At 29.6% G+C, this 106000-nt stretch overlaps 14 protein-coding genes across 33 annotated transcripts; 2 read left to right on the top strand and 12 right to left on the bottom strand.

Annotated features, from left to right (window-relative positions):
• Nucleotides 1-2116: 2116 nt before the first annotated feature.
• Nucleotides 2117-7381, bottom strand: LOC113865367 (probable terpene synthase 2). The gene is made up of 7 exons (XM_027499857.1): nt 7223-7381; nt 5129-5411; nt 3830-4205; nt 3437-3658; nt 3226-3364; nt 2734-2979; nt 2117-2410 (listed from the first exon to the last, which is right to left on the bottom strand). The coding sequence occupies exons 1-7, from the start codon at nt 7355-7357 to the stop codon at nt 2117-2119; spliced, it is 1695 nt and encodes a 564-aa protein (XP_027355658.1). The 5' UTR covers nt 7358-7381.
• Nucleotides 7382-12744: 5363 nt separating this feature from the next.
• LOC113865062 (probable terpene synthase 2) lies at nt 12745-14177 on the bottom strand. Its single transcript, XM_027499416.1, has 4 exons — nt 13945-14177; nt 13734-13872; nt 13242-13487; nt 12745-12918 (listed from the first exon to the last, which is right to left on the bottom strand). The coding sequence occupies exons 1-4, from the start codon at nt 14175-14177 to the stop codon at nt 12745-12747; spliced, it is 792 nt and encodes a 263-aa protein (XP_027355217.1).
• On the bottom strand, nt 13769-22390 carry LOC113864625 ((-)-germacrene D synthase-like). Its single transcript, XM_027498557.1, has 10 exons — nt 21984-22390; nt 20629-20914; nt 19932-20307; nt 19600-19818; nt 18989-19127; nt 18372-18620; nt 17356-18282; nt 14357-14521; nt 13945-14166; nt 13769-13872 (listed from the first exon to the last, which is right to left on the bottom strand). The coding sequence occupies exons 1-7, from the start codon at nt 22122-22124 to the stop codon at nt 17989-17991; spliced, it is 1704 nt and encodes a 567-aa protein (XP_027354358.1). The 5' UTR covers nt 22125-22390; the 3' UTR covers nt 13769-13872; nt 13945-14166; nt 14357-14521; nt 17356-17988.
• A 627-nt stretch (nt 22391-23017) lies between these two features.
• Nucleotides 23018-27838, bottom strand: LOC113865523 ((-)-germacrene D synthase-like). 5 transcript variants are annotated; one of them, XM_027500129.1, is made up of 7 exons: nt 27407-27601; nt 26052-26337; nt 25355-25730; nt 25023-25241; nt 24412-24538; nt 23795-24043; nt 23018-23616 (listed from the first exon to the last, which is right to left on the bottom strand). In XM_027500129.1, the coding sequence occupies exons 1-7, from the start codon at nt 27545-27547 to the stop codon at nt 23323-23325; spliced, it is 1692 nt and encodes a 563-aa protein (XP_027355930.1). In that variant the 5' UTR covers nt 27548-27601; the 3' UTR covers nt 23018-23322. The 5 variants fall into 5 exon arrangements, with proteins under 5 accessions (XP_027355930.1, XP_027355933.1, XP_027355931.1 ...); XM_027500130.1 differs by having other exon boundaries at nt 23074-23616; nt 24412-24550; nt 26052-26353; nt 27407-27650; XM_027500128.1 differs by having other exon boundaries at nt 23126-23616; nt 24412-24550; nt 27407-27838.
• A 596-nt stretch (nt 27839-28434) lies between these two features.
• On the bottom strand, nt 28435-33258 carry LOC113865764 ((-)-germacrene D synthase-like). Of its 3 annotated transcripts, none has more exons than XM_027500503.1 (7): nt 32830-33258; nt 31475-31760; nt 30778-31153; nt 30446-30664; nt 29835-29973; nt 29218-29466; nt 28435-29039 (listed from the first exon to the last, which is right to left on the bottom strand). In XM_027500503.1, the coding sequence occupies exons 1-7, from the start codon at nt 32830-32832 to the stop codon at nt 28746-28748; spliced, it is 1566 nt and encodes a 521-aa protein (XP_027356304.1). In that variant the 5' UTR covers nt 32833-33258; the 3' UTR covers nt 28435-28745. The 3 variants fall into 3 exon arrangements, with proteins under 3 accessions (XP_027356304.1, XP_027356305.1, XP_027356306.1); XM_027500504.1 differs by having other exon boundaries at nt 28441-29039; nt 29835-29961; nt 32830-33008; XM_027500505.1 differs by lacking the exon at nt 29218-29466 and having other exon boundaries at nt 28474-29039; nt 32830-33160.
• Nucleotides 33259-33865: 607 nt separating this feature from the next.
• On the bottom strand, nt 33866-38683 carry LOC113865939 ((-)-germacrene D synthase-like). 5 transcript variants are annotated; one of them, XM_027500762.1, is made up of 7 exons: nt 38252-38683; nt 36897-37182; nt 36200-36575; nt 35868-36086; nt 35257-35395; nt 34640-34888; nt 33866-34461 (listed from the first exon to the last, which is right to left on the bottom strand). In XM_027500762.1, the coding sequence occupies exons 1-7, from the start codon at nt 38390-38392 to the stop codon at nt 34168-34170; spliced, it is 1704 nt and encodes a 567-aa protein (XP_027356563.1). In that variant the 5' UTR covers nt 38393-38683; the 3' UTR covers nt 33866-34167. The 5 variants fall into 5 exon arrangements, with proteins under 5 accessions (XP_027356563.1, XP_027356567.1, XP_027356564.1 ...); XM_027500766.1 differs by having other exon boundaries at nt 33921-34550; nt 38252-38553; XM_027500763.1 differs by having other exon boundaries at nt 33922-34461; nt 35257-35383; nt 38252-38446.
• Nucleotides 38684-39279: 596 nt separating this feature from the next.
• On the bottom strand, nt 39280-44118 carry LOC113864462 ((-)-germacrene D synthase-like). 4 transcript variants are annotated; one of them, XM_027498194.1, is made up of 8 exons: nt 43675-43856; nt 42558-42605; nt 42320-42461; nt 41623-41998; nt 41291-41509; nt 40680-40818; nt 40063-40311; nt 39280-39884 (listed from the first exon to the last, which is right to left on the bottom strand). In XM_027498194.1, exons 1-8 carry the CDS (start codon nt 43813-43815, stop codon nt 39591-39593), a joined length of 1608 nt encoding a protein of 535 aa, XP_027353995.1. In that variant the 5' UTR covers nt 43816-43856; the 3' UTR covers nt 39280-39590. The 4 variants fall into 4 exon arrangements, with proteins under 4 accessions (XP_027353995.1, XP_027353994.1, XP_027353998.1 ...); XM_027498193.1 differs by having other exon boundaries at nt 42320-42605; nt 43675-44118; XM_027498196.1 differs by having other exon boundaries at nt 39458-39973; nt 42320-42605; nt 43675-43976.
• Nucleotides 44119-44711: 593 nt separating this feature from the next.
• Nucleotides 44712-49529, bottom strand: LOC113865933 ((-)-germacrene D synthase-like). 5 transcript variants are annotated; one of them, XM_027500746.1, is made up of 7 exons: nt 49098-49529; nt 47743-48028; nt 47046-47421; nt 46714-46932; nt 46103-46241; nt 45486-45734; nt 44712-45307 (listed from the first exon to the last, which is right to left on the bottom strand). In XM_027500746.1, exons 1-7 carry the CDS (start codon nt 49236-49238, stop codon nt 45014-45016), a joined length of 1704 nt encoding a protein of 567 aa, XP_027356547.1. In that variant the 5' UTR covers nt 49239-49529; the 3' UTR covers nt 44712-45013. The 5 variants fall into 5 exon arrangements, with proteins under 5 accessions (XP_027356547.1, XP_027356551.1, XP_027356548.1 ...); XM_027500750.1 differs by having other exon boundaries at nt 44767-45396; nt 49098-49399; XM_027500747.1 differs by having other exon boundaries at nt 44768-45307; nt 46103-46229; nt 49098-49292.
• A 612-nt stretch (nt 49530-50141) lies between these two features.
• Nucleotides 50142-54022, bottom strand: LOC113864676 ((-)-germacrene D synthase-like). The gene is made up of 7 exons (XM_027498668.1): nt 53891-54022; nt 53171-53456; nt 52474-52849; nt 52137-52355; nt 51526-51664; nt 50909-51157; nt 50142-50730 (listed from the first exon to the last, which is right to left on the bottom strand). The coding sequence occupies exons 1-7, from the start codon at nt 54020-54022 to the stop codon at nt 50437-50439; spliced, it is 1695 nt and encodes a 564-aa protein (XP_027354469.1). The 3' UTR covers nt 50142-50436.
• A 4018-nt stretch (nt 54023-58040) lies between these two features.
• Nucleotides 58041-61264, bottom strand: LOC113865170 ((-)-germacrene D synthase-like). Its single transcript, XM_027499561.1, has 7 exons — nt 61097-61264; nt 60447-60735; nt 59931-60303; nt 59612-59830; nt 59357-59495; nt 59003-59251; nt 58041-58334 (listed from the first exon to the last, which is right to left on the bottom strand). The coding sequence occupies exons 1-7, from the start codon at nt 61226-61228 to the stop codon at nt 58041-58043; spliced, it is 1695 nt and encodes a 564-aa protein (XP_027355362.1). The 5' UTR covers nt 61229-61264.
• A 6321-nt stretch (nt 61265-67585) lies between these two features.
• On the bottom strand, nt 67586-72015 carry LOC113865171 (probable terpene synthase 2). Its single transcript, XM_027499562.1, has 7 exons — nt 71887-72015; nt 71385-71667; nt 69233-69605; nt 68908-69126; nt 68681-68819; nt 67985-68233; nt 67586-67879 (listed from the first exon to the last, which is right to left on the bottom strand). The coding sequence occupies exons 1-7, from the start codon at nt 72013-72015 to the stop codon at nt 67586-67588; spliced, it is 1686 nt and encodes a 561-aa protein (XP_027355363.1).
• Nucleotides 72016-75157: 3142 nt separating this feature from the next.
• On the bottom strand, nt 75158-78675 carry LOC113865543 (scarecrow-like protein 21). The gene is made up of 2 exons (XM_027500179.1): nt 78455-78675; nt 75158-77195 (listed from the first exon to the last, which is right to left on the bottom strand). Exon 2 carries the CDS (start codon nt 77118-77120, stop codon nt 75477-75479), a length of 1644 nt encoding a protein of 547 aa, XP_027355980.1. The 5' UTR covers nt 77121-77195; nt 78455-78675; the 3' UTR covers nt 75158-75476.
• A 10512-nt stretch (nt 78676-89187) lies between these two features.
• Nucleotides 89188-97569, top strand: LOC113865503 (calcium/calmodulin-regulated receptor-like kinase 1). Of its 3 annotated transcripts, XM_027500104.1 has the most exons (9): nt 89188-89278; nt 89775-90141; nt 90657-90810; nt 91256-91382; nt 91704-91789; nt 91870-91941; nt 92243-92443; nt 93018-93327; nt 97544-97569. In XM_027500104.1, the coding sequence occupies exons 2-9, from the start codon at nt 89828-89830 to the stop codon at nt 97567-97569; spliced, it is 1290 nt and encodes a 429-aa protein (XP_027355905.1). In that variant the 5' UTR covers nt 89188-89278; nt 89775-89827. The 3 variants fall into 3 exon arrangements, with proteins under 3 accessions (XP_027355905.1, XP_027355903.1, XP_027355904.1); XM_027500102.1 differs by lacking the exon at nt 97544-97569 and having other exon boundaries at nt 93018-93353; XM_027500103.1 differs by lacking the exons at nt 89188-89278; nt 97544-97569 and adding an exon at nt 89561-89573 and having other exon boundaries at nt 93018-93353.
• Nucleotides 97570-99037: 1468 nt separating this feature from the next.
• LOC113865505 (putative anthocyanidin reductase) lies at nt 99038-103301 on the top strand. The gene is made up of 6 exons (XM_027500105.1): nt 99038-99194; nt 101281-101448; nt 101557-101774; nt 101858-102017; nt 102844-103054; nt 103151-103301. Exons 1-6 carry the CDS (start codon nt 99041-99043, stop codon nt 103299-103301), a joined length of 1062 nt encoding a protein of 353 aa, XP_027355906.1. The 5' UTR covers nt 99038-99040.
• Nucleotides 103302-106000: the final 2699 nt, after the last annotated feature.

Below are 106000 nucleotides of genomic sequence, written 5' to 3'. Positions count from 1 at the left end.
ATTAAGAATTTAATTTAAAGATATTGATAACATAATTTTTATAATGTTATTTAATTATAAAATATTATATAAATTAGAATGACTAACTTTTATAATAATGAATATAAAAAATATGTTTATCATATATTTTCATTTTTTTGGCAGTGTAAACATCTTTAAACTAATAGTTCACTAACATTTTAAAAAAAATAAACGTATAATTAAATTATTTATAACGAAACGGTCGTAGTTTAAATTAATTTAGAATGATAAATTTAATTTAAGAATAAACATCGATTTTAATCTCTTAAATTATAAACGTTTATTTATTTATACATTTAAATTATATCTCCAGCAGTTCATTTTGAAACGGCGGTCTCAGTAGTAGACAGATATTAATGGACAAGTGCTATACGAATCTTCTATCTGTTCACAGCTTCACTGTGTTGATGCTGGGAAACAGACACGTAGAGGACGATTCTGTCATTAATCTGTCTATGATAACATTGATTATTATATTATGATGCACTTGATTAATTCAAAACACACACACTTTTTTTTCCATAATTGTAACAGACAAAATGTGTGTAATAATAAAAACAACGAAGAGGGAGTTTTGAGAATAAAAAGTATCAAGGCAAAATATTTTGCATTGTTAATGGAAAAGATGTAAAGATTAGAAGTTAGAAAAGAAAAGAAAAACCTTATGGTTCAAAGTGTTAGTAGTTAAATATCGAGTGTGAAAAATAAATGAGAAATTTAAAAACAGAAATTGATCAAGTTGGTGGATAGACCTAGTCTCTACAGATTCTGTAGGAGGTGATTTTCTGTCCAATTGGTAAAATTCTGTAATAAAAGAAGTAGGAGATGGGTCAAGACATTCCTTTCTGGCATGACTCTTGGCTTGGGGGAATTTCTTTGTAGAAACAGTTTTCTTCATGAGTACTTCTTGTACTCTCTTAATTTCTTTTTTCAGTGAATTTTTACTTGTCAAAAAAATAATAATTAAAAATCAAGCATTCTTGTTCTTGAACGAAATAAAGACAAATATCCTTACTCGATTTTACGATAATAGTATGGTGAACCATAATTTATGAGATTATCTAACATGAAAAACATAAAGATAATTGTGAACATATTATTATGTCCTCTCTGTATTTTATTTGATTTCAGTTGTCTTCTTTTAGAGAGTGGTCAGAGACAGGTATAATTTTTCTATATTACAGGATTTGAACTCTGCATTCTATGGATCATGTCTCTCTAACTTACTATTACATTATTAAGGGAGGAACAAAAAAATTGTGAAAAGCAAAGAAATAAGAAAACAGAAGGAAGTCAATGGCAGGGCCATGGTTTTAAATTGACAGGACTCTTGTCTGTTGTGTTATGTCTCTAGCTTTTTGCTTTTGGGTTTCTAATTCTCATTGGGGGGACAGGGGGGATTGGACAAGGCTTTAACAAGGTATTAAGCTTTTGTTGGCCGTATACATGGTATCATCTTTCTTTTGGATTAATGTTCTTAATGAGTTCGGATTTTGGCTTTTAATCAAATTAAAATTAAAAGATAATAATATAATAAAAGATTTGTCTTGTTATGATTAATTATTTCTTATTTAAAAATTTTAAAAATTGAGATAATTAAACAAACGGGAAGATAATATTACACGAATGAAAGAAGTCGATCAATAACTAACATATAGCAAAATATTTATGAAAATTCTTGCTTATATATAAGTAGACATCTTATTAATAATTGGTATTCATCTGTGACTTCAGATTAAGATAAAATGTTAGGTAATAGTATAAATTTAAGATTATTATACATGCTTATTCCTTTTTATTGTTGTAATTTTAAACATATTTTAAGCCCGTTCATTGTTAAACCATGTTACACGCGAAATTAATTGCATTGGTGATAAGCATGCAAAAATGGGACCTCAGATCAATGATAACTTTTTAATTTGGGTTACTCGTCCGTATTCTGAGCATTCCTTAGTTTGATCTGAAACATAAATAGTTCAACCAGCCTTTATTTTATTTGTTGATTGTTTATTAATTTGTTTATTCTGGGCGCAGCGTTGGGGCATTATACTATTACATAGAGTTAAGTAATTGATTAATAATTAATGATTCTTCCTTATACAAGCATCTTATTAATTAGTAAAGCTTCGATGTAACCTTTCATTATTCCTCTAGAATTTGTATAGCTATCTTCTTCCTTGTAAAGCACATACATCATTCGCGCAAGGTTGACAACTCGCATAAGAAAGGCCAATGGTAATGGAATAGGATCAAGGCATGCGTCATTAATATCCTTCCAAGCACTCTCAATTACCTTAAGTAGTTCTTCAATGGCCTCTTGCCTTGAGGTATTGTGTTGTTTCATATAGCATTCAAGGCTTGAGGCTACGTGTCCTCTTTTCTGCTCAAACTGATCACATAATTGAAGAGAAAAATGAATTCTAACAGATTCAAATAATCAACGATGAAAATAAAAATTGCTAATAGGATGGTAAATTTTTTTAGTAGTTCTCCTCTCTTAATTAGCTCTTTAAATTTTTTTAAAAATTATTAGCTCTTTTAACAAATGGTCCGTCATATAGCCTTATAGAGCAACCATTTGGATAAGTTTCATGTTAGTCGAATGTAATATTTGGATTCACTATCTTTCAAGTGAAACACTTATAAAACTTATTTAAAGTTCAAGAATAATGATTTGAAAATATTGTACATTAATATGTGTCTAGTATGTACCTCGTGTCCAACAATGTCATCCATGAGCCTACAAAGAGTTGAAGCAGCAACGATAACTATTGGGTCACTCGTTGCCCATCTGAAAGCCTCCTCTGTTGAGTCTTCCATGCCGATGAAAGAGACGGTTGTCAGCATAGCGTAACCACATGATAATGTTCCGACTTTCATGTACTCCTCCACTGTTGGTGTGTAGTTGCAATGAAACCATCTTGCCTCAGTAATGTAAGCTTGGATCAGTCTTTTCATCTACAATTAAAATACAGAAATACCATATTGAGATATGTGTTTCATATTTACTTTTGATTGATTATAATAAGTTTTTGCCATATATGCGTATTTAGGAAAAGAGAAAATTTCAGATCTAGGTCAATGACTTTAAGTTGAAGCCATAATAACAACTTTTCAATGGATCAAAGAATGTAGATACTTTGCTTTTTATTTTTAACAGGCGAAAGTATCTTGTAAGGAGATTTTTGTTACGCTTGACCGTACTTCTTTCTTGGCATACTCGATGCAATATGCTTTTCCTTTCTGTCTCATCTCTTGCTCTATTTCTTCAAAAATATCCAAAAGTGCCGTATAACATAATCTCATGTAATCTGGGAGATCATTCAGGCAACATATATCCCACCTGAAAGTATCACCATCATTATTATTATGATGAATTAGCAAGAAATAATGATGATATTTGAATATGGCCAACCTCTCTATTACTTTGGTGAAAAGCTCTAGCTCGTCAATGGTTCCATAGGCGTCATAGATGTCATCAATGATGGATGATATGGCCATTATTTTCATCATTATCCTTCTAGCAAGAGAATACTGCGGCTCAAAGTAGATCCCCAAAACCCAAAAGCAACCTTCCACAATCCTATCCCGTGCAAAAGGAAATTTTGCCGAGACATTTAAATCCTTATTCCACCACCTGATCACCATATTAATTTCTAAAGCAAGGTCATAGATCTGGATTTATTTATATTAAAAATGCTATGTATTAAAAAACAAACGTATTAGAGTGTGTATATCTAGCACTTGTCTATTAATATTTAATATTATTTCATTTAATGAAAGATTTAATTTTTGTGAAAGATCTTACTTGGTGAGACTGCTGACTTCTTTTTGATGTAGCTTCTGCAGGATATTAAAATCTAATTTTGCAAAGGTTAACAAATTTTCATCATGGGAAGGATCTTCCTGATAGAAAGATATATAATATCTTGCCTCCAACCTAGGCATTCCCTTGCGATGTGATTGTTCTAAGCTGTGGCGCACTTTTGCAGCAAGAGAAGGGCTCAATTGGGTGGTTAGAGACTTTGTTAATTGAGCGTGAGCGAAATCATGTGCTTCATCAAGTATCTCCTCTCCATGAAATCTTAGCTGGGCTGCTTCATAGAGACTCAATATTCCTTTAATATCGTCAGCTACACTTTCAATGAAGAGTCCGGTTTGGTCCTTGAATTTGTAAAATACATCTGTTTAATCAATTATCAAGGGCATGTGTTCAGTCCGTAGCGTCTGTTTAATATTATAATGATTTCGTGCAGTTGTTAACACGTATTTAACTTTAATAATTCACATATAAAATTAAGAAAAAAAAAGAGAGATATAAATGGGTCAAGTTACCTTATGAGTTGCTAATCAACCTAACCCTAACTAAGGGTAAAATATTGGTTTAGTTAAAGAGAGGTTAAGGGTAGTCAATTTCTGTTAGATGGGATGTCACTCTTAGAAAATGCAAAACCAAGAAACCTGATGACCCTACCCAAAATATGGAATTGTGATTTACTAGTTTGGGCGATATATGTTTACATTCGATTTGTGATTCTTATCGTGTCATTCTCAGCCCGGTAATGATGCGTCATATATGGTACCTATCATGATCCGCATTATTGCTGTGCTCTACCTCCATTTTCTATGTGCGTGGTTAATTTGTGCTTGTTCTGATATTCCCTGTCCTGAAAGAATCATAGGTGTCTGCACTTTTTTAGTCTTAAATGTGATATATATAAAGAAAGAAAGAAAAAATATAAAGAAATATAATAAATATGAATATACGGTATATGTATTCTTAACAAATATTTATATAACAGAGATGTTCAAAAGTTGTCAATTAAACTCATTTTATGATGAGTCTTTCTTTCAAGCAACCTAAATAATAAAATAAAAAAAGTAGTGATAAAAAGAATGAACTCGTTTTGTTAGCTATTTACTTACCCCAAATAGCGAATTATACAGATTAATGAATTAATATATACAAGTTAACCCACTAAATATGACAGGTTAAATTGATTTTGGCGCAATGTAAGGTTGAGTTTGATTAGGATGTAAAGTTTCTAACGGAGCCAAATTGAAGTTGTTAGAATGTAAATTTGACGCAATGTTTATAAAGACATACTTGATGAAATGCGATATCCATGTTGCCTAAGCAACCGAAAGAGTAGAGCCAGATGATGAAGATCATCATTCTGAGTTGTAATATTATTGTCCTTCGTTGAAGTGCTGTAAATTTGGTGCAATGCTTCATCAATTTCATGTCCAAAATGGTAAGAAATACCCAAGCGTTGGACTGAGTCGATGAAGTTTAACATATAAGAGAAATTGTTATCAATAGAAGAGACAAGCTTCTTCCTCACTTCCTCTTTTAATGTTTGAATTTGTTTCATGTCGGTATCCCCTTCCTGCCAAAAAAAAAAAAAAACAATTAATTATGAAAAAGTCGAGTAAAGCATATACGAAACATTTGATTAATTTTGGTAAAATTTTATAGCGAAGTTAGAGAGGGAATACTTAGGGTGTTTACAATTTGAGTTTGATATAACAGGTTAAATTGAACTATTATTTTTTAAATTTTTTAACATGTGACTCAAATTAATTTAACCCAATTACAAACAGATTAATTCGAGTTGAGTTATCATGTTTATGCTTAAAAAAATATCTGTTTACTGTGCTTACTCTCGTGTTTATAAATTTGAAGAAATATTTTATAATTTTTTAAATTAATGATTATATTTGTTCATATATTTTAAAAATTAAAAAATGTTTATGTCTTTTTAAGATAAATTACAAATCTCTCCCTGTTTGTTAGATATTAACTTATTAAATTAAAATATTATCAATATTTATATAATTTTTTCATTTATCCTTAAATAATAAATTATTTATTAAAGTTTACATTTAAAAATATATATTAAAATAATAAAATAATATATATATATATATATATATATATATATATATATATATATACCCAACTCATGAACATCCAGTAATATGCATGTGTTAGTGGGGTATCTCTGAGTTGTGCATTTAAGGTTGTGAATATGGCTTTTGTGTTGAAGGCTCGCGCATTAGTTGAGGGGAAAGGTTATTGGTTTATGTTGGGTTAGTGTAACCTTGAACCGGAAATAGTTATAAGAAATATTATAAAAATAATAATTTATTATGTGTTTTTCTAATTATAATTATTTTAATCTTTTAAATGTACTAAAAATTTATAGGTAAGTATATCATAAAAACGTTTATAATTGTGTTTATATAAAAATTATATCTGAAAAAAATTTCAATTTTATTCAATACAAATTGTCAAAAATGAAATAATTTTATTGTAATAGTATAAATAAAAGATATCAAAACATTAAATTTGTGACTTTTTTTATGAGTACTTATTTTATTTTTTTAAAAGCACAAAAAATTCTATTGATATTGAGTATAAGGGATATTCAACCCAAAATTACAATAAGAGCAACTATAAAGATTACAAATTACTAAAAATCATAGAATAAACATAACTATTTTTTTATGAGTACTTTTAAAGATGGAGGATATAAATAGCTCTCCCTATCAATTTAGAAGCTTTTAATATTTTTCTTTTGATTTTGTTCTTTTTTGTTTTAAGAGGAATGCATGAATATTTTTGCATTGTCGAATGCGGTTGAAGCTTGCCGACAATACTTGATGGTTAGTTTTAGTACTATGTTCTTTAAAAAACAACAAAAGAGACACCTTCAAAACCTGACGAATGAGTCAATTTTATACGGAAAGAAATGATAAAATTTTAAGAGACAATTTTATAAGAGAAGAAAAGGATTAAATTTAAGTGCTTGAATGTATATAGCATAACAATCATTTTTGATAGAATTAAGTTTCAATTATTAACTAAAATATTCGTTTAAATTGATCTCAATTATATATTTTATGTTTTGTCAAACAAGTATTTAGGGTTTGTACAGTTTACCTCCAAATTCAATTTCTTTTGTAGCTAAATGTTTTGATATAGAATAGATGGTTGAGATTAATAAATATGAAATAGATGTAAATCTCACACTTAACGAATATCAATGTGATATGAAGTCTGATAGAATTTACTTTGATAGAAATAGTTTTGAACTAAAATATATAATATTTAGTAAGAAGATGAAGATGAATGTATACAATATAGAGCTTATAATTATAGATAGATAGTTACATAAAAGTGAGATATGCACAGTACCAAAGAGATAGGAATGGTAAGGAAATAATCCCCCCAAACGGAAGGATGAAAATTAGCGCAACGGCGAGTGACATCTGAAGTGGGTTTTGCATTCTGCACCAAAACAGGAACTGATGAGGCTGCCATGTTTGACATTCTTTGCTTCCTTTTCCTGAGAGTGATGATGTAATATTAGATATTTGTGTGTGTAGCTTAGCTCTCAAATGTTTGATAACTCTACTCATCAACTCCTTTATTTATAAGAAAAACCAATCTTATAACACTGAATAATTATTGTATGCTCCATTGTTCACGTGTTCAATACTTCAATTATAGTGGATCACCTTCCACTTCATTGTACGGTTTCAACTCATGGATTGGCCACACATTTAGGAAAAATGACCAGGATAATGTTTCCTTCACTTCTTTTACATATGGGCTATTTAATTTACAGAATATTTTTTAACTTCAAAATTTTAAAAATGTTGTTATCCTTGTAAATTTAATTGGAGTCCATATATATAATAAAAATTACTTATTTTAGCGGTTGATAATATTTATTTTACTGTTTTTCATCTAAAGTAGAAGATTTTTAATATTTTATGTTGCTAGTAGATTACTTATTTTTATTTTAAGTTAGAAAAATATTTAATATATCTAACTTAAAGCTTTTCATACAGCTGACACACAAGAATTCTTATGTTTTTAAGGATGCAAATCCACTTTAATTAACACAGGAATTGTACTTTAGGTTAATGGATTTTTTAAAGTGAATATACAGAAAATAATATTTTTTAAAATTTTTTTACGTAAAATTAACTTAAACAAATTTTTTAACAAACAAATTTTATAGATTCACTTAAATGAATTATTTTAGTTTAAGCAAAATTTATGTCTTCTTTTTTTATGCTTAACACTCAATTTTCAACTTTTATACTAAACCTTCTTTAATTTTTGTGGTCAACATTTTTTTCTCTCATACCTAACTCACTTTTTTTTTTCGACCTATATTCAATTCTTTTCTTTCTCTTTTCAATGTAATGCTATCCCAATTCTATCTCTCCCTCTGTCCTCCATATTTAACTCTTCACCCTTCTCTCCCTTCACCACCACTCCTATATTACTTTTCTTATATCCATCCATCCTTAGTCCTTTATTTTTTCTATACTTAGCCTCCATCTCTTCAAATGTACAAATTTCGCTTAAGTTAAAAAATTTTATTTAAGTTAATTTTACATAAATTTTTTAGTTATCTTTTGTATTTTTATTTAATTAGAGCAGATCGGCATCCATGTTTTTGTGCATATTTATTTTATATTAATTAATATTCTCATTTCACGGTAAAAAAACCTTAGTATTATCATTTCTACTGTCTCAGTATACTTTACTTTCTATCAATATATTTATATTTTAATCAATTTTATCACAATAATTTTTAAAAAGATTTTTTTATAAATTCTCGACATCATTTTAATATTAACAATTATTGACGTGAGGACTTTAAAAAATAAAATACATTTTTTATATAAAATTTTAAAGTTGATAATAAAATGTTATAAATTGTAAATTTATTAATAATACTGTTAAGAAAAATAACACTAAAAGGTACATAAAATAAAATAAAAATGTATCTTGAGATTGATTCATAACTTTGTATTATTTTAAATAAAAGTTTGCATAGTTTTTATTTTAAAATTATTGGTGCTTTGACACAAAATTCTGATGAGACAGCTAGGACGACGAAAACTCTTTAAATTTTAACACGATTGACTACTCTCTCAAAAAGTTAACTCAAGAAAACTTACAACTCTCCACCAAATAATCCAAAACATGATGGTAAATTTAGAACATATTGAAGTGAATTCGATTATAATCCACTGTATTAAAATATATTAGTGTTTTTAAAATTAAAAGAAAACAGTTTTATTTAGATATTTGTGAAAAATAATTTGTCTTATATAATATGGTAGAGGTGGAGCCACGTCTACTAGTGACAACCATTGGTTTCACAGAGATTTTTGTCACAGCAACTGGCCCAGAGGTGCACTGTTTGCCCTAAGGAGGTATTTAGCATGCAAAATGGATCTCAAAACAACCATTGAAGACGAATCTCTCCTCGGAAAACACTTCTAAGGTCCTACGTATGTATAGAACTTTGCTTTTCATTGATTCTCTAATTTAACGTGTATTGTTTTTATATACTTCTTTTACAATTTTTATTTTCATTATTTATAACTTGATACTTAAGAAATTATGTATTTCGATAAATTTCAACAAACCATAAAAAATATTATTGACACAATTATATATATATATATATATTGTGAAAAAGTTAATTTATGAAATTCTTACATCTTCACGTGAAGAAACAGAATGCAAATGAAGAGGGGGAGGGGTCAATTCACATCAAAGTGTATTTTACAATTATTTTAAATTAGCTAGTTTTCACAGTACTTTTATTCGTTGGAATAAATGAATATGTCAGTATTATATTTCTTCTTTATTTGTATTTGAGTATTGCTGGTTGTTGCAATTGCGATCATAAAAAGAATATATTTAAAATAAAATTAAGTATTTAAAATAGAGAAGCCATTATTAAAGCTTATTAAAGAAAGTTTTATTAGAAAAAAATTTTTAAAAATATTTTTTAGAACAGATTTTAAATTCAAAAGTAATCTACTTGTAAAATAATCATTAGTGCCTATAACATTAGTTTAAATGAATTATTTCAAGTTAGTTGTACAAATTTATTATAAATTTAAAATATTTATTTAATTATACAAAAAATATTTTTTACTTTTTTTAGCTATTTTATTTAACTAATGAACAAGTGCACTGATTTTATATCTGCTTGAAATGCTTGATTCATTAGAATGTTAATTAGAATTTTTAATTTATTTGCTTGAGAGAGTCAAGAAAAAATTGGTTTTGACACTCTTATTAAATATAAGGATGGAAATTTTCTTTCGAGGGTGTCTTAGTTCATTAATATTTCTACCAATACTCATATTAAACTTATAATTATATTTTAATAGTTAAAAAAAACTTAAAATATAAATATTAAACATTTCTTATATTACTTTAATGCAATAGAAGTCATAAATTTATGATAAAAATTGTTCTATCTTTTCATAAATATACTAATATCTTAAAAATTTTTTTAAAACAAATTACTATCATACACCTCCTAAGTGAAGATAATATAGTTCAAATTTTGTAGTTAAATTGATAGTTTTTTCAGATTTAATTTGAAAGATTGGGCCTTACCTCCAAATTTAAAATTTTAAAATTATTTCTTTAAATTAATGTTAGAAGAATTCTATATTTGATAGTATAATTTTGTTTGTTTGTTTTTTTATTTTTCTTTATCAAAAAAAGAAAAAATATTTTCAACGGACTTTATTAAAAATACTTTTTAAAAATAAAGGAGAAAATATTTTTAAAAATGATTGTAACTTAATTTTTATCTTATTTTGGTTTGCAATAAAAAAATAAAGTCATAGTTTTTTTATAGAAAATGTTCTGAAAGAGATTTTTTTAACAAAGAATTTATTTTTAAATTAAATTTATATTAAATAAAATCACATGATTATAGATACATGCGTTGTTATAATAAATAATAGAAATAAAATATTAAAAGATCATATATCTGCATCGTAAATAATTGCATTGTTATTAAATTTGTGTGAATAAAATGAAAAAAAATTTGATTGAGTAATAAAAACAGAACTTAATTTCTAAAATTCACAACAGCAGACGGTGATTAGTGTAATGAAATTATTATTATAGAGGTTTATTTTCTAATTGGCCGAAACTCAATTCATGATCTGAGAAGCGATTAGTGGTGTGAATAAGAAAGAGTGGAATGACGTTAAAAATGTCCACTTAATATATTGATTATAGCATGCATTTTCTTTTGGCCTTTATTTAACAGTGACACTTGTGATCTACACAACAATAGTCTATAGTCTATAGCATGATATTTTTTCGTATTTAATTAGGTTTTGTAGGCCCCTATGTCATTACCTTCGCAATTATTGTCGATCAGCTTTAACCTATTCATACTCTTAGCCACACGTTTTCAAAAATCATTTAGCACAGGTCGTACAAGTGATTCCTATATAAAAGTTTAAAAAATTTTATATTTAATTTAAATCTTTTATTTAATTTAAATTTAATAAATTATAATTTATTATTTTATTAATTATTAAATTTAAATTAAATAAAAGATTCAGTATCTGATTACTTTTTAAACTTTCACAAAAGATTTTTCTCTCTCTGTATATATAATAGCATTTGAATAATTAATTTTTCTGTAAATATAATTAATTTTGAAACCATGTATGTCGGCATTATTATAGTCAACTCGTATTATACGTGTCTCTCTCTCCCAAATTATAAATCCTATATTATGAAGAAAACACCTTGAAATGTCCCCCTGAATATAACAAAAATATTAATTGCAATTTTTCAAATTTTAATTATGCATAGTTTTTATTTATTGTTTTTTATTTTTGGAATTAAATAAATTTGATTCTTAATTTCATTATTTTCTTATTATAAAATCCTTAAGTTCAATTTTATTGTTCAAATATTTAGGAGATTTATGAAGAATTTCTGGTATAAAATTGTTTTAAAAGTGAAAATGTTAAGAATTCAGTAAGAATTAGACAAAACTTAAAGGATCTCATACGGCATGAGATTCATGTTAGAGTTTGAAGAAAAAATGTTGAAATTTTGCGGAATAAAATATAATATTTTGGTTGGCAAATTAAGAATAATAAAATTAAAATAAGTTAATCAATTCAATTTATAAATATTTTGAGTGCAAGATAAGAATTTGAAAAATTAGATGAAAAAACAAGTGGAGAGATCAAATTTTCGTAATCTTAAAATAAGTTGTTATAAAAAGTAAGAAACAAAAATTACAAAAAATCGAAAAAAAAAGAAAATCACAAAAAATCCAAAGCATTTTTTGTTTTGATTAATTTTTTTTAGTTGGAGAATTTATAAAATTTGATATATATATATATATATATATATATACGCGCGATCGCTCAATCATAATATCTAGTTTTCTTGCTTATATAGGCATCGTATTAATTATTATTATTCATTTCCGATTGCAGAATCAGTTAATTGTTATGTAATAATAGAACTTTAAGATTATATTACGTAGTTTTTTTTAATATAATTTTCAGAATATTTTAAACCCAATGTATCGTTAAATCATGTTACACGTTAGGTTAACTCCATTGCTGATATATAGACATGCAAAAATGAGAAATCGGATAATAATAAGTTTATAATTTGGGATACTACTCTATATTTTGTACATTACTTAGTCTACTCTGAAGCAAAAGCAGCTCAACCTGCTGTTGTTTTTGTTGCTTGTTGATTTGTTTTCTTTATACAAGTAATAAAAAATAGATTTACGATTCTTCCTTATACAGGCATCTTATTTATTAGCAAAGCTTCGATGTAATCTTTCATTATTCCTCCGGAATTTGTATAGATATCTTCTTCCTTGTAAAGCACATCCATCATTCGCGCAAGGCCAATGGTAATGGAATAGGATCAAGGCATGCGTCATTAATATCCTTCCAAGCACTCTCAATTACCTTAAGTAGTTCTTCAATGGCCTCTTGCCTTGAGGTATTGTGTTGTTTCATATAGCATTCAAGGCTTGAGGCTACGTGTCCTCTTTTCTGCTCAAACTGATCACATAATTGAAGAGAAAAATGAATTCTAACAGATTCAAATAATCAACGATGAAAATAAAAATTGCTAATAGGATGGTAAATTTTTTTAGTAGTTCTCCTCTCTTAATTAGCTCTTTAAATTTTTTTAAAAATTATTAGCTCTTTTAACAAATGGTCCGTCATATAGCCTTATAGAGCAACCATTTGGATAAGTTTCATGTTAGTCGAATGTAATATTTGGATTCACTATCTTTCAAGTGAAACACTTATAAAACTTATTTAAAGTTCAAGAATAATGATTTGAAAATATTGTACATTAATATGTGTCTAGTATGTACCTCGTGTCCAACAATGTCATCCATGAGCCTACAAAGAGTTGAAGCAGCAACGATAACTATTGGGTCACTCGTTGCCCATCTGAAAGCCTCCTCTGTTGAGTCTTCCATGCCGATGAAAGAGACGGTTGTCAGCATAGCGTAACCACATGATAATGTTCCGACTTTCATGTACTCCTCCACTGTTGGTGTGTAGTTGCAATGAAACCATCTTGCCTCAGTAATGTAAGCTTGGATCAGTCTTTTCATCTACAATTAAAATACAGAAATACCATATTGAGATATGTGTTTCATATTTACTTTTGATTGATTATAATAAGTTTTTGCCATATATGCGTATTTAGGAAAAGAGAAAATTTCAGATCTAGGTCAATGACTTTAAGTTGAAGCCATAATAACAACTTTTCAATGGATCAAAGAATGTAGATACTTTGCTTTTTATTTTTAACAGGCGAAAGTATCTTGTAAGGAGATTTTTGTTACGCTTGACCGTACTTCTTTCTTGGCATACTCGATGCAATATGCTTTTCCTTTCTGTCTCATCTCTTGCTCTATTTCTTCAAAAATATCCAAAAGTGCCGTATAACATAATCTCATGTAATCTGGGAGATCATTCAGGCAACATATATCCCACCTGAAAGTATCACCATCATTATTATTATGATGAATTAGCAAGAAATAATGATGATATTTGAATATGGCCAACCTCTCTATTACTTTGGTGAAAAGCTCTAGCTCGTCAATGGTTCCATAGGCGTCATAGATGTCATCAATGATGGATGATATGGCCATTATTTTCATCATTATCCTTCTAGCAAGAGAATACTGCGGCTCAAAGTAGATCCCCAAAACCCAAAAGCAACCTTCCACAACCCTATCCCGTGCAAAAGGAAATTTTGCCGAGACATTTAAATCCTTAGTCCACCACCTGATCACCATATTAATTTCTAAAGCAAGGTCATAGATCTGGATTTATTTATATGAGAAATGCTATGTATTAAAAAACAAACGTATTAGAGTGTGTATATCTAGCACTTCTCTATTGATCTAGCACTTGTCTATTTATATTTAATATTATTTCATTTAATGAAAGATTTAATTTTTGTGAAAGATCTTACTTGGTGAGACTGTTGACTTCTTTTTGATGTAGCTTCTGCAGGATATTAATATCTAATTTTGCAAAGGTTAACAAATTTTCATCATGGGAAGGATCTTCTTGATAGAAAGATATATAATATCTTGCCTCCAACCTAGGCATTCCCTTGCGATGTAATTGTTCTAAGCTGTGGCAATCGGGCAGTCACAACGGTATGGCGAAAACGTTTTTAAAAATATTAGAGGAGTCGCCACCAAAGTTTATTTTAAGAAAAACCTTGGAAAAACTTAAATATAATATGATCTTTGAAACCAAAAATGAGTTCGGGAGTCATTTACGTGTAGGAAGGTATTAACACCTTACAATGTCGTTTAAAAATGGTTACCTAAATTAATTGTGCAAATTCATTCTAATTTTGAAAAATATTTATTTAACCCTAAACATTAATTATTTTATTTTTAGAAGAAGAAATATTATTTATTGAAATATTATTTGGGTTATTTTAAAAATTATTTTGACTTTGGTTCCAGCTCCTACGTATCCCCGGGTGCAATGGAGAACTCAAAGTCACATAGTTCTATCTAAAAATTATGAAATTAGTTTATTAAAATTAGGTTTAGTAAAAGAAAATTTATTTTAAAATTAAAATTATTTTGTAAAATTATAATATTTAGAATACAAGATAACGCGGTTATACATGTACCCTACGAGAAACAATACAGAAAGTGAAGGAAGATCACACAACTATATTACAAATCTTTAAAAATATTTTATTAGTAAATCAAGTATTTGAATTTGAATTTTTATTATGAACAATGTTAAAAGAGAATTAAAGATAGCGTAAGCTATACGTTAATCTCTTATAATTTTTGGACAATCGAAGGTAATGTAAATCACACATCGATGTTATAAAAATTGTATAATATAATAAAAATAGAGAAATGATTTGTTATTTAATTTATCAAAATTAGAAATATGATTCAAGAAATTTTAAAATATTAAATTAATTTCATTTAATGAAATGAATAAATAAATTTGAATTGATTAAAAATATTTAATAATAATAAAAAAATTAAAACTTTGTTTGATAAATTTATGTTGTATAAAACCTAATGTGACGTTGGTATACATAGGTTAGGTACACATAGGTTCTAATAATTTATAACATGTAAAGGTAGAGTTGCTATACATTAACATTATAAATTATTATGTTAATAAAATAATTTTTTTGTTTGATTAGTAAAATAATGATTATAGGGAATACATTTTGATTAGTTATTAAAATAATTTTTCTAATTAATTAAAGATAACCTATAATAAATTAATATTACTTAAAGCCTCGGTAACGTAAGTATACATAAGCTTTATCAATTTATGATACAAGATGATAGAGAAGCTACAAGTTAGTATCATAAATTGATGTTATTATTGTGTTTTCTATTTATAAGAGTATTTCGTTAAATAATAGACAAGAGATTATTAAACGTGACACTAAATTATATTAACATTATAAAATTGTGCAACGCAACAAAATAAATTAATAATACTAAAGAACATATAATCTGAAAAATAAAATAAGTAAACTAGATATGAACATATAATCTGAAAAATAATTTTGATGAAGAGATAAATTTAACAAGTGAAAATTAAATTAAAATATGATACAATAAAAATTAACATTATGTTTTAACTTCTTTTATTATTATAATCATAATGTGAAATTAAGAACAAAATGAAATAATTTACCTAATGAAAATAATAACAAAATAAAAAATAAAAATAAAATTGCCATACAGGTTCGGTGCGAAGAGTAAAGAGTGTATTTCCAATTTGTATATCCCATCTACGGGATTTGTTTTTAAAGATTTTCATGTGATATCACAAAAAAATAAAATAAAATCTATATGTAATAATGAAAGAAAAAGTGTAAAAGATGCATTTGAAATGTGCCCTTTTTCATTCGTGCATTTGGTTGCGTGCACACTATCACTATGTCAGCTTATAATCTTATAATATTAATAAAAAACATAAACATTCAAAAGTTTCTGAAGTTTTCAGTGTATGTTCGCATTGGTTTTTTTTAATTTCTATTTCAACACACACAACACAAACATACAGATTTTATATTCGAAGAAGAAGAATACCTGGGATAGGTCAAAAATGGCGAAAGGGAAGAAACGATGAGCGACTGTGATAAATCTAGCAGTGATAAACAAGACGGTTCTCTTTTTTATTTCATTTTCTCTATATTTTATTTTTAAAGTTTTTTTCTTTTTTCTCTAGATCGTTAGATCTCTTCTTCTAAAATTTTGTTCTCTTTCTCTCCTCCGAAAGCTCTCTCGAGTGGATCCCTTACTTGCGTCTTTATACTGGTTCGTTTAGGATTTTTTACAAAATGTCAAAAGTTCTGATTTTGCCTTTCTTGTGTTTAAGAACGATTTTTGATGTAGAGGTATAAGCCTGTATAGTGCAGGATTTTCATTTCCGGAATCGATCTCTTTCTTTAAAAAATTTCCATTTTTTGTAAAAGATTTTATTTTATTTTTATAAATTAAAAAAAATAAAAAATAAAAAATTGAAGGTCATCCCAGAGATATAAAAATTGGTATTTACAGTTGCCCCTCTTTACTTAGTTCATATCAATCAGAGATATTTTGAAGTCAGAGTTGATGAAAACTGAGTAAAGAATTGAATCAATTTTTGTCTAAAGCGAACAAAGTGTACAAGGAATAAAGACAAATATATTGAACACTCAATTGTTAGAGAAAGTCGTAATTTATGACAATTTGTGTTAAACAAAATTGTGCGACGACATTGACTTTTAACTAAAAACAAAGGTTGTCAGACAAATATTGGACTTAAACAACAGGATAAAAGGTGGAAAGTGTTTGTCAGGTTCTAGATTATGGAAGAGAACATGCATCTACCGAGGGCATTTAATTTTATTGGTTAATCTCATGTTTTATTAAAAAATATTAAATAATATAAATATATAAATTTGAGATAGGGATATGCACGTACCATAAGGGCAGGAACATGGTCAAGGAAATAATCGCCCCAAATGGTAGGGTGAAAATTTGCACAACGGCGAGTGATGTCTGAGGTGGGTTTTGCATTCTGCACCAAAATCGGAAGTGATGATGCGGCTGCAACATTTGACATTGTTTGTTTTAAAGAATGACGATTTGGTTGATCCAATATTGCAGCTTCGCGTTGAGATGTGTGGGCACGCTACTTATCGACTCCTCAATTTACAAGCAACAACAGAAGTTAAAATGGATGTGAATCATGAGCTTATTTACTGTGGATGTGCTTCCATCTCTCGATTTCAACCCATGGCCACACATTTGAGAAGAATTATTTGTCATACGAGACAAACGATAATGTTTCCCAGCGAGAGAGAGAGAGAGAGAGAGAGAGTTTGTGAGGCTTGATGGCGAGTTTTACATGATTTATAATTTGTTTTGGGTAATTCCATCCAATTAGAATTTGATTTGGTTTTAACTACCTCACATTTGTTCCGAAGAAACTCCAACTAGTGTCATAGGAAACCACACTTTTGATCATTTGTGTTTTATTATTACTTTTACAACAAAGTGAACATATATGGCAATATTGTGTATTAAGGCAGTTCAAAAAGGAAAGCCCTTATTCTCATACTGGCCATGGATTCAAGAGGAGGGCTTCAACGTCATCTTTTGTTGATCCTTTGGAGTTGGTGTAGCAGTCTCCATCTTTATAAAGAACATCAATCACACGAGATAAATTGAGGACTCGCATAAGGAGAGGCTTTGGCACTTCAGTAGGGTCAAGGCATTCCTCGTTGATATCCTTCCAAGCACTTGTCACTTGTCTATAAAATTCATGATTGGCTTCTTGCTTTGTGACACTATGTTGCTTCATGTAGCACTCAAGGGCCGAAGCAACATGCCCTCTCTTCTGCTCAAACTAATCCAAATAAAGACAAATATAATATCAAATACGTAGTATAGAATATAAATTAATGTTTAAGGAAATCGATTCATTTACTTGATTACCTCATTGGAAACTATATCATCCATGAGTCTGCCAATAATTGTTGAAGCCTTCACAATTTTAGGGTCATTAGTTAACCATTGGAAGGCCTTTTCTGTAGCAATACTACCCATCCCAAGGAAGGCTGTTGCTATGAGCATACGGTAAGCTGAAGTCACTAGTGCAACATCCATGTATTCTTCCATTGTTGGTATATAATTGCTATTAAACCATATTGCCTCAGCCAAGTAGGCCTCGACCAATCTTTTCATCTAGTATGGTCACCACAATAACTTACAAGATTAAATGAAGCTAAAGACACTTGGAGACAAACACTTGTACTATAACATTACAAGAAAACTGTCTAATAACAACTAAAAAAATCAATCACTAAAACAAAGAAATCAAACTCTAAACACAATGAGGACTAAGTGTGGGATTGATTTTGTTGAATTGCTAATCGCTTAGTCGCTGATTATTAGCAATCAATTAGTGATTGAAATATTTAAGGACTAATTTTTGTGACTGATTTTAGTAACTAATTCAAAATTTGATTTTAGACACTGAAATTGAGACTAATCGTAATCAAACCCAAGTGAAGAAAAGAATTGAAAAATGACAGATAGAGATAAAATCTTACTTCATTTTTGGCATAGGTCACGAAAAGTGCTCTTCCTTCTTTGCTCATTTCTTGCTCAATTTCCTTATATACATCCATGAGAGCTTGATAACAACTTCTCATGTACTCTGGTAAAAAATCCATGCAGCTAATATCCCACCTAAAATATTCATTAATTATCTCAAAGGTTATTGTTAAGCTAAGAAATATCTCTCTAATTTTTTTTCATACTAGAAAATTGAACATTTGACAATAGATAACGTATATCTTTTTACTTCCTATATGAAATATAACTAAGTTTAGTTTTATGTTTCTAATTTTATTTTGTTAATTTTGTTCTATGTAAATTTTAAAAATTTTGAAAATAAATCACTTTATCACTTACTAATAACATAGCATTGGCATACATCTAATTATAAGTATGTCTAGTTACATGATATCTTAGAATAGTTATTGATATGGATTTGATAGATGCATGTTAGGTCAATAAGTAATGATAGCGACCATTTTTAAAATTTTAAGATTCATGAAGACCAAAAGTAGTGGAAAAAATAATTTTAAAATAGAATTTAGTCATATTATAAGAGACAACTACATATTTAAGCCTTTTATAATTAATTTAAACATCAAACCTTTTGATTGCTTCCGTGAAAAGTTGTAGCTCTTCTAATGTACCATAAACATCGTATATATCATCAATTATTGATGTCACGGATATCACCTTGGTCATTAACCTTCTACCAAGGGAGTACTGGGGCTCAAAATACACTCCTAATATCCAAAAGTAAGCTTCTACCATCCTATCGCGTGCAAAAGGCAATTTTGTTGCAAAATCCAAATCTTTCCACCACCTAATTCATTATAAAAAAACAGCCAAATTTTATAACCAAGACATGGTGACATGCATGTGGAAGAACTTAATGCTTTTTAATTATTTATTGAGGGATTTGGTTAACAAACTTACTTTGTAATGTCGCTAATTTCCTTGTGATGTTGCCTTTGAAGCATATTAAAATCTAACTTGGCAAGTAATAGCAAATTTTTATCATGAGAAGGGTCGTTTTCGTAAGTAGAAATGTAATGCCTCGCCACTAGCCTTGGCAGGTTCTTGCGAAGTGGCCTCTTTAAGCTATGATTAATTCGTGTGGCAAGAGAGGGACACAATTGGGTGGTCATCATGAGCTCAAGGTGTGAAGAAGTGAATGCAAGAGCTTCTTCCAATATATCTTCTCCGTGAATCCTGAGATGGGCAGCTTCGTACAAGCTCAACATTCCCTCCACATCAGCAACAAGTCTGTCATTGAATTTTCCTTGTTCATTCTTGAACTTCTTATAAACATCTGAGATTTATCAACAACGTTAAATGGATATGTAAATTATGTTTAAGGCATGGACCTATTTCTCATTTTTAGTAGATTTTGTTCGATGATAAAAATCTAACATTAACAAATTAAATGATATACAAGCAAGAGAATTACTGTAAATTTAAGTAGTTAAGAAATTTTTTAGACAAATAGACTATTTAATCTTGAGTTTAGTCTCTCCCTACACGTTTCGACGAAGCAAATACTCAAAATTCTAGTAATTTTTTGTGTGTTCTCTTATTCATTATGTATTCCAACACAATTAAATTTAGAAAGAATTAGATAGGGTGATCGTACCGGACGAAATGTTATATCCTTGTTGCCTCAGTAATCTAAAGACAAGAGCAATAGAATGGAGATCTCCATTGAAGGTTATTATGCCATTTTCTACATAGTTTCTGTGAATATGTTGCAACACATCATCAATCTCGTGTTCAAACTGATAGTATAATCCCAAGCGTTGGATTGAATCAATCAGGTTAGCGTCCTTAGGCGTTAAGGCCCTATCATTTACTAGAACTAACATCTTTCTTACTTTTTCTTTTAATATTCTAATATGCTCCTCCTTTATTTCATCCACTTCCTGCACGTTAAATTGGCTTTTGTCATGTTAGTAACATGATTAAAGTTTCCGAAAATAGAGGGAATGAGTACATATATAATGCATTGAACCTCTTTCACAGATACTAAATAAATGCAAGAGGTGTAAAATTCTCGGGGGATACATACACAAAGTTTAATTGACTGAAAATATACACTACAAAAAATGTCATTTATTAATTTGCTAGTATAATGTTATGGGTCTATATAATAATAAGATACATCATATAAATAGATAAATTTTATTAAATAAATGTTATATTAACAAAAATAATTTCAACATCTAAAATATTTTGCCATTAAAATATGAAATGTTTTTTAATCATTATGATTTTGTCCATTAGATAATGTGCAATAGGATTATGTACATGTCGCTCATGCAAAGCTTAATAACTAATAAGAAGAAAGTATCATTACCGTAGGCTCCAAAGTATATTGAATAAAATGATCTCCCCATATGGTGGGATGAAAATTTGCTGAACATCGAGAGAAATCAAAATATGCATTTTATTTTTTACATATAAATCACACGTTTTTTAATTGTACATAAATGTTAATTAAAGGCTTGTATGCTTTAGCTCCAGAATGAATTTCTCTTATTGTGCACACGTTTCAATATTTAATGTGTTGTGATAAATTTAAAAACACATCTCAATTATGTTAATAATTTAGTATTAATCCTACAAAAATTAATGAAATTAATACATTACAAAAGTTATTTCAGAACAAATACTATTAAATAGATATAAATCTTACATCTTAATGTCCATTTGGTTCAGGAGTTTGGTATAATTTATTTTGATATTAATAATTTTAAATTACTAAATATAATTAAAGTATTGATCTAAACTAATTTAAATTATATATTTTGTACTAAAATGCTTAGTTTTATTAAACTATATGAAAATAATTTTTTTATTTTAAGTAAACAGACACTTAAATGAACATGTATCTACCGAGGGTATTGAATTTTTCTTGGTTAATCTCATGTTTTATTAAAAACATATTAAATAATATAAATATTTAAATTTGAGATAGGGATATGCACGTACCATAAGGGCAGGAACATGGTCAAGGAAATAATCCCCCCAAATGGTAGGGTGAAAATTTGCACAACGGCGAGTGTTTTCTGAGGTGGGTTTTGCATTCTGCACCAAAATCGGAAGTGATGGTGTGGCTGCAACATTTGACATTGTTTGTTTTAAAGAATGACGATTTGGTTGATCCAATATTGCAGCTTCGCGTTGAGATGTGTGGGCACGCTACTTATCGACTCCTCAATTTACAAGTAACAACAGAAGTTAAAATGGATGTGAATCATGAGCTTATTTAATGTGGATGTGCTTCCATCTCTCGATTTCAACCCATGGCCACACATTTGAGAAGAATTATTTGTCATACGAGACAAACGATAATGTTTCCCAGACAGAGAGAGAGAGAGAGAGAGTTTGTGAGGCTTGATGGCGAGTTTTCAGATTGTTTAACAATATTTTTAGGTATTCTTTATTTTCTTTCAATTTTTTCAGGTAACAATGCTTGATGTTGATTAATTTGTTTGATCATTTTATTTGTATGATCAACAATTTATAATTTTTATTACAATATTATTTCAATAAAGAAATTATTTTGTTATATTTTACAATATTTTGCGATTATTACAACACTATTATATTTAATATGTTTAATTAGTCTAAATAGAATTTTGAAAAAAAAAAGTTTCACATAGTTTAATTAGATTACTTTATGGTGATTTTGAAAAAAGAAAAAGAAACTTTCAGAATCTTAAAAGAAGAGGAATCCATAGAATGACTTTAGCTAGCAAAATTTTCAAGGTCATATTGCCCACATCCTCATTCTAGTAGTTCAGAAGATTGGAATAATGCATCAATTTAAGGTCTTAAACGATGTTAATTTCTAACATGGCAAGTTAATATAACTATACTCTTTTTTCGTTAATCATATTTTTTTCTTGGGATTTTCCAAAGAAAAATAAAATCGAATAAGACATCATTATTAGTATGAATTAGCAATTGATTCCATTGATTTCTTCTAATTAATAAGGTTTGAAAAACGCATATCCAATAAAACTCCAAGGAAAGTGTAATAAGTATTTATTTAAAATGGGTATTCACAACATATTTTATCCTAATTTAATTGGAATTTCATAATCAAGAAACTTTTACATGATTTATAATTTGTTTTGGGAAATTTCATCCAATTAGAATTTGATTTGGTTTTAACTACCTCACATTTGTTCCGAAGAAACTCCAACTTGTGTCATAGGAAACCACACTTTTGATCATTTGTGTTTTTATTATTACTTTTACAACAAAGTGAACATATATGGCAATATTGTGTATTAAGGCAGTTCAAAAAGGAAAACCCTTATTCTCATACTGGCCATGGATTCAAGAGGAGGGCTTCAACGTCATCTTTTGTTGATCCTTTGGAGTTGGTGTAGCAATCTCCATCTTTATAAAGAACATCAATCACACGAGATAAATTGAGGACTCGCATGAGGAGAGGCTTTGGCACTTCAGTAGGGTCAAGGCATTCCTCGTTGATATCCTTCCAAGCACTTGTCACTTGTCTATTAAATTCATCATTGGCTTCTTGCTTTGTGACACTATGTTGCTTCATGTAGCACTCAAGGGCCGAAGCAACATGCCCTCTCTTCTGCTCAAACTAATCCAAATGAAGACATATATAATATCAAATATGTAGTATAGAATACACTCTAGAGCCGAAGCAACATGCCCTCTCTTCTGCTCAAACTAATCCAAATGAAGACATATATAATATCAAATATGTAGTAGAGAATATAAATTAATGTTTGAGGAAATCGATTCATTTACTTGATTACCTCATTGGAAACTATATCATCCATGAGTCTGCAAATAATTGTTGAAGCCTTCACAATTTTAGGGTAATTAATTAACCATTGGAAGGCCTTTTCTGTAGCAATACTACCCATCCCAAGGAAGGTTGTTGCTATGAGCATACGGTAAGCTGAAGTCACTAGTGCAACATCCATGTATTCTTCCATTGTTGGTATATAATTGCTATTAAACCATATTGCCTCAGCCAAGTAGGCCTCGACCAATCTTTTCATCTAGTATGGTCACCACAATAATTTACAAGATTAAATGAAGCTAAAGACATTTGGAGACAAACACTTGTACTATAACATTACAAGAAAACTGTCTAATAACAACTAAAAAAATCAATCACTAAAACAAAGAAATCAAACTCTAAACACAATGAGGACTAAGTGTGGGATTGATTTTGTTGAATTGCTAATCGCTTAGTCGCTGATTATTAGCAATCAATTAGTGATTGAAATATTTAAGGACTAAATTTTGTGACTGATTTTAGTAACTAATTCAAAATTTTATTTTAGACACTGAAATTGAGACTAATCGTAGTCAAACCCAAGTGAAGAAAAGAATTGAAAAACGACAGATAGAGATAAAATCTTACTTCATTTTTGGCATAGGTCACGAAAGATGCTCTTCCTTCTTTGCTCATTTCTTGCTCAATTTCCTTATATACATCCATGAGAGCTTCATAACAACTTTTCATGTACTCTGGTAAAAAATCCATGCAGCTAATATCCCACCTAAAATATTCATTAATTATCTCAAAGGTTATTGTTAAGCTAAGAAATATCTCTCTATGTTTTTTTCATACTAGAAAATTGAACATTTGACAATAGATAATATATATCTTTTTACTTCTTATATGAAATATAACTAAGTTTAGTTTTATGTTTCTAATTTTATTTTGTTAATTTTGTTCTATGTAAATTTTAAAAATTTTGAAAATAAATCACGTTATCACTTACTAATAACATAGCAATGGCATGCATCTAATTATAAGTATGTCTAGTTACATGTTATCTAAGAATAGTTATTGATATGGATTTGATAGATGCATGTTAGGTCAATAAGTAATGATAGCGACCATTTTTAAAATTTTAAGATTCATGAAGACCAAAAGTAGTGGAAAAAATAATTTTAAAATAGAATTTAGTCATATTATAAGAGACAACTACATATTTAAGCCTTTTATAATTAATTTAAACATCAAACCTTTTGATTGCTTCCGTGAAAAGTTGTAGCTCTTCTAATGTACCATAAACATCGTATATATCATCAATTATTGATGTCACGGATATCACCTTGGTCATTAACCTTCTACCAAGGGAGTACTGGGGCTCAAAATACACTCCTAATATCCAAAAGTAAGCTTCTACCATCCTATCGCGTGCAAAAGGCAATTTTGTTGCAAAATCCAAATCTTTCCACCACCTAATTCATTATAAAAAAACAGCCAAATTTTATAACCAAGACATGGTGACATGCATGTGGAAGAACTTAATGCTTTTTAATTATTTATTGAGGGATTTGGTTAACAAACTTACTTTGTAATGTCGCTAATTTCCTTGTGATGTTGCCTTTGAAGCATATTAAAATCTAACTTGGCAAGTAATAGCAAATTTTTATCATGAGAAGGGTCGTTTTCGTAAGTAGAAATGTAATGCCTCGCCACTAGCCTTGGCAGGTTCTTGCGAAGTGGCCTCTTTAAGCTATGATTAATTCGTGTGGCAAGAGAGGGACACAATTGGGTGGTCATCATGAGCTCAAGGTGTGAAGAAGTGAATGCAAGAGCTTCTTCCAATATATCTTCTCCGTGAATCCTGAGATGGGCAGCTTCGTACAAGCTCAACATTCCCTCCACATCAGCAACAAGTCTGTCATTGAATTTTCCTTGTTCATTCTTGAACTTCTTATAAACATCTGAGATTTATCAACAACGTTAAATGGATATGTAAATTATGTTTAAGGCATGGACCTATTTCTCATTTTTAGTAGATTTTGTTCGATGATAAAAATCTAACATTAACAAATTAAATGATATACAAGCAAGAGAATTACTGTAAATTTAAGTAGTTAAGAAATTTTTTAGACAAATAGACTATTTAATCTTGAGTTTAGTCTCTCCCTACACGTTTCGACGAAGCAAATACTCAAAATTCTAGTAATTTTTTGTGTGTTCTCTTATTCATTATGTATTCCAACACAATTAAATTTAGAAAGAATTAGATAGGGTGATCGTACCGGACGAAATGTTATATCCTTGTTGCCTCAGTAATCTAAAGACAAGAGCAATAGAATGGAGATCTCCATTGAAGGTTATTATGCCATTTTCTACATAGTTTCTGTGAATATGTTGCAACACATCATCAATCTCGTGTTCAAACTGATAGTATAATCCCAAGCGTTGGATTGAATCAATCAGGTTAGCGTCCTTAGGCGTTAAGGCCCTATCATTTACTAGAACTAACATCTTTCTTACTTTTTCTTTTAATATTCTAATATGCTCCTCCTTTATTTCATCCACTTCCTGCACGTTAAATTGGCTTTTGTCATGTTAGTAACATGATTAAAGTTTCCGAAAATAGAGGGAATGAGTACATATATAATGCATTGAACCTCTTTCACAGATACTAAATAAATGCAAGAGGTGTAAAATTCTCGGGGGATACATACACAAAGTTTAATTGACTGAAAATATACACTACAAAAAATGTCATTTATTAATTTGCTAGTATAATGTTATGGGTCTATATAATAATAAGATACATCATATAAATAGATAAATTTTATTAAATAAATGTTATATTAACAAAAATAATTTCAACATCTAAAATATTTTGCCATTAAAATATGAAATGTTTTTTAATCATTATGATTTTGTCCATTAGATAATGTGCAATAGGATTATGTACATGTCGCTCATGCAAAGCTTAATAACTAATAAGAAGAAAGTATCATTACCGTAGGCTCCAAAGTATATTGAATAAAATGATCTCCCCATATGGTGGGATGAAAATTTGCTGAACATCGAGAGAAATCAAAATATGCATTTTATTTTTTACATATAAATCACACGTTTTTTAATTGTACATAAATGTTAATTAAAGGCTTGTATGCTTTAGCTCCAGAATGAATTTCTCTTATTGTGCACACGTTTCAATATTTAATGTGTTGTGATAAATTTAAAAACACATCTCAATTATGTTAATAATTTAGTATTAATCCTACAAAAATTAATGAAATTAATACATTACAAAAGTTATTTCAGAACAAATACTATTAAATAGATATAAATCTTACATCTTAATGTCCATTTGGTTCAGGAGTTTGGTATAATTTATTTTGATATTAATAATTTTAAATTACTAAATATAATTAAAGTATTGATCTAAACTAATTTAAATTATATATTTTGTACTAAAATGCTTAGTTTTATTAAACTATATGAAAATAATTTTTTTATTTTAAGTAAACAGACACTTAAATGAACATGTATCTACCGAGGGTATTGAATTTTTCTTGGTTAATCTCATGTTTTATTAAAAACATATTAAATAATATAAATATTTAAATTTGAGATAGGGATATGCACGTACCATAAGGGCAGGAACATGGTCAAGGAAATAATCCCCCCAAATGGTAGGGTGAAAATTTGCACAACGGCGAGTGTTTTCTGAGGTGGGTTTTGCATTCTGCACCAAAATCGGAAGTGATGGTGTGGCTGCAACATTTGACATTGTTTGTTTTAAAGAATGACGATTTGGTTGATCCAATATTGCAGCTTCGCGTTGAGATGTGTGGGCACGCTACTTATCGACTCCTCAATTTACAAGTAACAACAGAAGTTAAAATGGATGTGAATCATGAGCTTATTTAATGTGGATGTGCTTCCATCTCTCGATTTCAACCCATGGCCACACATTTGAGAAGAATTATTTGTCATACGAGACAAACGATAATGTTTCCCAGACAGAGAGAGAGAGAGAGAGAGTTTGTGAGGCTTGATGGCGAGTTTTCAGATTGTTTAACAATATTTTTAGGTATTCTTTATTTTCTTTCAATTTTTTCAGGTAACAATGCTTGATGTTGATTAATTTGTTTGATCATTTTATTTGTATGATCAACAATTTATAATTTTTATTACAATATTATTTCAATAAAGAAATTATTTTGTTATATTTTACAATATTTTGCGATTATTACAACACTATTATATTTAATATGTTTAATTAGTCTAAATAGAATTTTGAAAAAAAAAAGTTTCACATAGTTTAATTAGATTACTTTATGGTGATTTTGAAAAAAGAAAAAGAAACTTTCAGAATCTTAAAAGAAGAGGAATCCATAGAATGACTTTAGCTAGCAAAATTTTCAAGGTCATATTGCCCACATCCTCATTCTAGTAGTTCAGAAGATTGGAATAATGCATCAATTTAAGGTCTTAAACGATGTTAATTTCTAACATGGCAAGTTAATATAACTATACTCTTTTTTCGTTAATCATATTTTTTTCTTGGGATTTTCCAAAGAAAAATAAAATCGAATAAGACATCATTATTAGTATGAATTAGCAATTGATTCCATTGATTTCTTCTAATTAATAAGGTTTGAAAAACGCATATCCAATAAAACTCCAAGGAAAGTGTAATAAGTATTTATTTAAAATGGGTATTCACAACATATTTTATCCTAATTTAATTGGAATTTCATAATCAAGAAACTTTTACATGATTTATAATTTGTTTTGGGAAATTTCATCCAATTAGAATTTGATTTGGTTTTAACTACCTCACATTTGTTCCGAAGAAACTCCAACTTGTGTCATAGGAAACCACACTTTTGATCATTTGTGTTTTTATTATTACTTTTACAACAAAGTGAACATATATGGCAATATTGTGTATTAAGGCAGTTCAAAAAGGAAAACCCTTATTCTCATACTGGCCATGGATTCAAGAGGAGGGCTTCAACGTCATCTTTTGTTGATCCTTTGGAGTTGGTGTAGCAATCTCCATCTTTATAAAGAACATCAATCACACGAGATAAATTGAGGACTCGCATGAGGAGAGGCTTTGGCACTTCAGTAGGGTCAAGGCATTCCTCGTTGATATCCTTCCAAGCACTTGTCACTTGTCTATTAAATTCATCATTGGCTTCTTGCTTTGTGACACTATGTTGCTTCATGTAGCACTCAAGGGCCGAAGCAACATGCCCTCTCTTCTGCTCAAACTAATCCAAATGAAGACATATATAATATCAAATATGTAGTATAGAATACACTCTAGAGCCGAAGCAACATGCCCTCTCTTCTGCTCAAACTAATCCAAATGAAGACATATATAATATCAAATATGTAGTAGAGAATATAAATTAATGTTTGAGGAAATCGATTCATTTACTTGATTACCTCATTGGAAACTATATCATCCATGAGTCTGCAAATAATTGTTGAAGCCTTCACAATTTTAGGGTAATTAATTAACCATTGGAAGGCCTTTTCTGTAGCAATACTACCCATCCCAAGGAAGGTTGTTGCTATGAGCATACGGTAAGCTGAAGTCACTAGTGCAACATCCATGTATTCTTCCATTGTTGGTATATAATTGCTATTAAACCATATTGCCTCAGCCAAGTAGGCCTCGACCAATCTTTTCATCTAGTATGGTCACCACAATAATTTACAAGATTAAATGAAGCTAAAGACATTTGGAGACAAACACTTGTACTATAACATTACAAGAAAACTGTCTAATAACAACTAAAAAAATCAATCACTAAAACAAAGAAATCAAACTCTAAACACAATGAGGACTAAGTGTGGGATTGATTTTGTTGAATTGCTAATCGCTTAGTCGCTGATTATTAGCAATCAATTAGTGATTGAAATATTTAAGGACTAAATTTTGTGACTGATTTTAGTAACTAATTCAAAATTTTATTTTAGACACTGAAATTGAGACTAATCGTAGTCAAACCCAAGTGAAGAAAAGAATTGAAAAACGACAGATAGAGATAAAATCTTACTTCATTTTTGGCATAGGTCACGAAAGATGCTCTTCCTTCTTTGCTCATTTCTTGCTCAATTTCCTTATATACATCCATGAGAGCTTCATAACAACTTTTCATGTACTCTGGTAAAAAATCCATGCAGCTAATATCCCACCTAAAATATTCATTAATTATCTCAAAGGTTATTGTTAAGCTAAGAAATATCTCTCTATGTTTTTTTCATACTAGAAAATTGAACATTTGACAATAGATAATATATATCTTTTTACTTCTTATATGAAATATAACTAAGTTTAGTTTTATGTTTCTAATTTTATTTTGTTAATTTTGTTCTATGTAAATTTTAAAAATTTTGAAAATAAATCACGTTATCACTTACTAATAACATAGCAATGGCATGCATCTAATTATAAGTATGTCTAGTTACATGTTATCTAAGAATAGTTATTGATATGGATTTGATAGATGCATGTTAGGTCAATAAGTAATGATAGCGACCATTTTTAAAATTTTAAGATTCATGAAGACCAAAAGTAGTGGAAAAAATAATTTTAAAATAGAATTTAGTCATATTATAAGAGACAACTACATATTTAAGCCTTTTATAATTAATTTAAACATCAAACCTTTTGATTGCTTCCGTGAAAAGTTGTAGCTCTTCTAATGTACCATAAACATCGTATATATCATCAATTATTGATGTCACGGATATCACCTTGGTCATTAACCTTCTACCAAGGGAGTACTGGGGCTCAAAATACACTCCTAATATCCAAAAGTAAGCTTCTACCATCCTATCGCGTGCAAAAGGCAATTTTGTTGCAAAATCCAAATCTTTCCACCACCTAATTCATTATAAAAAAACAGCCAAATTTTATAACCAAGACATGGTGACATGCATGTGGAAGAACTTAATGCTTTTTAATTATTTATTGAGGGATTTGGTTAACAAACTTACTTTGTAATGTCGCTAATTTCCTTGTGATGTTGCCTTTGAAGCATATTAAAATCTAACTTGGCAAGTAATAGCAAATTTTTATCATGAGAAGGGTCGTTTTCGTAAGTAGAAATGTAATGCCTCGCCACTAGCCTTGGCAGGTTCTTGCGAAGTGGCCTCTTTAAGCTATGATTAATTCGTGTGGCAAGAGAGGGACACAATTGGGTGGTCATCATGAGCTCAAGGTGTGAAGAAGTGAATGCAAGAGCTTCTTCCAATATATCTTCTCCGTGAATCCTGAGATGGGCAGCTTCGTACAAGCTCAACATTCCCTCCACATCAGCAACAAGTCTGTCATTGAATTTTCCTTGTTCATTCTTGAACTTCTTATAAACATCTGAGATTTATCAACAACGTTAAATGGATATGTAAATTATGTTTAAGGCATGGACCTATTTCTCATTTTTAGTAGATTTTGTTCGATGATAAAAATCTAACATTAACAAATTAAATGATATACAAGCAAGAGAATTACTGTAAATTTAAGTAGTTAAGAAATTTTTTAGACAAATAGACTATTTAATCTTGAGTTTAGTCTCTCCCTACACGTTTCGACGAAGCAAATACTCAAAATTCTAGTAATTTTTTGTGTGTTCTCTTATTCATTATGTATTCCAACACAATTAAATTTAGAAAGAATTAGATAGGGTGATCGTACCGGACGAAATGTTATATCCTTGTTGCCTCAGTAATCTAAAGACAAGAGCAATAGAATGGAGATCTCCATTGAAGGTTATTATGCCATTTTCTACATAGTTTCTGTGAATATGTTGCAACACATCATCAATCTCGTGTTCAAACTGATAGTATAATCCCAAGCGTTGGATTGAATCAATCAGGTTAGCGTCCTTAGGCGTTAAGGCCCTATCATTTACTAGAACTAACATCTTTCTTACTTTTTCTTTTAATATTCTAATATGCTCCTCCTTTATTTCATCCACTTCCTGCACGTTAAATTGGCTTTTGTCATGTTAGTAACATGATTAAAGTTTCCGAAAATAGAGGGAATGAGTACATATATAATGCATTGAACCTCTTTCACAGATACTAAATAAATGCAAGAGGTGTAAAATTCTCGGGGGATACATACACAAAGTTTAATTGACTGAAAATATACACTACAAAAAATGTCATTTATTAATTTGCTAGTATAATGTTATGGGTCTATATAATAATAAGATACATCATATAAATAGATAAATTTTATTAAATAAATGTTATATTAACAAAAATAATTTCAACATCTAAAATATTTTGCCATTAAAATATGAAATGTTTTTTAATCATTATGATTTTGTCCATTAGATAATGTGCAATAGGATTATGTACATGTCGCTCATGCAAAGCTTAATAACTAATAAGAAGAAAGTATCATTACCGTAGGCTCCAAAGTATATTGAATAAAATGATCTCCCCATATGGTGGGATGAAAATTTGCTGAACATCGAGAGAAATCAAAATATGCATTTTATTTTTTACATATAAATCACACGTTTTTTAATTGTACATAAATGTTAATTAAAGGCTTGTATGCTTTAGCTCCAGAATGAATTTCTCTTATTGTGCACACGTTTCAATATTTAATGTGTTGTGATAAATTTAAAAACACATCTCAATTATGTTAATAATTTAGTATTAATCCTACAAAAATTAATGAAATTAATACATTACAAAAGTTATTTCAGAACAAATACTATTAAATAGATATAAATCTTACATCTTAATGTCCATTTGGTTCAGGAGTTTGGTATAATTTATTTTGATATTAATAATTTTAAATTACTAAATATAATTAAAGTATTGATCTAAACTAATTTAAATTATATATTTTGTACTAAAATGCTTAGTTTTATTAAACTATATGAAAATAATTTTTTTATTTTAAGTAAACAGACACTTAAATGAACATGTATCTACCGAGGGTATTGAATTTTTCTTGGTTAATCTCATGTTTTATTAAAAACATATTAAATAATATAAATATTTAAATTTGAGATAGGGATATGCACGTACCATAAGGGCAGGAACATGGTCAAGGAAATAATCCCCCAAATGGTAGGGTGAAAATTTGCACAACGGCGAGTGTTTTCTGAGGTGGGTTTTGCATTCTGCACCAAAATCGGAAGTGATGGTGTGGCTGCAACATTTGACATTGTTTGTTTTAAAGAATGACGATTTGGTTGATCCAATATTGCAGCTTCGCGTTGAGATGTGTGGGCACGCTACTTATCGACTCCTCAATTTACAAGTAACAACAGAAGTTAAAATGGATGTGAATCATGAGCTTATTTAATGTGGATGTGCTTCCATCTCTCGATTTCAACCCATGGCCACACATTTGAGAAGAATTATTTGTCATACGAGACAAACGATAATGTTTCCCAGACAGAGAGAGAGAGAGAGAGAGTTTGTGAGGCTTGATGGCGAGTTTTCAGATTGTTTAACAATATTTTTAGGTATTCTTTATTTTCTTTCAATTTTTTCAGGTAACAATGCTTGATGTTGATTAATTTGTTTGATCATTTTATTTGTATGATCAACAATTTATAATTTTTATTACAATATTATTTCAATAAAGAAATTATTTTGTTATATTTTACAATATTTTGCGATTATTACAACACTATTATATTTAATATGTTTAATTAGTCTAAATAGAATTTTGAAAAAAAAAAGTTTCACATAGTTTAATTAGATTACTTTATGGTGATTTTGAAAAAAGAAAAAGAAACTTTCAGAATCTTAAAAGAAGAGGAATCCATAGAATGACTTTAGCTAGCAAAATTTTCAAGGTCATATTGCCCACATCCTCATTCTAGTAGTTCAGAAGATTGGAATAATGCATCAATTTAAGGTCTTAAACGATGTTAATTTCTAACATGGCAAGTTAATATAACTATACTCTTTTTTCGTTAATCATATTTTTTTCTTGGGATTTTCCAAAGAAAAATAAAATCGAATAAGACATCATTATTAGTATGAATTAGCAATTGATTCCATTGATTTCTTCTAATTAATAAGGTTTGAAAAACGCATATCCAATAAAACTCCAAGGAAAGTGTAATAAGTATTTATTTAAAATGGGTATTCACAACATATTTTATCCTAATTTAATTGGAATTTCATAATCAAGAAACTTTTACATGATTTATAATTTGTTTTGGGAAATTTCATCCAATTAGAATTTTATTTGGTTTTAACTACCTCACATTTGTTCCGAAGAAACTCCAACTTGTGTCATAGGAAACCACACTTTTGATCATTTGTGTTTTTATTATTACTTTTACAACAAAGTGAACATATATGGCAATATTGTGTATTAAGGCAGTTCAAAAAGGAAAACCCTTATTCTCATACTGGCCATGGATTCAAGAGGAGGGCTTCAACGTCATCTTTTGTTGATCCTTTGGAGTTGGTGTAGCAATCTCCATCTTTATAAAGAACATCAATCACACGAGATAAATTGAGGACTCGCATGAGGAGAGGCTTTGGCACTTCAGTAGGGTCAAGGCATTCCTCGTTGATATCCTTCCAAGCACTTGTCACTTGTCTATTAAATTCATCATTGGCTTCTTGCTTTGTGACACTATGTTGCTTCATGTAGCACTCAAGGGCCGAAGCAACATGCCCTCTCTTCTGCTCAAACTAATCCAAATGAAGACATATATAATATCAAATATGTAGTATAGAATACACTCTAGAGCCGAAGCAACATGCCCTCTCTTCTGCTCAAACTAATCCAAATGAAGACATATATAATATCAAATATGTAGTAGAGAATATAAATTAATGTTTGAGGAAATCGATTCATTTACTTGATTACCTCATTGGAAACTATATCATCCATGAGTCTGCAAATAATTGTTGAAGCCTTCACAATTTTAGGGTAATTAATTAACCATTGGAAGGCCTTTTCTGTAGCAATACTACCCATCCCAAGGAAGGTTGTTGCTATGAGCATACGGTAAGCTGAAGTCACTAGTGCAACATCCATGTATTCTTCCATTGTTGGTATATAATTGCTATTAAACCATATTGCCTCAGCCAAGTAGGCCTCGACCAATCTTTTCATCTAGTATGGTCACCACAATAATTTACAAGATTAAATGAAGCTAAAGACATTTGGAGACAAACACTTGTACTATAACATTACAAGAAAACTGTCTAATAACAACTAAAAAAATCAATCACTAAAACAAAGAAATCAAACTCTAAACACAATGAGGACTAAGTGTGGGATTGATTTTGTTGAATTGCTAATCGCTTAGTCGCTGATTATTAGCAATCAATTAGTGATTGAAATATTTAAGGACTAAATTTTGTGACTGATTTTAGTAACTAATTCAAAATTTTATTTTAGACACTGAAATTGAGACTAATCGTAGTCAAACCCAAGTGAAGAAAAGAATTGAAAAACGACAGATAGAGATAAAATCTTACTTCATTTTTGGCATAGGTCACGAAAGATGCTCTTCCTTCTTTGCTCATTTCTTGCTCAATTTCCTTATATACATCCATGAGAGCTTCATAACAACTTTTCATGTACTCTGGTAAAAAATCCATGCAGCTAATATCCCACCTAAAATATTCATTAATTATCTCAAAGGTTATTGTTAAGCTAAGAAATATCTCTCTATGTTTTTTTCATACTAGAAAATTGAACATTTGACAATAGATAATATATATCTTTTTACTTCTTATATGAAATATAACTAAGTTTAGTTTTATGTTTCTAATTTTATTTTGTTAATTTTGTTCTATGTAAATTTTAAAAATTTTGAAAATAAATCACGTTATCACTTACTAATAACATAGCAATGGCATGCATCTAATTATAAGTATGTCTAGTTACATGTTATCTAAGAATAGTTATTGATATGGATTTGATAGATGCATGTTAGGTCAATAAGTAATGATAGCGACCATTTTTAAAATTTTAAGATTCATGAAGACCAAAAGTAGTGGAAAAAATAATTTTAAAATAGAATTTAGTCATATTATAAGAGACAACTACATATTTAAGCCTTTTATAATTAATTTAAACATCAAACCTTTTGATTGCTTCCGTGAAAAGTTGTAGCTCTTCTAATGTACCATAAACATCGTATATATCATCAATTATTGATGTCACGGATATCACCTTGGTCATTAACCTTCTACCAAGGGAGTACTGGGGCTCAAAATACACTCCTAATATCCAAAAGTAAGCTTCTACCATCCTATCGCGTGCAAAAGGCAATTTTGTTGCAAAATCCAAATCTTTCCACCACCTAATTCATTATAAAAAAACAGCCAAATTTTATAACCAAGACATGGTGACATGCATGTGGAAGAACTTAATGCTTTTTAATTATTTATTGAGGGATTTGGTTAACAAACTTACTTTGTAATGTCGCTAATTTCCTTGTGATGTTGCCTTTGAAGCATATTAAAATCTAACTTGGCAAGTAATAGCAAATTTTTATCATGAGAAGGGTCGTTTTCGTAAGTAGAAATGTAATGCCTCGCCACTAGCCTTGGCAGGTTCTTGCGAAGTGGCCTCTTTAAGCTATGATTAATTCGTGTGGCAAGAGAGGGACACAATTGGGTGGTCATCATGAGCTCAAGGTGTGAAGAAGTGAATGCAAGAGCTTCTTCCAATATATCTTCTCCGTGAATCCTGAGATGGGCAGCTTCGTACAAGCTCAACATTCCCTCCACATCAGCAACAAGTCTGTCATTGAATTTTCCTTGTTCATTCTTGAACTTCTTATAAACATCTGAGATTTATCAACAACGTTAAATGGATATGTAAATTATGTTTAAGGCATGGACCTATTTCTCATTTTTAGTAGATTTTGTTCGATGATAAAAATCTAACATTAACAAATTAAATGATATACAAGCAAGAGAATTACTGTAAATTTAAGTAGTTAAGAAATTTTTTAGACAAATAGACTATTTAATCTTGAGTTTAGTCTCTCCCTACACGTTTCGACGAAGCAAATACTCAAAATTCTAGTAATTTTTTGTGTGTTCTCTTATTCATTATGTATTCCAACACAATTAAATTTAGAAAGAATTAGATAGGGTGATCGTACCGGACGAAATGTTATATCCTTGTTGCCTCAGTAATCTAAAGACAAGAGCAATAGAATGGAGATCTCCATTGAAGGTTATTATGCCATTTTCTACATAGTTTCTGTGAATATGTTGCAACACATCATCAATCTCGTGTTCAAACTGATAGTATAATCCCAAGCGTTGGATTGAATCAATCAGGTTAGCGTCCTTAGGCGTTAAGGCCCTATCATTTACTAGAACTAACATCTTTCTTACTTTTTCTTTTAATATTCTAATATGCTCCTCCTTTATTTCATCCACTTCCTGCACGTTAAATTGGCTTTTGTCATGTTAGTAACATGATTAAAGTTTCCGAAAATAGAGGGAATGAGTACATATATAATGCATTGAACCTCTTTCACAGATACTAAATAAATGCAAGAGGTGTAAAATTCTCGGGGGATACATACACAAAGTTTAATTGACTGAAAATATACACTACAAAAAATGTCATTTATTAATTTGCTAGTATAATGTTATGGGTCTATATAATAATAAGATACATCATATAAATAGATAAATTTTATTAAATAAATGTTATATTAACAAAAATAATTTCAACATCTAAAATATTTTGCCATTAAAATATGAAATGTTTTTTAATCATTATGATTTTGTCCATTAGATAATGTGCAATAGGATTATGTACATGTCGCTCATGCAAAGCTTAATAACTAATAAGAAGAAAGTATCATTACCGTAGGCTCCAAAGTATATTGAATAAAATGATCTCCCCATATGGTGGGATGAAAATTTGCTGAACATCGAGAGAAATCAAAATATGCATTTTATTTTTTACATATAAATCACACGTTTTTTAATTGTACATAAATGTTAATTAAAGGCTTGTATGCTTTAGCTCCAGAATGAATTTCTCTTATTGTGCACACGTTTCAATATTTAATGTGTTGTGATAAATTTAAAAACACATCTCAATTATGTTAATAATTTAGTATTAATCCTACAAAAATTAATGAAATTAATACATTACAAAAGTTATTTCAGAACAAATACTATTAAATAGATATAAATCTTACATCTTAATGTCCATTTGGTTCAGGAGTTTGGTATAATTTATTTTGATATTAATAATTTTAAATTACTAAATATAATTAAAGTATTGATCTAAACTAATTTAAATTATATATTTTGTACTAAAATGCTTAGTTTTATTAAACTATATGAAAATAATTTTTTTATTTTAAGTAAACAGACACTTAAATGAACATGTATCTACCGAGGGTATTGAATTTTTCTTGGTTAATCTCATGTTTTATTAAAAACATATTAAATAATATAAATATTTAAATTTGAGATAGGGATATGCACGTACCATAAGGGCAGGAACATGGTCAAGGAAATAATCCCCCCAAATGGTAGGGTGAAAATTTGCACAACGGCGAGTGTTTTCTGAGGTGGGTTTTGCATTCTGCACCAAAATCGGAAGTGATGGTGTGGCTGCAACATTTGACATTGTTTGTTTTAAAGAATGACGATTTGGTTGATCCAATATTGCAGCTTCGCGTTGAGATGTGTGGGCACGCTACTTATCGACTCCTCAATTTACAAGTAACAACAGAAGTTAAAATGGATGTGAATCATGAGCTTATTTAATGTGGATGTGCTTCCATCTCTCGATTTCAACCCATGGCCACACATTTGAGAAGAATTATTTGTCATACGAGACAAACGATAATGTTTCCCAGACAGAGAGAGAGAGAGAGAGAGTTTGTGAGGCTTGATGGCGAGTTTTCAGATTGTTTAACAATATTTTTAGGTATTCTTTATTTTCTTTCAATTTTTTCAGGTAACAATGCTTGATGTTGATTAATTTGTTTGATCATTTTATTTGTATGATCAACAATTTATAATTTTTATTACAATATTATTTCAATAAAGAAATTATTTTGTTATATTTTACAATATTTTGCGATTATTACAACACTATTATATTTAATATGTTTAATTAGTCTAAATAGAATTTTGAAAAAAAAAAGTTTCACATAGTTTAATTAGATTACTTTATGGTGATTTTGAAAAAAGAAAAAGAAACTTTCAGAATCTTAAAAGAAGAGGAATCCATAGAATGACTTTAGCTAGCAAAATTTTCAAGGTCATATTGCCCACATCCTCATTCTAGTAGTTCAGAAGATTGGAATAATGCATCAATTTAAGGTCTTAAACGATGTTAATTTCTAACATGGCAAGTTAATATAACTATACTCTTTTTTCGTTAATCATATTTTTTTCTTGGGATTTTCCAAAGAAAAATAAAATCGAATAAGACATCATTATTAGTATGAATTAGCAATTGATTCCATTGATTTCTTCTAATTAATAAGGTTTGAAAAACGCATATCCAATAAAACTCCAAGGAAAGTGTAATAAGTATTTATTTAAAATGGGTATTCACAACATATTTTATCCTAATTTAATTGGAATTTCATAATCAAGAAACTTTTACATGATTTATAATTTGTTTTGGGAAATTTCATCCAATTAGAATTTGATTTGGTTTTAACTACCTCACATTTGTTCCGAAGAAACTCCAACTTGTGTCATAGGAAACCACACTTTTGATCATTTGTGTTTTTATTATTACTTTTACAACAAAGTGAACATATATGGCAATATTGTGTATTAAGGCAGTTCAAAAGGGAAAACCCTTATTCTCATACTGGCCATGGATTCAAGAGGAGGGCTTCAACGTCATCTTTTGTTGATCCTTTGGAGTTGGTGTAGCAATCTCCATCTTTATAAAGAACATCAATCACACGAGATAAATTGAGGACTCGCATGAGGAGAGGCTTTGGCACTTCAGTAGGGTCAAGGCATTCCTCGTTGATATCCTTCCAAGCACTTGTCACTTGTCTATTAAATTCATCATTGGCTTCTTGCTTTGTGACACTATGTTGCTTCATGTAGCACTCAAGGGCCGAAGCAACATGCCCTCTCTTCTGCTCAAACTAATCCAAATGAAGACATATATAATATCAAATATGTAGTATAGAATACACTCTAGAGCCGAAGCAACATGCCCTCTCTTCTGCTCAAACTAATCCAAATGAAGACATATATAATATCAAATATGTAGTAGAGAATATAAATTAATGTTTGAGGAAATCGATTCATTTACTTGATTACCTCATTGGAAACTATATCATCCATGAGTCTGCAAATAATTGTTGAAGCCTTCACAATTTTAGGGTAATTAATTAACCATTGGAAGGCCTTTTCTGTAGCAATACTACCCATCCCAAGGAAGGTTGTTGCTATGAGCATACGGTAAGCTGAAGTCACTAGTGCAACATCCATGTATTCTTCCATTGTTGGTATATAATTGCTATTAAACCATATTGCCTCAGCCAAGTAGGCCTCGACCAATCTTTTCATCTAGTATGGTCACCACAATAATTTACAAGATTAAATGAAGCTAAAGACATTTGGAGACAAACACTTGTACTATAACATTACAAGAAAACTGTCTAATAACAACTAAAAAAATCAATCACTAAAACAAAGAAATCAAACTCTAAACACAATGAGGACTAAGTGTGGGATTGATTTTGTTGAATTGCTAATCGCTTAGTCGCTGATTATTAGCAATCAATTAGTGATTGAAATATTTAAGGACTAAATTTTGTGACTGATTTTAGTAACTAATTCAAAATTTTATTTTAGACACTGAAATTGAGACTAATCGTAGTCAAACCCAAGTGAAGAAAAGAATTGAAAAACGACAGATAGAGATAAAATCTTACTTCATTTTTGGCATAGGTCACGAAAGATGCTCTTCCTTCTTTGCTCATTTCTTGCTCAATTTCCTTATATACATCCATGAGAGCTTCATAACAACTTTTCATGTACTCTGGTAAAAAATCCATGCAGCTAATATCCCACCTAAAATATTCATTAATTATCTCAAAGGTTATTGTTAAGCTAAGAAATATCTCTCTATGTTTTTTTCATACTAGAAAATTGAACATTTGACAATAGATAATATATATCTTTTTACTTCTTATATGAAATATAACTAAGTTTAGTTTTATGTTTCTAATTTTATTTTGTTAATTTTGTTCTATGTAAATTTTAAAAATTTTGAAAATAAATCACGTTATCACTTACTAATAACATAGCAATGGCATGCATCTAATTATAAGTATGTCTAGTTACATGTTATCTAAGAATAGTTATTGATATGGATTTGATAGATGCATGTTAGGTCAATAAGTAATGATAGCGACCATTTTTAAAATTTTAAGATTCATGAAGACCAAAAGTAGTGGAAAAAATAATTTTAAAATAGAATTTAGTCATATTATAAGAGACAACTACATATTTAAGCCTTTTATAATTAATTTAAACATCAAACCTTTTGATTGCTTCCGTGAAAAGTTGTAGCTCTTCTAATGTACCATAAACATCGTATATATCATCAATTATTGATGTCACGGATATCACCTTGGTCATTAACCTTCTACCAAGGGAGTACTGGGGCTCAAAATACACTCCTAATATCCAAAAGTAAGCTTCTACCATCCTATCGCGTGCAAAAGGCAATTTTGTTGCAAAATCCAAATCTTTCCACCACCTAATTCATTATAAAAAAACAGCCAAATTTTATAACCAAGACATGGTGACATGCATGTGGAAGAACTTAATGCTTTTTAATTATTTATTGAGGGATTTGGTTAACAAACTTACTTTGTAATGTCGCTAATTTCCTTGTGATGTTGCCTTTGAAGCATATTAAAATCTAACTTGGCAAGTAATAGCAAATTTTTATCATGAGAAGGGTCGTTTTCGTAAGTAGAAATGTAATGCCTCGCCACTAGCCTTGGCAGGTTCTTGCGAAGTGGCCTCTTTAAGCTATGATTAATTCGTGTGGCAAGAGAGGGACACAATTGGGTGGTCATCATGAGCTCAAGGTGTGAAGAAGTGAATGCAAGAGCTTCTTCCAATATATCTTCTCCGTGAATCCTGAGATGGGCAGCTTCGTACAAGCTCAACATTCCCTCCACATCAGCAACAAGTCTGTCATTGAATTTTCCTTGTTCATTCTTGAACTTCTTATAAACATCTGAGATTTATCAACAACGTTAAATGGATATGTAAATTATGTTTAAGGCATGGACCTATTTCTCATTTTTAGTAGATTTTGTTCGATGATAAAAATCTAACATTAACAAATTAAATGATATACAAGCAAGAGAATTACTGTAAATTTAAGTAGTTAAGAAATTTTTTAGACAAATAGACTATTTAATCTTGAGTTTAGTCTCTCCCTACACGTTTCGACGAAGCAAATACTCAAAATTCTAGTAATTTTTTGTGTGTTCTCTTATTCATTATGTATTCCAACACAATTAAATTTAGAAAGAATTAGATAGGGTGATCGTACCGGACGAAATGTTATATCCTTGTTGCCTCAGTAATCTAAAGACAAGAGCAATAGAATGGAGATCTCCATTGAAGGTTATTATGCCATTTTCTACATAGTTTCTGTGAATATGTTGCAACACATCATCAATCTCGTGTTCAAACTGATAGTATAATCCCAAGCGTTGGATTGAATCAATCAGGTTAGCGTCCTTAGGCGTTAAGGCCCTATCATTTACTAGAACTAACATCTTTCTTACTTTTTCTTTTAATATTCTAATATGCTCCTCCTTTATTTCATCCACTTCCTGCACGTTAAATTGGCTTTTGTCATGTTAGTAACATGATTAAAGTTTCCGAAAATAGAGGGAATGAGTACATATATAATGCATTGAACCTCTTTCACAGATACTAAATAAATGCAAGAGGTGTAAAATTCTCGGGGGATACATACACAAAGTTTAATTGACTGAAAATATACACTACAAAAAATGTCATTTATTAATTTGCTAGTATAATGTTATGGGTCTATATAATAATAAGATACATCATATAAATAGATAAATTTTATTAAATAAATGTTATATTAACAAAAATAATTTCAACATCTAAAATATTTTGCCATTAAAATATGAAATGTTTTTTAATCATTATGATTTTGTCCATTAGATAATGTGCAATAGGATTATGTACATGTCGCTCATGCAAAGCTTAATAACTAATAAGAAGAAAGTATCATTACCGTAGGCTCCAAAGTATATTGAATAAAATGATCTCCCCATATGGTGGGATGAAAATTTGCTGAACATCGAGAGAAATCAAAATATGCATTTTATTTTTTACATATAAATCACACGTTTTTTAATTGTACATAAATGTTAATTAAAGGCTTGTATGCTTTAGCTCCAGAATGAATTTCTCTTATTGTGCACACGTTTCAATATTTAATGTGTTGTGATAAATTTAAAAACACATCTCAATTATGTTAATAATTTAGTATTAATCCTACAAAAATTAATGAAATTAATACATTACAAAAGTTATTTCAGAACAAATACTATTAAATAGATATAAATCTTACATCTTAATGTCCATTTGGTTCAGGAGTTTGGTATAATTTATTTTGATATTAATAATTTTAAATTACTAAATATAATTAAAGTATTGATCTAAACTAATTTAAATTATATATTTTGTACTAAAATGCTTAGTTTTATTAAACTATATGAAAATAATTTTTTTATTTTAAGTAAACAGACACTTAAATGAACATGTATCTACCGAGGGTATTGAATTTTTCTTGGTTAATCTCATGTTTTATTAAAAACATATTAAATAATATAAATATTTAAATTTGAGATAGGGATATGCACGTACCATAAGGGCAGGAACATGGTCAAGGAAATAATCCCCCCAAATGGTAGGGTGAAAATTTGCACAACGGCGAGTGTTTTCTGAGGTGGGTTTTGCATTCTGCACCAAAATCGGAAGTGATGGTGTGGCTGCAACATTTGACATTGTTTGTTTTAAAGAATGACGATTTGGTTGATCCAATATTGCAGCTTCGCGTTGAGATGTGTGGGCACGCTACTTATCGACTCCTCAATTTACAAGTAACAACAGAAGTTAAAATGGATGTGAATCATGAGCTTATTTAATGTGGATGTGCTTCCATCTCTCGATTTCAACCCATGGCCACACATTTGAGAAGAATTATTTGTCATACGAGACAAACGATAATGTTTCCCAGACAGAGAGAGAGAGAGAGAGAGTTTGTGAGGCTTGATGGCGAGTTTTCAGATTGTTTAACAATATTTTTAGGTATTCTTTATTTTCTTTCAATTTTTTCAGGTAACAATGCTTGATGTTGATTAATTTGTTTGATCATTTTATTTGTATGATCAACAATTTATAATTTTTATTACAATATTATTTCAATAAAGAAATTATTTTGTTATATTTTACAATATTTTGCGATTATTACAACACTATTATATTTAATATGTTTAATTAGTCTAAATAGAATTTTGAAAAAAAAAAGTTTCACATAGTTTAATTAGATTACTTTATGGTGATTTTGAAAAAAGAAAAAGAAACTTTCAGAATCTTAAAAGAAGAGGAATCCATAGAATGACTTTAGCTAGCAAAATTTTCAAGGTCATATTGCCCACATCCTCATTCTAGTAGTTCAGAAGATTGGAATAATGCATCAATTTAAGGTCTTAAACGATGTTAATTTCTAACATGGCAAGTTAATATAACTATACTCTTTTTTCGTTAATCATATTTTTTTCTTGGGATTTTCCAAAGAAAAATAAAATCGAATAAGACATCATTATTAGTATGAATTAGCAATTGATTCCATTGATTTCTTCTAATTAATAAGGTTTGAAAAACGCATATCCAATAAAACTCCAAGGAAAGTGTAATAAGTATTTATTTAAAATGGGTATTCACAACATATTTTATCCTAATTTAATTGGAATTTCATAATCAAGAAACTTTTACATGATTTATAATTTGTTTTGGGAAATTTCATCCAATTAGAATTTTATTTGGTTTTAACTACCTCACATTTGTTCCGAAGAAACTCCAACTTGTGTCATAGGAAACCACACTTTTGATCATTTGTGTTTTTATTATTACTTTTACAACAAAGTGAACATATATGGCAATATTGTGTATTAAGGCAGTTCAAAAAGGAAAACCCTTATTCTCATACTGGCCATGGATTCAAGAGGAGGGCTTCAACGTCATCTTTTGTTGATCCTTTGGAGTTGGTGTAGCAATCTCCATCTTTATAAAGAACATCAATCACACGAGATAAATTGAGGACTCGCATGAGGAGAGGCTTTGGCACTTCAGTAGGGTCAAGGCATTCCTCGTTGATATCCTTCCAAGCACTTGTCACTTGTCTATTAAATTCATCATTGGCTTCTTGCTTTGTGACACTATGTTGCTTCATGTAGCACTCAAGGGCCGAAGCAACATGCCCTCTCTTCTGCTCAAACTAATCCAAATGAAGACATATATAATATCAAATATGTAGTATAGAATACACTCTAGAGCCGAAGCAACATGCCCTCTCTTCTGCTCAAACTAATCCAAATGAAGACATATATAATATCAAATATGTAGTAGAGAATATAAATTAATGTTTGAGGAAATCGATTCATTTACTTGATTACCTCATTGGAAACTATATCATCCATGAGTCTGCAAATAATTGTTGAAGCCTTCACAATTTTAGGGTAATTAATTAACCATTGGAAGGCCTTTTCTGTAGCAATACTACCCATCCCAAGGAAGGTTGTTGCTATGAGCATACGGTAAGCTGAAGTCACTAGTGCAACATCCATGTATTCTTCCATTGTTGGTATATAATTGCTATTAAACCATATTGCCTCAGCCAAGTAGGCCTCGACCAATCTTTTCATCTAGTATGGTCACCACAATAATTTACAAGATTAAATGAAGCTAAAGACATTTGGAGACAAACACTTGTACTATAACATTACAAGAAAACTGTCTAATAACAACTAAAAAAATCAATCACTAAAACAAAGAAATCAAACTCTAAACACAATGAGGACTAAGTGTGGGATTGATTTTGTTGAATTGCTAATCGCTTAGTCGCTGATTATTAGCAATCAATTAGTGATTGAAATATTTAAGGACTAAATTTTGTGACTGATTTTAGTAACTAATTCAAAATTTTATTTTAGACACTGAAATTGAGACTAATCGTAGTCAAACCCAAGTGAAGAAAAGAATTGAAAAACGACAGATAGAGATAAAATCTTACTTCATTTTTGGCATAGGTCACGAAAGATGCTCTTCCTTCTTTGCTCATTTCTTGCTCAATTTCCTTATATACATCCATGAGAGCTTCATAACAACTTTTCATGTACTCTGGTAAAAAATCCATGCAGCTAATATCCCACCTAAAATATTCATTAATTATCTCAAAGGTTATTGTTAAGCTAAGAAATATCTCTCTATGTTTTTTTCATACTAGAAAATTGAACATTTGACAATAGATAATATATATCTTTTTACTTCTTATATGAAATATAACTAAGTTTAGTTTTATGTTTCTAATTTTATTTTGTTAATTTTGTTCTATGTAAATTTTAAAAATTTTGAAAATAAATCACGTTATCACTTACTAATAACATAGCAATGGCATGCATCTAATTATAAGTATGTCTAGTTACATGTTATCTAAGAATAGTTATTGATATGGATTTGATAGATGCATGTTAGGTCAATAAGTAATGATAGCGACCATTTTTAAAATTTTAAGATTCATGAAGACCAAAAGTAGTGGAAAAAATAATTTTAAAATAGAATTTAGTCATATTATAAGAGACAACTACATATTTAAGCCTTTTATAATTAATTTAAACATCAAACCTTTTGATTGCTTCCGTGAAAAGTTGTAGCTCTTCTAATGTACCATAAACATCGTATATATCATCAATTATTGATGTCACGGATATCACCTTGGTCATTAACCTTCTACCAAGGGAGTACTGGGGCTCAAAATACACTCCTAATATCCAAAAGTAAGCTTCTACCATCCTATCGCGTGCAAAAGGCAATTTTGTTGCAAAATCCAAATCTTTCCACCACCTAATTCATTATAAAAAAACAGCCAAATTTTATAACCAAGACATGGTGACATGCATGTGGAAGAACTTAATGCTTTTTAATTATTTATTGAGGGATTTGGTTAACAAACTTACTTTGTAATGTCGCTAATTTCCTTGTGATGTTGCCTTTGAAGCATATTAAAATCTAACTTGGCAAGTAATAGCAAATTTTTATCATGAGAAGGGTCGTTTTCGTAAGTAGAAATGTAATGCCTCGCCACTAGCCTTGGCAGGTTCTTGCGAAGTGGCCTCTTTAAGCTATGATTAATTCGTGTGGCAAGAGAGGGACACAATTGGGTGGTCATCATGAGCTCAAGGTGTGAAGAAGTGAATGCAAGAGCTTCTTCCAATATATCTTCTCCGTGAATCCTGAGATGGGCAGCTTCGTACAAGCTCAACATTCCCTCCACATCAGCAACAAGTCTGTCATTGAATTTTCCTTGTTCATTCTTGAACTTCTTATAAACATCTGAGATTTATCAACAACGTTAAATGGATATGTAAATTATGTTTAAGGCATGGACCTATTTCTCATTTTTAGTAGATTTTGTTCGATGATAAAAATCTAACATTAACAAATTAAATGATATACAAGCAAGAGAATTACTGTAAATTTAAGTAGTTAAGAAATTTTTTAGACAAATAGACTATTTAATCTTGAGTTTAGTCTCTCCCTACACGTTTCGACGAAGCAAATACTCAAAATTCTAGTAATTTTTTGTGTGTTCTCTTATTCATTATGTATTCCAACACAATTAAATTTAGAAAGAATTAGATAGGGTGATCGTACCGGACGAAATGTTATATCCTTGTTGCCTCAGTAATCTAAAGACAAGAGCAATAGAATGGAGATCTCCATTGAAGGTTATTATGCCATTTTCTACATAGTTTCTGTGAATATGTTGCAACACATCATCAATCTCGTGTTCAAACTGATAGTATAATCCCAAGCGTTGGATTGAATCAATCAGGTTAGCGTCCTTAGGCGTTAAGGCCCTATCATTTACTAGAACTAACATCTTTCTTACTTTTTCTTTTAATATTCTAATATGCTCCTCCTTTATTTCATCCACTTCCTGCACGTTAAATTGGCTTTTGTCATGTTAGTAACATGATTAAAGTTTCCGAAAATAGAGGGAATGAGTACATATATAATGCATTGAACCTCTTTCACAGATACTAAATAAATGCAAGAGGTGTAAAATTCTCGGGGGATACATACACAAAGTTTAATTGACTGAAAATATACACTACAAAAAATGTCATTTATTAATTTGCTAGTATAATGTTATGGGTCTATATAATAATAAGATACATCATATAAATAGATAAATTTTATTAAATAAATGTTATATTAACAAAAATAATTTCAACATCTAAAATATTTTGCCATTAAAATATGAAATGTTTTTTAATCATTATGATTTTGTCCATTAGATAATGTGCAATAGGATTATGTACATGTCGCTCATGCAAAGCTTAATAACTAATAAGAAGAAAGTATCATTACCGTAGGCTCCAAAGTATATTGAATAAAATGATCTCCCCATATGGTGGGATGAAAATTTGCTGAACATCGAGAGAAATCAAAATATGCATTTTATTTTTTACATATAAATCACACGTTTTTTAATTGTACATAAATGTTAATTAAAGGCTTGTATGCTTTAGCTCCAGAATGAATTTCTCTTATTGTGCACACGTTTCAATATTTAATGTGTTGTGATAAATTTAAAAACACATCTCAATTATGTTAATAATTTAGTATTAATCCTACAAAAATTAATGAAATTAATACATTACAAAAGTTATTTCAGAACAAATACTATTAAATAGATATAAATCTTACATCTTAATGTCCATTTGGTTCAGGAGTTTGGTATAATTTATTTTGATATTAATAATTTTAAATTACTAAATATAATTAAAGTATTGATCTAAACTAATTTAAATTATATATTTTGTACTAAAATGCTTAGTTTTATTAAACTATATGAAAATAATTTTTTTATTTTAAGTAAACAGACACTTAAATGAACATGTATCTACCGAGGGTATTGAATTTTTCTTGGTTAATCTCATGTTTTATTAAAAACATATTAAATAATATAAATATTTAAATTTGAGATAGGGATATGCACGTACCATAAGGGCAGGAACATGGTCAAGGAAATAATCCCCCCAAATGGTAGGGTGAAAATTTGCACAACGGCGAGTGTTTTCTGAGGTGGGTTTTGCATTCTGCACCAAAATCGGAAGTGATGGTGTGGCTGCAACATTTGACATTGTTTGTTTTAAAGAATGACGATTTGGTTGATCCAATATTGCAGCTTCGCGTTGAGATGTGTGGGCACGCTACTTATCGACTCCTCAATTTACAAGTAACAACAGAAGTTAAAATGGATGTGAATCATGAGCTTATTTAATGTGGATGTGCTTCCATCTCTCGATTTCAACCCATGGCCACACATTTGAGAAGAATTATTTGTCATACGAGACAAACGATAATGTTTCCCAGACAGAGAGAGAGAGAGAGAGAGTTTGTGAGGCTTGATGGCGAGTTTTCAGATTGTTTAACAATATTTTTAGGTATTCTTTATTTTCTTTCAATTTTTTCAGGTAACAATGCTTGATGTTGATTAATTTGTTTGATCATTTTATTTGTATGATCAACAATTTATAATTTTTATTACAATATTATTTCAATAAAGAAATTATTTTGTTATATTTTACAATATTTTGCGATTATTACAACACTATTATATTTAATATGTTTAATTAGTCTAAATAGAATTTTGAAAAAAAAAAGTTTCACATAGTTTAATTAGATTACTTTATGGTGATTTTGAAAAAAGAAAAAGAAACTTTCAGAATCTTAAAAGAAGAGGAATCCATAGAATGACTTTAGCTAGCAAAATTTTCAAGGTCATATTGCCCACATCCTCATTCTAGTAGTTCAGAAGATTGGAATAATGCATCAATTTAAGGTCTTAAACGATGTTAATTTCTAACATGGCAAGTTAATATAACTATACTCTTTTTTCGTTAATCATATTTTTTTCTTGGGATTTTCCAAAGAAAAATAAAATCGAATAAGACATCATTATTAGTATGAATTAGCAATTGATTCCATTGATTTCTTCTAATTAATAAGGTTTGAAAAACGCATATCCAATAAAACTCCAAGGAAAGTGTAATAAGTATTTATTTAAAATGGGTATTCACAACATATTTTATCCTAATTTAATTGGAATTTCATAATCAAGAAACTTTTACATGATTTATAATTTGTTTTGGGAAATTTCATCCAATTAGAATTTGATTTGGTTTTAACTACCTCACATTTGTTCCGAAGAAACTCCAACTTGTGTCATAGGAAACCACACTTTTGATCATTTGTGTTTTTATTATTACTTTTACAACAAAGTGAACATATATGGCAATATTGTGTATTAAGGCAGTTCAAAAAGGAAAACCCTTATTCTCATACTGGCCATGGATTCAAGAGGAGGGCTTCAACGTCATCTTTTGTTGATCCTTTGGAGTTGGTGTAGCAATCTCCATCTTTATAAAGAACATCAATCACACGAGATAAATTGAGGACTCGCATGAGGAGAGGCTTTGGCACTTCAGTAGGGTCAAGGCATTCCTCGTTGATATCCTTCCAAGCACTTGTCACTTGTCTATTAAATTCATCATTGGCTTCTTGCTTTGTGACACTATGTTGCTTCATGTAGCACTCAAGGGCCGAAGCAACATGCCCTCTCTTCTGCTCAAACTAATCCAAATGAAGACATATATAATATCAAATATGTAGTATAGAATACACTCTAGAGCCGAAGCAACATGCCCTCTCTTCTGCTCAAACTAATCCAAATGAAGACATATATAATATCAAATATGTAGTAGAGAATATAAATTAATGTTTGAGGAAATCGATTCATTTACTTGATTACCTCATTGGAAACTATATCATCCATGAGTCTGCAAATAATTGTTGAAGCCTTCACAATTTTAGGGTAATTAATTAACCATTGGAAGGCCTTTTCTGTAGCAATACTACCCATCCCAAGGAAGGTTGTTGCTATGAGCATACGGTAAGCTGAAGTCACTAGTGCAACATCCATGTATTCTTCCATTGTTGGTATATAATTGCTATTAAACCATATTGCCTCAGCCAAGTAGGCCTCGACCAATCTTTTCATCTAGTATGGTCACCACAATAATTTACAAGATTAAATGAAGCTAAAGACATTTGGAGACAAACACTTGTACTATAACATTACAAGAAAACTGTCTAATAACAACTAAAAAAATCAATCACTAAAACAAAGAAATCAAACTCTAAACACAATGAGGACTAAGTGTGGGATTGATTTTGTTGAATTGCTAATCGCTTAGTCGCTGATTATTAGCAATCAATTAGTGATTGAAATATTTAAGGACTAAATTTTGTGACTGATTTTAGTAACTAATTCAAAATTTTATTTTAGACACTGAAATTGAGACTAATCGTAGTCAAACCCAAGTGAAGAAAAGAATTGAAAAACGACAGATAGAGATAAAATCTTACTTCATTTTTGGCATAGGTCACGAAAGATGCTCTTCCTTCTTTGCTCATTTCTTGCTCAATTTCCTTATATACATCCATGAGAGCTTCATAACAACTTTTCATGTACTCTGGTAAAAAATCCATGCAGCTAATATCCCACCTAAAATATTCATTAATTATCTCAAAGGTTATTGTTAAGCTAAGAAATATCTCTCTATGTTTTTTTCATACTAGAAAATTGAACATTTGACAATAGATAATATATATCTTTTTACTTCTTATATGAAATATAACTAAGTTTAGTTTTATGTTTCTAATTTTATTTTGTTAATTTTGTTCTATGTAAATTTTAAAAATTTTGAAAATAAATCACGTTATCACTTACTAATAACATAGCAATGGCATGCATCTAATTATAAGTATGTCTAGTTACATGTTATCTAAGAATAGTTATTGATATGGATTTGATAGATGCATGTTAGGTCAATAAGTAATGATAGCGACCATTTTTAAAATTTTAAGATTCATGAAGACCAAAAGTAGTGGAAAAAATAATTTTAAAATAGAATTTAGTCATATTATAAGAGACAACTACATATTTAAGCCTTTTATAATTAATTTAAACATCAAACCTTTTGATTGCTTCCGTGAAAAGTTGTAGCTCTTCTAATGTACCATAAACATCGTATATATCATCAATTATTGATGTCACGGATATCACCTTGGTCATTAACCTTCTACCAAGGGAGTACTGGGGCTCAAAATACACTCCTAATATCCAAAAGTAAGCTTCTACCATCCTATCGCGTGCAAAAGGCAATTTTGTTGCAAAATCCAAATCTTTCCACCACCTAATTCATTTTAAAAAATAAACAACCAAATTTTATAACCAAGACATGTGTGACATGCATGTGGAAGAACTTAATGCTTTTCAATTATTTATTGAGTGATTTGGTTAACAAAACTTACTTTGTAATGTCGCTAACTTCCTTTTGATGTTGCCTTTGAAGCATATTAAAATCTAACTTGGCTAGTAATAGCAAATTTTTATCATGAGAAGGGTCGTTTTCGTAAGTAGAAATGTAATGCCTCGCCACTAGCCTTGGCAGGTTCTTGCGAAGTGGCCTCTTTAAGCTATGATTAATTCGTGTGGCAAGAGAGGGACACAATTGAGTGGTCATCATGAGCTCAAGGTGTGAAGAAGTGAATGCAAGAGCTTCTTCCAATATATCTTCTCCGTGAATCCTGAGATGTGCAGCTTCGTACAAGCTCAACATTCCCTCCACATCAGCAACAAGTGTTTCATTGAATTTTCCTTGTTCATTCTTGAACTTCTTAAAAACATCTGAGATTTATCAACAACGTTAAATGGATATGTAAATTATGTTTAAGGCATGGACCTATTTCTCATTTTTAGTAGATTTTGTTCGATGATAAAAATCTAACATTAACAAATTAAATGATATACAAGTAAGAGAATTACTGTAAATTTAAGTAGTTAAGAAATTTTTTAGACAAATAGACTATTTAATCTTGAGTTTAGTCTCTCCCTACACGTTTCGACGAAGCAAATACTCAAAATTCTAGTAATTTTTTGTGTGTTCTCTTATTCATTATGTGTTCCAACACAATTAAATTTAGAAAGAATTAGATAGGGTGATCGTACCGGACGAAATGTTATATCCTTGTTGCCTCAGTAATCTAAAGACAAGAGCAATAGAATGGAGATCTCCATTGAAGGTTATTATGCCATTTTCTACATAGTTTCTGTGAATATGTTGCAACACATCAGCAATCTCCTGTTCAAAATGATAGTATAATCCCAAGCGTTGGATTGAATCAATCAGGTTAGCGTCCTTAGGCGTTAAGGCCGTATCATTTACTAGAACTAAAATCTTTCTTACTTTTTCTTTTAATATTCTAATATGCTCCTCCTTTATTTCATCCACTTCCTGCACGTTAAATTGGCTTTTGTCATGTTAGTAACATGATTAAAGTTTCCGAAAATAGAGGGAATGAATACATATATAATGCATTGAACATCTTTCACAGATACTAAATAAATGCAAGAGGTGTAAAATTCTCGGGGGATACATACACAAAGTTTAATTGACTGAAAATATACACTACAAAAAATGTCATTTATTAATTTGCTAGTATAATGTTATGGGTCTATATAATAATAAGATACATCATATAAATAGATAAATTTTATTAAATAAAGGTTATATCAATAAAAATAATCTCAACATCTAAAATATTTTGCCATTAAAATATGAAATGTTTTTTAATCATTATGATTTTGTCCATTAGATAATGTGCAATAGGATTATGTTCATGTCGCTCATGCAAAGGTTAATAACTAATAAGAACAAAGTATCATTACCGTAGGCTCCAAAGTATAGTGAATAAAATGATCTCCCCATATGGTGGGATGAAAATTTGCTGAACGTCGAGAGAAATCAAAATATGCATTAGAAGTTGGGGAAACTACTGATGAAGACGTTGAAACTAACATAATTTTTTTGTTCCAGTTATGAAATGTCACTTGTATTTCTCTCTCTATACACTGAATGGTTGAGAAATTAATATTTTCTCTTAAGTGCGAAATACATGATGTCCACATTTATAGGATTTTCAGCCTATGTTTCTGTTTCTAACCACCACCAATGTGAACTTCTCTAGTTTCGTCTTGTTATTGATTTTAATGCCAACATTTTTGTGGATTTTGTTTTGATATCTAAAGTCATTTTTCATCAAAATCTTATTTAGAGGATTTTTCTTAAACAGCTTTAAGTTATTTATTTTTAAAATTAACCAATTCTTAAACGTACATATTTTGATGTTTATCCTAAGTAGAGTAAAATTAAATGACACTATAAAATAAAAATAAATAAAAATTGCTGTGGCAAAATTAAAACCGACCCTTGAGGAATGAATTTCACCCATAAAATTTAAAAGTTACCCAGCACACACAAAATTGATGACAAGAATGCATACACATGCACGTCACCCAAAAAATGGTAAACACAAAATTTGCGTGGTTCAACATCTTTTATTTATATAATCCATTAAAAAGATACAATAAAGTATATTTTTATATCAACAAAATTATAAATTTATTGAAAGATTTTAAAATTTCCCCAAATATATGTTGTAAAAATAATAAATACGCACTCCTTTTTTCACATAAGATTAATTCTCCACTACTCAAGTAAAATCTAATTATCCCAGATCCAATTATATATTCCTCACACGTTTGAAAGACGTGTGTTCCTTAACTATCTTTACAAGATTCTTTTTATATGATGGTGATATGCCTCATACGAAAAAAGTCACTGTGTATCACTTTTCAGCACACTTCAAAAGTGACATCTCTTCCATCACGAGAGGCAAGTATAAATTTCACACTGATTATTAATGTATTCGAAAATTTAACTTATTTTCAACAAGCGCATCTATAAAATTAATAATATATTTATATTTAAAACATCTTTTAAAAATCTAAAAAAAAAAAAAAATCTTAGAAAATTTGGAAGTTATATCACTTATATGTCTTTAGTGAAAAAAAATAAAATTAAATGGACTAAAAAGTGTAGTTAAATGATTCATCATCACAAGCTCACTAATACAAGTGAAGGAAAGCTACCTTACAGCTTAACGAGCCTTGTTTTCTCCTATTTGAATTAGTGGGCAATAAAACCAGACTATTATTCATGTTGTGGACCAGAGGAAAATGATGAAAGATTAAACACTATTAGTGGTGGTTATGTTTCTTTTTTTACTATATATATATATATAAAAGGTTAATGACTATTAATTAAGTACATTTGTCTTGAAAAACTAAAATTAACTTTTTTCACAGTTTGTAATTGCTGTTAACTAAAAAAAAATTAAACAAGTGAAAGTTAAAATATAAAATTTCTTATTGAAAAGATTGATTTTATAGACGCATATTTAAAAGAAACAATAAAAAAGTAATTTCTGAGAAATTAATGTGAGCTGGTCCAGAAAAATTTGAGAATGGACAACACCATAGGAAAAACAAGTGAAAGAGGATTATTGTCACGTGGCCGACCTGAGTGGCCTTGATTGCTTCATTACCGGCTAAAATGGTGTCCTCTCAATTTGCATCAGAAAAAATTTATGATGTTTTTATCATGCATTTGTTGCTAAAAGGGACCAGTGGTGGTCCAATGTATATATATTCAGCTTCATATTTAGTTTATTTTTTATATATAAAGTATTTTAAAATAATATATACTGAAATTAAAAAATTATAAAAACATAAAATTCAAAAATTATCAATATGTCAAATGGTAATTTTTCAGAAAAAATTTAAAAAATTAAAATTTATTAACAGTGATTTTAAAATAATAATAAAATATTTTTAAAATACCAAAAAATGATTTTTTTTGTCAAAACTTATGAACTTGAAAATTTGTATATTTTTATAATTTTCTTAAAATACTGTATTTTAGTTTTGTTTTCTTTCTTTTAATAAAAAATTGAGCGTCATTTTACATGTGAATATTTGAAGTTTAAAAGTAGAGATATTTTCACATTAGGACAATTAAGTTCCTAACGTGTATTTCTGCTATGAAACTTTTGTGACATTGGCGAACCACTTAAAATTTGTAAAGACCACTGATTTTAAAATTGGATGAGAGACATAAATTTGATTGAGAGTGAAAATGAGTGACGTTATTGATATTCTGAATTGAGGCATTTGAGAGTGTTGAGAAGTTTCTTTGGGTACGGCCTTGCAAGTTGCATGGGCCATAATAAAATGAGAGATTTGCTTCTACTTACACGCTTTTCTCTCTCAGACGTGATTCCCAATATATTTTACATTCTCTTTCAGTTTTCTTAATACATGGGAAAATTACATTTACGAGCTTTGAGAGTAGACCCATGCTTCTGCTTTTTTATTAAAAAAAGGAAAAGCTTAAAGAGAGTGGAGCCATGCTTATGCTTTTATACTCAACTCTTTAATTTTCTCTTCTTCTACCGTCACTACTATATCACCTGCTCTCCTTATCTACATCCGTTTTTAATTCTTTCTTTTCTCTACATTCAGCCTTCATATCTTCAAACACACAAAATTCACTTAAAATAAAATAATTCGTTTAAGCGAATATACAATTCGCTTAAGCCAGAAAAATTAACTTAAGCTAATTTTGCATTAAAAAATTTTGACAGTGGAGGAAGAAGAAAGTGAAGAGTTGAATATAGATAAAAGAGAAAAAGATAAGTATTGGGTGAGGTGAGAATGAGAAGAGGAGGAGAAGAGTTAGGTATGAGGTTAAAGGAAAAAAGAGTTAGGAGGGAAAGAGAAGAATTAAGTATAAGAGAAAAAAGAAAGTTGAATATGGAGGTTAAAAGAGATTGAATATAGAGGTTGAGGAGGAAATGTTATGTTTAGGGGGAAGGAAAAGAGAAAATTGAGTGAAAATTAAAATTTTCTGTCCATTTTCGCTTAAGTCTATTATTTTCGCCTAAGCCATTTATTTTATGAAAATTGGGCCATTTTGTCATAATTTTAAGCGAAAATAACTCATTTTCGTTTAAACAAATTTTTTTGCTTAAGCGAATAAAAAATTAGAGGTCTAGTTCTCGCCTAAACTGGAGACAATCCGGATCTGTGGACTTTTTGACTGAAATGCTGTTTTTTTTTTTTTTTGTTATCATTATTGTGATTATGTGTCATACAAGTATCGTTTAATCTCTGATCTCTATGTTTGTCCATTTTAATTTTTAATTGGAAATTTTTATTTTTACAAAATTAAATAATAAAAGAAAAAAAGTATAAAAATATTTCTTAGTTTCAAGTTTATTTTACGCTAAAAATGTTCATCTCTAGCTATTATATGCTTTATTAAACCTATTATTTAATTCGAGACATATGAGTGATAACAGCTTAATGATATCTAATTTATTGTAAATTATATATTTTATTTTAATTAAAAAGGATTAATATAGACGAGACGCCTTATTAATTTTATAATTTAATTAAGCATACTTAAATTTTAATAACTTGGTGATTCTAAATTCGTGAATAGTACTTTTACCTTTTCAATTAAATAATTCTTGATTAATTGAACTAAGTTGGCCTTGCGTTTTCATTACATTTGGAAATACATAGGCAGAAATTATGTTTTGCACAAGTCAAACTTATTGACATACATACACTCAGATTATGTGAGCTTCATTTCGAATTTAATGGGTCTTAAATTTAAGTCTTGTCAATCCTAGTAAAATTTAGTTAATGATAAAATATACATCAGTAAAATGCTGATAAAGTCTTTTTTGTGTAAAAGAAACATTGATTGTATCTGTGCATGGTTCAAATATTTGGGTGACAAACAGATCGAGTTAATATATTGTTCTTTTTGCAATTTAGTTTGTAGTCTCACGAATTATGGTCATATAGATGGAACATTAATCATCATTGTCAACTACATCACTATCACAGTTTCCAGTTTATTCACAATATACATTGCAACAGATCCAATTGAAGAAGGGATCCCTTGTTCTCATACTGGCCATGAATTCAATAGGAGAGCAGCAATGTCTTTCTTTGTTGATCCTTCAGAGTGGGTGTAGCAATCTCCATCATTGTAAAGCACATGCATTACTCGTGACAGGTTGAGAACTACTTTGAGAAGAGGCTTTGGCACTTCAGCAGGTTCAAGGCCTTCCTCATTGATATCCTTCCATGCATTCATAACTTGTCTATATAATTCGTCAACGGCATCTTGTCTTGTGACACTGTGTTGCCTTATGTAGCACTCAAGGGCAGAGGCAACATGCCCCCTCTTTTGTTCAAGCTAATTAAAAGAAATGGTTGAAATAGTCAAATATGTAGTTTAGAATACTTCATTCAGCTTTTTTTTTTATATATATAAAAAGAAAATAAATAATTCATTAAATATATGCCATAAAATTAAACTGTATTTAAAAATACTCATACTAATAAACCATTAATTGATAACTTGTACAATGAAATGAATAAATATATTTTCTTTATTTAATAGCTAGGTGGACATGTCGTTGGCATAATCTCATAGATATAAAAATGATTTATCAATAAATGCATTCGAAAATGAATATTTGTTTAATTATGGTTTCAAAAAAAAAATATTGATAACTATTTCTTATAAATATGATAAAAAGGACTAGTATATTTAAAAAAAATACTTATAATAATAAATAATCAAATTGATAATTCATATATTACATGAATGAATATATATATATATATATATATATAATATATATATATATTTAAATGGATAATAGATAAATGTTTTATTAACACAAATCTTGCGATAAATAAAAGTATATGTTAAAAAATATTTAATAATTAATATATAAAAAACATGTTTTTATCTTTTATAAATAAAAAAATAATTAAGAATAATTGTTTCTTATAAAAAAAGAGGAGTATATATAAATCAAATATAGGAGGAAGTTGATTAGTGTGGTTCTTAAATACCTCGTTGGAAACAACATCATCCATGAGCCTACTAATTTTGGTTGAAGCATTTATAAGTTTAGGATCACTGGTTAACCACTGGAAAACCTTTTCCGTAGCAATACATCCCAACCCAACAAAGGCTATGGCTGTGAGCAGACGATAACCAGAAGATGCTTGTGCAACACGCATGTACTCTTCCACTGTCGGTGTGTAATTGCTATTTAGCCATTTGGCTTCAGCAAAGTATGCTTGGATCAATCTTTTTATCTGGCAGCACACCACAATACGTCAGTACAAATGAAAGTTACCGTTTACATATTTTCCAAACAAAGAAAACATTTGGTATAAAAGCATATAGAGCAAGAGTTATACTTCATTTCTAACATAGATTACACAAAATGCTCTTCCTTCTTTGTCCATCTCTTGCTCAATTTCTTTAAAAATATCCAAGAGTGCTTGATAGCAAATTTTCATATATTCTGGGAGAAAATCCATGCAGCTAATATCCCACCTAAAATGTCCATAAATTTTCTCAATGGTCATCCTGAGGTTAATAGTTTTTTCTTAAATAATTAATTCCGTTAGAATGAAAATGAAACCATGTCATAGTTAGTTTAAACCTCTAACCTTTCTATTGCATAAGTAAAAAGATGTAGCTCTTCAAATGTGCCGTGAACATCATATATATCATCAATTATTGATGCCATGGATGTCACCTTGGTCATTATTCTTCTACCGAGAGAATACTGGGGCTCAAAATACACCCCTAATGACCAAAAGTATGTTTCCACCAGCCTATCACGTGCAAAAGGAAGTTTTGTTGCAAAATCCAAATCTTTCCACCATCTAATTCATTGAAGAACCAATCCAAGATATGAGTCACTTGCATGAAATCAATAATTTTCAATTATTTATTAAGGAGGTCTCGTTATTTGAAAATAATTACTTTGAAATACTACCAACTTCTTTCTGATGTTGTTTTTGAAGTACGTTAAAATCTAATTTGGCAAACAGTAGCAAAGTTTCATCATGGGAAGGGTCTTCTTCATAAGTAGAAATGTAATGCCTTGTCACTAGTCTTGGCAAGTTCTTGTACAGTGGCCACTTTAAACTATGATTAACTTTTGCTGCAAGAGAGGGGCTCAATTGGGTGGTCATGTACTCAAGGTGTGAGGAAGTGAAAGCCAGAGCTTCATCTAATATGTCTTCTCCATGAATCCTGAGATGTGTAGCTTCGTACAAGCTTAAAATTCCCTCAACATCCGTAGTAAGTGCTTCATTGAATTTTCCTTCCTCATTCTTGAACTTCTTAAAAATACCTGAGATTTATTCACACCAACAATAAGATATACAGTTTATGTTTATGGATTGGATCCATTCTTTTTTATTAGTTCTCATGTTAATTACGTATTAGATTTTCAAATACAATTAAAATTTAATAAAATAGATAAGGTGGGCATACCAGGCGAAATGTGATATCCTTGTTGCCTAAGTAACCTAAAGACAAGGGCAAGAGAACAGAGGTCTCCAATTTGAGTTATTACACCATTTTCAACATAGTTATGATGAATACTTTGCAACACAAGTTCAATCTCGTGTTCAAAATGATAGTATATTCCCAACCGTTGGATTGAATCAATCAATTTAGCATCCTCCAAGGATCTTATGGCATTCTCATTCTCAGGGACTAGCATCTTTCTCACCTTTTCTTTTAATATTATAAAATGCTCATCGATGATTCCATCCACTTCCTGCATGTTATTATATTTCTTTTTGTGTGTTAGTAATATGAGTAAAGTTTTGAAAATGGAAAGAATGAATGCATATACTGTGACACTTAAGTCTAAACGTAACAGATACATATATTTACAAAAATTTGGTGGATTCAATATATTTAGTAAAATGTCATTTATTAATGGTTAGACTGAGTTTGCCTTCATTATTTATGATAAGATTATATTGGTAATATAGATATTACAAATTTACACTAATAATATATATAATATATCATTTTAACTGACAAATCTATTAGCATCTAATTGATATATAGTATAGGCACATCAAATTACAGCTACATCATACTATTAGTATAAAAGAATAAAATTATATTACCGTAGCTTCCAAAACATATTGAATAAATCGATCGCCCCAAACGGTGGGATGATAGTCAGCTGAACGTCGAGAGAAGTTGGAGGAAGCAATAGGAATTGGGGGACTTAACGACGAAGTTGCTGAAACTGACATAGTTTTCTTTTTGGTTATGAAATGTCTCCTTTGTTTTCAATTATATTGGATAAATAGATCTGTGATAAACTAATCTTTTGAATGGGAAAGAGCTCACGATATTTCTAAATTTATAGTTTCTAAAACAAGTAGGAAATATAACTTGCAAGAGCTAGACTCCGTTGTTTCCAAGCATCACCAATAAGTTTATTTTGAAAACATTTTAAGAATAGTTTATTTGGAAACAAAAGATTTTCAAGAAATTAAGTAATTACTTAAAACTAAATTATTCTTTTAAAGAGGGCTTCAAGTTTAAGCCATATATAAAGAAATATCTGTTAAGGGAATTAGGTCTGCCATTTGGACAAAAAGAAATTTAAAAGATTTTAAATGACATAATCAAATAAATAAAAGAAAGAAGTAACCTGACAAAAGTAAAACCACACCTTGATCAAGGTTATTTTTACTCTGAATTACATGGTAAAAAAATTAAGATTTGTTTAATTAATTAAAATATCTATAAAATTGATAAATCTATTTATATTTAAATTGTATTACTAATAATCTAAAAAATTTTACCAATAAGAAATAAAATACATAATAATACAATTATTTAATTTTGGTATGGTTATCAATCAATTAAAATATACTATAAATATAATTTTGATATTAATTATTATAAAAATTAATAATTATTAATCTTAATATAATATTTCATAATTAAACACAAAAGAATAAAACTATTTTCAAAGAAAATGGAATGGACTAAGATTGGCAATTATAAACAAACACGTACAGCACATAACAAATTGTATTTTGCACAGCTGAAAAATGTGGTTCACAAGACAATAATTAATGTAAAAAAGCACTATCCTACTAATACGGCCTAAATTAGACTTTCAGTTTATTTAAATAAAAATGAATTTATTTAAGTAAAAATAAAAAATTAATAAAAATTTTATTACCAAAATTTGGTTAAACGAGTTTTAGAATCGTCAATTTTGCATATATTTTTTTAATTTTTAATTTTTAAAAATTAAAAACTATTTTTTTAAAAATAAATTAAAATAGTCTTATTTTCTAATTTTATATTCAATTTTTCTCTTTTCTTTCTTCTCATTTGTATCTAACTTTTCTCTTTCACTTCCATCCTCAATTCTTCTATCCCTACTTCCGTACGCCATTCTCCTCATTCTCGATCACTTCTTCCTCACATTTTTAGTTCATCTCTTCTTCATGAAAAATAATTAAAATTGTTTTGTTTATTTGAATAAAAATAAAATTAGATATTTAGTTCTCTGACGACAATAGAAAATGTGAATCCATTAAAAACATGAAATGATATGCAGACACGACAAATTTTCATCCTCAGACCAAAACAAAAGGATTTTCTTGTCACGAGGCCGACCTCAGTGATGCCCTTGCTTCATTACCGGCTAAAATGGTGTCCTACCATATTTAGAAATAATATATATTAAAATTTAAAATATTATAAAAATATAATTTAAAAATCATTGATTAGTAATTTTTTGTATAAGTATAACAATTTAAAGATAAAATATAAAAAAGTCATCAACACCAATTTTAAAAAATGATCATTTTTAAAATAATAATAAAATGCTATTAACAATTTTAAAATTGTCCATTGAAATTTTCACATAATTTTAGAATTTTTCGAATTTTTCGATATTTTTTCTGTCTTTTTCTCATGAAAAAATGAGCCTCATATTTTACATGTGAATATTTGAAGTTGAAAAAAAGTAGAGATATTTTTACATTACGACAATTAAATTCCTAACGTGTATTTGTATTTTTCCGACCAAGCTTTTGTGACATTGATCGAAAGAGTTCTAAACTAATCCCACGTCGTTGAGAAATGTTAAATGCTAGAAATTTATATTTTATAATTAATTTGATATTTTTTTTGAATTAAAATGTAAATAATTTTGAGTATATTAATTCTCAAAGTAGGTAAATTAATCTAATTTAAGAAGCCACAAGAATAGTAGTGTTTTAGTTTAAAATACCTCTTTTTTTATGCAGAATTTGATGAAGTTTAAAATTTAGGGTACAGCTATGAAATTGTGCAACAAAATGAGAATTCTAGAGAGTTACAACCATGATTATGAATTTACAGCTGCAGTTATAAGAAGAATAAGTAATTAAAACAATCTAGATCTCGACTAGAGTCATGAACCTATAGCTGCAGCAGCAAAATTAAAATTTATAAATTTATCTTATTTTGAAGATGTGTATAAAATAACAAACTCTAGTACTAGGAATAGACTTAGGTTTGTTAGCCACTTATATTTAAGTTATTATTCTTAATACAAGATATTATTCTTACTCACAAAGAAATCATGTTTAAGGATTAATTACCTTATGACTTAATTTTGAGGAATCTAGTTAAGTTACTAATGAATGTGAAAGTAAACTAGTTAAAATCATATTTATTCATTTGAAGATAAAATATTAGTAAATACATTTGAATCCAATCTCTTTCTTACATAAGGTCTTTTACTAAATTTTACTCTATTTATTTTTACTTATTTTCATGTAAACCATTATTTCAACTATGTCTTCTATTTCTGTATATAAACAAGAAAGAAAATCATTATGATCACTAAATTTTTTATTTTACCAAAAAAGCTTGTCAAGTGTTACAAAAAAAAATCACTATAAAACACTTAAAATTTGTTAAGACCATTGATTTTAAAATTGGATCAAACATATTAATCTAATTCAGACTGAAAATTAGTTACGTTATTTATATTCTCAATTCACCCAACTAAAAAAATTCCCCTTCCAGTATAAAAAAAACATCAAAATCCTAACTCATGCAAATTTTTTCTGATTTTTATCTTTTTATTCTTTTATATTATATTTTTATTTTCTTTCTATTTTCAATTTTTCTACCAATTTCCCTACTTTGGGTATGTCCTTGCAAGTTGCATGAGGCATAAACATGAATAATACTACACTTTTTATTATTAGTTAAAATTTATTAAAAATTACAAAAATTTTATAGGTTCCTTTTTAAATTAAGTATTTTATTAACCTCAATTCTTAATAATGACTTTAAACATCTACAAATAAAATTTTTTTATAAAAAAATATAATTATTATACTAAAATTATAAAAAATACAATAAATAATTTTTTAATAAAATTTTATTATTATTAACTATTTATTTTCAATCTTAAAAGCTGACATTAACAAAATTCTTAAATTAATATCTCACAATAATTTGTGAGCTTGGTCCACAGAAATTTGAGAAAGGACAGTGTCTTTATGAAATCATCATCTTGTCATATGATGCAGCCTGAGACGTAGATTTGGGGAATTTTCATCATCAGACTAAAATATCTTGGACAAAATTTATACGTAATTTTATTATTATTTTTAATGTTTTATAATTAAAATTAAAAACTAATTTTAATAAAGAGTGAGTAGTTGATATTGTTATAAATGATTAAAATGAACTCAACCTTCAATTAAAAAAAAAAAAACCTATGTTTAAAATTGATCCCTTACAGTAATAAAGTTTTGTGGTTCAATGGATTTCAGATACCAGAGGCGTGTGCTAACAGAGAGGGTGTAATGTCTCAAAATTTATAATATAGTTTAATTATTAATATAAGTATTTACGTGGACTTTCATGTGTTATTATTAATTATTATGAATATATATATATATATAGGGTGATAAAAATACATGTGTATACTGGAATCAAACTGAAATTTGGCTAAGTGTTTTGATGTAGGGTGTTATCGCTGTAGCGAAAAGGTCCTGGGAGGAAGGCATGAAACTGTCGCCTTATCGTTATAGCGAGAGTATCTTGCTATAGCGACAAAGTAACAGTTTGTGGTGCAGTTTCGCTGTAGCGAGATTCTACAGAAATCATGATGTAATTTTTTTTGATATTTTCGCTGTAGCGAGAGAGGGTGTCCCCTCGCTGTAGCAAGATTGTCACGACCAGAAGAGAATTTAAAGGGGTTAGGGTTTGGGAAAGGGTTATTTCTCACTTTTCCTTCAAGATTTCTTTAATTCTCTCACTCCCAAACCCTATTTTACCGATTAAATTGACTCCAAGCCGCTTGGGAGCAAGATTGAAGGTTGGATTTGTGTAGGGAATGAAGGTGAGTTTTAATAGTTAGGATTTTGGTTTCTCATCCCTATCCTCTGATTTCTCGATTTTCTTGGATTTTCATGGGGTTCTTCCATGTATTTTGGTCAAGTTCGTGTGGGAGAGCACCTACCTTGTTGAATTGGTGTGTGGGTCTCTATTTGAGGTAAGGAGGGACTCTACCCTATCTCAATTTGTTTGAAAATCACCTTACTTGCTATGTTTTAGTAATGTGATTGAGATAGGACATGTGAACTGGTGTGTTTTGATAAATAATGCATGTTAGTATGATTTTGATGATGTTGGACCCTATTATGAATAGATTAGGATGAGGAATTGATGTAGATTATGCTGAAAATTGTTGTGTGGGAGTTAGAAATGTTGTGCGTTGAATGTAACATGAATGAATATGGGCACTTGTGTCTTGTGTTGTGAGTGAGTGTGGGCCTGAGTGCCATGAGCGAATATGAACATTGTGTGTGATTGAAATGTGTGTGAATGAGGCATGCTAAATGCCGTTGTAATGATGCTATGAATGGTTCAGCGATACACTAGAGTGTGGAATATGGGGACGGTAGAAATACCTTGGGGAAGAGAGAGTGGTGGTGACACCAATAGTGAGAGTGGATGCACCACAGGCCACACACTCTCCTCATGACTAGACCCTTGACCAATACCTTTGCTAAGCGAGCCATGATTGTCCACGCGGTATCCGTGAGGCGGGAGTAACTGGCGACCATTCATAGTTGAAAATGTGATCACATTACCACAGTGAAGGTGGCTAGATACGGTAAGCGCATGTGCGTGAAATGTTGGTGTAGTGAGTGCACCGGTTGTGCTTTGAATTGGAATAGATGAATGATGATTGTGGTTGAAATTGAGATGCTTGTACTGTGAATGCATGATTCAAAATATGTTAGTAAATGTGTAGTATTTGAAGTGAGTCTTTATGTTTATGTGTGTTGGATAGTGTAGAGTACTCACCTTTACGTTTATTTTTCAGGTAACCAAGACAATCAGCACCACCCGAAAGAAGGATGAACTGCTTTAAGACTTAGATTATATTTTTGAAATCATGATGTAATTGAATTAGTCCTGTAACTATCTTTGATATAAATTTGTAATCTTTTATTATTTTGAATAGTTTTATGAAATTCTATGATAGGATCTTTTTATTTAAATAAAAATTTTATTACTCCTATTTTATGAAATTATTATTTAAAAATTAAATTAAGGTGTTAGAGAAGGCAAGTAAAGACTGAGGATTGGATTGTGTTTTATTAGGAGACAAAAATATCATTTGAGTCTGTACCCAAATCAAATTTTGTGGCTGAATGAATACATGCACATGTTTTTGCTTTTGTTTGTTCTTAGAAAGAAAATCCATTATCAGGATTCAGGACAGCTATGCTGCCAAATACAAATTATGATGAATTGTTTGTTTTATGAACAAAATTTCAACATAGTCTCTTATGTGTTTTAAAGCCTTTGGTTTTATTTTTAAATTAAATTAGAACTATATTGCAATAACTAACACAATAATGGTTTGTATTAAAGGTTAGAATTAAATTCCATGTTAAAACTCTAATTTTAATTCAAAAATAATATTAAAATATTTCCGACATTACATATAAGTTCTACCTATTCATGAACAATCTCATGAATAGTCTCTCAAAAATATCTAAGGTACACACATTTCACCCAACCTTTTAGTACCATCTTTTTATAACAATCTTTATATCCACGTTATTTTATATATAACATTTTACGAAATACGTAACATTAATTTATATATGACATTTTACAAAATGCATAACACATTTTGCATTATTCTGCGTACATGTAACGCTTTTTATTTTATTTTGATCCTTATAATAATTTTAACTTTTATAAAAACTGTAATAAAAAAGGGTTTTACGTATGGAAAATAAAATATTTAAATATAATTTATAACAATATTATATAAAACTTAATGATAGAGAATATTTCAAAAAAATATTTGAAGACTTGTTGACATTTTTAAAAAATAAATCAAATTTAAATATAAAAATAATAAAGCTTGGAGAGATTCCAATAAATGTAAAAGTGAAAAGACAACTTCAAACTTCAGTACACATCATAAATGCATCACATGCATAAAACTTATAATTTTTACACACCACATAATTCAGCAAAACAAATCCCACATGTGGACGTGTTTTTTTTTTTTTTTAATGTAGAAATACAAAGCATAAAAGGACTGAAATGAATGCTCATATTGGCAGGGGATCAACAAGCAAATCTTTAATATATGTCTTCATTACTCCTTCAGCATGTGTGTAGTTATCTTTATCTTTGTAGATCACATCCATGAAGCGTGACAAATTGAGAACACGCGTTAGAAAAGGCATTGGAACTGTGGTTGGCCTAAGAAATTCCTCATTAATATCCTTCCAAGCATTTGCTATTTTCTTTTGGCATTCATTGATGGCAACTTCCCTAGACACACCACATTGCTTCATATAGCATTCCAAGAATGAGGAAACGTGTCCTCTTTTCTGTTCAAACTGTGCAACAAACAAAATTTGTGCGCATATATATTTATATCATTTATATATATGAAGAAACAAAGATATCGAAGGGAATTCTTAAAGATCAAAGACTATATATACCTCGTTGGACACAATGTCATCCATTAACCTGCAAACAACGGAAGAAGCATTAACAATTTTTGGCCCATTTGTTACCCATTTAAAGATGTCCTCTGTGGCTGTTTCTCCCATGCCAATGTAACTTGTTGTCGTCAGCAATTTGTAACAACATGATATTGTTGATATCTGCATGTATTCCTCTGTTGTTGGAATATAGTTGTTGTTGAGCCATCTGGCCTCAGTCATGTAGGCTTGGACCACATTTTTGAACTGGCAATAGCATGGATATATTATATATATTAGTAAGAGACTTAGGAAGAGTTTATGCAAAACTTATTAAAATAAATTATAATTATTGTTTTATATTAATAAATTTTATGGTTAAATTCATGGTATAAATTTGTTATGAAATAAGAGTTTATTTATTAAGCTCTTAAGTAAACTGTTTTCTGCATAAAGTAGTATATCTTGTACTTATGATAGAATCGTAATGGCATTTTTCTTAGCATGAAATCATAATATATAGTTTTTAATGTCAAGGGGTGCTTCCTTTTATGTTTGGTTATTAGCATGTGTTAAAAGGATCTTGGTGACACTTCACAAATTCTCAATTCAATTTATGAATTAAAGACCCGGCCCACGAGTCTATCAGTTAAGACCACAAAATAATTTGATATACCAGATTGTTAATAGTAGGGTAAAGGGAAAAAATCATACTTCTTTTATGCCGTAGTTAACACAATATGCTCTTCTCTCCTCCATCATTTCTTGCTCTATGTCTTCATAAACCTTTAAGAGTGACTTGTAAGTTAATTTCATGTATTCTGGGAGATCAGCCGAGAAATTAATATCCCACCTGAAAATCACTTTTTGTTACAATCACTTTCACATATTTCTCTTTAATAAAAGTGAAGAAGATTTATGGTATATAAGTGCTAATAAACCTTTCAATTGCCTCAGTCAAAAGTTCTAATTCGTCAACGGTTCCATATGCATCATAAGTATCATCAATAATTGATAACACGGCAATTACTTTCATAATTATTTTTCTTGCTTGGGAATATTCAGGCTCAAAATATATAGCCAAGATCCAAAAGCAACATTCCACAATTCTGTCTCGAGCAAATGGTAGTTTACCAGGGACATCCAACTCATTCCACCACCTATAAAGACCAAAATCAATAATAGCAACAAGAACTAGTCTTTGGAACCAATTTAACATTATTATTATTATTTTGTTTGGGAAGTTTGTGTAGTTGAAGAACTTACTTGCATATGTAGCCAAACTCTTTTTGATGTAGATTTTGCAATATATTGAAATCTAATTTTGCTAAAGTCAGTAAAGTTTCATTATGTGAAGGATCTTGCTCATAGATAGAAATGTATCGTCGAGCCTCTAGCCTGGGTAAGTTCTTGTGGATAGCTTGCCTTAAACTATGGTTGACTTGTGCTGCAAGAGAAGGGTTCAACGTGGTGACAATGGACGCAAGGTGAGTGGAAGTGAAAGCAAAAGCTTCTTCTAAAATGTCCTCTCCATGAACCATCACATGTGAGGCTTCATACAAGCTTAGCATTCCTTCAACATCAGTAATAAGGCTCTCACTAAAGTTTCCTTGCTCATCCTTGAACTTGTTGAACACAACTAGTGTTTATTGAACAATCACAACAACGAAAGGTCGTTAAAAACAATAACATATAACAAAACCAAAAAGTTAAATATGTTTTTAGTTTTTAAGCACATTAAGTTTTGATTTTGATTTTTATAGAATAATCTTTTTAAAATTTTTACATTTTTTTAAACTGTTGCATGGTTTGGGTTACTTTCTCACATTGAGGCACAAAATTTAATACATTTTAATATTAAAATTAGTCACATCATCATTTAATATTAACCAGAGATTAAAGCAGTTCCTTTTAAACAAAGGGACTAAATTAAAAAAATTAATAATTAAAAAACACACAAAATATCGAACAAGACAGCAAAAACTTTTAAAAACATCTTGCAAAAATAAATATTTTTTAAAAAATCAAAGAATTTATCACCAAAATTTATTAAAAAATATTAGAAAAATTAAAAAAAATATAATCTTTAAAAAAAATCAAGTTCAAAAGTAATTTATATATAAAAAATATTAACACTCTAAAATATGCATTTAAATAATAATTACTTTAAATTTAATATATAAATTCATTATAATTTTAAAAATATTTATTTAACTCATAAATACTAAAATTTATCATTATATTTTGAAGAGAAAGATAATTTATTGATATTTTAAAAAAATTATTTTAACTTAACAAATTCAGTTTTTACTTCTACATATCTTCAACTCAAATGAAAAATTTAAAGTCATGTAAATCTATTTAAATATTTTTTTAAAATAGTTTGTTAATTTAAATCTTGATAAAAAGTAATTTATTGTAAGATTTAAATTATTTTTTATAAAATTATAATATTTAAAATATAAGATAGCATAACTATATATATTATTCTACAATAAATAATATAGGAGGCAAAAATAATTCACACGCCCTTATTATAAATCGTTACAAGACAAAAGAAAATAATAATAAAAATTAACTGTTTTTTAAATTTTTAAATGAGTATTTTATTTAGAAAGCCTTATATTACAATAAATTTAAGACAGCATGAGTTATAAATAATTTTTTTATGACTTATTTAATAATCAAAGACAATATAATATATATTTTTATATTAAAAATATTATATAAAAATTAATTTTGAGTGATTAAATACTTAATTATGTAATTATATCTTATTTAATTATTTAAATATTTATTAAACAAAAAAAATTCTAATAAAATAATTAAACTTTAGAAATAATTTAATTTGCATGGTATTTAAAAATAATGTAATTATTATGTAGAAAGAAAAAATAATGTAAGTATACATAAGTATTATAATTTTATAATGCATGAAGACTAGTTATGTTAAAAAATAAATTTTTTTACTAATAAAAATTAGTTCGAGTAATAAGTGGTTTTAGTATTATTTAAAAAAATATCATATTTAAGTTTTTGTATATGTAAAAAAATTTTAATAATAAAAAATTAATAAAATAAATAAACTTTTTCTAAAGAAAAGTCCATTAAAAAGCAAGTTGTAATAAGATAACCTAAATAGTTTAGGTGCTATACCCCATTCAAATGAAGTACTATACATGTTGAGACATTCAAAAATATTATTTAAGTGACAGATAATAAAGATGCAAGTAGCCGATGGACGTGAAAAGTATTAATTAATAATACAAACTAAACACCATTTTTATTGCCAAATTACTTGTTTTTTTTTTTATAAGACTTGTTTTCTTCGTTCTAACTAATTAGTGTTTAGTTTATGCAGAAACTATAAAGCGATTGAAAGACTAATTAAAGAAAGGGAATGGATTGAGGAATATACGAGGAGAAACGTGGAGACCATGTTGCCTCAATAACCTAAACAGCACAGCAAGAGAGCAAAGGTTGGCTTCAAGAGTTATTTCTCCTTTTTCAACATAGTTCTTGTGAATATGCTGCAAAACCTCTTCAATCTCATCCTCAAAGTGATAGTTCACACCCAAACGACAGATTGAATCTATCAACTCAACTTTTGCTATGGGCTTCTCCGTCTTTGTTGAAACAAGCATCTTGCTCACGTCTCTTTTAAGTGCTTCAAGTTGCATCCCAATGTTATGATCATGTTCCTGCATGCGTTGAAGAAAAACCTTATTCGAGAGTATTCAAATAGCGAATGAATTTTATAACAAAATTAACATGGGCATTTAATCCTCGTTAAGATTGATGAGCAGAGGACAATACTTGGTACAAATAAGAATAATAATCTATTATTGTTAATCAAGAAGTTAAACGTCCTAATTAACAACGTTCAAGAGTTGATCAGTTAAGTGGCAATATTTGTGTACCGTAGATTCTGATGCATATTGAAGGAAATAATCCCTCCAAATGCTAGGGTGAAAATCTGCAACATGTCGATGCATGCCAGATTTCACATCTGGGTTGAAGCAACCGAGTGTTAAAGATGAAGCAGACATCCTTAACTAGCCTAAAAGCAAAGGTTGCTTAAGGTTTTGGCTGGTTGAAGATTGAAGGTAACTCAGATATTTATACAAAATTTTAATGAATAAAATAATATTCCCATAACACTAGTGCATTAAAGTGATTGATTAATGGAACGAAAATCAATAGTAAGAATGTTTATGGAATGGGTTTATTGTTTGTCTTTATTCAATCCAAAATCAATAGCTCATTAAAAATTATGATAAGAATATTTATAATATTTTTTAAAAATTATACATTTATGTCTTCAAAGAATATTTATAATATTTAAATATTTTGTTACTAAATTAGTTCTTCAAATGTTTAAATGACACTATATTAGTCTTTTTAAAAAATTAAAAATGGTGAAAATTTAATCTTATGATAAATTTATCCTTGAGGACAAATATATAAAAGTTTATCAAATTAATCCTTATAAATAACTAAAGTAGTGATAAAAGACAAATTTATTGACAAAACTTTCAAAATTAATATAGTTGCGAGTTAAATTCTTAAAATTTAGTTATCCAAATGTTTAAAAGACCTATTTAATAACAGTTTCATCTTTAAAGAAATAATTAAAACTTTTCTCCTAGATTACATGTATTAAATTTAAATATCCGTTCTCTCATTATATTTTTTTATTTCTCAATTAAAAAGATGCTCTATTTATCAATTTAATTACTTCACACAGAGAGAGATTAGGAATTACATTTATAATTTACAAAAAGAAAAAGAGATATTAGGTATTACACTTATAATTTATCTTTTTATAAGACCACAATCATGGTGGAAGTAGATTAAAGGATCTTCTAATTTGGACAAAAGTTAAAATAAGAGATCTGATATCGGGAAATTATATTTGCTCGAACAAATCTAATATCCCTATCCTTCCATCACTCCCACCAAACACCACCAATAAATTAAATATTAACTAAATATTAATAATTTATTTATAATATGAGCCACACCAATTTCATGGAAAAGAATCACATGTTTTTATCTTCCACAGTGATAATATCATCCCCTATTTTTCACGCTCTAAAAATGACACAACAAAAAAAAATTAAAAGTTTCATCTTATTAATTAAGTTTAACATTTAATATAAATTAATTCTATATTTCTAAAATATGATTTTATTTAATATTATGTTAAGTATGTATTAAAAGTTGTTTTTAAAAGATGTAATATTATTTGATTTTTTTTAATTAAACTTAGAGATGTAACAACTTCGAGTATCTCTTTATTTAGGAAAGAAATAATTTTTTACAATTAGATAAATAAAATAAAAAAACTAATCTTTAGTTTAAATTTAAAAATTACATAGTATTTCTAAACTTAAAAGATTTAAATTAACCTCCACTTGAGATTAGTGAATGTCATATACACAAAAGGGGGAAAAAGTTACTTAAGTGAACCAATTGCTTAAAAAAAAGCCTAAACAAGACCCCATAGATACGAAATTAGATATGGCCCTTACTTTTTTATATTAATGTCTTCACTTTTTAACGTAGAAATTTCAAATATTGACAACATCCTTTGTTTATTCTCTTTAATAACGTGGTGCAGAAGAATCATGGTGGCAAGCGAATGAAAATTTAAAAATATTTTGTTTTAAAAGAAGAGTCATCATTAAGGTGCTGAGGAAAAATTATTGATTTTTTTCCTAAAAAGTATCTGAATCTAGAGTTTGCTATGACTCGGAAATGTGCTACCATTCTACTTACCGTTTTAAAATAATGGTTCTTAAATTAATTGTATGAATTTTAAAATCATTTTAAAAATATTTATTTGACCCGGAAAAATAAGTAAATAAAAAATAAATTATGAAGATGGATAATATTGACCCAACATATAAATTTATGTATTTTTTAGTATAATAATAAAAATACAAGTTTACGTTTTTTTTTTATAAGAAAGGATTTTGAATTTCGTTGATTAATTTCAATAAAGCTGTTAATTTGAACTACTTAGTCTATCTTGGGCCAGCCCACATCAAACAAAGTGTTAATGCAAGTCAAATTAAAAACATAAAAACTTTAAAATGATAGCTTAGGCCCGTTCTTTGCAGATAACAAGTTAGTGTATATACATTTGATGACTGATAAATTCAGTTTAATTTTATTGGTATTTTTATTTCAATGTTTATACTTTTTTACACTTTTATTATATTTTTATTAATTATTATTTAACATTTTGTAGTGAGAAAATTAATTTAAACAACTAAAAATTAATTAATTAATTACGATCAATCAAAATTAAAAAGTTTAAAATTACATATAAATTACAATACAGCGACCAAATATGCAATTATATCTGTGAATTAATTCAGATTATTGATTTAGTTTGTTTAAAATAGTGAATTATCCAATGCAATTAATTTTGGCATTGCCTTTTAAAGGAACAAACTCGAGTACCCAATCATGGTGGCCCAACGTAATATAGGCTTAACGCAAATTTTAAGATGAAGCATTTTAAATAATAAACATAATTTATTAAAACTATTACGATGATTTTAATTCAAAATTTATTTTTGAAGTTTTTTACGATATAAAATTTATAAAAAGGGATAAAGTCTTGAGAAGTAGCACGTATTAATTTCTTTGAAAATTTAAAAATCTACTATAAAGTTAAAATTAAAATATGAATTAAATTTAAAGTTAAAGTTGTTTTATAGTTTTAATATTTATAAAATTAAAATTTACTTTTAAGTTTAAATTATTGTGCAATGTATTCTTAAATATTATAATTTGAAACAAAGAACAAGGTTAGAGAAAAAGTTCTAAAATTAGTTTATTTAAAATTTTTGGGTTCATTATTTTTATCTTGTAAATAATCAAGTGTAAACGAACTATATTATTATTATTTTCTAAAATTATGTGGTAATCAGACAAATGAATAAAATGATCTAAACAAAATTGAGAGTTCACGTAATGTTAATTACTCATTAGTAGTTATATTTCTCAATTAATTAGCTTGCATCAGTTGCCTATAATATGTAGATTGTATTAGAATTTCTGTTAGTAATCGCGGTCTTTCTTCAATATCTAAACCAGTTTCTGTCACAATGAGTGCATAGTCAATATAAAATGACCAGCTTATGCAAAAAAAGTTGTCAAGACAAAATGATAATGTAACAAATTGTATCCCATAAGAATGTAGTAAATCACTCTGTTGGAAACTTATGGTGAATTCATGTAATTTTTATTGGACACTGAGGATTATAAGTCTCAGCTACAACTACAATATTTCTAGACCAAAATAGTGTACATAACTAAACATTTGATAAAAGAATTGGTATACAGTAATCTGCATCACTATGACATGAAACTCAATAGACAAATTTAAGGAACAGTGACCTTTGAAACGATGATGAGGGACACATGACCCTGAAAATTAACATAAACCTTAGTCAGCAACATATTTCTACCACTTCATTTTTTCCTGTGTGTATGATCAATACCAGGCTGAAGCTGATATCAAATTTCTGTTCTTCCATCCCAACAACATGGCCCCGTCCTTCTCCACAAGATTATAATGTTCTGAATAGCATCTCAGCAAGCTTCTTATGACAGAATTAACATAAGAACTCAGAGGGTATTGGCGAAAGCCAGCCATTGTCAACCTAGACTTCCACTTGCCTAGCAGTTCATGTCTCTCTACCCTTTCCTTCCCTTCACAAGCAATAATGTTGACAATATCTCGAGCCAAACAGTGTTGCTCCACATTAATCCTTTCCTTGGTCTTTCTTGAAAGAGACACATCAATGGACTCAAATATTGCCAAGTAATAATCCAAGGTTTCTACAAACCTGTTGAAGAAAGGAGTGGTATTTGTGTTTGACTCTTGCTCCACCAATGTAGTTACCTTGGGAGAAAGTGATTTCACCAATCTCAGAAGTCCATCTCTTGGATTACTTACATCAACACTCTCATCAGCAGTGTGATGGAGTTGCAAGGGAAAGTTCACAGCCAAAGCCTCACCAGGCCTAATATCAAGCATGTTTCTTGTCACATTTGGAGCTAAAACAGGCACACCATGGAACTCAACTGGGATGTTATATGTCTGAGAGATCACAGCCAATCTTTTTCCAACTGCTTCTAGTCCACCACCACGAGCATATTTTGAAACAGGATCATCAATCCCAGTGATTCGGACATGTGGAGCTCCACCAGGTCTTGCTGCAAGAGCTTGAAGAAGGGTCATCCATTGAATTCCCTGACCAATCTGAAAGTCTATGATGTGAATGAAGTCCTCATCCCTACAAGCTTCAGCAATAGCTCCATTGGCAGCCATGTAACCAAATTTTAAGTAGGGGCAGATTTCATAGAGCATTTGCATGTAAGAGAGCAAGTCTTTGCCCTCAGGCTCTCCGCACCTAAGGGCACGGTAGATGTTATTCCCTGATGCCTCTTTCCTTGCAACAAGCCCTTCTACCAAATAAGCACCGAGCCGTTGGATTGGCTCCCCAGTTATAGACACAACACTTTTACCCTTTTCTATCAGTTGAGCAAAATCTTTCATGTTGTTGTCAGACAATGCTTTGGCACACACAATCAGCAGTTGTTTCAAATTGCTTGATGGGAATCTTTCTATTGACGCTTCCTCCATTGATTTGTGATGCTTCTCTACATATGCTACCTCACTTGACTGGCACTCATGGCTACAGAACCTATTTCTTTGGCCAGATGTGTTTGATGTGGTGACTTGATCATCTCCATCAGGTGCCATTAGAACAGTTTCTAGTTCCAGAAATGAATGTCTGTTTTCATGGGCATAGCTTGCATCATGCCCCAGAAAGCTCCTAGCAGATAGATGCACACTGTCTTGCAAAAAATGTTTGCTATCCTGAAAAGAGTTACAAGAAGGGTTGCTACCAGAGTGAATTTCCCCGGAGCTGTGCTGTTCCTGGCTGTCACTCAGTGCAGAAGAGATAGTCTCAGAATCAAAATGAGTAAAAAGTGACGAATTAGGTGAGTTTCCTATGTCAAGTTTCGAGGATCCAAGGAACCGGTTTGGTATTGGAGAAATAGGAAGATAAGATGATGTGTAAGGGATTCCTGCTGAACTAGTCACTCTGAAAAACTGGTTTGAGTCCATAATATGATGACGGCATCAGCTAGAAACAACTGCTTGGCACTTGTATCCCAACACTTTCAACAACAGCAGATAAACCTGAAAAAACAGAAGCATTTTGTCAATATTTTCATAACACCACAATCACATAAATGATTGTTCACAACAATAATCATCTACGAGCCCAACGAGTGGAGAACTGGAGATGATAAATATGGAAGAAACGAGACATACACAAATGATCTCACATACATACAAGAAATAGAAGAACTTGCAAACAGTAAAAAATACAAGCTGATTAACACATCTAAGGCTCTTCGCTCATTGAATAAATTTAGCAGAGATTTGGAATAACTGATTCCACAGGTTGAAGAGGAAAATTAGTGCCAATATCAGATAAAATGGAACTAATGAATTTCGAGCTAAATATTAGAGGGGAAAGCGATCAAAATGATTTTCCAAATGCCAACGTTTTGGTGTGGTAATGTTCTCACTCTCATCATCAGATTAGAAAATCATCTATAAAAGATAACACAGACTGTGCACACAGAGTTAAGCAAATCATACACACAGACCTCATCATAATTTATTCTAAAGAATGTGATTCCAGAAGAGGGAAACATTCCATCATAATTTTTTTTCACATCAAGAGAAAATCTTCTGACTTAGTTATACTATGTATGCCAGCAAATGACCCAATTTTCTAGCTTAACAATACTAATTTGCTAATGTGCACCATATTTCAAGTGGCAAGAGAAAGGAACTAAGGAAGCATGTAATAACAATAATAGTAACAACAAGAAGAACGGTGCCAAGTAAGTTACTATTTCTCATTGCAGACCCAAATTTCAATTTGAATCGAGGGCTGCGACTGAACCATATAACCAAAGATTAAACCTTGTCCCAGTTATTTATCATTGATGTTATTCTGCAACTGTTCCCATTTCCTTTGATGAATTCATGGAAGTAGCATATACACTATTTCCTATCAATTAAAGAAGAAATTTTGGTCGATACCCAGAAAAATGAAACTCCATTTCAGAAGAGCAGAAATGATGTTACAGGATTTCACTCAATCAAAGAATAGTACACAAAATCCAATATCTCCTTTCGAAGCAAGAACCTCAATCCATCAAGGACTGTCAGAACCATTCAAAAGCTGAAAATTTTGAGAATCTATTCCATATATTTATCTATACAAATGAAAGCATAACAGAGAAAAAAAAAAAACAGAGAACAGATACATAGACTAATTTAAGAACGGAGCACATCATGGGTATTGATTATTCATTAATACGACTTTTACAAGCAACATACAAATTGACTAGGAAAGTGAAAAACATTGGTGTTAGCATTACCTCAAAGACTAATAAACTTCAACACCTAACCATTATAGAAGACTTCGATTCATGGGAATTACAAGACAGTGAAGACACGTGGTTAGCTAAACTTTGCTGAATTTCCTTTCAATTTTTTATGTATGATATGGTTTTTCTTCGTGAGAGTATGGTTTTAGTGGAAGAATGAGGATAACTTGGAGAAGGGGTGGCTTGAAAACCGCAATTTGAGAACAAGGTTTCAGAACGCTGTGAATGGAACTGATATATAGAGAAGAAAAGACAGAAGACAAACGGTAACGGTGGAACGAGGTTCGTTGGTCGTTGTGAATGGGCGGTTATTTAACGGACGTTAATTTGTTGACAGCACCGTTGAAAACGCCGACCAATACACACGTTGGGAACTTTGCTTTCGAACATTCTTGGCTGCTTAGCTGTTACGTTCCACTTTCTTCATTGTTTTATATGCAATTAAGTCAGATTCCGTACTAAGTAATGAGTGTGTTGAAATCATGCAAAATATTTTTTTAACACAAATTTGACATTTTTGAAATTGATTCTCTGTTGGATATTTTTTTATGTATAAAAAATTTAAAAGTTATAATTGCCGTGCTATTATAAAAAAATTTGTAAGCTGAAAATACATGAATTAAACTCTTATTATTATATTGCACTTCAAATAAAATAGATTGTAAATCTGGTTTCGTTTACTTATTATATAATCACAAATTTAAACAAAATTTGACCATGTCCCTACGCGGGTGAGATGATGCCTCCACAAATTTTCATGCATTCATATTGGTGTCTCAATAAAATTAAAATGTTTCGATGACCATATCAAACTCAAGTACATGATAAGGATAGGGATGGATATTAACGTCGTGATGCTGATATTTATCTTCCTATTTTTTTTATATTCACATATAAATATATATATACACAAATAGACTCTTGAAAGTTTTCCATTAAAGCGTATGAAAAACAATTCTCCATCCTACTACATGTTGGTATATATATGCTTGCACTTTTTGGGTACTTTTTTAAATTAAAAATATGTTTGAAAAAGTTTAATATTTAATAAATAAGCTTTTTGAAATTAAGTGCCTTTTATAATTTTTCGTATTATTTTAAATTTTGAAAAAAGAAAGCACTTTTAAAAGCTTGTCTTTTTTTGTTATGTAATTATTTTTCTTTTTTCACTTATAAAAAAAGCCTTTTTAAATTTTTTTTCATAAAAGACTTGTTTTTGAAATTGAAAAAAAATACTTCGAATCTAAATTAATCAAAACTAAAATTTTGAACAAGGCATCTAACCCATTTGGAATTTAAATTTTTTTTCACATTTTATTCAAGATGCACCATAAGTTAACTTGATCAGTTCATTATTTCTTGTTACTAGGTTGTTTTGTTGAACACTTTTCTTTAGTTTTCTGTTAGAAATTAAACTTGAAGACAAATCTAAATTAAATACTACATTATTAAGAAGACAAATTTAAGTTAAACTTTTCTTTATCATAAAAAAAAGATAAATTTAAGTTGAGTTCTTCTTCATTATAAAAGAAGACAAGTCCAAATTAAAATCTTCAACAGTATAAAAGAAGACAAATTTAATTTGAAGTTGTTTTGCTTAATTATTAAGTGAGATGGCTTCCTCCAAACTTTATAAGCAGGGAATGCTATGAAATATGGAGTTTCATTATGAAATAGTTTATTACTTAGCTTTTGTTATGAGAGATTTGTGTTTGAGAGAAGCTCTAGCGAGTTTTCTTATAGTTGTTTGAGTGTGTAATTAGCTATTAGCAAAGTCAAAGTTCTATTGAATGTATTGATTTTTTTAATAGAAAAATTATTCCTTGAGTATTCATCTTTGTCACAACAACAATGATATTTCAACTAGGCAATTTATTTTAATTGCCAACATCTGGTATTAGAGCTTTGTTGATCCAAAATGGCATAAGTTCAAGCATAGGAGCAAACCAAATTCAACAAGCACAAGGAGTCATCTTCAAATTCGATGGTAGATTAGCTATGTGGAAACGCTTGATGAAGCTATATCTAAGAACTAGTGGTTATGGAGAAATTGTAGAGAAAGGTTATGCTGAACCAAAAGAAGAAGAACAATCAAAAGTTAATAAGCAGCAGATAGAAAAAGATCAACTCAATGAAAAGGCTTTATTCTTAATATGTCAATATGTGAAGTTGTCTGTTCTTGAGAAAATTATCCATGCTAAAACAGTAAAAGAGGCATGCGAAATTTTGCTCAAAACATATGAAAGAGTTGACCCAGTCAAACAAACAAGGTTGCAAGGCTTGAAACCTTAGTTTGAGCTGATGGAGCAAAGCAGAGAAGAAAGCATTCGTGATTATTTTTTACGAATGGACAAACTTGTCAACGAAATGAAAAACAACGGTGATGATATAAAAGAGAAAGAAGTCATGGAGAAAGTTCTACGTACGTTGTCACCTCGTTTTGATTATGTCATAGCAACTATTGAAGAAGCAAAAGATCTCAACATAATAACTCTAAATAATTTGCAAGTATCTTTAGTCTTAATGCAAATCTCATATTCAGTACCATAACTGTAATAAGTATAGTCACTATAGTCAAGAATGTCATGCTAAAGGATTGAATATTACAGAAAGTCACGCTCGAGTTGCAGAAAGAATGAAGGAATGAAAATGGTGCTTACAACAAGTCACGCAGTAGCTGATAAAATGACAACCAATGGTTGTTAGATACAGGGTGTAGTAATCATCTAAGCGAGAAAAAAAAAAGAACTATTTTCTGATTTTGATGAAAGCTACCATACTTCAATCATACTTAGTGATAACACAAATCTTGAAGTCTTAGGAAAAGGAAAGATTGCTATTAGATTGAAAGATAGATCTTTGAATTATATTTATGATACATTCTACACTCATGGTATATGACAGAATCTCCTAAGTGTGGGAGAACTTGCTAAAAAAGGCTATGATTTAAAATTCAACAAGAAAGGTTGCACCATAAATAATGTTGAGATGGACCTACTAGCAATGACAAACATGTCAAGAAATCTTTTATTTTCTATGAACATCAAGTATGATACTGGTTTATGTTGCAAAACTATAGTTGTTGATGAAAATTGGCTTTAGCATATGCGGTTTGGACATTTCAACTTTGAAAACATCAAGTTTCTTACAAATAAAAAATGGGTTACTGGCTTGCCCATTATTCAAGCTCTTGATCAACTATGTGAAGCTTGTGTAGTTGGTAAAAAGCACTGAGATTCTTTTCCTAAAGGACGTGCTTGGAGAGCTACAAAACCACTTAAGCTGGTGCACTCTAATTTATGTTATGTTAAAATTCCATCCAATGGAGATAACAAATACTTTATTACTTTCATTGATGATTTTAGTATAAAGGCGTGGGTATATTTTGTGAAAAATAAATCTGATGCTTGTAATACTGTTAAAAGTTTTATGTCATATGTTGAAAGATGAAGTGGTTATAATCTGAAAGCGTTGAGAACTATAGGGGTACAGAGTATATAGTTTGTGATGATTTCCTAAGAAAACAGGGAGTTAAATATCAGATGACTGCAAGATACACTCCTCAACAAAATGGAGTGACAAAAAGAAAGAATAGAATCATCATAGACATGGTTAGAAACATGCTACATTGCAAGAAATTACTAAAGAGTTTTTAAGCTGAAGCAGTGACCTATGCAGTTTACATCTTAAATAGATGTTCAGTTGAAAGTGTATGTGATAAAACTCAAAAGCTAAATCTCAGTCACTTGAAAGTTTTTGGTTGTATTGCTTATGCACATGTTCCTGATCAACTAAGAAAGAAGCTCGATAACAAGGCAGAAAAATGCGTCTTTGTAAGTTACAATGAAGAAACAAAAGCTTACAAGTTGTATAATTCAGAAACCCAAAAGATAATCATTAGTCGTGATGTTACCTTTAATGAAGATGCCGTGGGACTGGACAAAAAAAGAAAAAGAGTTGGTGCCTGTACCAGTAACTATAAATGAAGAAATACAACCAGATAATAAAGAATCACTAACAGGTACTGATAGATCTGATGAATCAACATCAAATTCACCACCTAGTAGATATCTACAAAAAGAGTGACGTCCACCTTATCACTTGCAAGATTATGAAGTTGGTAGAGATGATGATTCGAAAGATAGGGAGGAAGAAGTTACCTATTATGCCTTATTTGCAGACTGTGATCCAATGACATATGAGAAAGTAACTAATGATGATTGTTGGATTAAACCAATGGATGAAGAAATTTATGCAATTGAGAAGAATGATACTTGGGAGTTAACAACACTTTCAAAAGGGAAGAAGCCAATAGGTGTCAAATGGGTGTATAAAACAAAGTTCAAACCAAAAGGAGAGGTAGATCGTTTCAAAGCTTGATTGGTAGCAAAAGGGTATAAACAAAAATTTGTCATTGATTATTTTGAAGTATTTGCTTCGGTGGCTAAATTGGACACGGTACGTATGATTCCTTCTCTTGTAGCTTAAAATAAATGGAAGATTTATCAGATGGATGTCAAGTCTGCCTTCTTGAATAGTATACTTGAAGAAGAAGTTTATGTTGAGCAACCACCAAGCTATCAACAACAAAAAGAGGAAGACAAGGTTTACAAGTTGAAGAAAGCATTATATGGATTGAAACAAGCACCTAGAGCTTGGTACACACGTATTGATACATACTTCATCAACAATTTATAGAAGTCCATATAAGCATGTCTTATATGTAAAAACAAATAAGGTTGGAGATATAATTATTGTTTGTCTGTACGTAGATGATTAATCTTCACTGGCAATAATTTAAAATTGTTGACTAAATTCAAAGAGAATATGTGTACTCAGTTTGAAACGATAGATTTAGGTCTAATGTCTTATTTTCTGGGCATTGATGTGAAATAGACAAATGATGAAATTTTTATCTCTCGAAAGAAATATGCAACAGATATTTTGAAGAAATTCAAGATGGAGGCATGCAAACCAATACTAACACCAGTTGAAGAAAGATTGAAGCTTGCAAAAGAAAGTGGTGCAAATCTTGTTAATTCAACAAATTTTAAAATGTTAGTGAGAAGTCTCAAGTACTTGACAGCATCAAGACCTTACATAGTTTACGGAGTTGGGGTCATAAGCAAATTCATGGAATCACTAAGACAATCTCATTGGCAAGCTGCAAAGAGAATCTTGAGGTATGTTAAAGAAACAGTTGATGAAGGTATATTGTATTCAAATTCTACCAAGCCAGAGTTAATTGGATACATCGATAGAGATTGAGCAGGTGAAACTGAGACTCGAGAAAGCACTTCAGGTTATGCATTTGATCTTGTTACAGGTTTATTTTCTTGTTCATCCAAGAAACAAGTTGTTGTTCTTTCAATGGCAGAAGCAGAGTATATTGTAGCAACAAATTGTGCTACTCAAGCAATTTGGTTTCAGAGACTATTAAGTGATTTGTAACATCAACAAGATGGTCCAACAAAAATATTTTGTGACAATAAATCGATTGCATTAACAAAGAATTCAGTCTTTCATGGTCACGACAAATATATTGATATCAAGCATCACTACATTTGTGATTTGATTAGAGATGGAGAAATTATGGTGGAATATTGCAATACAGAAAATCAAGTTACAGATATCTTCACAAAGCCACTCAAAGTAAATTTGTTCTTGAAATTAAAGAATATGCTTAGAATGATTAAATCAAGTTTAAGAGAGAATGTTAGAAATTAAACTTGAAGACAAATCTAAATTAAATACTACATTATTAAGAAGACACATCTAAGTTGAACACTTCTTCATTATAAAAGAAGATAAATCCAAGTTAAACTTTTTTTCATTATAAAAGAAGACAAGTTTAAATTGAACTCTTCAACATCATAAAGGAAAACAAATTCAATTTGAAGTTGTTTTACTTAATTATTAAGTAAGATGACTTCCTCCAAATTCTATAAATAGGGAATACTATAGAATACAGAGTTTCATTGTGAAATAGTTTATTACTTAACTTTTGTTATGAGAGATTTGTGTTTGAGAGAAACTATAGCGAGTTTTCTTGTAGTTGTTTTAGTGTGTAATTGACTATTAACAAAGCTAAAATTCTATTAAATGTATTGATTTTTTAATAGAAAAATTATTCATTGAGTATTTATCTTTATCACAACAACGATATTTTAACTAGACAATTTATTTTAATTACCAACATTTTCTAAGCAACATATAATATAAATAAGTAGTAATTAGTTAGTAGCGATACATGTTAGACATCCATTCTCAAGGGATGTAATATAAGTTCTTAACTTTTAAATCTCAGTTAACTATTAAAAATATATATTTTATGTCATTTGAAAAAATATATTAAACTTTTCAAATTAAATTTTTAAAATAAGTATCACTAATTTATTATTATTTTTGTTTTTAGTGTTAATATATTAAATTATATACTTTATTAATTTATTCAAAAACTTTCTTTAATAGGCTTACATAAAGTCATATATTTTAATAAAAAAATTTAACTTATGAATTAATTTAAAATAAAATTATATAAAAAATTATGGAGGAATAAAATGAACAATTAAAAAATATTTCTTTTAATTTTGAAAAAGTGCTTGACAGTATTTGCATATAAAAAACTAATAATAAAATAATAAAATGATTATATGTATAAAAATTAAATTTTAGCAGTAACAAAATAACTAGGACAAAAAATGCATCTATTCATCTAATTTGATTTTCTTTTGTTTTTAAAAAATTTAAATTATTTTTTAATATTTAAATATAATTCAAAATTATTTTATTCATTATATTGTTTTTGTTAATTTTTTTGTGTATACACAGAGATATCGTTTTAGAGAAAAATGTTTCTCTTTTTCTCTCCTATTTTGTGTATTTGTGTGAGGAGAAGATAATAAAAAAATGAAAAATAAATTAATTAAAGAACAAAAGGTATATCTAATTAAGTCTAAACCGCTGAATTAATTAATTAAGAATATCACACATCGCATCCAATTCTTTTTTCTTTAAATATAAATAATTTTGTTTGACGGCACATAATATGTAGTATTCTTTTTCAAAGGTTGGTATCTGATTCCAAAACGCAGAAATAGTCACAGTCACAGTTACTGTGTTCCCATGGCCATCAAGTGAGAGAGAGGCACACTGATTTTGACCCTTCTTGCGTTGCTCCCTCTCATACCCTTTGATCGCATGTTGTTTCCTCCATTTCAATTCCATGTTCCCGACATGGGGGAATAAAGAAACATAGTACTTTGTTTTCTTTTAAAGTTAGTGCTGATTCTTTTTAAAAGTGCTAGCACATTGGAATTTTGATTATCAGGCCCCAGGAACAGTGAATGGTATATTGGGTAGGAATTCATTTTAAGTGTATAATAAGAAAAAGTGTTGATAGTGCAACTGGAATGTAAAAAATACTAGTAAAATTTGAACTATGTGTAATTTCTATATATTACAAAGTATAGGCATTTTTTTTATCTGCAAAAGAAGAATATATTAGGTTAATTAAAAAAAAAAACTACAATTTGTTTCTATATTTAAAGTTCTATTTTCATTCTAGAGAATCTAGACTTTGAATTCCTCCGAAGTTTCTGAAACTATTTTAAACTCCGAATGTTAATTAACACAATATAGTTGTTGAACAATTCTTTCATGATACATATTTTAAGGATTATTTTAAAGTATAATAACTTTGAGAACATGAATGATTTGCATTAGTTAATTTTCATCAGAGGATGTGCAAAATAGCAAATCATGATTCGAGTTTTCGATGAAAAGTGTCTACGCTTAATATTTGACCATATCTCAAGCAAGATTACCTTTGAGAAACGAAAAATTAATAATAATGCTTTGGTTTTGAATTTATATATCATACATTTTATGCTATCATCTAATTTAATCCCATTTTATTACAACATGAAATAGTACAATTATGACAACAACTCTCAAAGAGATCAAATATTTATAGTTTATGTGATGGCGCATGATTAAATAATAACGTGCCTTGACATTATATTAAAAAATAAAATTAAAACTAAACCGTGCATTAATATGGATTATCCATGACCCAAAAAGACAATATTACATAAATGCTTGTAAAAACCGAAATAAAGAATGTTGGCAAAATTAGCTAAACCTTCTTTAGAATTTGTGTTTTGGTAGAAATTTTCCCTTTTTTGTCGTAATTTTCCTTTGATCTTTTTGGGTCGATAATTTACCTTTTGATTGAAAGCAAGAAACGTGTGAAAGAACGGTGTTGTGTTTTTCGTCAACTAAAGAACGGTGGTTGATAGATGTTGACTAGGCCCAATATAGTGGAGAAAGAAAGAGCAGCCCAACACTGTTATGTAAAGCCCAATATTCAAAAACACCACAGGTATTGACAAAAAGAAAAAAAGCAAAGTTTCGTCGTGTAACCATTTTTTTTTCTTCAAAATTAAAGGTAAACAACCCATATGCAACTCCTGTTAATCTTGTCGTAAGTATTTGTATTTATTTTTAAAAATTTAAGATTTAAACAATAAGAAGTTTATAATAATAATAAAAAAAAAACAATAAGAAGTTTAAGTCAAGTACGATTTACAAGATTATAATTGGTTATCCAATGAAAAACCATTGTACACGTTATCAGAAAATATATGAAAAAAAAAATTGTATTAGGGTAAACATTATTTTTTTCTCTATTTCAACAAAGCAACACACACACACACACACACTACGAAATCAAATATAAAACAAGTAACTTCTGCTATATATACCTTTTAATTCACGCAAAAGAAAAAAGAAAAGAAAACTATTTTATGCTAAAGCAAAGTTGCAAAGGTTATGATGAACCAAAATTGAAGTGGAGTGTGGAGGCACATATCACAATAGCACATGCCCCTACTTGTATTTGTGAATCACATGGCTCCCAGACCTGACTTGGGCCTACAAAGTTCAGCGTATTCTGCTTCCTTCAAGCTCATGCAATGACATGGCTGCAATCTTTACCTTCAAGTTACTTATGTATGTGCCTAGCCACTACAATGGATATAAGGTCATATATCTTAACTCCACTGTTCTAACAATAATTGCATACCTCAATTTGTTTCACTTTATCCCTAGATATATAAGACACTCAATGGGTAAAGTTAAAAAGTAACATATGATTGATCCAATACTTGCTCATTCCAATGCTAATCACTACCTCAACAATGCATTAGCTCTTGGTTTAGTCCAAGCATCATATATATTATATAATGTTGTCATGTTCTTTTTTGCTCTTCAAAGTGGTAGAAATGCTAGCTCCGTAACTTCTTACCAACCTCTATTTCTTTTTAACAAACAGCACCTTATTTATATCCTCACCCATTCTTTATAGATTAAAAAACAGAAAAACAAAAGTGATAAAATAAAATAAAATGTCCAATAAGACGTGCGCACCAGCAAGAAGAACTATGGCTGCAATCCAACGAGAAGTTGCTGCGTGTCCTGAAAATCTTTGCATTTTAAAATCATAAAATCTTTGTTCATGCAGAGCAACAAAGAAAATGTTGATATATAGAAAGCAGGTTTGATTGATGGAATAGCCAACCGAACATATATATAGTTTTAAAATATTGGCGTTAGTTTGTGGGAAAGGTAACAACTATTGCAGTGGAATGTTTGCAAATTTCAATTTGTGAATGACTATTATTAAAAATAACATCTACGAATTCTATAGTACGTTAAACTCAACCCTAAGAAGATACAAACACAAGGGAAAAAATAGAAGAAAAATTCTGACACTAAGTGTTAGAATACGTGATAAAAGAAGTGTCCATTTTATTTTTCATTAAGGAACGGGGTTGAATATTAATTTTAATTAACGTCACAAGAATATATCAAAGTCATTTTCATGAAGGTCAGAGGTGGGCTTCACTTTGTTTTCTTCCCAAAATTAAATTCTTGCTTGGATTCATCTCTTCCCTTTATTTCATATCACATTTGGTCCTTTAGGTGTGTTAGGTTGACAGATGGAGTTGATCACTTGTGTTCTCATTTTCCCGAACCTATAAGTCGCCAAAACCAACTAACTCAGTCATATATATATGCATAACAAATTAAAATTCTTATATAGTAATATGATTAAACGGCTGTATAAAAATATTTGAATTAAATTGTAAAAATAAATGTGAACCGAGTATTAGACAAAAAAAAGTGTCAACAGGATATCATAACTCTGTCTTTGTACAAAGATCTTAAATTAAGAATCATCATCATGGCATGGGGACGAGAAGGAAGATAACAACAATCAGAATTTGATATTAATTTTATAACAAAAATCAAACTTGATATCATGAGGATGTTGGCATTTGAACATAACAATGTACGTTACTTCTCTAGATGGATAACGCATACACACATAAACTTTGGTGCGCTTTGTTTACAACGTGGAGCCAGCAATTGCTGTACAGAAGAAAAAGCAATGATGTGGTCCTTCAACAAATGATCAAGTTTGAATCTATGACCAGTGAGGGACCCACGTGTCCAGCTTGTTCAAACATCCCTTGCAAGTATGTGTGTGTGTGTGTGTGTGTTGTTCAGTGCACTTTTTTGCTTTTGTTCACCGTGTAACTGCTGTGTGACTCAACCTTCATCAGATTCTTGAATTCTTCTCTCTCAGCTTCTTTGTTGGATTCTCCGTCACATTTGCTGCCCCTTTTGATCCCTTCTCACTACTACACTTAGTTTTTGAAGTTGTTGTATTTGAAGTCTTGCTCCCATAGTGACTGTCTCAGGCTTACCTGTGTTATTGTTTTGTTTTTTTTCCTTATTTTTTATGAACTGGTAAGTTTATGGTACAACGTGTTACATGCTTTTTCCAGAACATGTTTACTTTTTGGCCAACCGTTATTGCTGTCAATGTTTTGATCTGTCTGGCTATGTTCCAGTAAAGTGTGTTTTGTGTTTGTGTTGCTTCATAGCTTGATGACTTTGTTCTCTCTCTCTCTCTCTCTCTCTCTCTTTCTTGTATGTCCTTGTTTGGTTGCCAAGAGTTATTCTTTTTATAAAGTTGAGTTCTTTGCATTTGGTTCAATGCTTTATTTTGTTGACTTTTTGGGTATATTAATGGGTTGATGAGGTAAATAACTCATTTATTCTTTTACAATTGTGAAGGGTAGATTTAAACACAGTAATAATGCTAAGCTCTAGCTTTAATTTTATAAACAGTGATTGTGATTAATTATGAATGATGTATGCTACTGACCATTTAGTTTTCATTATAATGAATCAAGATCAACTATCACTAATGCAATGTTTTTAACCATGAACCTTTTTGCAGGCTTCTCAATGGATTGGATGATCAATAGATAATAGCAAAGCAGGGAAGAGGAGATGAAAGAGGAGTCATTAGGATTAATTATTGGGGTTTCCATTGGTGTGGTTATTGGAATTGTTCTGGCAATTTTTGCATTCATCTGCCATAGGTACCATAGGAAGCGTTCACAGATAGGCAATAGCAGTTCTAGAAGGGCTGCTACCTTACCCATTCGAACAAATGGTGCTGATTCTTGTACTATTCTATCAGACTCAACCATAGGTCCAGAATCACCCATAAAGTCAGGGAGGAATGGCATGCCCTTTTGGCTTGATGGGTTTAAGAAGAGTAGCATGATCCCAGCATCTGGACTACCAGAATATGCATACAAGTATGAGTTTCTTATGTGATGTTGCATTAATTTGACTTTCTTCTTTTGTTTTGGGATGAGCCTATTTTAGTATGCAAGAGATTAAGGATAATGTTTTCTGTTTGCCTTTTTATGATTAAACTTGCGTGCCTCATGAATCATGATCTGCATACTCTGAAGAGAAATAGATTTAGGTTATTATGTTGAAAGTTGAAACACTTAAATGTCAGACATCGAAACAATGGAAAAATTGCCTTTAAAACCTTAGTTTTACTAGAATATTTAAGCTCTAAACTTGTCAAAATTGATGGATGATTGCTTGTAGGAATGTGGCTTTTTGATTCATGCTTGGTATGCCTCTACTACACAAATGCATGCAAATCTTTAAGTTTTATAACATAAATATCTTGTTTTGGAAATGTGCAAAATTTCACCCCCAAATTGTTACTAAGAGTGAAATTTGAAATGTTTCAGCCCAATGAACAGACTGCGTTTTGCATTTTTTTTTACCATTGAATGTTTTGTTTATGCTTCAGGGATTTGCAGAAGGCAACACATAATTTTACCACAATCATAGGACAAGGTGCATTTGGTCCTGTTTATAAAGCTCAGATGTCTACTGGTGAGACTGTTGCAGTAAAGGTTCTTGCAACTAATTCTAAGCAAGGGGAAAAAGAATTTCACACAGAGGTCAGTTACCAATGTCATTTACCACTACTTTGGCCACACCACTGATAGAATTATGATGTGTTTCATAACATAAATTTCAGTTAACTGCGAAAAAACTATGAGTTCAGACTGCTGACGAAAATATTAGAGTCATCATTGATGTGAATAAGTATTGATGTTTAAGTATCATTTTGGAAATTTAGAATATTAAGAACATGACTATTGTCATATCCTAAATTGGAAAAATATTTTCACTTGAGTATTAATCTGCGCTACACTTACAGATAAATAGTTAGAAACTAGGCATGTTTACATTTTACTGAAGTTATTGACTCTTGGAGCAACTGGTGATATAGCAGTTTTACAGTTCTTTTCATATACATCAATTTTCTATACGGTCTTTCATTTTCACTCCCGAGTAATTTAAATCTTTAATTTTAACCTTTTATGTTACACTTTTTCTCAGGTTATGTTGTTGGGTAGGTTACACCATAGAAATCTGGTGAATTTAGTTGGATATTGTGCAGAAAAGGGGCAACATATGCTTGTATATGTCTACATGAGCAAGGGTAGCTTGGCTTCCCACTTGTATAGTAAGTCATCTTTCTATCTTTCTACTTGACACGGATAAATGTTTTTCTTTTCAAACTTTTGTCCCTGAATTTGTTCATGGAAATATGTATCTGCAAGCAAATTTATTCACATTCTTTTGCTCTACATCCTTAAACTCCTTCCCCTTCTCTAGACCAAAAAGTTAAGTAACTTCAAAATATCAATGAAATGAAAGGATAATATTTGCTCAGTCATTCATATAAGTTTGGCATATTATATTTATCTATATAAAATCAATGCATTTGGTATATTGCACGGGCAATAGTAGATTGAACAATATTTTTTCTTGTTTCTATATTAAGGTGCTGTGAATGAAGCACTGTCCTGGAATTTGAGGGTTCACGTAGCCTTAGATGTAGCAAGAGGCTTGGAGTACCTTCATGATGGGGTAAGTTTCCATGTGATCTGAACCAATCTAATTATTAGTTGTACATTGTTATGATTGCATGTATTGTACGGTCACTTCAGGCAGTTCCTCCTGTTATCCATAGAGATATCAAATCTTCCAATATTCTGTTGGACCAATCTATGCGAGCCAGGGTATGTCCTTGTTACAATGTTACTCATCATCTTTATTACAAAAAATACTACTATTGATCACATGTATAAGAAATACTTACTAGTATTTCTTTTAATTATAAAAAATAAAAATTTATTTTCAAATTCACGAATTATTAATGTTTTTTTATATCTTTATTTATTGTAAAATTTATGTTAATGAGACACTCATTATTCATATAAGTAAATATATTAATAATCTAATAAATATAAATCACCAATTTAGTTATACTATGATTAGTATTTTTAAAATATAATGTAAATTTATGGCTGAAACAAGCAGGTTGCTGATTTTGGACTTTCAAGAGAGGAGATGGTGGATAAACATGCAGCTATTCGAGGTACATTTGGTTATCTTGATCCAGAGTATGTATCTTCAGGGACGTTCACAAAGAAAAGTGATGTATACAGTTTTGGGGTGTTGCTCTTTGAAATTATAGCTGGCAGAAACCCCCAGCAGGGTCTTATGGAATACGTTGAGCTTGTAAGATCTCTTTTCAATCCATCATAGCTATACTCAAGATAATGGAGGTGGTGATTTTGGGAGATATATAATGCATATCCATACCAAAACAAGTTAATTTTCTAAACAAATCTATCAGGGTCATGCTAATTGGTAACTTAAGGATACCACTTGAAAGACATTTAATACCCTTCATAAAGTGACGATTTTTTTATTCAAACGTGGAAGGTAAAGTTGGCATGTGATTTCAATCCACTTCCAGTTAAAATAAATAAAAAACCAACTACTATTCGGTATCATTTTTTTTCAGTATCGTTAGGTACTGTTTAACATTTTTCTTACTCTCTAATTGTATACACACATTCCAAAAATACATCTAAAAGGTAAAGGAGAAAACTAATTGTCCACCAAAAATGTTCGAATAAGCATTTTTTTTATTAACTATTTGACAAGTGTACTTGTTGAAATTGTCATGACTTAAAGGTCAAGAAAGAAAACATGTCAAAGTTAAAACTAGTTGTTGCCTTTGTCCACTTAACACATTATGGATAATTCATTTTCTAAGCTAATGAATGCTATTGATGGATCATTATAGGCCGCAATGAATATCGATGGAAAAGATGGGTGGGAGGAAATTGTGGATTCTCGCCTTGATGGAAACTTTGATGTAAAAGAACTCAATGAAGTGGCATCCCTTGCCTACAAATGCATCAATCATGCCCCAAGAAAACGCCCTTCTATGAGGGACATAGTTCAAGTGTTAACAAGGATCCTTAAGTCAAGTCACCATGGAAATCATCACAAGAACTCCTTATCAGCTTTAACAGATGAAGTTTACATTGATGCTGATCAGCCAGAGACCAAGATTTCTGCTACTGACCATAGAAGAGAAGAATCTATGGATAGTGTATTAAACTCGTGTGAAGTTTAGAATATGGTTTTACCTTCACCTGATTTTTATTTTCTATTTTTTGCTACATTTCATTTTTGGATTTTGCATTTGGATGTACATAGTTCTGGTTGTGTAACATGTTCCTCCCATTTTTTTCTCTTACATTGGTTATATTGTCTTGCACAAATGATACTCCAAAATTTGTATATTAGTACTTTAACTAGTGAAAGATGAGTCAAAAGAAAGACAACTTTCCTATTAACTTGCTATACATTCAATTTCACACACCTGTAACAATTTACTTATCATAAAATTTACACACAAAAATTGCATAACATATAAAAATGAAAACAAACTCTCTAAATTGGTCTTAATTAAAATTAGGGTGCAACTACATTAATTCTCTGAAATGATTTAGAAAATTTAACAAGAATAAAATATATTGCTGAAATTGATACAACTTTTAATATATATATAAATTCATGATTATTAAACGATGAATCTAAACATACCCTAAAATAATTTACAACACTTTAAAATTCAGATAACAAAAAGAAAAGGGCCGAAGAATATGTATACATGAACTAGTCCAAAACATGTCAAAACAATACTTTTCTGGGTTAATCAACAGCGTTATGGGCCCTAACTTTGTTACAACTTTAAATTAGCTGATCTTAACTATTATGAGGACCCAAACACAATGAGTGTGAACAACTACACCGAATTATCTTTGGATTCGGGAAATATGGCATGGGGCATCTTTTTATGAGGTCACTCATGGCTCTATATAAGGAGGAGACCTTTCATCAATACGCATATTCTACTAACTCCATTTACATTAAGACTATGTGAGGTGGGTAAATCACACACATCAAAAAACTTAATTTTAATTAAAAAATTACATAAAATACTATAACTAAGTTTTATGCATTAATTTATCCATCTTTCCAACGTGCCGCTGGCCCTGCCACATGAAAAAAATAGGCATACCCTTAAGAGTGGAATCCAACCAAACATTACTTAATCCACCCTAATCCCTACGACATCATGCATAATTGTAAAATTGGATCCACTACATAGACTTCTAAAATAATAAAAAAGTGTAGCTTAATAGACTATAACCAGTTGAAAAATAAAAGCTTAGTGCATTTTAAATAAGAAAGAGTAGAAAGGGTCCATTAGGCTTTAGCGACATTGCAACATCTTTATTGTTTAATACTATAATTCATAGAAGTTCATATGCAACTGATCTTCCAATTCAACAACCCTCTTTGTTGCTTCTAAGGTAAAACTAGCATGTTCAGCACAACAAAGTTCCCCGAGATATTCTTGTACAAGTGAGATGTTGTTGGCAACGCCCTTCATAGTACTGTTTCAGTAATACACAGGGAATTACCATAAGAGTAGTGATGGAAAGATAGTAAGGTAATGACTGTTAGATGTGTTTATAGTCTTTATCTATATCATAAATTTGTCCAACAATGCCAGGTGTCATTCAGCCGTTCATTTCTTTTTGGTTCGGTGACATTTTTGTTTTTGTGTTGGAGATGATGGGCATTCAGAATTGACTGTTGATTTTGCACATGTTTTGTGTCTTGTTTGTTGTTTCATTCTTATATAACAATTTCTCTAGATTGTAAGCTCTTGGATGCATAACTTTCAATTAGTTACATGACAGTATTTTTTATATATTTAATAGAAGCAATGAATTATTTTTCCTTCAAATTTCGCTTTCTCTTCAGCCAGTTTCATCCCCTCAAAAGTAATGAAGATTTGAATCCTATTCTCTTAACATGAAAGTTGGTACTTAGCTTTCAGTAAGTGAAAATCAAGATCTTTAATATTTCTCTTCATATATATATATATATATATGGGTAACACAAAAGTTTACAATACATCAATGCCGACAATGGTTTTGGACATTTTCAATTGTTGTTGTCGGATGAAAGATATGGATGAACCGTTTGTGAGTACAATATTCCTATACAACAATATCATTGTTTGGCAATAAACGGTTCAACAGTCAACAATGCTATACTAAAAGTTCAATTCATGCTCACGGTCCAGCTAGATAAGGTTTTCTCTATATCTTAATCCAAACATTTTTCATCTAGAACTCAATTCATTTTCTGCCTTCTTCAGACCTAAGCGGAAAATTGTAATATATATTTTATTTTATAAATTTAAAAATGATTATTAGTCTGCTTCCCAGAATTTAGAAATCCAATTCTCTCATCCTGTTTCCTTTCCACCAAACATGAGTTAGATATGACAAGGCTTGACCTACCCAATATTATTATAGTTCACTTGATCATATAAAATTGACATTTGAAGAAGCCTAATCTCTTTTTTCTTTCCTTTCCAAATTTGTCTCTTCTTACTCTTGTCCTGATTGCAATATAATTCCTTCGAAATTCTCTATTGTTCGGTGTAGCCGGGCATTCACAAATCCTCTGAGAGATCCCTAAATCAGTTCACTAGCACTAACCTATTGTGATTATAGTATGTACAAATCTGGGTTTTGCATCTTTTTTTTTTTAAGAATGTGATAATTTTATTTTAAATGAGGAGAAAATGCAAGTTCCTAAATTTATATTAATTCATGTGAGATGTTATGAAGCAATTTCATATTTCACAGGCAAGAAGTTTTTTAGTGCTTTTAGAATATGAAAAACCACTTAGCTTGTAAATATATACAAGCAGTGTTAGACTATTTTAAATGGATTAATGGATTATCCAACAAATAAAAATCTATTACAAAATTTGTTTTTTGGTGAATGAAAAAACCCATAAAACAATGAGAAATTAGGACAAATTACATTGGCATCCCTTGAGATTAGGGATGACAATGGGTAAAGTACCCGATGGGCACCCGCAAAATTTACCCACAATGGGTAGGGTATTTACCCGCTATACGAGTACGGGTATGGGTGTGGGTAAAAACCCGCAAATTTTAATGGGGATGGGTGCGGGTATGGGTATCTAAGTACCCACCCCGCCCCATACCCGCATATATATATATATATATGCTTGAACTTTATTCTACAATTATGAATTGAATTTTTGTATTATTATATTACTTATGTGAAGTTATATAAGATTAATATAAAAATATATTTAATAATAAAGTAAACCAAAAAATTTATTTTGGTTTATATTTTTAATAGAAAAATTTATTTACTATTTTATATCATTTAATTAGGCTAACACAATTTAATTATTACATAATTAATATGAGATTGACTTTTTTTTAAATATTATTTATATATGACACACATAAAATATTTTTTACACAAATATTTTTGTTAATAAAATCATATTGATGTTTAAATCATAAAGTGAATGATAAATAATAAATATATTATAAATATTTTATAAATTTTACAATCACCTACTATTACTGTAAACTTATTATTTATTAATAATATTTAAATTTTATTTTTATATTTTAATTTAAAATAATATTTTTCTATGCAACATATGTATTACAAGCACAACTATAATCTATTGAATCTAAATAATATTATTCTTACTATTTATTCACATTCAAAGAAGTTTTTGAAAAGATATAAATATAAAAAATTATTGTTAATTTTTATTTGTTAATTTTTTTAAGATAAAAAAGTATAATTTTTTTAATATACATGTATATTTCTTTATTATAAAATTTTATTGTAACTATTTATCTTTTATTTAAATTCTTTTTTTTAAATTTATATACATTATAAATATTTAATTCACTAAAATAATTTTTCAAAAATTTATATTTTTGATAAAATACTTTCGTATAGTATATGAGTTAAAAAATACTAGTATTAATATATATATATATATATATTAATTATATTATATTATTTTAATTAAATCTATTATTTTTCTTACAATTTCAAATTCAAAAGTTAAAAAAAATATTTTATGTATCAACTTTCTATTGTTAGTATTGAACTTCTCTACTCTAACTCTATTCTCATTCTCAATGTCTGTCTCACTAAAACTTAATAACTATGAAATGTTATTCATTAGAGTTAGTTGTTAATGCCGTCACAAGAGGTTACTAAGTGATCCCACACGAAGGGGACAACCATTATACAGATTTATTTCATTGTCGTTCTGACATTACCAATCAATCAAATCTCACACAAGATAGGATTACCACTGACAAATAACTTGTGTGTTTAGTTTTGCTTATTGTTTCTAAGAATTTTAGTTTAGAAAATTATTATATTAAGATACATTTAACATTTATGATCTTTGAATATTTATTTTTTATCTATATTTGTACCTTGTTCGATAATTACATATTGAATTTTTGTATTATTATGCTACTTATGTGAAATTATATAAACATATTTTTCTTTATAAATTTTTTTTTCTCAAACAAGCGCGGGTAATGGGTACAAGACGGGTATGTGAGTACCCAGAGGGTACGGGTACGGGGATTAATGTTCATACCCACGCGGGTATGGGGATGGGTACTGTAGTACCCTACCCATTGCCATCCCTACTTGAGATTTGAAAAAAATTTACTCAATATCTCATTTTTTTCATTAATTGATTCATATAACTACATAATAAATTAAGAGTAATTTGTGCAACCGAGAGAGGTATACATAGTTATATTCTTGCATAAATTAAGAAAAAATTGTGTAAAAAAAAATCAAATAAAATTTTGCCCTCAAAAAATGTCAATGAAGTTTGTCCAAAAAATTAATTACAGCCATACATAAGAGCATCATCAACAGAAAAACTCATATAAGTAGGAAAAAGTAATTAACTAAAGTAAAAAATATATTAACATCTTTTTAAAAAATATTACATATAAAAAAAAGGTGGGGCCATAGTTCCCTAAAACATAAGTAGCTATTCTCCTGTCTATAACCTCATTTATAACCTTTAAAAACTTTATAAATCTAATTATGATTAAAAAAAAAAAAGTAATGCCCATAATTCATATTGAAGTACCAAGGAATTCTGTCACGAATTGAAGTCCTGTAAATAACCTGGACACATACATTACTTTCATAATAACATTTCAACCACATGCAAACTTGTCAATTACTATATATGATCATATGATATCACAAAGGAGAAGCTACACATTGAACGAATGTTATGGTGACAGATAATTATTTTTCTCACTCTAAAAGCATATAAATATTTTTCCTTGAGAATTACAATCCTGTATATAACTGGGACATATGCAGTAAGTTCAAAACATTTGGCAAACGTGCATGGCAGCACAACAGCAACAATATAATTTGTTTTCTTATCTGTCATCATACCAAATCCACAAACCATAAAAAAACTTAGATATACACTATGCATGTCTAGATTATTCCACTCTATTTTATTTATAGCACATACCCACCTGCGTGCTAGATGCTTGCCTACTATTATAGTAAAACGTTATTCTATATTAAAGATTCTCCTCACAAATACCCTAAAATAGAGCAAGAATATATTTTTATAACTTTTTTTCATTTAATTCTTGAACTAATCTCTTATAAGCGAATTAGATTCTATCCAGTTTTAATGTTCGGTGATCCATAAATGTCTGGTTTTACCTTGAAAAAAACCTCAGTTAAAATAAGAACATTGTTATCATTCTCCTATTAGAGAGAGAATCATTAGTTCAAAAACACTATGATAGACTAAGCTCTTCATATAAAAGGTTCCATCAAGGTGGTTTTGTTTGGTGGATATTTTGGTAGTAGTGAGTAAAGGAAATGGAGGAAGCACTGAAGATAGGGAAATGCAATGGTGAAGTTGCTCCTTCTGCCAAATACTGCGTTACAGGGGCCACAGGGTATATTGGTTCATGGCTGGTTGAGGCTCTTCTTGAAAGAGGCTGCACGGTTCATGCTACTGTAAGAGATCCTGGTTAGTATTCTAATAGACTAATACCCTTTTCCTCTTTTATTCTTTTTATATCCCTTTTTGTTATTCAAACTAGTATAAGATAAAGAAATATATATATATAGGAACAAAGAAAATATTGATTTTAACATAAGTTATGATATAGCATTTATATTTTACTAGTCCTTCCTTTCAATCATCAATATTTTTCTAGCTATTTCCATGATCATTTTTGTAGTAACAAAGTTTTGACAACCATTGTAAAGTTGAGTCTGCAGAAGCCATTTTTTCAACTTCAAATATAGATATATAATTTTCTTCTAAATTCTATTTTCTTCTTTGGGGAGAGGGTTTCAGGGAATAGACAGTCTTGCTAAATTTTCAAAGGATTTTATTATATAATCAAAGTTCAGAGTCTAAACTATGAAATCTGGACAGAGTCACATAAGGATATTTCTTAGGCCTATCTTTAGGTATTTTCAATGAGACTAACATTTGGATATTGATAACTTCATGATTTGAATTATTGGCATTGTAAGTTTATTTGTGCTGGCAGTTTACGCACTCTGTAACTGACCTACTGAATTTAGTTCATAAGGATGTTTAATTGGTGGGGGGAAAATGTGTAAGTTCAATATATGAGAATTAATCATAGAAGACTTAAGAATTTAAAAGGTGGTGTAAACAGATTTTTATAAAGTGTTAATATTTATTTTTATATGATATCATATATTTATCACTTTTATTTTTTCTCATTCCATCTCTCTGGATATATACAATTAGGATGGTGTCTATAGGAATATTTTCAAAAAAATAAATTTGATGTAACCAGAAAATGATGTAAAGAAAGTGACTTCTCGAATTCAAAAGGCCAAAGTTCCAGGGTATGCTATTTTAGCTCATTTTCCATCTTACCATGTTTGTGTGACGGTGCCATATCAACTGCAAGATCCATACATGTATCGTCAATATCGTCATATCTCTGTCACGGGAGATTCTGGAAAATTAATTTCAACTTTTTGCTATTAATGTGTCGATTTGCGTTAAAAAGTCTATAAATTATATTTATTTCAACATTTTTAGTGATAAATTTTATATTAATTTAATTATTAAAAATAAATACAAATCTAAACACACTAATTGTGTACGTTACGTATTTGAAATGTAATTCACCTTAGAATCTTTTTTCAAAATAAAAGTAAGCCCATTTGTTCAAACATAAAAAAAGTAATTTATGATGCATCCTTTTTAAAATTCTTAAATTATTTGTTTAGTTTCTAATGTAATACTAAATAATTTCTTGAAGTTTTATTCTTTTATAACTATTATAAAATTTTTAAACACGTATTTAACTGAAAGAATTCCTTAAACCACACACACACAATTTGTCCTTAATATCATATTACCCATGCAGAAGGATTAAATATTGTTGGACTATTTTGAGCCACTAAAGGGACTTATTGGACCCTATAAGCCCATTAATGCCTAATTGTTTTTCTTATTGTTATACTTTAATTTGTATGAGATTATGGTCCTCTAAACCTGAATAATTAGTCCTCTTAATTTTGCATTGTTTATATTAAGTCTCTTAAACATGTGTAAAATTAGCTTCATTCATAAAATTTGATTGGGCTTCCTCAATAATGTACTAATTACGCATCTAATAAAATCATATGAATTTCTAACAGTGGCATAATACATGTGGGAAAACATCGAGCTATGGAAATAATTCTCTCATGTCAACTATTGACATGGTTTACCCTCACCATTGTATATATTATTTATTTATATTGCTTTAGACTAATGTAGGTGTTTTACGTTAATCAAAGATCTATATCCTTTTCTCAGGATATTATACTTTGTGATCTTCCTTTCTATAAGACATTCAATTTTAAGAAGAAAACAAAATAAAAATAACACATTAAATGACGAGTAGACAAATTCATCTTTCCTTGCAACACAATGATTTGCCAAAGTTTTATAGAACAGCAGAAGGGTATTCCATTATAATTAACAGTGAATATTGTACATATGCTTGATTTTTTGTAATAAAAAATATGTAATAATTATGATAATTGTTCACTTTTTTTTGTTTGTTTGAATGTAACAGCAAAGTCATTGCACCTCCTTTCATTGTGGAAAGGTGGTGACAAATTGAGATTTTTCCAAGCAGATTTACATGAAGAAGGAAGCTTCGATGAGGCTGTAAAGGGATGTGATGGTGTGTTTCATGTAGCTGCTTCAATGGAATTCAATGTTAGTGAGAAAGAAAACACTGGTAATGCCATTAATGTTGCTTTGAGTGAATCATACATACACAACATGGACTTGAGTTTGAATTTTGAGGAATGGTAACTGAGACATAGTCCTTGTATTGAACTTGCAGAGGCCTTTGTGCAAGAAAATATCATTGCACCTGCAATCAAAGGAACCATAAACCTTCTCAAGTCTTGTTTGAAATCCAATTCTGTGAAAAGGGTTGTTTTTACATCTTCCATAAGTACCATTACTGCCAAGGACAGTAATGGGAAGTGGAAGCCTATTGTTGATGAATCTTGCCAAATCCATCCAGATAATGTGTGGAATACTAAAACAAGTGGATGGGTAAGTAGTGCTTTTTCTAGTTGTTCACTTGCATTGTATATAAAATTGGTTCCTTTCCTTAAGCACTTTTTCTGTTGAGGCAGGTTTATGCACTTTCAAAGCTTCTCACAGAAGAAGCGGCAGTTAAATTTGCAAAGGAGAATGGCCTTGATCTTGTGTCAGTCATAACAAGCACTGTTGCAGGCCCCTTCTTCACTTCTAATGTACCAACAAGTGTTAAAGTTCTATTGTCACCATTAACAGGTGATTTTATCATCAATCTACACGTTATTCATAGAGAGAGAGAGAGAGAGAGAGAGAGAGAGAAGCTAAGTTGTCTCGAGAAGAAAATGTGTGATCCACTTACTGTGTTTTATGTCTATAAATGTGTTTGAAATGAAAGCATATTACTAAATAAATAAGTATTAAAATTAAATATATTTTTCAATAACTTTTGTTGAGATCATTTCAACTATAGACATGACTTAATTAGAGTTTAAAAAGATTAAGACAATCCTCACTTTACAAGTTAGCTTTTAGGTTGAGTTTGGCTTAAACTCAAATTTAAGATGGTAGCAAAACCTATCGTAAATTTGATATTGAGCTAACCTTCACTATAAAATAAAAAAGCCTGGCCTTACAAGTTTTCCTAATTGAACTTACTTGATCCCACAACTTTGCCAGTGCAGTATAAAAAAAATAGTTCTATAATCTTCACGCTCTAAATGTTCAATTTTGGACATGAAAGAATGCGTTCAGATTCTACATTGAATATAGATATAGCTACATGCACTAAGCACAAAATTAAGAACTTCCAATTAATTCCTGAATTTTGGTCTTACAAATGGCCATCAACCCGTGTGAACTTTTGTTCTTTTATGCTGCCAATTGCATGCGTGAACTCGAGTATCTTTTATGCCATGTTCCCCAAAAATTTTGTACCTCCATGCTTCAATGTGCATCATAAAGTACAAACAATACAGCATTATACATTTAGACTTGTGTGCTTAAAATTCTACATGAGTTAATATACTTTTGAATTTTCATTCGACCATTTGACATTTGTTGACTATATTGGTCATATGTGAAGGTGAAACTGAATACTTCAAGATATTATCTGCTGTGAATGCACGAATGGGATCAATTGCTTTAGTTCACATTGAAGATATATGCAGTGCCCACATATTCCTAATGGAGCAAACCAAAGCAGAAGGTCGATACATATGTAGTAGCCAAAGTTGTACATTGTCAAACTTGGCTACTCTTCTTACCAAAGAGTATTCTTGTTCAAATTTGAAAAGGTAACGTTCTTCCCTTCTATGAGTAGACTCATTTTCATATAGATTCTTTTAGATTTTTGGTACATATGGCTTATTTTATTCCTACAATTATTGCAGGAAGACCAAGAAAAATTATGACCAAGTTCCTTCTGAGATTTCATCAAAGAAGCTAAACGATTTGGGTTTTAGTTACAAGCATGACCTTGAAGATATAGTTCATCAAACAATTACGTGCTGTCTAGATTATGGTTATTTACCTCCTGTTTAGCCAGTAATCATTCAATACCGTTGTAAATGATTCTAAGCAATTGAGCTTTTGTATTTGTTTTTTTTACACAAATCAATGAAGTCCACTTTCAGACCACCAACTTTCTTGAATTTTTGGTATATGTTGTTTTCTCTTAAGGTTGGTTACAAGAATTCATAGCCATCATTAATTGTCAATAGAAATATAGGCTCGACACAAAAAATATCAAGCGTGATGTATGCCGAGAAGTAGCGGTGGAAACAAGTTGAGAGTCTTGAGACCAATTACTGAAAGTTCATGTCTAACTTGTACATAAAAAAGAATGTGCGAGTTTAACTTGTTTAAACAAGACACTTAAATTTTGTGTAGGGATTGTTAAAAATTTTGAAGTATGAACTTTACTCGTTAGCTTATTTATGATTTATTTTGTTGTTGAATTTTTCTTTAAAATTAAACTTTGTTTATAAATTTAGTATTTAATAGATAACTTCATACTAAAAGAATAAAGTAAAATAATAAAAAAATATAAATTTATATTTATGAAGATGACTTTACAATTAAAAATGAAATATTTGACAATGAAAATAGATTTCTTTGAAAAAAATGGTCATTTATTTAAAATATAAAACTTGCTAGTTAAAATTAAATAAATGCTACACACACTTATAACATATTAAGACTATCTCTATTACTAGATGGGTGCAATGAGAAAGAGGCATGTACTCTCTCTTACTACACCCATTTAATATTGGAGAGAAATTTTTCCAATATATACTAATCAGCTATTCGTAAACTATAAATGTCAAACATAAAATTTGAGTTTAACTCATTTGAATAGTTGAACGCAACTTTTAGCTTGGGTTTACAAACTAGAATTAGCATTAATAAATTAATCTCAAATAATTTACAAACAACTCAACTCAAACTCATTTATATCCCTAACAATATCCTAGTTGTTAATGAGTTAAAAACACCAAGAACTTGTGTCTAATCTCAATCAATAAACTTTAATGGTGATTGGCTCTTGTTTTGAGTTTGTAAAGTGAATGAAGGCTAGCCAAGAGGTTAATAGAGGCAAACCTGCTGAATGAATGAGAACTAATTGTACTTTCACAAGTAAATATTTTGCGTCTAGATTGGGGACCAAACTCATTGTCAAGAGGACAAGTTTAAAAATCACTTCAAAATATATCTAAGCTAATCTTCAATGTAGCTAGTCAACTAATACATCATAGTTTTTATAATGCTGCCACATTCTAAGTAGCTTTGAATAGTTTTCACCATTTCTGAATCCCTGATTTTGTTATATAAATCTTTCATATGATTCATAGATACATTCATTACGGTTCTTAAGCCAATTTTGGTTTGCTAATCCTTCCTAAGTACTATGGTTTGAGGTGTATTTTGAGTAATGCTTGCAGAGGTCTTAGTTGGTCAAAATTGTGGAGCTGACTGGAAAGTTAGCAAACATTAAAATCATTGCTATGTATAAAAAAGATCCGAAAGATAGATCTGAGAAAAATTCGTTACGAGCTACCTATAGGCAAAGGGTAACACAAGGAGAAAAATTAATTTTAGAAGTCTATTTATATCAAATTGTAAGCAATTTTGGGGGAGGTTTAGCTATTTGGTATCTTGATGTCTTAGCCTTTCACTGTTTTTTACCCTTTGTCTTTATTGTATATCTCTATCAGGAATAGGTGAAGTCTACTTCGAACATTGAAGAGGAAGTCCCTAAAATGATTCATAAACCTATGCTCAGATGATTAGCCTAATAAGATTCATATGGCTTTTGCAGCCTTCCTGCAAGTCAAATGCACCAGGCTCTTACATTCAAGTTCAATTTTACCAAACTACTTGACATCAAAATTTGAAATGTATGGAGTTTCATTCAATGACCTCAATTCCCTAACCAGGGAAGTGTAATGACGGTTGGTATACATTTATGAGATGCATGTGCCATGAGAAATTGAAAGCTGTACAGATGTTACAGTATTGAAGTGGCATTACCAACCCCTACCCAGGTACACGCTCTTAGGAGTTAAGGCCCTCAAAAGTGACATATAAAATTACCATATTCGTACTCATTTCTGCATGACAGTATAGAAATAAGAACACTTAATCTTAATCATATAAGAGTTTTGCTAGCCAGTGTTCCTAGAAAGATGGTTAGAGAATTAACAAAATTTGAGAGAGTATTAGAAATTACAGAGTAATTTATTGTTACCCTTTATAATAAAAAAAATTATTTTTATTCCTTTACTAATACCATAGTTAACATTCGCCATTACATAATCATTTATAAATGAGTAAGACTAAATTTGAATATAACATACGCATACATACACACACATATACATATATATATATATATATATAAAGAGAGCGGGATGGGTCCCTAACCTTATCTTAACCGTTACTGTTCACATCAGGATGATCCAATAAACTCCAAGGAAGGATAAATGACAAATAACAATGAAATATTATGTAAATATTTACAGCACAAAGGTAAGAAGAGACAAGACATATATATGCCTCAACTGTGATTATCTCACTTCTAAATGCCAATCCTTCCTTATATTTGTCCTCAAGTTTGGAGCTACCTGTGTCCGACTTGAACCAGTTAATGGAAGCAGGGTCACATGTCATCTGTTTGAGGTTGCTACATTAAATACACTGTGACATCTTGCCATATATGCACTAGTTAGGAACTTACACAG

The sequence above is a fragment of the Abrus precatorius genome, unplaced genomic scaffold (assembly GCF_003935025.1).
Source record: "Abrus precatorius isolate BTA unplaced genomic scaffold, Abrus_2018 Scaffold4, whole genome shotgun sequence".
Lineage (NCBI taxonomy): Eukaryota > Viridiplantae > Streptophyta > Magnoliopsida > Fabales > Fabaceae > Abrus > Abrus precatorius.
Note: the sequence above shows the minus strand (reverse complement) of the source record. Positions and strands in the feature narration are given on the sequence as shown.

Coding starts and splice junctions, on each gene's coding strand:
- LOC113865367 (XM_027499857.1), bottom strand. CDS start 7,357: ATGTCAAACATGGCAGCCTCATCAGTTCCTGTTTTGGTGCAGAATGCA. Junction 4,206..5,128: donor TGGATATCGCATTTCATCAA/GTATGTCTTTAT, acceptor TTGATTAAACAG/ATGTATTTTACAAATTCAAG. Junction 2,411..2,733: donor ATGACATTGTTGGACACGAG/GTACATACTAGA, acceptor TTATGTGATCAG/TTTGAGCAGAAAAGAGGACA.
- LOC113865062 (XM_027499416.1), bottom strand. CDS start 14,177: ATGGTGATCAGGTGGTGGACTAAGGATTTAAATGTCTCGGCAAAATTT. Junction 13,873..13,944: donor TTCACCAAAGTAATAGAGAG/GTTGGCCATATT, acceptor TGATACTTTCAG/GTGGGATATATGTTGCCTGA. Junction 12,919..13,241: donor ATGACATTGTTGGACACGAG/GTACATACTAGA, acceptor TTATGTGATCAG/TTTGAGCAGAAAAGAGGACA.
- LOC113864625 (XM_027498557.1), bottom strand. CDS start 22,124: ATGTCAAATGTTGCAGCCACACCATCACTTCCGATTTTGGTGCAGAAT. Junction 20,308..20,628: donor AGGATATAACATTTCGTCCG/GTACGATCACCC, acceptor GATAAATCTCAG/ATGTTTATAAGAAGTTCAAG. Junction 19,128..19,599: donor TTCACGGAAGCAATCAAAAG/GTTTGATGTTTA, acceptor TGAATATTTTAG/GTGGGATATTAGCTGCATGG.
- LOC113865523 (XM_027500130.1), bottom strand. CDS start 27,540: ATGTTGCAGCCACACCATCACTTCCGATTTTGGTGCAGAATGCAAAAC. Junction 26,354..27,406: donor ACCATGTTCCTGCCCTTATG/GTACGTGCATAT, acceptor ACATGACAAAAG/CCAATTTAACGTGCAGGAAG. Junction 23,617..23,794: donor ATGATATAGTTTCCAATGAG/GTAATCAAGTAA, acceptor CATTTGGATTAG/TTTGAGCAGAAGAGAGGGCA.
- LOC113865764 (XM_027500503.1), bottom strand. Junction 31,154..31,474: donor AGGATATAACATTTCGTCCG/GTACGATCACCC, acceptor GATAAATCTCAG/ATGTTTATAAGAAGTTCAAG. Junction 30,665..30,777: donor GAAATTAGCGACATTACAAA/GTAAGTTTGTTA, acceptor ATAATGAATTAG/GTGGTGGAAAGATTTGGATT.
- LOC113865939 (XM_027500764.1), bottom strand. CDS start 38,385: ATGTTGCAGCCACACCATCACTTCCGATTTTGGTGCAGAATGCAAAAC. Junction 37,199..38,251: donor ACCATGTTCCTGCCCTTATG/GTACGTGCATAT, acceptor ACATGACAAAAG/CCAATTTAACGTGCAGGAAG. Junction 35,396..35,867: donor TTCACGGAAGCAATCAAAAG/GTTTGATGTTTA, acceptor TGAATATTTTAG/GTGGGATATTAGCTGCATGG.
- LOC113864462 (XM_027498193.1), bottom strand. CDS start 43,815: ATGTCAAATGTTGCAGCCACACCATCACTTCCGATTTTGGTGCAGAAT. Junction 42,606..43,674: donor ACCATGTTCCTGCCCTTATG/GTACGTGCATAT, acceptor TTTAACGTGCAG/GAAGTGGATGAAATAAAGGA. Junction 40,819..41,290: donor TTCACGGAAGCAATCAAAAG/GTTTGATGTTTA, acceptor TGAATATTTTAG/GTGGGATATTAGCTGCATGG.
- LOC113865933 (XM_027500748.1), bottom strand. CDS start 49,231: ATGTTGCAGCCACACCATCACTTCCGATTTTGGTGCAGAATGCAAAAC. Junction 46,242..46,713: donor TTCACGGAAGCAATCAAAAG/GTTTGATGTTTA, acceptor TGAATATTTTAG/GTGGGATATTAGCTGCATGG. Junction 45,308..45,485: donor ATGATATAGTTTCCAATGAG/GTAATCAAGTAA, acceptor CATTTGGATTAG/TTTGAGCAGAAGAGAGGGCA.
- LOC113864676 (XM_027498668.1), bottom strand. CDS start 54,022: ATGTTAGTTTCAACGTCTTCATCAGTAGTTTCCCCAACTTCTAATGCA. Junction 51,665..52,136: donor TTCACGGAAGCAATCAAAAG/GTTTGATGTTTA, acceptor TGAATATTTTAG/GTGGGATATTAGCTGCATGG. Junction 50,731..50,908: donor ATGATATAGTTTCCAATGAG/GTAATCAAGTAA, acceptor CATTTGGATTAG/TTTGAGCAGAAGAGAGGGCA.
- LOC113865170 (XM_027499561.1), bottom strand. CDS start 61,228: ATGTCAGTTTCAGCAACTTCGTCGTTAAGTCCCCCAATTCCTATTGCT. Junction 60,736..61,096: donor AATATGTTTTGGAAGCTACG/GTAATATAATTT, acceptor AATAACATGCAG/GAAGTGGATGGAATCATCGA. Junction 59,496..59,611: donor TTTACTTATGCAATAGAAAG/GTTAGAGGTTTA, acceptor TGGACATTTTAG/GTGGGATATTAGCTGCATGG.
- LOC113865171 (XM_027499562.1), bottom strand. CDS start 72,015: ATGTCTGCTTCATCTTTAACACTCGGTTGCTTCAACCCAGATGTGAAA. Junction 69,606..71,384: donor TGGTCTCCACGTTTCTCCTC/GTATATTCCTCA, acceptor AATAAACACTAG/TTGTGTTCAACAAGTTCAAG. Junction 68,820..68,907: donor TTGACTGAGGCAATTGAAAG/GTTTATTAGCAC, acceptor AGTGATTTTCAG/GTGGGATATTAATTTCTCGG.
- LOC113865543 (XM_027500179.1), bottom strand. CDS start 77,120: ATGGACTCAAACCAGTTTTTCAGAGTGACTAGTTCAGCAGGAATCCCT.
- LOC113865503 (XM_027500104.1), top strand. CDS start 89,828: ATGAAAGAGGAGTCATTAGGATTAATTATTGGGGTTTCCATTGGTGTG. Junction 91,383..91,703: donor CTTGGCTTCCCACTTGTATA/GTAAGTCATCTT, acceptor TTCTATATTAAG/GTGCTGTGAATGAAGCACTG. Junction 92,444..93,017: donor TTATGGAATACGTTGAGCTT/GTAAGATCTCTT, acceptor GGATCATTATAG/GCCGCAATGAATATCGATGG.
- LOC113865505 (XM_027500105.1), top strand. CDS start 99,041: ATGGAGGAAGCACTGAAGATAGGGAAATGCAATGGTGAAGTTGCTCCT. Junction 101,775..101,857: donor ATACTAAAACAAGTGGATGG/GTAAGTAGTGCT, acceptor CTGTTGAGGCAG/GTTTATGCACTTTCAAAGCT. Junction 102,018..102,843: donor TCTATTGTCACCATTAACAG/GTGATTTTATCA, acceptor TCATATGTGAAG/GTGAAACTGAATACTTCAAG.